The sequence below is a fragment of the Haliotis rubra genome, unplaced genomic scaffold (genome assembly GCF_003918875.1).
Source record: "Haliotis rubra isolate DU_JTF1 unplaced genomic scaffold, ASM391887v1 Scf117, whole genome shotgun sequence".
Lineage (NCBI taxonomy): Eukaryota > Metazoa > Mollusca > Gastropoda > Lepetellida > Haliotidae > Haliotis > Haliotis rubra.
In genome coordinates, this window is record NW_025765081.1 from 2,028,521 (window position 1) to 2,168,563 (window position 140,043).

The following is a 140,043-nucleotide window of genomic DNA, read 5'->3' on the forward strand; positions in this document are numbered from 1 at the left end:
TGATGTCTATGATGCAGGGGTGGTGGGGTAGCCTAGTGGTTAAAGCGTTCGCTTCTCACGCTGAAGGCCCGGGTTTGATTCCCCAAATGGGCACAATGTATGAAGCACATTTCTGGTGTCCCCCTGCTGTGATATTGCTCAAATATTGCTAAAAGTGGCGTAAAAGCCAACTCATTCACTCTATGATGCAACTTTGAATGTGGTATTGATACCATTACCAGTATATACTTGTTAAAAGTGCTGCTCAATTAAACCATGATGTGGATTGGACTTGTTTGTGTTAACATAGAACTTGGTATTTCCACTATCCAAAGTGATGCCATCATATTCACTGCCATTGTTTAAAAACATTTTGCAAAGTTAATCAATAGGAGCAAGGTCCTCTTTTTCTCTTCAATTAACATGATTAATTCACTCTTGTGTTAATTTAAGATTAAAACTAGATACAGGAATACATGAATGTCAAATGGCAGTAATTACATGTACTTCATATCCTACGTTGAAACAGCTAAGAAGAAATTCAAGACAACCCAAAGAAACTTTGAAAATAAACATATTTATTGGTCATAATCCATTACAAAGTTTCCAGTTTTTCATTTCAGGATTAACAATGTGACATCACATAAGTCCAGAAATGGGTATTAAACTCAACTCATACTGAAAGACATACGGGCTGTTGAGCTAAAATATACCCAGATTAACTTCCGTGCCCCCTAGTGTAAGTGAAATACGTCATTTGACACCCTGCAAGGTGCTCCACACATATCCCAGTAGACAACAAGACATGGCAAGTGCCACTTTAGAAAGTTAATTGACAAAAAATGCATTAATACAAATGAAACCCTGCGTAAAACCAATAAAAATAGATAACACTAAACTACTCATGTGAACTGACACTGCACTAAACAATGATAGAAGCAGATCAGTCACTGTTCACAAGTCTGTCCACATACTTATACAAAGTTCAAGCTGTGACTTCCAAATAAACAGTGGAACCTTGAAACCCTCTCTGAATATCAGAAGAAATTCTATAACCCTGATTCCTTAATGCGGACATTTGTTAGTTTGGCTCATTTCCTGAATTCTGTACAGTCCAGGCTAGCAAGGTTCAACTTTACTTCAGTCCACACAATAGACTTTTTCTCCTCCCTTGATTATTTATAAGTGTGGTTATCAAAATTCTATTCTACCATGTGAATATGTCTGATAAAAATGAAGAGAATGAAAAAGGTGAAACTAGTAACATCTATAACATATAGAAATATAACATATAAAAACATCCCATATAACAGTTGAATGTATTTGGAACTTTCTGAACATTCAGGAAATCTAAGGGCACAATGTGAAATGTTGTGATTCTATTGTCCTGACAACAGATAACAGCTGGTGAGAGTGACTTTCAGGAGAATTGTAGGTGAAAGATGCGTGGAGACACTGAAGATTTCATCTGCATTTCTCTAAGGGCATAGTTTTACTCACTGTAGCTCATATTTAGTCTCCACTTTAAAACGTCAACAAAGTTGCTAACAGCATTGCAATTCAAAAGTGTTTTCAGCATAAATACTGGTGCTGATGATTAAAAACTTATAAAAGACATAATTTGAACCACTTATGATGTCCTCGGAAGGAAAAACATATATAGCAAAGCACAGCTTCTTCACCTGTTAGCCATTCAAGAGGGAAGAAGTTTACAGAGCCAGTGTGAAGTTTTAGGAAATTCAAAAGTACGACCAATTCAAAATATTAAATTTAGCAATGTGAAATTCACATCAAATTACATGCATACCAAATACCAAATTTCATTTCAAATTGACACAGAAAGATTGACTAGTGGCAGCAAAATATGTCCATTTTTAGTACTGTCAAAGTATAAAGGTCAAAGTATAGAACATGTAAAACTAATGGGAACTTATATGTTCATCTGCACCATTAACTTGTAAAACATTTGGACAAAGATGGATGATTTGGAACAACTTATGTTCACATGGCCTTTCAAGACAGTTGTGCAAATAGAGGTATTTAAGATTTTGTTCAGGTCAATCAGGTCCACGTTAGTTTGAATAAGACAACTATGCTAAATGCCTGTTTTGACTTCAGGGCAATGTTGACCACACCTGGGTTGCCACGGTTGACTTCAGGGCAATGATGACCACACCTTCTGGGTTGCCACGGTTGACTTCAGGGCAATGATGACCACACCTTCTGGGTTGCCACGGTTGACTTCAGGGCAATGTTGATCCACAATACTAAGGTGTCATAGTCAATCAAACAAACGTCAGCTGTCATTACACATTATGAATACATAGTCATCTGTCTTCATGATCAACGAGGTCTTTAGTTGTTACAATATCAGCATGGTTGTTTGTCCAGAACCAAAACACATAATCTCTTCTATAAGCAAACTTTCAAATAAACACTGAAGTATGTACAGAGACCATTAGGGCATGTTTCTGAAAATATATACTGGGATGAGATATTGCATAGGCTGACATGGTTCAAGTTGATCCAGGATGATAGTGTATGAATGTAGCAATATGACTGAAGCTAGAATTATGTCCATGGACACAGTAATACATGTATATCCCAAAGTTTTGATGGAAGTGATACAGAGTACAAATCTTGGTTATTATACATTTCACAACATGACATCGTGGTGTCGGGGTGCACTATAGCAGCTGGGGTAGCATGTTACCATAGTGAACCACACCCCCAGCCTCCCTCCTCCACCACTGGAGCAACACTACAGGCCTCCACCTCAAGCAATTGTGGTCAAAATGAAGTAATTCAGAACTATAATCCATTAACCACTGTTGAATTGATGTCCAGCACGGTTTACTGGGAACATTCTTTTTTTAAAATAAAATTACCTATATGCTTGGTTCAAATTTTATATATCATTTTGATACAGGCCATGGTGTAGTGGTTGGCATCTAGAGAACTGTGTGAAGGTGACAAGAAGAAACTCAAGCAAAATTGGAAAAATGGATGGTGAGTCTGAAGAAACAGCTGTAGACAAAATGAGTTTAAAACAATATATCCCAGGTGGTCATTATATATGGTCTCCAGAGCTTGATCCTCGTCTACTGATAACTGATAGCAGTGATGCTGACAGTCAGCACCCTGTGTTAAGGTTCTAATCAACCACCAGCTGACCATTGTTGCAGATGAAGGACATCGGGAGGAGGCTACGCTGACAACTTCTGGCGCTTCGTGCTGGGGACTGCTGCGTCCCCCTTCTTCACTGTCCTGTCTTTAGATGGGTCCACAAAGTCTTTCCCTGATGTGTCGGTCAGGTTGACACAGTCTCGGATGGCGCTGTTGGGCACCTGGCAATACACAAGCACTTACAGCATTGTGCTCTCTCACCCTCAACATCAGTGCTTAACGTTGGAACAGAAAACAGTGCTCACCCCTGTCAAGTGTCAAATTAAAGGACTGAGTCAAAAGTTGGTACTTATCCAGATTGCTATTTGTCTCTCAACAAGGAAGTATCAAATTGATACACACCAATAGCTAGACACTATGTAATTTCCTTGTGTTGACAGCTTTCCTGTTTCATGACCTACAGTGACCTTAACATATTACATGGAGGTCAAGGCACACAATTTTTAAATGACCAAACATATTGAAGAACACAGTAATATTCAAACTATATCTGTGTTGCTTCACATCAAAGTCACAATATTTCCTGAATGAAACTATACACATGTCATGTTATAATTGGATTAATGACCTTCACTGACATCAAAGAAACTGTGACACATGACAGTTATGGATTTAGTCGCTTGGAATTCATCTGAACTGATTGCAAAAAACTTCAAGATTGCATGAATGAAATTTCATGACATTTGAGCAATGATTCATCATTTGAACTCATGGACCTTAAAGCCAGCACTAAGTGACCTTGACTTTCAAAAACCATCAATCACATGCAAGATCTTTTTCAGAAGAAGTCCTCCTTGGGGTACATATAAGCATTAAAATCTCCATTTTAAATCCTCGACAGTTGTAACTATATTTTTCAATAAAATATTTACAAAACAAAAACCTCGTTTTGTCTTGTGAGACCACCCATACAGGGCCCCACCGGACCCCCTACAGTCCAAGGAGGACTTTCTTCAAAGAATTCATAGCCTCTACAGGTTTGTATAAATATTACTGCTTGTAAACATAGGTAATGATACGAATGTCAACTCCTCGTACGTATCGACCTGTGAATACACTATAAACAAGAACTATTAAACAATGACATGATATGTCATGATTGAATGACCTTTAGATGTACCATGTCATGGCACTGTTACTGAGGTACTGAGCGTATTACTTGGTGTGATTGGAAAGTGCTCAGATTTCTCATAATGAATTTAATCTGAAATTACATGACATTTTAACAATGTTTCCTTACATGACTTTCAGTAACTTTTTACCTTACACAGAGGATGCGATCAAGACCCCGCTTTTGTGATCATGCATGATGATAAAGTTTTAACTTCAAACTTCAAAAGAATCAAGTTATTGTGTACACAAATGTTAGTGACCTGCGAGGTCATTAAATCACAAATTAGAGAAATATTCTGCAGGTGAACAAAGTCTCTAACACCTCTCATAAGAAAACCAATTATAGGTCACTGCTAAATCAAACTTATGAAAAGATTTGCTATAATATTCAATATACACAATTTCACTGACATGTGAGGTATACTGTTTGGGGCCTTCAGAGTTCCACAAATGTTTGACTTTCTCACCTTGACTAGTGGGGTGTACTGGGGGTGATGATGCTCATACACCGGGTTGTTGCTGGCACGGTTGTAGGCACACAGGAATGCCCAGCGGCGGTCGGGGCTGGTGTTGGGGCTGGAGGTGTGCAGCAGGTTAGAGTGAAAGAACAGGGCATCACCTGGGGAAACACGACATTCCAGGTCACACCAGCACTGTAGTACTGTTTACATAATTACACATACACCAGACACTGCCTCATCTAACTCTACACGTACACTTACTCCATCTACCGGCGTCTAATGCATAGCACGCACCCACGCACACCTAGCCCTACACTACTTCCATCTACCCAACACACAACCTCCATCTACCCAGACACTCCCCACCCTGAGATGTCCTCACCTGGCTTCATCTCCACATACAGTTGCTCCAGTTGACCTTGTAGCTCCTTGACCCGAGCAAGGTCAGCTCCAGTCTGGTCACCAACATACAGGTGCTCGATCCGACCACAGCGATGAGACCCCTCTAGAATCTGAGTTGAAACAGCAAGTATGATTTCTTTTCTTAAGTACATCTTATGACTTTTAAAATATCTTCTTAACTATATTTTGAGAAAATACAGCCATCAACTCTGGGCCTCAGCTGTATGTAAAATGTAGGTTGATAATAAAACTAGATGAGGCAACACAGGAGGAGATGTTGCAAAGGTTTACCATGCTTACACTGACTGACTGAGTTTGGTTTTACGCCGCTTTTAGCAATATTCCAGCAACATCACGGCTGGGGACACCAGATACCATGCTTACAACAGATGGTAGGACTGAGGGAGAGATAGTGCACCACCAGTTTATGTGAGCCATCCCTGCTTTTGGTGCAAAATCAACTAGGAAGAATTCTATACATTCTGGGCACTTAACAAAATACATTCAAGGCTGTGTCCAGGAAACCAAACACCAGACTTAAACCAACTTCAGATAATCCTTAAGACTACCACTTTCATTGTGTTCGTAAGCTCCTTTAGTTTGAACCGTAAAATTGGCAGCACAGCGGAACCTACGACTCCCAATGACATCACTCCTGTGGCTGTATATCCCAACTGTCTAGATCAATGCTCATGCTGTTGATCACTGCATTGTCTGGTCCAGGTCTGATTATTTACAGGCCACCGCCATATAGCTTGAATAATGCTGAGTGTGGAGTTAAACAACAGACCAAACCAAAACCCCCAAAATGAGAAACAACCTTGGAGTTGGAGACTTAATAAGCTTTATATGATAAAACTCTCTCCATATGTATAGCAGTACATGGATAGAGGGAACTGAAGGCGCTAAGGTCTTGAATATGTGTTATTCAATTCTATGAAAACAGTGTGCCAGTGGCATGCCCGACCTGGAGACAACCATTAGCCTTGGTACATGCATCAATGGAGATGAAGACGGTCAACATGTCAGGGAACAGACAGCCATTTTTGTACCAGTATCTGGAAGGACAGCATTAACACATCTTACAATGATCATGATGATATGTAACATGGATCTATGCCACAGTCCAATTACTCAGTTTCACACAAACAGCGTTAAAGAAAATATTTGTGTATTGACATGTTTAATTGAGCCACATCCGTCATCTGTACACCCAGTGATGTACTTTACATCATTAACATTATATTACTACTCCATGTAGACATAATGCAACACAAGATTTCCCTGACCGAATAACTGCTTGATCTTTCAGCCTTCCTACCAGACACGCTTACCCTTCAGCCTACGTACCAGACATGCTTACCCCTTCAGCCTTCCTACCAGACACGCTTACCCCTTCAGCCTTCCTACCAGACATGCTTACCCCTTCAGCCTTCCTACCAGACATGCTTACCCTTCAGCCTACATACCAGACATGCTTACCCCTTCAGCCTTCCTACCAGACAGCCTTACCCCTTCAGCCTTCCTACCAGACATGCTTACCCCTTCAGCCTTCCTACCAGACATGCTTACCCCTTCAGCCTACGTACCAGACATGCTTACCCCTTCAGCCTACCTGCCAAGACATGCTTTTCCCAACTGAGAACCTGCTTCATCCCTCAGACAGCCCTCACCCCATAGTCCTCACGCCACACATGCTTGCCCACTTCCATATATTCAGCCTTCGCCACCTACCCATAATCCTGATGCCACACGACAGCTTGCCCCTTCAGCCTTACCATTGCTTACCCCTTCAGCCCATCCTTTCCATGCCAAGACATATATTCAACTGAGAACCCACCTACCCAGAATCCTGATGCCACACACATGCTTGCCCACTTCATCATATATTCAGCTTCGGCCACCTACCCATAATCCTGATGCCACACGTGCTTGCCCACTTCATCATATATTCAGCTTCGGCCACCTACCCATAATCCTGATGCCACACGTGCTTGCCCCCAGTAAATGCTTCCTTCATCATCAGCTTGGTGTGGTAATGATACACCTCCCCTCCAAGCAACTGAAAAACAGACAATAATACTATCACAATTGGAGCCATGCTAATTTACAAAATGAATACTATTGATTCTGTGCAGTCGTGGTGATGTTCAGACCTCACAACAAACATGAACTGCTTGAAACTTTTGTTTTCTCATTGAAAACTGTCTTCAAAATGTCACACTGCTTGCATGAAATCTAGTGATTATCTCCAAGTGGATAGTACTTGTGAGACCACTGTGGAATCCTCAGTTCCCAGAACACCTCAAACAAATAACATCACTAATCTCTCTCCCACTGAAGCTGTTTAGCTGAACTCTTTACAGTCAGATACTACTTATCATTGATTAGAAAATATAAAAGTTGGAAGAATGATCTTTGATGATAAACTGAATCTCAACATGCCCAACCTCATGGTTTGACATCAAATATGTCAACACTCATTGGTCAAAGTTAGAACAAGCCTTGCAGTCAAGATGTTGACATCTTTGTCATGAAATTTCACTTGGGTGAGCTTCTCTGTCTTCCAACAGAACAACTCCATAAAAATTTGCAGTTAAGATTCCATGTCAAGCCTTGTGATAATGTCTCCTTCATCCCGTCACCATCTCATGCACTACCTTGGAATGTAAATAGAATAGATGGAAACAGTCAGCATTACAAAACTCCATCTACTGAAGCAGTTGGATTACTGTATATTCAGTGTATTTCATCTCCATTCTATACCTGTTAATACTCTGGTCCCATCTTTTACTAAAGCTTCTTTCAAGCACAAAACACTGCATGAAAGTGTTGACCTATCAATCTGCGTTAAGACTGAGAAAGGAACATTGGAGGATACTACATCACTTCTGAGACAAAGCTATGGTGTCATTTGGGCGTGATGACTCCATGGGATTTGTCAATGGAGATATAACACACTGGACAAATTCTAAAAGATGCAAGTCTGTGTTGTGGTGAGCACCTTCTCTGATGTTGTGACCACCTTCTCACAGCGCCCCACCATGCCCGTCACATCATCCCCGGGGTGGCTCCAGATGCACAGCTTGCTCTCACGATCCTCACCATCAGAAATCTGGAACACAACAGTTTCTCCATCACAGAATGTTTCTCCAATGTAGATCTCGTCAATATTTACTTTTATCACCAGCTAAAGAAATCTCATCACATTTTATTGCCTATAATTTTGCCATGACCTCTTACAAACTTTATCATGCTTGATAACACCACAAAAACATTAAAGGCAAACATTTAGACAATATTTTGGCCTATGTTATACATATTGGGGTATATGCAATAAAAGACTTATTATCCCTTACAACTTGCCTGAAATCGATAATTGAAACTTCGAGGTGTACAGCTTCCAAACAGAGAAATTTTGCCATATATTTGGAATGTTAACAATTTTTTCAAATATCGAAAACTGTCACACGCGGTGTTGTCGGTGTTTGGCGAACTGGTTTCAAGCACAAGCTGTGCATAGGATATTCATAAAGAACTCTCCAAGGGACCTAACTCTATGGGGTTAGCTTGAAATAATGTTCGTCCGGTAGAGGGTGCAAGAGTCAATCTAATGCAACGCTACGTTAATTCACTTGAAACGTTTTAATTTAATATTATAATCCAAATATATAATTTCTTTGGAATAACTTAAATGGTAGTTTCTGATGGCAGATAGTATAATTGAGAGAAATGCATCTTTTTTCCAGAAAAGTGTGGCGTGATATATAAACTGGAATTACATGCCATAACTGTCATTACAGACTCATGAGCAAGAATTATGTCGGCTAACTATACTGACAGAACCAAGTTACATGTATTTCATCTTCTAAATGCCTTCAAAAGACCCGGGCCCACTTGCACAAAGTGATCTTAGTGGTACAATGATCATAACTCCACACTAACATAGACTTACGATCGTAATGCTAAGATTGCTTTATGCAAGTGGGCTTCATAATGAGTTTGGTTGAGAAGTGCATCATCCCTTTCAACCACTGAATTAACTTGAGGTATGAAAGCATCTGAACCTATCTAATATAGGCAATCAACTCTGATCCTGAGGATGAGATCAGTTTAGAGAACAGTAACCATAGATACATGTATACAGAATTTCCATGAAAATAATATTAATGGCTGGCTTTCATTTGTAGCAGTCACAATATGACAATTCAAAGTCAGGGGTCAGCTGAACTCAACATAACCTGTAGTTCAGCCAAAAGACATCATAATTGACACCATCGCTTACCCCATATGCATGCTTCATGATAGCATCACTGCCTTCCAGGCACTCCTGGACCTTTTTCAACTCCACACTGTCTAGGAGGCCTCTGAATAACAATTTACCACGAAAATGTTGTCATAACCAATAAGCACAGAGATGCAATTAATGCTGATTAGAACATTAGTTAATGGCATCATTAAAACTGGTTGTGTGAGACATTCATAGATCATATTCAGCAATATGTTTGCAGCCATGTCTTTGTTAATCCTGCACAAAATCAATAATTTCACAACAATATAAACAGCCAAACTTAAAATGCTAGATTAGTAAGGCCAGACCAATTTTATTTCTTGTTTTATAGATTTCTTTCCTCAGAAAACCTAAAGGCAGGAGAGAAAAAAAATAATAATAAAAAAATCACTAATCAAAGTAAAAACCCACATGAGGTTTTCAAGTTCACACTCACTGAGGTGCTCTAACTTAGTCTAAGCACTGATTTCTAACACAAATATTGTTAGATACTTCAGTTTAAAGTCTCTGAGAACAGATAGCGGTGTTTTAGTGTCCAACAAACTGCCTTAGGTAGTTGAAGTGTTGCTCCTGTATATCTTAACATTAGGATTATATTTTTCGAGCGGGGAAAATTTATTGTTTTTCTTATTCTTGATAAAATACGACCAGCGGATCCGTAAAACAAGAAATAAAATGGATCTGGCCTAAATGCAGTTTAATACCATGTTAACAGATCCCTGTAATATAATGTGGCCAATTCCAACTAGTACAACCCAAACATAGTCTTTCAGGTTCTCCGCAGTGTTTCAAACAGATTATACTCTTTATCCTGGTTAACGAAGTTGGTCCTTGAAATTGGCCTCACAGGCAAAACTTCACAATATGAATTGATCTACTTGATTCAATACATGAAAACACTCCTAGCAACTTGTCATGACATCCACCAAGAGATTGCTCAGTGAAATGTTCTAGCATAACCGAGGCATGTCTGGTCAACTGTCGGATCTGAAGGAACTGTTCTCGATGAAGCAGTTCAAGTCTGACATACACTGTACCTGACAAGAATGTAGCCAGCTTCATTGAAGTCCGACAGCATCTGAGGGGTCACCTCAAGGTCACCACCTGTGTATGTGAATTCTGCAAGAAATCATACAGCATGTTTACTTGCATTGGCATATACATGGTAACTGAACATGTATCAGATAATTGGGAATTTGATCGCCAAATGGCAAAACTTAGATATTTCGGTTAGTATTAGGAGATAAACACATGACCCTCAGTATCAAATATACCCCTATATCATCCAGGAACAGCCATATCTGACCGGCTACTAGATCTAGGTCAAGGATTGATGACATACATCATGATGTGGATAACTGAAGGTGATAATCTCCATGATTTAAGATTGGATCAAAAACAAAACAATCCAGTTGAATATAACACAGAGGTTTCAAAAGAAATGTAATAAATTAGATGACACTGCATTACATGAAGGGCAAGGTTGTGGCCATTTCAGAGGTCTATAACCTTCCTCTCAGGAGCTTGTTGAGGTAGTCATTTTTCATATTTTTATTGCTGCTTTATGGCCAGACGTTGAACACATGTACATGTAAAAGGTGTTGATAGCTTAGTAAATCCTGTTAAAGATATTAACCTTACCATGAGGATAATGACTGTTTTCGTTTGTGAGTGAGTAAGTGTGTTTAGTTTTACACCGCTTTTATCTGTATTCCAGCAATATCAAGGCATGCAAGGGACATCAAAAATGGGTTTCACACACTGTGTACCCATGTGGGGAACTGAACCAAGGTCTTTGGCGTGACGAGCGAACGCTTTAACCACTAGGCTATCCCTGTGTACATTTGTGGGACATCTAGACATGGTCCAAATGAAGCATAAACAGAAAGGTTCACACTAATGCTGCTAGCGAGGTATTTAATGACTTTTGATAACATACCGAACGCACATTGTATTTTATAAGAAAAGCATAAACAGAAAGATTCGCACTAATGTTGCTAGCGAGGTATTTAATGACTTTTGATAACATACTGAATGCACATTGTATTTTATAAGAAAATGTGTGGTATTTCAGGATGTTCCCCAACTTGACACATTATTATATGTCCCTCCTCTTGAGACTCTCACCTTTTTGTGACCATTTCCTAAAATTTCATCTGACTGTGTTTCACACCCAGCAACAATACATTTTCAGTCCCTGAAATCTCTATGCTATAGCAGCTGCATAAAATGCTGGCACATACAGGGCTATATGGATTAATAAGCCCTGCAGTCAAGACATGACACTTCATCACAGCTCTGGGCTTGGGTGCTGTCACAGACACCATCACGGCGTGACATACCGAGACAGCGGTCGCGCTATAACCTGATAAATGCTCCGTGGCGAGTGGGCGCTGCAACCGGTAAACTGCGCTGCTGTCAGTTCTGCTTAGAGAGGACATCATTCAGTCATTTAGACTAACGCTTAGTCTCTGAATATATATAATTTTGATAGTAACAAACAAGCCCATTTAAACTGAAAAGGAACCCCAGGGAGACCAGAGATTCAGAACCTGAACCTGAGGAAATCTAGACTTGCTTTATTTATGGCTTGGCAGTAGGGAAAATAATGCGGTTCTGGGACTGTGAGACAGACTATCATCTCATTCATCACCGAAATAAAGCGAATCGTGCTAGCCATGCTAGTACCTGCATGAGTACTGCTAGCTGTGGCTGCAATTCATAGATTATCAGATCGACATACAACAAAAGAAAGTTTTCCGAAGCGAAGTGACAATCGTCTTGTTAGATTAAGCATCTTTAACTTGAAGCATTACCTCGTATTGGCATCGTCAATTTGCTTCTCAAAACAATAACAGCAACAAAAACCAACAATAATCAGCTACACCGTCTGCCCCAATGTTTGATCAGCTGTGTACCGGAAACAGGTCACCTTTCATTCGGAGAAGTATCGGCCGTTTCCGTAAGAACTCGGAAAACTGGTATTCGCTGACTGTTGCGCTGAGAAAGGCAGCCTGGTTCCCTGGGTATGCTGCGCTGGCTCTTCACTATGGCAAGCCGTTTTCACTTTATTAAGAAATTAAAGACACCTCAAATTGTTTTAAATACATCTTGAACGAAAATAGAGATATCTTGAACAGAATTGAAGATATCTCGAGTAGAGATAATTATAGATATCTCCAATAAAATCAGGGATAATCTACAGTAGGCCGTCTTCTATTCTCCCTGATAAACTTCATGATATCTTGAAATGAATTAAAGATTTCTTAAAAAGGGAACATGTATTGAGGAATTACTGATATCTTAATTGTTTTAAAGATATCTTGAATTGAATTGAAGATATGTTAGTACAAGACACTTGACGTGGATATGCAACTTCTTTATCATTTTATACGTCGTGTGTAAATAATAAAGAAGTTGCACATCCATATCAAGTGTCCTGTATTACCTTACCACCTTCTAAATGCCTATCAGACATCTGAAGATATCTTGAACTGAATTGGAGATATCTTGAAATGAAATAAAGATATCTTGAATAGAGATATTTAAAACTATTTCCAGATATTTTCAGATACTTCCGGCTACATATCCGTAAATAAATTTACTTGAATAGTTGCTCTTATTAAAGACTTCCGCTTATTTATAAATATCTTTAAATACTTCCGTCAGTGAAGTACGGTGGGTAATGTTTCTAATCATTGAGGGTGGTGCTGACGATTCTCAACAGATTCATGATCATATTCATTCCACAGAGTGATAACTCTTGTGAATGCCATAACATTTATATATGGCAGAGTGATAATTCCAGTGCATGTCATAACATGTATATATGGCAGAGTGATAACTCTTGTGAATGCCATAACATTTATATATGGCAGAGTGATAACTCTTGTGAATACTATAACTATACATGTATATATACTCATGCCAATAATGGTTGTCACCCCTTCAATTTTTTTAATTGGAGAGGGGGTGTGGGGTGAGGTATGTGTGTGGGGGGTGATGGTAGGGGGGGTGAGGGTGTGTGTGTGTGTGTGTGTGTGTGACAACCATTGTTGGCATGAGTATATGTGGCAAAGTGATAATTCAAGTGAAAGCCATAACATTTACATTTGGCAGATTGACAATTCTAGGGATTGCCATAACATTTACATATGGTAGAGTGATAATTCTAGTGAATGCTATAACTATATGTATGTGGCAGAGTGACCATTCTAGGTAATAAGTATCTCAGTAACTAACTAAGTAAATATGTAACCAAGTAACTAGAAAACAGTTCTAGTTCCAGTGCATGCCATAACATGTACATATGGCAGAGTGATAATTCTAGTGAATGCCGTAACATTTATATATGGCAGAGTGATAATTCTAGTGAATGCCATAACATTTATATCAGGCAGAGTGATAATTCTAGTGAATGCTATAACTATATGTATGTGGCAGAGTGACAATTCTAGGTAACAAGTATCTCAGTAACTAACTAAGTAAATATGTAAATAGGTAACTAAGCAACTTAAAAAGTAACTACGTAACTAAGCACCTAACTAATTCTAGTGAATGCTATAACTACATGTTCATGGCAGAGTGGTAGTTCTACTGTATGCCATAACATTTACATATTGCAGAATGATTATTCTAGTGAATGCTATAACTATATATATATATGTGTCAGAGTGATATTCTAATTAAAGACATAATATTTACATATGGCAGAGTGATAAGTCTAGTGAATGCTATAACTATATGTATATGACAGAGTGACAATTCTAGGTAATAAGTAACTAAGTAACTAAGTAAGAAACAACTACGTAACTAAGAACCTAACTAATTCTAGTGAATGCTATAACTACATATACATGACAGAGTGATAGTTCTAGTGCATGCCAAAACAGGTTCATATGGCAGAGTGATAACTCTAGTGAACGCCATAACATTTACATATGGCAGAGTGATAACTCTAGTGAACGCCATAACATTTACATATGACAGAGTGATAACTCTAGTGAACGCCATAACATTTACATATGGCAGAGTGATAACTCTAGTGAACGCCATAACATTTACATATGGCAGAGTGATAACTCTAGTGAACGCCATAACATTTACATATGGCAAAGTGATAATTCTAGTGAATGCTATAACTGTTATGCTACACTTAAATAACATGTAAGTCTATGATAATTATAGTATGACCAGAAATTATTGAGAATTTTAGGAATATGTTTAATTTGATTTCTAGTATAAACAACCTTGACCAGCTATCAAGTGCTTGGTTTCATTCAAGAGAGACAACTACGTTAACCCTTTTTCATTAGTTTGTGAAGAGTTATCCCCCTTTGTTTACTTGCTAGCAGACGACATATTCAGTGATCTTCAGTATGGAAGATTTAGAGAAGAGGAAGTTGTTTTTAGAGTATTATAACAAGGACATCAGATCAGCTAAAGTGGTTTCAAGTAGAACAGGCATCCCTTTTTCCACTGTTTATCGTGTTTTGAAAAGTATTGCAAATGGATATGGCACTGAGCACCAGGGAGGCGCTGGTAGGCCCAGAAAATTGACTGTCGGTGACAGGAGGCGGCTTGGTATTCTTGTTTCTAAAAACAAACGAAGGAGTTTAGAAAACTTAAGGCTGGATATGATTGATAGAGGAACTGTGGCTGTCTGCAAGGAGACAATTAGAACTGAGCTGCATGCAATGGGTTGGCAGAAAAGTCGAGGAATTCCATCACCGATCATCAAACCTGAACAAATGGAGCGAAGGTTGAACTGGTGAATTCAGCATAGAAATTTTAACTGGGACAATGTGATTTTCTCAGATGAAAGTTCTGTGTGGATGTTTCCTAATACAGTGAAATTCTGGACCAAACAAACTGAAAAACCTTTGTATCAGCGCCCAAACTACAGTCCGAAATTTAACGTGTGGGGTAGCATATCTGTGTTAGGGGCAACGCCCCACTGTGTATTTGAAGGGAATATGAACAGTGAGCGGTACACAGATATTCTCGAGGGACATTTACTTCCATCTGCTCACGTGTTCTATGAATTTTATTTTATTTTCCAGCAGGACAACGAGCCAAAACATTGTTCAAAGCATTCACAGGCCTGGCTTCGGACCCAAAATATGACATTATTAGATTGGCCAAGCTATAGCCCTGACCTAAATCCAATAGAAAATGTTTGGGGACTTATGAAGAAAAGTGTCAATAAGAAAAATCTGACAAATATTGTTGAAATGAAAGAAGAGATTGTCCGATATTGGCACAGCATGGACCACGACTTTCTAACTTCTTTGATCAGTGGTATGCTCCGCCGCATTGAAGCCTGCATTGCTTCCCATGGTGACTTGACAAAATACTAAAAAAAAAAAGTACTGTCGGAAATGCTAGAAAAATGCTTTTTAGCCTTAATATCTTTATAAAGGTGATAAATGTACTATGTTGTCAAAATATCAACTCGCCTATTGTCTACCTAATTTTTACTTCAATCGATTTAACATTCCCATGCATTTAAAGGGCAGTTTACAGGAGAGAATTTGGTACCAAAACAGCAACTTAAGATTTTTTCAAGAGTTCAACAACAGAAATCTGAAATAGTCTTTACATTTATGCTAATAATACAGGTGGTGTAAAAATATGAATTTACGTTCATCCTAAACAAATAAATGTTAAATGTTTGTGTTACTTTACTAAAGTATCGTTTTCTTTATTGAAGAAATATTAATATAAATGTTAAGACTTGATAAATAAGTTTCCCGTCATGCATGCACATCTTGATCACAGCGTCCACTATGGCCAACGATTTGCAGGCGATTGTTGCAAAGGTTTATAAGTTGTTTGTGCTTGAAAAAGACAGAGGTAAACCTTTCATTAGTTTAGAAAGGGTTTATTATAGAACTTGTAGAGCTGTTGGCATGTCTTACCAACAAGTTTACAATATTGTAAACAAATCAGACGAGACAGGGACCGTCTCAAATGCAAAACCGGGACGTAAAACCATCCTTGACAACTTTGACAAGAGAGTGCTTAGACGGGCGGTCTACAAACTTTATGAGAAGAAAAATATATATATTCTAAAGAAGCTACACCAGTGACTTCGTTAAATCTTTGGCCAATGTTCACAACTAGATTAAACTGACCGAATTACATCCATATTTTTTCAATGAAATATACTGTTGACATGCAAAACATTTATTAAAACGTTGCACATTTCTACAATCAGTCGATAAGATAACACAAGTGATAGGATTCTTTCCAATGTATAGTAATTCGTGTGTTTATTTCAAAACAAACACACATACACAAATGATCCCTTACATAACTGATACGTATACTATACGTACACATATTCAACATTTTGCAGAAAACATCTATTGAGATGACCCCTCGCCCCGAGCGTGTGCTCAGGTGTCAATTTCACCTGTCGATACCGTGCGTGCTGATGACGTAACACAGGCAGTTAATGTTTGTTTCAAATAACGTCCAACTACCCCTTATTTTTCTAAGTTTTTGGTATTTTCATCAGTAAAAAACACATTTTAGAGCATGTCTCAAAATTTATTCCCTCGGTCTGCATTAGGTAGATGTTTCTTGAAGTGATATTTGTTATTTAAGTAACTGTAATACCTCTGAATTTTAAATATAAGTCAAAAAGCATTTTTCTAGCATTTCCGACAGTACTTTTTTTTCTTTTTTTTTTAACTGTTCACCTGTCTTTGAATCTGGAGTGATGTTCTGCTAATATTCACATTTAATACGGGTAAGAGTTCCACCCGTACCCCCCGCTTGAAATGTATTCTATTTATTAGGATTATTTCGAGTGGTTAGGGTTATTGTTAGTTTTAGGTTTAGGTTTAGGGTTAGGTTTAGTTTTTTTATAAACAAACATAGGCCTATATTCTCAGGCATAGAATGTTTAAAAGAAAATACGGGGGTTACGGGCGGAAATCTTTCCATTCAATGAGCAAATAGACATACGTAGGTATCTACCTACCTCAAATCGTCATTAAAGTCCAATGGCTAAAAATATATCCTTCCTTCAGAAGTACAACACCGCATGTCAGTTTAAAATCTTCACATTGTAGTTTAGCCGTGGCCAGCTTGGCCTATCAGTGAAACAATAGAACTGACTGAGAGCTGAAGCAAGGAGTGTTGTAGGCAGTGTGACAATTAGTGGAGGTCAGACTGAGAGTTACAAGGCTTACTATGCAGAGCTATGGAATGAGACTAAAATATAGAATATAACATAACTATTCTATCATTCTACCAAATAAAACATACCTGCGGTTCTTACAGATGTTCTTATTAAATATAGTAAGTATTTAAGTGGAAATAGTGTCACCCACCTTACTACTCAATATGGACTTCATAAATTTTAATTAAAAAATAAGTACAGATACTGAGTCAAAATAAAAAACTTCACAATTCATATTTGTAAATAAAATTATGAATAGACAATAACAATAGACAGTTTTCGGGTATCATAATATTGATCCCAATGTATCGACTCAAGAAAAAAACTCACCACAGCACATTTAAGTTAATCCGAACATCGTGCACCCCACACTAGTGCTAAAACGTCTTTTTCATGTGCCACTGGTTGTGAAAAAACAATTTAAAGCACTGTTCAGAACAGACAATTCTTATGCCGCGCCTCTCAAATGTGCAGCGTGAACGTGCCGTTAGCATGCTGGAAGCGGGAACGTCATTAAGTGACGTTGCAAAGACAATGATGGGGTGCAGCCGTCCGACTGGTTGTCATTTACAGACTCGACTGCAACAAACTGGCACCAATGTTGATCGCCATATCTTGAAATCGTTTCCCGCCCTTTTGGGGCCGAAATAATTAGTTTGCCATTCTTTCCTTTTACTTGTATTGTAGATATCAATAACTGATATTTTCAAATTTATTAGTGATATCTTAAATTTGATTTTAGATATCAGTAATAGCAAGAATTGAAGATATCTATAATCGAAGTAAAGATATCCCTAACTGAATTGAAGATATCTGTAACACATTTGTGGATATGTATCAATTATTTCAAGATATCTAACATTGAATTCAAGATATCTTCAGTTAATTTCTAATACAATTATGCGCACTATGATCTTAATTGTTTACTGCAGAAAAATTCATGAACAGGTTGTTGGATATATTTCTAAGCATTCTTCATCGATACTGTACAGGTGTATTCGCTACGAGTTAACATAACCATTGTCACCTCCAGTGAAGGAAAATATTTTTTGAAGCAATGAATATACAATGCCATTTAGACAGTGGTCAAATCTAATACATGTTAGGGGATGGGGTGGGGGGTCACCCATCCATTTTGTTCTGGGGTGGGGATAAATTTAGTACACATGTACTGGTGGGGGCATTGATTTTGCACATGATATGCTTGGGAGGGAGGGGGGCTTACTTTGTACATACAAATTAGGAGGGTCATTCCCATTGTTCATGCTTCTCCATAAAAATCATCATCACCACTCATCATATGTAATTTTGAAACAGATCCATATACTCTCTTTCACAGGATGATCCAATAGCCACGAGGTGAGGGAATCAGTGTGCAGCACAACATGAACAAGTGTACGTGTTCAACACACAATCAGGGACTTTGCTTTGACTTTCAGAGAATTTCTCAACTTGACGACCTGGTCTGAAGTGTAATTTAAATGGCAACACGTATCAAACTGAATGTATAAATGTTTGCATTTGAATTTTGAAGATGAATAACATCCATCCTGATAATGTTCCCGTCCCCTTCTGTAGCTTCCACACCATGACTACAGGTCTTAAGAGTAATGGCAAGTACATCACCATGATCATCCTGTAAAAAACCCGAATAGATATGAATGTTATGTTGAAATGATTCATGACATTACCAAATTGATAAAAATAGTAAATATATTCTTCTTTATTATTATCCCATTCAGTTCGGACCTACATGTTTCAAATTTATCAGATCTATTTATGATATATTTTCATAATGTTAAATAATATAACCAGATTTCCGTGTAAATACATTCAAGTGGATAACATCAGAACCAATGTCCCCACCGCTAAACATCATTATTACGGATGAAAAGTACTTTTTTCCTCGTTAGCATACTGGGCATTCAGTTTACTTCCATCACACAACAATAGGAAATATGCGTCATCAAATTTGCCACATAAAGATGCTAACGATATTCAATAAATGTGGCCCTTCAGTTCCATGTACTGTGGGTAAGATTTCCTGTCAATAGCGAGTTGACACGAAATATTAACGTAGATATCGGTGTTGAAAAAGAAAACCATTGCCTGCACACACACGCACGCACGCAAGGACGTACACACACACGCACGCACACACACATCTTGTCACCAATAAGTTACTGCAGCTACTGATGTAAAGAATTGGGGGATATCTTACGTATATTCTGGGAATGCAATAAAGTGAGCTCCATCTGGCGAGACCTGGAAACTTGAATATCGCACAAAATGCAAAGTCCGGTAACAACATCCAAAGAAAATGTTCTTTTGGGCTATTTATCGAAAAATAAAAATCCTTTAAACCTTGTCATTATCCTGTCAAAACGATTCATTTTCAACTTTAGGAATAACAACTACCCACCAACATTCCAGTTCTTAGAGAAGGAGCTCACTGAATGTAACAAAGTATACCTCTGTCATGACTGAAAGTACTTCAATCAGGTTTGGTCAAACTGCCAGTCTCTATTCTCCTGAATATATTGTTATACAAAACCGTGTAAACGCTTAAGATCAATAAACAAATCATCACAAGACCAATACTCTGTTAGTGGAAGCGGACATAGTTAGTGGCATTAATGGAATGTTACCAGTTCAATGCACCACTCCAGTGTACAACGATCACGTCGAAATTGTTCAAAATTATATTTCTTGTATCACCTACCACCAATGCAGTTATCAACACTGAACTACGTACCACAGAGCTACTTTGTCAAACTGTACTTTCAATTTAAAAATTATGTATGCAAGAAAATAATCACACTCGTATGTCAGCATGTACTTGCCAAATCATCAGCTGATTGTTACAAGTATATGTAATGACCGAAATACTAGCACTTGTAAACACATATCGAATGTGTGTCATTGACATTTAGTGTCAATACGTCCCTAAACGTACAAAGATTATAGTCACGAGACGCCATGTTTACCCGTAACCTTCGTCATCGCTCGTGACCTATTCGTCTATTTCCGTCAAAACTGGTAAATGTCGGTTAATATGGAAGCAAATAACGACGAAAGAAGTCCATTGACACCAGAGAAGTATGGTGGCTGACAAGGGCCATCAATTTAGCCCCTTTTTATTTCGCTTTCTCGCTCTATCGCTTTCTACTCGACTTGGTATATCGCTTTATCGTTATATCACTTTATCGCCTTGTTATTTCGCTTTCTCGTTCAATCACTTTATCGCCTTATTTCGCTTTATCGTTATATCACTTTATCGCCTTGTTATTTCGCTTTATCGTTATATCATTTTATCGCCTTGGTATATCGCTTTATCGTTATATCACGTTATGGCCTTGGTATATCGCTTTATCGTTATATCGTCTCGTGCTCGCGTTATCGCGGCCGAATTTTAAGGCGAGAAAGCGATGGCCCTTATCAGCCACCATAGAGAAGACCATGAGTGCATGTCAGAACTATTAACGGTTCTCGTTAATTCAAATCTTAATACCTTTCATCAATTCTCATTGCAGGCTGACATCCTAGAAATTATGAAGATGTGGTATGTGGTGGCTCATATCACTACGTCGTGTCGTACTATCGCTCAGTCACCATGCCATATCCCTGGTGTTTTCAGGGCAATGACCCCAACCAGCCACCATAGGTACCGTTTTACCTCTCATAAGCGACCGGACGCTTACTTTTTCAACGGACTTCCAGACCCGGCGCTTATATGAGGGGCGCTCATTGGAAGAAATACGGTATGTACGGATCTGGCTTCATCAAATACATTCTCCTTTAGTGCATGTTACTCCAAGAAGAGGGAAGTAGTTTATTTGAAACTTTATTAGACAACTTAACAACTAGTTTTAACCTGTTCTTAAGTCCTATGTTACGTGAAACGTGAAGACAGATCTTGTGCAAAACATGTACAGTTCGATCAAAAGAAACACCACTGACAAACTGTCAACACAATCCCTTCAAGCTGTTGATCACTGGATTGTCTGGTCCAGACTCGATTATTTACAAACAGCCGCAATATAGCTGGAATATTGCGGAGTGCGGCGTAAAACTAAACTCACTCACTCACTATAAAGAACACATCAGATATACACTGTAGACCAACTGACAGGCCATATTTTCCTCGGAAGCGCACATAAAATGACAACATTGTCTGACGGTGGTACGCAACCTATAATAACAGCATTCGAGGTCGTCTGCTACCCCACATTTCGAATGTCTGAACCATGCCCAAACAGACGCATAATCCCTTCAACGTGACGCGGCTCAAGAACCTTCAATTCGTAATTCCTGTAAACTTAGGGGGCATGAAATCTACCATTTATTAGACAAACGACTAAATTTCCTTCCTTCGCGTGAGTGTAAAATTTTCTACCTCCAGTAGAAAACAGTTAAAAGTGAGTTCAATAAATTAAGGAACCCTGTCAAATGAATCGCTATGCTTCTTTAAAAATGCGAGGGCGGTGGTGTTGCCGAGTGGTTAAAGCGTTCGCTCGTCACGCCGAAGACCCGGGTTCGAAGCCCCACATGGCTACAATGTGTGAAGCCCATTTCTGGTGTCTCCCGCCGTGTTATTGCTGGAATATTGTTAAAAGCGGCTTAAAACTAAACTCATTCAATCATTAAACGATGTGGTTGGTGCCCGTAATGAGATTCGTGGATGTCGTGTCGTTTGACTCGCAGCTGTGTGGCGGTGGGTTGTATTGAATTATTAAAACATCTGAGACACGGACACATCGTGCACCTGTCACCAAGGGGCTGAATGAGTATGTACATTGTCGCTGTAATGAGATGATGCAGCCTTCACACATGTCACACGAATTTACATTATTGAACTTGGGCCGTGGACGCATTATTCCTCTATAAGTAACATGCTGAATATATCTAGATGTGAGTGAGTTTTTGATTGTGATATTTTTCATAAAACTTTAAACAGTATTCCTGCTATATCCCGGCGTGTCAGCGCAATGCGGGAGTCAAGTCCGAGATGATGCAAATCCCTAGACGGTTACCAGTTTGTAAAGAGCACGAGAACAGGAACCTAGGCACATTAAAACTGATTCGAACTCAAGACCGAAAGGATTCTGAGACGTCTCACGGGCGCTGGACGACAGGTCGACATTGTTTGTCCACTGACAGGCAAAAGAAAACCGTAGTTGTTGAAGTGGTCTAGGACGATCAGGAGAGCTGTTAGTCCGTCGGTATATTGCTGACAGCCTGTCACAGTGTTGCAGTCACTTGGAAACATCACGAGCTGCCGTTACTGTTTACACATACCTTCACCTAACACGTGCAGTCAAAGCAGCCAGTGTTCCTCAGTTGAGAGTGGAGCATTCACTATCAAAGAAACAGATACAGATTCACTCTGTCTTCTGATTTAGTCATGGAGAGGGATACATGACTGTTAAACCTGTAACACACGCTGAGAGGTCATGAGGGGGGATACATGACTGTTAAACCTGTAACACACGTGAAGAGGTCATGGAGTGAGATACATGACTGTTAAACATATAACACACATGGAGGGATCATGGAGTGTAATACATGACTGTTTAACATATAACACACGTGGAGAGGTCATGATGTGGGATACATGACTGTTAAACCTGTAACACTTGTGGTGAGGTCATGGAGTGTAATCCATGACTGTTAAACATATAACACACGTGGAGAGGTCATGGAGTGAGATACATGGCTGTTAAACCTGTAAAACACTTGGTTAGGTCATGGAGTGAGATACATGACTGTTAAATATATAACACACGTGGAGAGGTCATGGAGTGGGATACATGACTGTTAAATATATAACACACGTGGAGAGGTCATGGAGTGAGATACATGACTGTTAAACCTGTAACACACGTGGAGAGGTCATGGAGTGGGAGGCATGACTGTTCAACATATAACACACGTGGAGAGGTCATGGAGTGCGATACATAACTGTTAAACATATAACACACGTGGAGAGGTCATGGAGTGATATACATGACTGTTAAGTATATAACACACGTGGAGAGGTCATGGAGTGATATACATGACTGTTAAACATATAACACACGTGGAGAGGTCATGGAGTGAGATACATGGCTGTTAAACATAGAACAAACGTGGAGAGGTCATAGAGTGGGATACGTGGCTGTTCAACATGTAACACAAATGGAGAGGTCACGGAGAGAGATACAATGGCTGTTAAACCTGTAACATACGTGGTGAGGTCATGGAGTGGGATAGATGACTGTTAAACCTGTAACACACGTGGAGAGGTAATGGAGTGAGATACATGACTGTTAAGCATATAACACATGTGGAGAGGTCATGAAGTGGGATACATGACTGTTAAACATATAACACACGTGGAGAGGTCATGAGGTGGGATACATGACTTTTAAACCTGTAACACGTGGAGAGGTCACGGAGTGGGATACATGACTGTTAAACCTGTAACACACGTGGAGAGGTCATGGAGTGAGATACATGACTGTTAAACCTGTAACACACGCTGAGAAGTTATGGAGTGAGATACATGACTGTTAAACCTGTAACACACGTGGAGAGGTCATGGAGTGAGATACATGGCTGTTAAACATATAACAAACGTGGAGAGGTCATGAGGTGGGATACATGACTTTTAAACCTGTAACACGTGGAGAGGTCATGGAGTGGGATACATGACTGTTAAACCTGTAACACGCGTGGAGAGGTCATGGAGTGAGATACATGACTGTTAAACCTGTAACACACGCTGAGAAGTTATGGAGTGAGATACATGACTGTTAAACCTGTAACACACGTGGAGAGGTCATGGAGTGAGATACATGGCTGTTAAACATATAACAAACGTGGAGAGGTCATAGAGTGGGATACGTGGCTGTTCAACATGTAACACAACTGGAGAGGTCACGGAGTGAGATACATGACTATTAAACCTGTAACACGCGCTGAGAGGTCATGGAGTGAGATACATGACTGTTAAACCTGTAACACAAGTGCAGAGGTCATGGAGTGAGATACATGACAGTTAAACCTGTAACACACGCTGGGAGGTCATGGAGTGGGATACATGACTGTTAAACCTGTAACACACGCTGAGAGGTCATGGAGTGAGATACATGACTGTTAAACCTGTAACACACATGGTGAGGTCATGGAGTGGGATACATGACTGTTAAACCTGTAACACACTTGGAGAGGTCATGGAGTGAGATACATGACTGTTAAACCTGTAACACACGCTGAGAGGTCATGGAGTGAGATACATGACTGTTAAACTTGTAACACACGTGGAGAGGTCATGGAGTGAGATACATGACTGTGAAACCTGTAACACACGTCGTGAGGTCATGGAGTAGGATACATGACTGTTAAACCTGTAACACACTTGGAGAGGCCATGGAGTGAGATACATGACTATTAAACCTGTAACACACGCTGAGAGGTCATGGAGTGAGATACATGACTGTTAAATATATAACACACGTGGAGAGGTCATGGAGTGGGATACATGACTGTTAAACATATAACACACGTGGAGAGGTCATAGAGTGAGATACATGACTCTTAAACCTGTAAAACACTTGGTTAGGTCATGGAGAGAGATACATGACTGTTAAGTATATAACACACGCTGAGAGGTCATGGAGTGAGATACATGACTGTTAAACCTGTAACACACGTGGAGAGGTCATGGAGTGAGATACATGACTGTTAAACATATAACACACGTGGAGAGGTCATGGAGTGCGATACATGACTGTTAAAACTGTAACACACGTGGTGAGGCCATGGAGTGAGATACATGACTGTTAAACCTGTAACACACGTGGAGAGGTCATGGAGTGGGATACATGACTGTTAAACCTGTAACACACTTGGAGAGGTCATGGAGTGAGATACATGACTGTGAAACCTGTAACACACGTGGAGAGGTCATGGAGTGGGATACATGACTGTTAAACCTTTAACACACGTGGAGAGGTCATGGAGTGAGATACATGACTGTTAAACCTGTAACACACGCTGAGAGGTCATGGAGTGAGATACATGACTGTTAAACCTGTAACACACGTGGAGAGGTCATGGAGTGGAATACATGACTGTTAAACCTGTAACACACGCTGAGAGGTCATGGAGTGGGATACATGACTGTTAAACCTGTAACACACGCTGAGAGGTCATGGAGTGAGACACATGACTGTTTAACCTGTAACACACGTGGTGAGGTCATGGAGTGAGATACATGACTGTTAAACATATACCACACGTGGAGAGGTCATGGAGTGAGATACATGACTGTTCAACATGTAACACACGTGGAGAGGTCATGGAGTGAGATACATGACTATTAAACCTGTACCACACGTGGTGAGGTCATGGAGTGAGATACATGACTGTTAAACCTGTAACACACTTGGTTAGGTCATGGAGTGAGATACATGACTGTTAAACCTGTAACACACTTGGTTAGGTCATGGAGTGAGATACATGACTGTTAAACCTGTAACATACGTGGAGAGGTCATGGAGTGAGATACGTGGCTGTTAAACCTGTAACACACGTGGTGAGGTCATGGAGTATTATACATGACTGTCAAACACATAACACACGCCGAAAGGTCACGGAGTGAGATACATGACTGTTAAACCTGTAACACACATGACGAGGTCACGGATTGAGATACATGACTGTTAAACCTGTAACACACATGGCGAGGTAACGGAGTGAGATACATGACTGTTAAACATATAACACACGTGGAGAGGTCATAGAACGGGATACACGACTGTTAAACCTGTAACACACGTGGAGAGGTCATGGAGTGAGACACATGACTGTTAAACCTGTAACACACATGACGAGGTCACGGCGTGAGATAGATGACTGTTAAACCTGTAACACACGTGGAGAGGTCATAGATCGGGATACACGCCTGTTAAAACTGTAACACACTATTAGAGATCACTCACATACATGACTGTTAAATCTGTATATGTATATGTGTATCTGTGTTTATGATTTCCACATGTGTGATGCTGGTTTGGAATAAAAGTAATGTAAAGTAGGGAAAAAATAATAGGGGCAGTCTAAAGATACACAAGCCGATAAAGCGACCAAGAGTTTCATGCCTGTAGCTATGGACCGGATCTGTGGCGGATTGAGCAAAATGGCCTCAAGTACTTTTAATCTGCCTCAGACTTCCATGTTCCATTGCGTGTGTATCGTCGTATCCCGATATCAACGACGTGTTTGTCTGTTTCGATTTCTCATTGACTGCTGTTTACACATCGGCGTGATGTAACTGTGATTATACCGCTAATCAATGTTCCACGACAAATAGTTTAGCACTCGATACGGAGGGATCTAGAAATGGTGCTGTTCGATTCCATATAGTGTATCAATATTGTCCTTCTCTTGCGTCAGAACACGGTTAAGTTGGCATCAAGCCAGAGTGGTGGATTTCACCGATAGACTCTTCCCCGGGTTCTGACACTACTTAATGGCGGCATGGGAACATCATTTGGACCTTCATTGCAGACTCCGTGAAATGTAATCCATATACAAATATTTAGATAGGTCATGTAACACTATGGGAAGGACATTCGTACTAATGAATTCTATTTCACATGGAATGTGAAAACCCATGCAAGTCTTGAATATGTGGCAAGTCCAGATTACCACAGGTTTTGGGAGTCTCTGGGCGCCTTTTCATTATATCTTATGATTATAATTTAGGAACTGTTTTTTCTGTGAAATATGTTTATTTCAGACACTTGATCAACGGTTAGTTTAATGTTCAGGCAGCCCATGCATTAACGAACAGTTCATGCTTCTAACCAGAAATTCATGCTACTGAACCAACAGTTTATTCCTCTAACTACTGTTGCTACCCACCAACAGTTTATTTCTTAACCAACGGTTCATGCTGCTTACGATCAATTAATTATACACAGTTCAAGTTTTATGCCAACAGTTAATGATCCCCACTAACAGTTAATCACTTCACCAACATGCTACCCACCAACAGTTCCTGCTACCCCCAACAGTCCTGTTACCCCCAGCAGTTCCCACCAACTTCCCAACAACAGTTCATCTCTTCACCATTCATACTACCAACCAACAGTTCATGATCCCCACCAACAGTTCATCTCTTCACCAACATGCTACCCACCAACAGTTCAGTTCATCTCTTCACCAACAGTTCATGCTACCCACCAACAGTTTCATCTCTTCACCAACATGCTCACCAACACAAACATGCTGCCCAACAGTTCACACCCACCAACAGTTCATCTCTTCACCAACATGCTACCCACCAACAGTTACCCACCAACCTCTTCACCATGATCCCCAAACAGTTCATGATCCCCACCAACAGTTCATCTCTTCACCAACATGCTACCCACCAACAGTTCATCTCTTCACCAACATGCTACCCACCAACAGTTCCACCAACATCTCCTTCACCAACAGTACCCACCAACAGTTCATCTCTTCACCAACATGCTACCCACCAACAGTTCATCTCTTCACCAACATGCTACCCACCAACCAACTTCACCAACATGCTACCCACCAACAGTTCATCTCTTCTTCATCTCTTCACCACCAAGTTCATCTCTTCACCAACCCCACCAACAGTTCATCTCTTCACCAACATGCTACCCACCAACAGTTCATCTCTTCACCAACATGCTACCCACCAACAGTTCATCTCTTCACCAACATGCTACCCACCAACAGTTCATCTCTTCACCAACATGCTACCCAACAACAGTTCATCTCTTCACCAACATGCTACCCACCAACAGTTCATCTCTTCACCAACATGCTACCCAACAACAGTTCATCTTCTTCACCAACAGTTCATCAACATGCTTCACCACATGCTACCCACCAACAGTCTTCATCATACCCACCAACAGTTCATCTCTTCACCAACATGCTACCCAACAACAGTTCATCTCTTCACCAACATGCTACCCAACAACAGTTCATCTCTTCACCAACATGCTACCCACCAACAGTTCATCTCTTCACCAACATGCTACCCACCAACAGTTCATCTCTTCTCATGCTTCACCAACATGCTACCCACCAACAGTTCATCTCTTCACCAACATGATCCCCACCAACAGTTCATCGCTTCACCCAACATGCAGTTCATCTCTTCACCAACATGCTACCCACCAACAGTTCATCTCTTCACCAACACCAACAGTTCATCTCTTCACCAACATGCTACCCACCAACAGTTCATCTCTTCACCAACATGCTACCCACCAACAGTTCATCTCTTCACCAACATACCCACCAACAGTTCATCATCTCTTCACCAACATGCTACCCACCAACAGTTCATCTCTTCACCAACTTCTCCCACCAACAGTTCATCTCTTGCAACATGCTACCCACCAACAGTTCATCTCTTCACCAACATGCTACCCACCAACAGTTCATCTCCCCACCAACAGTGCTACCCACCAACATGCTGTTCACCAACATGCATCCCACCAACAGTTCATCTCTTCACCAACATGCTACCCACCAACAGTTCATCGCTTCACCAACATGCTACCCACCAACAGTTTATGCTCCCCACCAACAGTTCATCTCTTCACCAACATGCTACCCACCAACAGTTCATCTCTTCACCAACATGCTACCCAACAACAGTTCATCTCTTCACCAACATGCTACCCACCAACAGTTCATCGCTTCACCAACATGCTACCCACCAACAGTTCATCTCTTCACCAACATGCTACCCAACAACAGTTCATCTCTTCACCAACATGCTACCCAACAACAGTTGATGATCCCCACCAACAGTTCATCGCTTCACCAACATGCTACCCACCAACAGTTCATCTCTTCACCAACATGCTACCCATCAACAGTTCATCGCTTCACCAACATGCTACCCACCAACAGTTCATCTCTTCACCAACATGCTACCATCCAACAGTTCATCTCTTCTCCAACATGCTACCCCCCAACAGTTAATCTCTTCACCAACATGCTACACACCAACATTTACTGCTTCATGTCAACAGTTCATCTCTTCACCAACATGCTACCCACCAACAGTTACTGCTTCATGTCAACAGTTCATACTGCCTTACGTCCATGTCCCATAAAGACGCAGTGTTGGTTAGTAACTTGGTTGAATCAACATGCCACAGTTTCATTCTCTGAACGCTGTTGTCGTATACCAGTATATGTTCTTGCTGTGTGGATACATTAGAGTGAGTGAGTTTAGTTTTACGCCGCACTCAGCAATGTTCCAGCTATATGGCGGCGGTCTGTAAATAATTGAGTCTGGACCAGGCAATCTAGTGATCAACAGCATGAACATCAAACTACGCAATTGGGATACGATAACATGTGTCAACCAAGTCAGCGAGCCTGACCACCAGATCCCATCAATCGCCTTTTACAACAAGCATGGGTTACTGAAGATCAATTCTAACCCGGATCTTCACAGGTCAGATACATTATATGTTTGATTTGCAGTTCATTGTTCCAAAACGTATTTGGAACAATGGTAAAGTAATAGCTACAATGAAAACTGCAAGTATCGTGCAACACTGAGCAACAATTGACAAGTTTCAAGGTGACTTACATTATGCGTACGTTAACACGATGCAAACTGATGTGACTCAAAAAACCAACAACCGGCAGAGCGACCCGCGCGAGGTGATACCACAGACAAGCTGCTGAAAGCCATGTGACCCCCACACAGACAACACTGTACAATGGAGTAGGTGGGCCCTTTATCAGCAAACCAGCTTGTTCAAACTCGGATGTGAATATTTCAAACCAACGTTTTGTTTGATCATACCAGAGAGCTCGTGGACGGTGATATATTACTCATTAATGCATCCTTTTTTCAAACTCTTATTTTGTAAAGAGTGTGTTGTTGATTATGAGGTATGTAGTTTTACTTTAAAATACTGTCAAGACCAATTCAATCACAATTCATCCATAAAGTTTGTCCTTATCTAATTCAGTCACGTTTCAATGTGAAACGACTGTTACTGACCTCGTATACTCATCACATTATGGGTATTGACGTGTCACGTGAGGTATATTGGCCACATCTGTTACAGAAAAAAATGGCCTCTTGTCGTAACGTTTCACGGTATGCAGCTGCTTACTGTCATGAATCACAAGTTTGACAATGTAAAGGCTTCATAGACTATATATTGAATTTGTAACGAAATAATTACTCTTGACGAGGTCAGTTGGCGAAACATGGCCTTCAGACGCCTTCTGACTTGACCTTGGTTTCCTGCACTGGTACTGACCTCGTCAGAAGCTCGAATAATTGTTTGCATACTTGTAACATTTAGATATTTTCAGGATCATAATATAAATTATTAAACGACTTCAGCAAAATTTTTATGAGGAATAACTTATTCAACATATACTATTCCCCCAAAAAGAAACGCATAACCCAGAAATCTGATGCGAAAATGTTGTATTTTGTATGGGAGGAGGGATTTTACCCGGTACATGTCACTCCGCTAACCTCCTACTCCTGCAAGGTACACTATGTCGGGGGGCCGAGGAAGTTTGATGAAGTAAAACCATACAATGAATTGTGTCATATGTATCCTATGGAAAGCAGCTTTCTTACAAGCTTGAAACTACAGCTAAAAGAGCAGCTCTTGCCGACAGTGAGAAGTGATTCGAAAATATCAATCACGCTGAATTCGAGATGTTGGCTAGCAATGGCGATACCCACAAAATAACAAAGTCAAAAACTGTGTACACAATCAGGCGTAGATCAGACTTTGATCGTATATTAGGAGTGGGATGGGACTACAGGATACTTAATGAAGCCGGGGACAACGTGTTCATAAAGTCGCAAACCGTGCGGTTTTACAAGAAAACACCCAAACCCATGAAGGATAACATATTGTTTCCAGATCAAGTGGAACCAAATTTCATAACCAAACCACAAGTAATGGTTGCCGGGAACAAAGGCATGTTCCAGCATCTCCTGACTGATGATGTATTATAAACTAGAGACAGTACGGCAGTTCAGATTATACAACTGGTCCCTCGTGTTTTATTTTAAGATGCCATATATTGGTAGTTTTTGTTTGTGAAGTATTTGAGATACACGTCTGTTTTAAGCATGCGTTTCATGCTGTGTTCATATAGAGGGTGGAGCTTGGCTACTGTCTGGAGATAACATCATATGTTCTGTCTTGAAAAGGAGATTTTATTCATATATGACATACATTGGTAGTTTTAATTTGGAAAAGTGTTTCCTCCGTTTTCTGTGAAATGTTATTAATACTGTTTTCTCTTAGGATACAACTGTCAGAATGGTGGTTATATCTAAGTTAACTTTGTTTCAAATTCTTCTTCCAGAGAAAGTTTGGCCACAGTCTTTGACCTTAGATACTGTTAAAGAGTTCAAAATAGATCTTGAAGATAAGCTTGTTTAACCATCAGAGCTTCTGACAAAGATTTAAACAGTTTACGGAATGAATTGTTTAGATTAAGGAAAGCTGGACTTTCTGCCAGAGTAAAAGGTGGTTTACAGTTTCAGAGGTTTAATGAAACATTGTCCTCATCAAAGTATCTTGGTTTGTTATGATAGACAAACATCAGTCTTTACAGAGTGTTGAAAACCTGAAGTCTGTTATCGCGGACAAGGAAAATCAGTTAAAGACTGCTGAGGAAAACTTTGTTGATTATGTTAAGAAAAGGGACAAAGATGAATTGAAGTTTTAACGAAACATATTACCCTTCAAACATTATCGGAGAATCATTTCCTGAATGTGTTTATGATTGTCTGCATTAGAAACCGTTTTGCAAGATATTATGTAGCTAGCGGTAGTGAGTAAAAGTGCATTGGAAAGTTGTGAAAAAAGCTGGACAGGCCTAATTTCAAAGGCCTAATTACGTACAAAAAACACCAACAAAAAATGCGTAAGCAATATTCTAGTGTAGCAGATATATTAGCACTCATGTAATTGAATGTGATAGGTGATTGACAGAAGGATTGAGATCATTTTTTAGTTGTAGTCATGAATGTCGAGCAAATTTCAACAGGGGATATGTGACGTTCGTAAAATCAGGGGAGATAACTCTTTCACAAAGCCTTTATTTGGCCATATGACTCAGTATAAGCAGTGTAACGAATAATACTGAGCCTAAGTTTACTTAGACTGGACTATCGATAGCTTAGTAATTGACTTCCGTTGATAAATGTGCAGCGCAAAATACAGGGAGTTCATTTTGATTTAGGAGATAAACCTACTGTGTGGGAAAATCAGAGGTATATAACGAAATTATAATAGCTCTAAATTTCATTTAAAACCGAACGCGTAGCGTGAGGTTTTAAATGAACAATTTAGAGCTATTATAATTTCGTTATATACCTCTGATTTTCCAACACAGTAGGTTTATCTCCATTCTACCATGACAATTTTATGAACAATTTCAGGTGGAGCTCTTTCTTTGGTTACGAGTCAATACGTGAAGCGGCCTCGCATTCCAATCTCAAGTGGTATCGCCCGAAACGGGTGTTTGGTGGCAAACCGTCAATGACTAACAAACTCCAGATTCAGTAATAACAAATCACGTTTTGTTTTCAATGCATCAATCACCAATCATTAACTGATAAGTTGGAAAACATATATCAAATAAGTTTCAAAAGCTTGGTTCACATTTGAAAATTCCACCGTAGACCCTTTCCCCACCAGAATAGTGGCAGCAACCTCATGGCCTTGACCTTTCTCGAAGTCATTGTTTACATTTGGAAAGATGCGACAGGAGAGCCACTGACAGTTTGCGCAAAGGTTAACCTGATTGTATGACTGAGATAGTGTTTGATATCTAATTACTGGTACTGGTACAAAATTTAAGAGTAGGGGCGCTTTTGCTGTAACGAGAAGTCCGTGTTGTACCGAATTTAGATACTGTTGAATTTTGCGCCCTGTCAACTTGACGATTTCACGCACCTCTACGTCTGCGTGCGACAGCTGTGGTGACTCTAACACACTCATGTGTGTACTTTGTGCTCAAATTCGATTCTACGGATATTATTTTCTACATTTTGGAAAGTGTTTTGTGACCTAGTTGCTTCAAAGTGTAGTGAATTCAAATTGAATCGGATTGGCTGGCATGTTCGCGAGTCTGTTGACAAAGAGCCAGATTTGTGGTGATATTTCCGAAAGGATGGATCAGGACACGAGGGTGTACCTCTGGCATAAACACGGTAAGGTAATTAATTATACTTTAATAGACTACTTTAGATCAAGCAGTGTAATGGATAAGAGGGATCATGACTAAGCTAAATAACTTTTCAACGATATTATACATTTAGAAAAAAAAATATGTTGGGCTAAACAGAACGGTTTGCAGATTCTGTAGATCTAATTGTGTTTTACTACCGCTAAATTTGAAACAGTACAAATTTCAAAATATCATTTTGTTTGAATTGATAACCCAACTGTTTATTTATGTGGACGGAAGGCATTAGAATCTAAAATTTCTTCGGCGTTCGATGTTAATGCATCCTCCGTTACCGGATCAAGATCAGTGGCGATATCGTTGACGAAAGCTGATAATAAATTTAACACGGAAATTTTGTAGCAGTCTATTGCTGGATCTATTCTGACATAACATAGAATCAACGTAAACATATTTGTTTTGCTGAATTTTTATTCGGAAAGCAGACGATGTTTTGATCTTGTTCGACTGAATATTAGAGTTATCCGCCCCTGTTACCATGTATTTAAACAAACATGACGGCATGCAACTGGAGTTTGGAATTGTGAATAACAATAAGTTTATGTTTTAACTGTTTTCTTTATCTGGGTTTCAAGTTTCTTGTCAGTTATTAAAAGAGACTGAAACTACATCACCTTGTATTTATTTCATATAAACTATACATTCATTTGGGAAATGACTTCAAATGAGACAATTCAAGGAAAGAAAAAATACTGCTATAGTATTGCAGTAGTTGGTCTCAATAGTCTATCGCTATCGCAATAGTTGTTTCCCCCTCAATAATCACCCCTAGTAACTAGTCATGAGTCCCGTTCCACAAAGCGATATTAGCGGGTATCGAAGATCGTTTCGATCACCTTAGCGGTAAGATCGCATATTGAAACGGGACTCTGCAATTTTCCAGCTGTTAGACGACGGCATGTAAATCATCGAGTCTGGACTAGTCAATCCAGTGATTGATACGAGTATTAAACAATTGGGATACGATAACATGCATCACTCGAGTCAGCAAGCCTGACAACGCGATCCCGTTAGTCGACTCTTACGACAAACACGGGTTGCTGTACAGCTGAGCAGTTCTAACCCGGATCTTCACAGGTTCTATATGAACTAGGTTAACATAGTTAAATACCTCTACTGGGGCAATGCACACAAAAACTATAGAACCGTGCAGCTATTGATCTCACGATAGATTACTGTGGGAAAAATGTTTTATGACATATGATCTCTGTTAACCCGAGACACCAGCGCATAAAAATTCAAATACCCAGCTATATGTCGATGGGATAGTGATAATTACCTGTAATTGGCAAGACATGTATTTGATGAAGCGTGCAGCTGTGCCACCCACAGGTAAACATCCTGGTACATACAGGGATTATCCGGGTTCACATGTCACGGTAACAGTAACATTAACTGCATCGTTTCGAGAGAGTTCATCCTAAATCAGCTTGACGGTCACAAAACACTAAACACCGAAAATAGACATTCTCTGTTTTAGACATAAGTTTTAATCTCAATTCAATGTTGCTATTGTTGGATATTGCTGCACACGGGGCGACTGAATTTAGTCTGAGCGTTTCATGTACATGTATACACTTTTCAGACAGGGATGAACTTAAAACAACTTTGTTTTATATCTTCCTCCTCTGCGCCGTTTTTATGATTTTCCATGAAAACGCATGACTAAGACATTCTCTGCATAAAGCAAAGGAAAGGTGTCGTCAGAATTGCACATATTACACAAATACTAAGATATACATGTAGTTATAATCCCGCCACGGGGCCGGTATGTACCGCTGCACACGCCCCAGACCTGAATAAATAACAAGAGTGCCTTGTCAGTCATCATTTCAGCAACCTTTTGCAGCCAATCATTGACTTAAGATATGTGTGCTGAACCAGATGTGAAAGGATACACAATAATTGATACAGATTGAAGTATACAGAGCCGGGTGATTCATATATAAAATGCAAATGAAATATGAATGGATATTCCCATGTATATCCTGTATCGGACATACAATGCATAAACACATTAACCGAGCAGCATTCAGGAACAATTTAGACTATTAGTTGTGTCACGTGAGACACACTGATAAAGGTTAGATAAACAGGAGTGACATATTAACCTGTTCATTGTATTACAAAGAGAGTGAGTGAGTTGGCTTTTGCGCCGCTTTTAGAACGATTCCTGCAATATCACGGCGGGGGACACCAGAAATGGGCTTCACACATTGTCCCCCTGTGGAGAATGGAACCCAGGTCTTCGGCGTGACGAGCAAACGCTTTAACCACTGGGTTACACATCCCCACCCCCACCCCCACCCCCTATTACTAAGAGAATATCGAAAATAAATATAAAGGTATAGACAAGTGACAACATGGAATTGTAGGTATTGCCAAACGTTGTAACTGTAAAATACATTTAGGACTTATTGTAGTAAGAGATCTTACTCTCCCGATAATGTTTTCAATCCTACGAGTCAGGGTGCAGCCCTAAAGCCGGAGGATAGATAAACTGCAAATGTATAAAAGGAAGATCCCACATGGTGCTCTGGGATCATTTTTTCATTTAAAAAAATGGTGATGTTTTGAATAGAGTGTTGATTGGGACTTTAATATCATGGAAACAATAATTGTGTTGAACAGCATGCAGCACCAGTTGTGTACTTTCTTTTGTACATCAGTTGATCTACCTTCAGGCTAAGCTTCAGACTAGGGTTTAAGATATACGTTTAGCAGACTGTTTGTGATAATGTGTGATTGACTTTCGTCGGTATATAGCCGTCTAGTAGTTGATCGATCTTTCTGATTGTAATACATTGGCGTTAAAGTTGGTGTTGTGAACTTCGGTTTCTATTTCCTTTGGCAGAATTACATATTTGAAGTTTACCGTAGCAGTGAGGAGAGATGTATTTAGGAGTGTAGTTTGGTACGAAGAATAGCTTATCAGTTACTTAGATACTACGAGGAAGTGTACGTCTAACGTGTTATTTCATGACAGTGAGCGAGTTTAGCACTCAATAATATCCCAGCTACTTGGAGCCTTCCGTAACAGCAATGAGTATCGATCTACGCAAATTGGGATACGATGACATGTGCCAATCAAGACAGCGAGCCTGATCACCCGATCCCGTTAGTCGCCTCTTACGACAAGCATGGGTTACTGACAATCAGTTCTAACCCGGATCTTCACGGGTTGTTTCATAACAGCCATAAAAATCAGATAAAATTGTTGACGTCTTAATTCTGACCACAATAACAAGAAATCCTGACCTTGATCCGGCAATTCTTATCAGTTTGACCCTCCCATGTATGATACACTGGAACGTGGCCTGTCAGTTTGTATTGTTGCCTTACTTTGTATAATTACTGACTACACCCAGTCCTTTACCGATCACACGTGTCGATATAAAGTGTTTGTAAAATGATGCCCAATGTTCATATGTTAACAATATATAAATTTTGTACCGATATTTCCTTACACAAATGGGCATCACAAATGTTTTTATAACAAAATATGGAGACGTATTGAACTTGCAGGGTCAGTCACAGTAGGTGTAATATTAGTACAGTCAGCTAGGTTTAGAACTAACATGTTTAGGACGAACTTCTGATATAACGAACTGCTTGTCGGACAACAAGCTACGGTTATATCGAACTAATATCGGTTATCCCTTTGAGTTCGTTATGGCCGTAGTTTACTGTTACTGAAATCGGGTAGTCGTGATGATTAATGAGAATGGCCTCTTTACAATAATAAATGTCCTCCTCCAAACGCACTAGGTCGTACAAAAGGGTACAGAACACGATAAAGATAACGCTGACTCACCTGCAAACATCGGTGTGGTTTACCCTGGGATGTCAACATATAATCGTGGATGAATACAACATGTTTGGAGACTGGTCATGATCACAGCTGCCTTTAGTTTGGTTTCATTATGCATTTGCAATGAAACACATCTTCTACCAGTAGTTATTTCCCCAAAATATTCACGTGTGTTGATAACTGGTACGGTATGTCTTGATGTCGAAGCGAGAAATGAGAACTGTCTGAAATGTACGGACAATTACCACATCATGCTCTTATGTAAACCATATCGCCACAGCATTATACGGGTGGCCATAGGTACGTTATGCTTGTATTTGATTCTGATAGCAAAGAGTATGGTTTTACGCCGCTTTTAGCAATATTCCAGCAATATCACGGCGGGGGACACAAGAAATGGGCTTCACACATTGTGCCCATGTGGGGATTCGAACCCGGGTTTTCGGCGTGACGAGCGAACGCTTTAACCACCAGGCTACCCCACCGCCCCTGGTAGCAAAGAGCTCTAACGGAAAGTCTGAGGAGCGAGTAAGGTTCTGTGCCGCTTTTAGCAATATCACGACGGACACACCAGAAATGGACTTCACATATTGCCCTCAAGATGAGAATAGAACCCGGTGTGACTATGCTACCCCACCGCCTCAGGAGCATGGGGATGGTGGAGGTTTTTTCTTGTCGCTACTGGAAGATACAAGCAGGGGCCATGAAGACACCATGGACCAGTGTGCAGCCTCGGCTAGGCCATGATACAGTAGGGGTAGCTAAAGCATATAGGATAGGTTCAGCTGAAGGCCTGTTCCTAGGTGTTGGTACTAGATATCCAAAGAGTTATATAACAGATACCTCTAAGATAACTATATTTTTGTTTCTGTGCCACACTGAGCAATGTTCCAGCTATATGGCGAGTCGAGTCTGGACCAGACAATCCAGTGATGAACGCATCTATCTTCACAATTGAGATACGATGACATGTATGAACCAAGTCAGCGAGCCTGACCACCAGATCGCCTCTTACGACAAGCATGGGTTCCTGAAGACCGATTGTAACCCGGGTGTTCACGGGTAATGTCTTAACATTGTCCCAGGAAGGTGGCGTCGCCTATAATAGATGCATTTTATATATCACTGAAAAAAATCCCGGTTTCAGTACTAGATTTGCCGAATGTTGAATTGAAAAACTTGTTTGAACGTCAGGATGCCAAACGTGGGGAGTGAACACATATCTTTGGGGGCATCGTACGGCACCGTTACCATGCAGAATATGTTTGGTAGAATCATTCTTTGATGAACATGTTATCCAACAGGCAGTAGAATTACTGATTTATAAATATGAACTGAACGATATACATGTAGTGTTAAGTTGCGGGGGACCAGACAGTCCAGTGATCAACAGCATGGGCATCGATCTACGCAATTGGGATACGATATGACATGTGTCAACCAAGTCAGCGAGCCTGACCATCCGATCCCGTTAGTCGCCTCTTACTGATCATGAAGATCAATTCTAACCTGGATCTTCACGGGTAGGGACAACTCAACGCATCACATGTGTATTCAAACCGTGCCAATTCCACTTGTCAGAGGGATACACAAAGATCTAGACTACCAGTTGTCAGACTTCCATTTTGAGGACGTCGTAGCTGCTGAGCGGGTTAGACCGCTGGTTTGGGGTGCTGGCGATTATTCAAATGACTCTGAGAGTGTGGGTTCAAATCCCAGATGGGACCAAACCCCAAAATGTAATGGAATCTATACTTGACTGAAAGAAAAATCCCAAATATAAAATATGTGGCGTAGGGCATTTAAGCTAGTTCATTCTGAACCTATAGGGTATTGTTGGTTTGCTTTTGACTTGTGTTTGAAATACAGACAAGAACTAGACGCGAGTTAAAAAACAGTGAAGCTTACAATTAAACGAGGGTGAAATGCTTTACTGAAGGGATAAGTTCAAATGTGACCTACTTCTCAGTCTGCTTAATATGTAGAACACGTGGTAGTGACATTGTCTAGTTTAAATACAAACAAATAAACAGTTAATGATGTAAGTATTCACTTTCGGGCAGCTCTTGTTACCCATCTCATAGAGGTGAAATTAATGATAAAAATTACACTGCGGTGAAAGAAATGAAATTCCATCTCACACATACACTCGCACCTGGACGCTCCAACTCACTGTCAGCTCACAGTTTTGGCCACTAATTTACTTCGTCTTTTTTATTTTGCTGAACCAATGCGCAAAATTTGTCAACTTGAGCCTGTCCCACCCGTCTGGGGCCTCGCGGAAGTTTCGCCGACAGAAGCTGTTACCCCTACAAAGATTAATGCGAGAACGTCGGCTGTGGAGAAAAAACATCAATACAGACGAGTCCATTCCTGGAAGCGGTTGCCCTCTTCAATATAACCCGGTGGATACAGAGCGGCCGTCATTCCAGCTTCGAGTCTGCTCGATAAGAAGGTTGCGTCATACTCCAGGTATCAGCACGCGGCGCTTGTCCAGGTGAGTGAATGTATTAGATAGGTGTCATGTCCAAGTTAAGGTACCTACAGTCTATAGTGACAATGAAGAGCACAAAACAATGTATACATCTTAATTCATAGGTTCAGTTAACGGGCTCCTACTCAGTGGAGAGACAAGGGCAAGCTGTGGGTTCATCGTAGTACGCGCTGAACAATACATGCTTGACGAAGCCTTATCGGTGATGCAACGTACGCTATAAAAAATCTCCGTTCAGCTGTTTACGTTCTCATGGGCAGTAATTTATTAAGTGTGTACAATCAGTACTGTTTACATAACGGAGGAATTGTCAACATTTTGTCACAAGGTGAAATTGTTAGCTTTGCATCATAAATGTATATATTTAGAGAGACTTCACATTGTTGAAGTAACCAGACACTACTGTATGTTTTCTTCAAACCCTTTCTCTGTCAGTCCCACAACCATATTATATTCCTTTCTGCATTGCTAAAGCCCTAAATTAAGCAAGTCTAGATTTCCTCAGATAAGAATCTCCCATCTCACTTGAGGTGACTTCAGCTATTTTTTCAATTTAAAGGAATTATTTGTTTCTATCAAAATTATATATATTCAGATGCAAAGCATCCATCTACCACTTTATTTATATGCTAGGAATTTCAGGAAATATTGACGGACATGAATTGTTCTTCAATACACATAACTTTTTCACCTGGAAAATCACATTAATTCCTGTACAATTCCTGGAAATTCCATAATTGTAGTTCCTGAAATTCTTTATTTGCTACTGAATACTAAAGTACTGTCGGAAATGCTAGAAAAATGCTTTTTAGCCTTTATATCTTTAGAAAGGTGATAAATGTATTATGTTGTCAATATATCAACTCACCTATAGTCTACCTAATTTTTATTTCAATTGATTTAACATTCCCATGCATTTAAAGGGCAGTTTACAGGAGAGAATTCGGTACCAAAACAACAACTTAAGATTTTTTCAGAGTTCAACAACAGAAATCTGAAATAGTCTTTACATTTATGCTAATAATACAGGTGGCGTAAAAATATAAATTAACGTTTTTCTTAAACAAATAAATGTTGAATGTTTGTGTTACTTTACTTAATTATCGTTTCTTTATTGAAGAAATATTAATATAAATGTTAAGTCTTGATAAATATGTTTCCCGTCATGCATGCACATCTTGATCACAGCGTCCACTATGCCCAACTATTTGCAGGCGATTGTTGCAAAGGTTTATAAGTTGTTTGTGCTTGAAAAAGACAGAGGTAAACCTTTCATTAGTATAGAAATGGTTTAATACAGAACTTGTAGAGGTGTTGGTATGTCTTACCAAGTTTACAATATTGTAAACAAATCAGACGAGACAGGGACCGTCTCAAAAGCAAAACCGGGACGTAAAACCATCCTTGACAACTTTGACAAGGGAGTACTTAGACGGGTGGTCTACAAACTTTAGGAGAAGAAGAATATATATATTCTAAAGAAGCTACACCAGTGACTTCATTAAATCTTTGGCCAATGTTCACAGCTAGATTAAACTGACCAAATTGACATGCCAAACATTTATTAAAACGTTGCACATTTCTACAATCAATCGATAAGATAACACAAGTGATAGGATTCTTTCCAATTTACAGTAATTCGTATGTTTATTTCACAACAAACACACATACACAAATGATCCCTTCCATAACCAATACGTATACTATACGTACACATATTCAACATTTTGAAGAAAACATCTATTGAGATGACCCCTCGCCCGGGCGTGTGCTATCAATTTCACCTGTCGATACCGTGCATGCTGATGACGTAACACAGGCAGTTAATGTTTGTATCAAATAACATCTCACTACCCCTTTTTTTTCTAAGTTTTTGGTATTTTCATCAGTAAAAACACCATTTTAGGGCATGTCTCAAAATTTTTTCCCTCCGTCTACATTAGGTAGATGTTTCTTAAAGTGATATTTGTTATTTAAGTAACTGTAATACCTCTGAATTTTAAATATAAGTCAAAAAGCATTTTTCTAGCATTTCCGACAGTACTTTAGTGAATCTCACCTGTAAAATATATGTCATGCAAGATATGATAAGTGTTGGTCCACACCGGTGGTTACATTCATGTCTGATGTCAAGTCAGTGCAGACATTTGTAAAACAAATCTCCTTTCACTCGTTCACATTCTCAAGTACTGAAAGTTGTTAAGGAGGTGTTGTCTACTGGCTAGTGAACGTGTAAGGGGAAAGAGTTGTCTACAGCTCAGTGAATGTGTAAGGGGAAAGTGTTGTCTACAGCCTAGTGAATACATGCATACATAGTGATGTCAAAAGTTCAGAAACAGTTACTCACAAGCTTAGAGAAGTGTCCAATCAAGTAACTATTCACCATCACCAGGCGACCAGAATTCAAATTGCTGATCATGCAAGGTGATGTACCACCATAAACAAACCGACACAAATTGACCGATGCCAGTGGTGTGAAGAGTGTGGAACCTGGAGGAATCATTGATAGTCACTTGAAGGCTTTCTGGACAAACTTGGACATGTCTGAAGTGGCCTCGTGAGTGTCCTGGTGTGAACATCAATGAAAGCAAACATGAAAGACTTTGGGGTGGGTCAGAAGTGATATTGGGCGAGGTCACTATGACTGCCAGACAACTGTATATTGTCCATGGATGGGCCATTGGACTGTTCCACCAAACTGGTCCAAGCTTCAAGGTTAGAGGAGTGGACAAGTCTCCCTCAAGTTGTTACCAGAGGGAGATTGTTTTGGACCATGCTGCACCATATAAACAAATGACCAATTGAGAGAGCATGATCCATTTTTTAAAGAATTTGTGATTGTTTTTACTTGACTTATTATATTTGTTTGCAACTTTATCATGCTAACATATTCTGTTTGTTGTTTACACCAAGTCTTGACTTACTCTGCTAACGTCTTCTGTTTGTTGTTTACACCAAGTTTTGCCTTACTCTGCTAACATCTTCTGTTTGTTGTTTACACCGAGTCTTGACTTACTCTGCTTACTCTGCTAACATATTCTGTTTGTTGTTTACACCAAGTCTTGACTTACTCTGCTAACATCTTCTGTTTGTTGTTTACACCAAGTTTGCCTTACTCTGCTAACATATTCTGTTTGTTGTTTACCGAGTCTTGCTTACTCTGCTAACATATTCTGTTTGTTGTTTACACCAAGTCTTGCCTTACTCTGCTAACATATTCTGTTTGTTGTTTACACCAAGTCTTGCCTTACTCTGCTAACATATTCTGTTTGTTGTTTACACCAAGTCTTGCCTTACTCTGCTAACATATTCTGTTTGTTGTTTACACCAAGTCTTGCCTTACTCTGATAACGTGTTCTGTTTGTTGTTTACACCAAGTCTTGCCTTACTCTGATGTCTTCTGTTTGTTGTTTACACCAAGTCTTGCCTTTACTTCTGTTTGTTGTTTACACCAAGTCTTGCCTTACTCTGCTAACATATTCTGTTTGTTGTTTACACCAAGTCTTGCCTTACTCTGTATTTGTTTGTTGTTACTTAGTCTTGCCTTACTCTGCTAACATATTCTGTTTGTTGTTTACACCAAGTCTTGCCTTACTCTGCTAACATATTCTGTTTGTTGTTTACACCAAGTCTTGCCTTACTCTGTTTGCTAACGTGTTCTGTTTGTTGTTTACACCAAGTCTTGCCTTACTCCGCTAACATATTCTGTTTGTTGTTTACACCAAGTCTTGCCTTACTCTGCTAATGTGTTCTGTTTGTTGTTTACACCTAGTCTTGCCTTACTCTGCTAACATATTCTGTTTGTTGTTTACACCAAGTCTTGCCTTACTCTGCTAACATATTCTGTTTGTTGTTTACACCAAGTCTTGCCTTACTCTGCTAACATATTCTGTTTGTTGTTTACACCAAGTCTTGCCTTACTCTGCTAACGTGTTCTGTTTGTTGTTTACACCAAGTCTTGCCTTACTCTGCTAACGTGTTCTGTTTGTTGTTACACCTAGTCTTGCCTTACTCTGCTAACGTGTTCTGTTTGTTGTTACACCAAGTCTTGACTTACTCTGCTAACATATTCTGTTTGTTGTTTACACCAAGTCTTGCCTTACTCTGCTAACGTGTTCTGTTTGTTGTTACACCAAGTCTTGACTTACTCTGCTAACATATTCTGTTTGTTGTTTACACCTAGTCTTGCCTTACTCTGCTAACATCTTCTGTTTGTTGTTTACACCAAGTTTTGCCTTACTCTGCTAACATATTCTGTTTGTTGTTACACCTAGTCTTGACTTACTCTGCTAACGTGTTCTGTTTGTTGTTTACACCAAGTCTTGCCTTACTCTGCTAACATATTCTGTTTGTTGTTACACCTAGTCTTGACTTACTCTGCTAACGTGTTCTGTTTGTTGTTTACACCAAGTCTTGCCTTACTCTGCTAACGTCTTCTGTTTGTTGTTAACACCTAGTCTTGCCTTACTCTGCTAACGTGTTCTGTTTGTTGTTACACCTAGTCTTGCCTTACTCTGCTAACGTGTTCTGTTTGTTGTTTACACCAAGTCTTGCCTTACTCCGTTAACATATTCTCTTTGTTGTTTACATCTTTTCTTGCCTTTTTCTTATCTGACCAGAAACATATAGTAACATCACCCTGTTTGTATGTCTGCATGCATCAGTTCATTTTATTACCTCCTACCTTCTTTGGAGGGTATAATATGTATGTGAAATGCATCAACTCTCTCTGTGACTCAGTATGTATCATCAATTTCAAAGTGATTCATGAATTGGGGTGAAATAGTAAGCTCTTACCACGGTACGGTACGTATTGCGGTACAATGGCCGTTTCAGTACGGTATACGAGATATGATCATAATGCAGAAAATTGACAACAAGAGCGAAACTTTACATTGTGTAATAACACGGAAAAACATATATAGCCATAATTTTTGTTATTTGAATAAACAATACTGTCATTTTATGACTAGACAGAAATGATGGTACAAAAAACGAAAATACAAATTTTTTGATTGCATTACGGTATACCAAACCAAAGACAAGACACTGCAGTTCTACTAATATCTTGGTATATTGTTTCACCCCAAGTCATAAACACATGCTCTATCATTGTATCGTGTGGTGACAATCACTGGATTATCTGGTCCAGACTCGATTTGTTTACAAACAACATTGTACAGCCGTAATATTGCTGAAACAAATATAATACTGATGATATAGTCACAATTGTACAACTGACTGCCTTTTGTAGAGATTTCTTTTGGATGTGGAAAGGGTTTTGTTGCTACTATTTATGTAAAATAGACAGCATCCAAATAAATGTTGCACTAACTTGTAAAAATTCAAGAAAATTAAGAACTAAAATCCCCACAATTTTCTAATTCTGCAAGAATGAATACACATTTGTGACATTGTTGAAATATTTATGGTGTAAAACAGGTCAAATTGTTTTAAAGTTTTACCACTGAGCCTTATGCTTTCTGAGGAAAATAATTTTGTAAAATCAACAGTTTTGATCCTGAAAATTTGAAGAAAAAAGTATTCTGTCTTCATAAGGAGAGAATAAATTCATCCAAGTTTATTTTCTTGAGTCATACAAAAGTGAATTTAATGTTTTAAGAGGATTTTAAATGCATTCTAACAAACAGGATTTTCAGTTTGTGAAGTTTTATTGATCCAGTGGTTTCTAAGGAGCTGTTATTAAATGACATCATGTGATTGTGAAAAATTATCAGTAAGAGGAAAGGTCAAATCAAGGTGAAAATTCAAATTATTGCCTGACACAGACCCTCTGTTTTGAGCCTCACTACTTACTGCACTTAAAATAAGGCTGCATAAATGTAATTACAATTCGATCAATGGAATAATTGCGGTCACCCTCGCAAAGGATGGTTTCACATGATTTACTAAATATGGTTTACGGATTTCCATGTCATGATGCTGTCCCACAGGCTTCCATTTCTACTTAAATCTTCTACAATTTGATAAAAATATGTTACCGGTTTTGTTGTTAGTTGATCAGGAATCGGACATCTAGGCATGTCTCTTTTCCCGGACTCTGATCATTTAACATATTCATAATCCTGTTTTGAGAATTATTCTTGAAACTTTATAGGGATAAATTCAGAATTCATGAAAGTTCATGATAGTTCATGAAAAAAGTGACTTAAGACTGACTGACTGACTGAGTTTGGTTTTATGCTGCTTTTAGCAATATTCCAGTAATATCACAGCGGGGGACACCAGAAATGGGCTTCACTCATTGTACCCATGTGGGGATTCGAACCCGGGTCTTCGGCGTGACGAGACAACGCTTTAACCACTAGGACTTAAGAACTTTATATGCAGACCTTTATCTTGTAATAACGACAAGATGTGGCTGATGAGGAAGGCCTTAGCGTGGTATGTCTACCAGATGAAAGACTACACAACGCAGATGTGTGGATGACAATGAGCGCGGTGTGGATGGCACCGATTGGACTGGATATATAATTTTGCTATTTGCGGCCCTCCGCCTTGTAAAAGCAGACGGGCAAAGCATAAGCAAGTTTGTACTCACTCCCACGGAGACAGCAGATAGGAAAAGCAGGCTGGTAAGGCATTGCAAACTTTGTACTTCCTCCCGCGGAGACAGCAGGCAGGAAAAGCAGGCTGATAAGGCATTGCAAACTTTGTACTTCTTCCAGCGGAGACAGCAGGCAGGAAGGTTTGGGCTGCCACTAAAAGCAGAAGCCAAGTATCCCCTTTTTTAAGCTGATTTGGTGTTTAGTACCGTCGGCACCATGACCACCGCGCCTGTTTATTAAGAAAGAAGCAAAACAAAAAGGTTATGGTCCAGGTTATGCCTACTGTGAACTGTACAGTGAAGACTTAATATAAGTCATGCAGGTAACAACCTCAGCGCCCAGCACCCCCACCCCCACCCCCCGGATATTGTGCTGTAGAAGGGAAGGGTGGGTGGGAAATCATTTGAGATGAAGCAAAATGGTGAACCTGACAGGACAGCATGCAGAATAGAAAGAAAACAGACGTCACATATGACTGCCGATGTGACATCATTCCGGAAGTGACATAGCTGCTATTATGGAATGCTGAAATAATACATGCCATGTGCATTGCTAGACTGGATAGTTATCGTAAGCTAAGTGTATGAAGCTATGCGAAGGAATTGTAAATGCTGCCCATCACCAATTTAGCGGAATATGCCGCCTTATTTCCTGAAGGTTGAGACAGATGTTTAACGAAATACACGGCATACCATGTTAGCTGCAATGCCGCAACAAAGGTGATTAGAAATGACACAATTCGAATTGAAGTTAGACGTTGCATACCTGAGTGTATTTCACTCGCCAGAGGTGTTAGAACTGTGTGAATGCCTTGTAAAGGCTGCCTATAAACCCATTTAGCGAACTAATGCGAAATGTCATTAATGAACCTTTATGAATAAATCTGGATTAATGAATTTTCATCCTTATTCATAAACACAAGAAAATAATTGAAGATTTAGAAATATTTACTAAGTTCATGTTTACAAATTGCAAACTTTTGGTTTAGAAGTATTTTACCAGTACTCCTTTGATCAGTTTATCCTTTCCGATGTTAATGTCAGGAAGAGTGTATAGACTTAACAATTGCAAGCATCTCTTGTTCTATTTGAGTGACTACACAACACTGATCATGATTGTATATATTGTATATAATACATACTGCTTTTTTAATGAAGAAAGAAACTGCAGGAACAAGCCGCATTTTTATATAATCCATTTATGCATTATTTTAATGTAACGGCATTTGATGCATGAAGAATACCATAAGTATTGTCACTTGATTTATATATTAATGTGTTTTTTCACTTCACAGTCCTTCAACATCTAAAGGAGTGATCTATAAATCAGTATGACTTTTCTCAATTTGCAGCCTACTTGTACACAACATTGATATTAAACTCATTTGCTCACACTCACTTTGATTTTACCAGACAGCACCCGTGAAGGTCCGGGGTAGGAAAGGTCTTCAGCAACCCATGCTTGACGACCCGTGAAGATCCAGGGTGGATTGGTCTTCAGCAACCCATGCTTGCCACAAAAGGCGACTATACTTATCGTAAGAGGCGACTAACGGGATCGGGTGGTCAGGCTCGCTGACTTGGTTGACACATGTCATCGGTTCCCAATTGCGCAGATCGATGCTCATGCTGTTGATCACTGGATTGCCTGGTCCAGGCTCGATTATTTACAGACCGCTGCTATATAGCTGGAATATTGCTGAGTGTGGCGTAAAACTAAACTCACTCACTCACTCACTTTACCGGACAGCTTGGCAGTGACCATGGATTCTGAAGCAGTAAAAGATGTTCCTGATGTAATTTTTGACATAGATGTTAGACCCTCCGTATCAGTACAAGCCAATTTTATATCTTGTAAGAGAAACTTATAGAAAGTTGAAGAAAATGAATCAAGCGAAACGGAGGCACTTTCAACTTGTCTCTTACATGTCAGGGGGCGGTGGGGTATCCTAATGGTTAAAGCGTTGGCTCGTCACGCCGAAGACCCGGGTTCGAATCCCCACATGGGCACAATGTGTGAAGCCCATTTCTGGTGTCCCCCGCCGTGATGTTGCTGGAATATTGCTAAAAGCGGCGTAAAACCAAACTCAGTCTTACATGTCAGTGATGCAAACTGTTTTAAACCACAATGTAAACATGAATGTATCTAGCCCAAAAATGTCGTAACGGTACCTTCGTTACGTATTATGCATCTGAATTAAAAGTGGTTCATGATCATATGCTGATTGGATATGATCATCGCTTACATACATCACTTTTTTGCCACATGCTGAACGTGTATTCGTCTCGTGCAACTCGTGATGGCACTATATTTGTGATGTACTATAATCATCTCCAGTTCATCATATCCTTCTAATTAGATAAAGCTGTTATTGTTTATGCATCAAAATATACATCATTTTAGTACAGCTGTATCAAATGCCTTTATTTTCAGGTTTGTTTCCAACGAAGTTTGGTTCGTACTGGCATCGAGAATTTTTTTTAGAATAGAATAGAATAATACTTGAATGCCTTTTCAGGAATTTGTGTTACATCAGCAGAGCTACTGACACATCAGAGAGATACAAAACATATTTACATAAATTCATTGAGTTAGGTACCTTCACATTTGTATAAAAGAGATATGGTACTTGGAATAAAAAATTTACTCAAAATTAAACTACGTGGTCATAAAGTTACTTATTTCGGAGTTTTAAAAGTTTGTACTTTATATTTGTGTAATTAAACATAATGTAAACAATAAAAATAATTCCCCCGGCAATAATAACTGGAGCCGACCGAACAGCACAAACGACAGCCATCACAGCCGAGTCAGGAGAGGTGTGGGATGGGCGCTCTGCATTCGGATCCTATGAACGTATTGAGACATTTGGCTGAACTATTTCGTAATAATTCTGTTAAGTATTTCTGTTATGTTTTGAAAGATTGTTTATTTGTCGAATAGGTACTTTTTTAGGACGCATTTCACCCAGTCATTCATTGCAATGTTTTGTATTCTCCTGTAAGTACCCCCCTCCGTCTTGTCATTTCATTTATTGTAAGTTATTACAGGGCACACCCCATTTTGTATTTTCAACCAATGTTATTGTTTCCATTTTAAATAAATAGTTAGGAAATCAAAATATTAGTCAGTAGGGTAAATTAGACTCTCCAACACGGGTTAGCTCTCACCCTCAGCCAAGACTCAAGCAACCATAATAACTGCGTGAACAATATTAAGCTCAAATTAAGTTGGGCTGATATTGATCGCAGTATCATAACTATAATTTACATGTACCATACAAACAGATAGCTCACCAAACCAGCACTTTCAAGTGATTACTAAAAAGCTTTCACTGCCTGCATGCACCATCCACTTCGCTAGTTTGGTGCACTAGAGCATGGCGATATACGGAACAAACTCACAGTTCAACACAAAACAATTTAAAAACTCTCAAGTGATTGTAATATACACGTCACCATCCGTGCAGTTACCTGTCTGCTAATTTATTATGTGCGTTAGACCATAAATGTCTACTCACATGGTTGGCAACGTGTGCGGTAATGTACCAGATGACTCTTGCTCCACCTGTCAATATTACTGCATCCCGCTAACACTAAGTAATACTAATAGGCAAATTCCAGTTATCTTATACACAACCATATCAGGATGTAGAAACTACATTGTGCCCATACAGAAAAATCATATATAATTATTTCGCTTTGCCAATTTTACAAAATTGTAAATGTTTTGTAAATATAGACTTTTTTAAGTGAAAAATTATTAATTTATTTTTATGACTTTTTTATGAATAAATCTAGATTCAAGAACATTCATTGAAGAATCTTTCATGATTGTGAATATTTGTGAATAAATCTAGAGGTTTAGCACGCTAGTGTTCATAAAGGGAAAATTTATGATTGATTATGAATACATCAGAGGAACGTCAATCATGAACTTTTATTAGTCCTTATGAGAATCGTATAATAAACTGATTTCATGGTATTATAAAAATTCTGTATTGTTAAAATCAATTATTTTCCTATAATCTACAATGGTGCCTACCTTTCCCTGCTCACCATTCATGGTAAAGCTTCATGGATCTTCTCCTTGTGTCTTCTTATTTCCAGTGTTTGTGTGAGAACGTGTGGTTACTGACAATGTCTTGTGTGAAGGTGGAACTTGCATGTTTTGTTGTCTACTTCAGGGTATTCATAAGTTTTGAAAGTATTTTTAGATGGTGTAAACTGGGATACTGAATATGTGTTTAATACTGACTGGAGTGATCTTTCAAAGGATAATCATGAAATGCCACATTCTGGTGATATCGTGCTTGTCATGTGTGCCATAATTCCATTTACACTAGGGAGGAATGTTTAAAAAACATTCATGTCAGGTCAAGATTATTTATGAACAGCATGGTTCATGAAAGCATTCAGTTCATGAATCGTAAGTATTCATGTACTTGATAAGATAATGTTTTTCAAGCATACAAGTTCAAGAATATTCATTTTCCGGATTCTGGATTTTTCCCGATTCGTGAGCATTCAAAAAAAGCTCATGAAAGAGCTTCCCTTATAAAGTTCATGCACGTTTGATGAAGTTCAGAACAATTTCATGAATTATTCTGGATCATCTTGCTTGCCAATACTCCATGTTCACTCCTGTGTTTAGATGTCCCAGAAAACGTGTCCATTTTTAATGTGACTCATCCATACAAATCAGTTTTTAGTCCAATGACTTGAAGGCAGGGCATGTTACATGTAAGATTAATTATCTTCATATTTGATGCATGTTTATGTTTGGGTACGTTCCATGTAAAAATCTAAATCTGAACTCACTGATAATGATGCCCTTTTTAACAGACTGAGGGTTGATATTCCATAAAGTATTTTACAGACAAACGTTTAACTCGAACAAGTGCAATTGTCACAGTGAACTATACAATGTATTTTTGGATTGCCACTGACTTAACTGCCCTGTCCCGTCACAGGCCAACCACACAAACACATATGTCGCAGTAGTCGCGGTGTTGTACTCAGCAAGTGGTAAAAATACAACCCACTAAATCCTGCCACTGCCTACTCGTAAGGGTGTACGATAATTCCCCACTCAGACATTTCCCAACACAGACATTTCCCCAAACAGACATTTCCGCTCATAATTCCCAACCAGACAATTCCCCATCACCTGAGTGACAATTCCCCACACCTTAGTTTTTATGATTTGTGTTGTTGAGTTCTGGAGAAGTAGTTACAAGACAATTAACTGTTGTTTTTCTTATTACATTAAATTGAGGTGAGTTCTATTCTTAGCAATTATGTCTATGTTTGTTTAACTGAGATGAGAGGGATAATGTATCCTGTTAGGATGATGATGTTTGAATGTTTATTGAACAATTATAACGTACAAGTGAAGGGAAATAAGGACAGCTGAGAAATCTCAATAGCAAACCAAAACATGCTGGTGGTATATACCGGTATGTTAAAGTGTAAAATGTGACATTATAGATTTCAAGATGGAATTCATTAAGAACAGCTATGGCGGGTTGAACATTCGCCTTGGCTGAATGAAAGAATGTGCAAATGTAATCATTGTCACCTGTGTGTCGGATACTGTGCCTGTATTTATTAAAGAATGTGAAATATATAATAAAGTGTCTGATACTGACAATTAAACAATTACTGATTATTGGTAAGGAATGTGAAAGAATGAATAAATATATAAAGTCAATATCACTTTTGTTGTTATTTATACTTTTTCATTTGTTGGGAATTGTCTGTGTGGGGAATTGTCCTGTGGGGAATTGTCTGGTCCCTACTAGTCGACTGACAGTACCTTGTAAAGGATTTAATCAAATGTGGAATTTCTTGTACAAATGTTGGGGTCCTCAAGTAATTAATGGAGCTTTTTGCCATTTCATGTCTGAAACTAACATGAAACATTCCAATGTAATTAGAATAAACACACGTGTTTACAGTGCCATTATCATGATGAGTAACAATAGTTAGGATACTTTCCTGCACACCGGCTTGTGCACTATATTTAAAGACTTTTCAAAATATCCACATTTTCTGTCAATGCTTAATTATTCCTAGCCTATTATCCCCTGTAACACGTTTTGCGGGGGGTATTAAAATGCACTCCGTCCGTGCGTGTGCCTGTGCACATTTGTCTTTTCCGGAGCAGAACTTTTAAACCGTTCAATATTTCTTCACCAAACGTGGCGGTGAACTGGTGCCTTTTGGTAGTTTTGGATTTCTGATCATGATATATTTTGTGTTTCCATGGCAACAGAGGTGACTTTGAGTGAAATTGGAGCAGAACTTTAAAACCATTCAATATTTCTTCACCAAACTTGGCACATAGATAGGTCTGATGGTGTACTGGTGCCTTTTGGTAGTTTTGTATTTTTTAAGAAAATATTGTTTGTGTTTCCGTGGCAACAAGTTGACTTCGACTGAATTTGGTGGTTGTGCTCTTTTCCGGAGCAGAGCTTTAAAACTGATGACTATTTCTTCACCAGACTTTCCACATAGATAGTTGTGGTGGTGTACTGGTGCCTTTTGGTAGTTTTGGAATTCTGAATAAAATAATTTTGTGTGTTTCCATGGCAACACTTTTGGCTTTGACTAAAATTGGTGGTTGTGCTCTTTTCCAGAGCAGAGCTTTAAAACCGATCAATATTTCTTCACCAGACTTTCCACATAGATAGGTCTGGTGGTGAATTAGTGCCTTTTGGTAGATTTGGAATTCTGAATAAAATATTTTTTGTTTCCATGGCAACAAGTTTGGCTTCGATTGAATTTGGTGGTAGTGCTCCTTCCTGGAGCAGAACTTTAAGACGTTTCAATACTCTCCTTCCACTTTGCCACATACACACCAAAACATTTGACATAATCATAACTAGTAGACATATTCATAAGAGTATTTTGCCATTGTGGGGGATATTGATGACTTTGTCTTCTTGTATATATATTGATATGTATTTCTTTTAAAAATTAATTCAGCTGCATGGAACCTTTAAATAATAAATATTATTGTTTGGTTGGAGAAGGGCTTAAGATTTCAGGGAATTAATGGTGGCCTGCTAAAATGTTGATAGGAAAGATAAAAAATAAATGGCAAGTATGTTTTGTACTAGAGATATGGTGGCTGACTGCATGAGCTTCGATCGACACCATGGGGATTGAAGCCTCTCCAGCCGCACATGACGTGAGCATGTCGCCTCCTAATTGTGTTGACTTTTATGACCGACTGTATATATTGCTGAGGTCCTATTCTACCCAAGGAACCCCAAATCCAATAACATTGTGTCTCCTTAGAATGTAAATTTCAATGATGTCATAAGAGTGAGTTAAAGATGGCATGTTTAGAACAGTGGGAACTCCCAAGACAGTTGTAGGAAATTGGCATTAGACTCTTACAAGTTACTTCACTGATATCATTACGAGTATATTCTACTGCCAAATTGATTTCATACGAACCTGACCTACTCACCTCGTTTTTTTTAGGTCTTGGCAAACATTGACCCATTTTCATTCACACTGTCCATGTTTGAAGTTACCTCTGATTGTTTCGGATGCATATACCATGTACATATTTGGGATGTTTACATGAGTCACGTCCTGCTATAGTTTTAGCTGTAAATCTGAACTATAGTTTTAGCTGTAAATCTGGACTATAGTTTTAGCTGTAAATCTGGACTATAGTTTTAGCTGTAAATCTGGACTATAGTTTTAGCTGTAAATCTGGACTATAGTTTTAGCTGTAAATCTGGACTATAGTTTTAGCTGTAAATCTGGACTATAGTTTTAGCTGTAAATCTGGACTATAGTTTTAGCTGTAAATCTGTAAATCTGAACTATAGTTTTAGCTGTAAATCTGGACTATAGTTTTAGCTGTAAATCTGGACTATAGTTTTAGCTGTAAATCTGGACTATAGTTTTAGCTGTAAATCTGGACTATAGTTTTAGCTGTAAATCTGAACTATAGTTTTAGCTGTAAATCTGGACTATAGTTTTAGCTGTAAATCTGGACTGGTTCTATCATCGCTCTGGCAATTAACTGGACAAGATCAGTATAACTGTATGAATGAATTCATTTTCAAAATTTAAGGGGGCCACACTCTGGATAAAAATTAAACTTGCCCTGCAGTTTGTTGATGCAGAACCACTTTCCACAAGTAATGATAGTCATACTCAGGATGTTTTACATAGAATCCCTCACATTTGTAGGTAAGTGAGGTGAAATGGGGTTTAACGTCATACTTAGGAATATTTCGCTCATATGACGATGTTCATGTGTGTGTATGTGCGGCTGCTTGTACTAGCCCAGACTTAAGCTGGTTTTATAGTGCTAGCTCACTGAGACACCATGCCGCAGTGAAGCATGAATACCCCACTCAGACCCATTATACTGACTCCGAGCCAACCAGTCCTTGTACCCATTAATGCCGGCGCCGGGCAGGGACCAACAAGTACCATATTTTAACGTCTTTTGGTATGACATGGCCGGGGATCAAACCTGTGACCTTCCGCTATCCAGGCGGATGCTCTAACCACTACACCATGGAGGAGGTTCCTTCATATTTGTAACAAACTGCAGCAACAACATCTCAAGTGATATTGTCAGCCTAAACAGCTGATAGGTGATCCCTGCAGTTGACATGCCTTTTCAAGGTACACAAGCACTAAGAGTGAAGCTTTGTCATTGATTTCAGCCAATGTGTACACAGTCGCTGCATACAATGTCATAGACTTTCTTTCTGAATCATGTTGCAACCACATACCTGTCTTAGTGTTCCTGCCGTTCCTAAGCGTCGCCATGGTCGCTGAAGATGTGCTATATGCATGGCATTGCGTGTATCGGTAACTGGAGGAGCACGGCATACCACTGTATGAAATACCACTGAGCAGGGATCGCAAACTACTGCATCCTCGATAATCTCCAGGGTATATGTTCCGATAAATATATTATTGTGTTGCCAAGTTTAATCGGTTAGATAATTTAAAAAGCAAAGTGAGTTGTGATTGGTACGCTCAACTTCCCAGCGTAGACACCTGATTGGATAAAAAGCCAGCAAAGGGAGGTAATAAAATCTTCGGCTCAAGCCGTAGATGCATCCAGGGTATAGTGGAGATTAATCGGAACGTATACCCAGGAGATTGTCGAGGATGAAACTACTGGTAGTAATCATGTTTTTCAAAATCATGCATACCGTCACCATGCTTGAAAACTTTACACAAGAGAAAACAATGGATAAGTCGAATTGAAACAACTGATTCCTGTCATAAGAAAAGGTGAAACTATTTGTAAACTGTTTCCTGTTTATAACATGTCTATTACTTAATCCCTTGTGATGGAGCGATATCCTACAACAAGTTGTCCAAAATGTGAATCTTTTTCATTCAGGTTCATAATCATGAAAAAATGAATGTGATATATTGCAGTATGTATGACAATGTATGCTAAGATAATTATTGCTATAAATTACAAAACAGAATTCAGGCTGATATCCATCACAGTTGTTTCACTAACAAAAGTTGTGATGGCTTGTGATATGACAAGACATATTTGGGGCCGTTTGGTATATGTGTATTTATATGTTGGTTGGTTTGTTGTTTAACAATATAGAACAAACTTTATGGATAACAACTTTTTTTTTTTTTTTTCTTTTTTTTCATGCTTGACAACGGTACAAGAATCTGTATTGAAACGTCGCACTCACGAATAAAAAGAAGTTGTTATCCATAAAGTTTGTTCTATATTGTACTTCCCAACTTCTAAAATGCCACAAGAAGTTGTTGTTTAACATTGCACTCAGCAATATTATTCCAGCTATATGACGGTGGTCTGTAAATAGTCGAGTCTGTACCAGACAATACAGTGATAAAAAGCATGAGCATTGATCTACCCAACTGGGATGTGATGATATGGCAACCAAGTCAGCGGGCCTGACCACCCGATCCCGTTAGTCGCCTCTTTCGACAAGCATGGGTTACTGAAGATCAAATTCTAACCCTGGTCTATGAGTAGTGAGACACTTGATACAGACATTCCATGTTGTTGCATTATCATTCATTTTGACCTTGATTGACCTGTGTGATTTGACCATACGGGGCTGAATGTTCTGATTACCTGTTTTGTTCAAACTGTACAGTCTGTTTGGGTCAAAACGATACCAATGAATCCCAATCCAACTCCAAATCGGCTCATGAACAAACATTCATGTCAATGCAGAATGTAATGAAAACATCAGACCAACTCTGGAAAAAAAAGTTTCATTATGTTTGTCTCCAAAATAAGAAAGTTACTTAACAAACTATAATCATTTTGTTGTGATATGTCACCTCGGACATCAAGTTCATTATGTTCCAAGTTTATGATTTTTTTAAAGGTGAAAGTGAAAGGGGTCGCCCTGGATAAATTTGTTAAATGCACTGATGTGCAGTTGGGTTGTCTGAAAGACAATTGAAAACCTTATTGAGACAAAGTGTAACCGAGTCAAACACAACTGAGGGGGTTCTATCAAAATTTCCTATTTTGAAAGTTGACAACCTTGACTGTTTTCAGAAAGAGTTAGTAAGAAAGGCTATTAGAAGACTCTGTAGCCCCAAAAAATTCCTTTCCTTACACATTTTGCTCTTCCTGCAACAGTTTGCTGTTACTTCACATGGAAAATCAAACAAAATGATGAAAGTTTGTCAAATATTTTTTTTATTTTGGAGACAACGTGATGAAACTTTTTTTTCCAGAGTTGGTCTGATGTTTTTATTACATTCTGCATTGACATGAATGTTTGTTCATGAGCCGATTTGGAGTTAGATTGTGATTCATTGGTATCGTTTTGACCCAAACAGACTATAAAACTTGGTGTCTGAGTAGTTCAGAATATGTATTCTGCTTTTGGTGATGTTTTAGATTTTGACCTTTTGCAATTTCACCACACATATTAACTTCTTGTATCCATTATTCAATGATTTTGTTTCAAAATGTCATGACATTTGGTAAGTGTGCAGTTGGTAGTGAGGCTCTACATATTTCTACAGCTTTTTGCGATGTTTTTAAGTTTGACCGTTACTTGATCTTTGCAGTTCGACCATGTTCTAGAATTCTCAGGAAACATTTCCACACACATCTCAGACATCGCAGGAACAATGAACCTGTTTTTGTGCTTTCATTTTTATTTTGCATTGGTTATTGAAAACTGCTTGCAAATGTGTTTGATTCCAATCTGGAGATTGTCTAGACTGCCAACTATAGTTAAACTAGACAGTCTGGCTTTCTGGCTTCAGTTTATCTTGTCTGACCATGTGGCTGACTTCTCTCAATATGCATTATTCTCTGAAATTAAAGGAGCAGAACTTTGGCATGCATTTTTATTGTTATGATGTTACTGTTTGTTGAGTTGATTAAGTTCTAGTGTAAGGTTTTAATATTTATATTTGAGAATCATTGCTGGCAGCAACATATTCAGGGGCTATCTCTGTTTGTTCACTGCTGACTTGACGAATGGATGTGAGCTGTTACCATGCTGCTGTTTTTCAGTATATTTTGGTACAGAAAACCAAAAGTCATGCAAATCCCCCTTTAAAATTCTTCTCGTGTTTTATTGTAAAATATTGGAAAATTCATCATCTGTCACTTAGAAATGTTTCAGCTATATATCTCGCATGTACAAACAGTTGATTTCTTTTCAAACCATGAACTGTGAACTGGCATACACTATGACATTACTCATGAGTCGTTTATAGCAGAAAAATCAACATTTTATTTCTCTAAGTTACCGAAATGAAGTCTGCACTCAAATATTGGCATTTTGGCGAAATTGTAAAATCTTACTGCTGGTAAATTGCTGAATTCAACAAACATGCAAACAGGCAAAACTTTTTTATTTATCTTATTAGACAACTTGGACATTCTTTTTCCATTGTCTTGCTTCTTGCTTGTATTCCCCCCAACAAGAATTAGTGTCATTCAACAGGAAGATGAATCACTTTCTTATTCATCCAGCTACAGTAATGAGATGTTCTGTTTAAAATATTCCTGGCATTGTACATGCGTTTCCAAACTATAGTTGATGCATAAGCTAGTGATATGTTATTCTGTGAAGGTATATAATATACTCAGGTTGTACTTCTTTCATGAGAATTAAAAGTAGCTATTCACTGTCCCGTGGCAGGTAATACTTCTGTTGGGTCATGTGACGTATAGTCCTAGCTGATCATGATGAATCAGTAGCAGAGCATCAATTCTCATAAAATCCCATTTGAAAGTGTTTTATCACAACTTCTACACTGACTTATACATATAAACATATTTCAAAATAATGAAGAAATGTACACACACTTTCATCATGCTGCACTGGCTTGTGTTTTCCAAACTGAAAGTAAGGTGGTATATACAAATAGATTGTTTAGTCTAGAAATCGTAAGGGACTCTCTCTCTCTCTTTTGCATATACAAACACGTTCGTGTACACATGAAAATCAGGGATATACCTCGAGTCTTGTATTTGAGGGTAAACTTGGACTCATACTCTTAATTTTTAGGGGTCCTGGGCAAAAAAATTGGGGTCCCAGACACTTAAATATTTTTATTAATACTGTTATTGTATTGTGTATCATGATCATCACTTAAATTGTTACAGCTGCCATACAGCGGGAATGGTGCTGAATGCGGCATAAAACTAAACTCACTCACTAAATTGTTACAGCAATCATGATACCATAACTTAGCTAGTAACAAACTCAGTGACTTTTTCTGCGTCCCTGTGGACACGCTAATAATTTTCGTTGCGTCCATTGTCAATTTTTATGAGTATAGGACGCAGAAATCCGCATCCCTTGAATCCCTGAAAATGTTTACTTTGGTGAAGTTTACCTGTAGCAGTGTTCAGTTTTCAGGTGTACTATAAGTCAAGATGGCTGACAGCACAGTGAAGGCAAAGAAGAGAGTGGTGCTTGCATACAGTGGAGGTCTAGACACATCCTGCATCCTGTCCTGGCTGATAGACGAGGGATATGAGGTCATCGCATACTTGGTGAGTAACAGACCATCTGGCTGATAGACGAGGGATAGGAGGTGATCACATACTTGGTGAGTACAAGACCATCTGGCTGATAGATGAGGGATATGAGGTCATCGCATACTTGGTGAGTAACAGACCATTTGGCTGATAGACGAGGGATACGAGGTCATTGCATACTTGGTGAGTAACAGACCATCTGATGGATAGAGGAGGGCTATAAATTTATTGCATACTTGGTGAGTAACAGACCATCTGATGGATAGGGGAGGGCTATAAATTCAATGCATACCTGGTGAGTAACAGACCGTTGTCATAATTGTCAATGTTTCAACCACTCACCACACTGTTATCACAATTGTCAACTGATGATGTTTCATCCACTCACCACACTGTTATCACAATTGTCAACTGATGATGTTTCATCCACTCACCACACTGTTATCACAATTGTCAACTGATGATGTTTCATCCACTCACCACACTGTTATCACAATTGTCAACTGATGATGTTTCAACCACTCACCACACTGTTATCACAATTGTCAACTGATGATGTTACAACCACTCACCACACTGTTATCACAATTGTCAACTGATGATGTTACAACCACTCACCACACTGTTATCACAATTGTCAACTGATGATGTTACAACCACTCACCACACTGTTATCACAATTGTCAACTGATGATGTTACAACCACTCACCACACTGTTATCACAATTGTCAACTGATGATGTAACAACCACTCACCACACTGTTATCACAATTGTCAACTGATGATGTTACAACCACTCACCACACTGTTATCACAATTGTCAACTGATGATGTTACAACCACTCACCACACTGTTATCACAATTGTCAACTGATGATGTTACAACCACTCACCACACACAATTGTTAACACAATTGTCAATTGTCAACTGATGATGTTACATCCACTCACCACACTGTTATCATTGTCACTGATTGTGAACTGATGATGTTACATCCACTCACCACACTGTTATCACAATTGTCAACTGATGATGTTACATCCACTCACCACACTGTTATCACAATTGTCAACTGATGATGTTACATCCACTCACCACACTGTTATCACAATTGTCAACTGATGATGTTGTCACTGTTATCACTGATGATGTTTCATCTGATGATGTTTCAACCACTCACCACACTGTTATCACAATTGTACAACCACTCACCACACTGTTATCACAATTGTCAACTGATGATGTTACAACCACTATGTTTCAACCACTCACCACACTGTTATCACAATTGTCAACTGATGATGTTACAACCACTCACCACACTGTTATCACAATTGTCAACTGATGATGTTACAACCACTCACCACACTGTTATCACAATTGTCAACTGATGATGTTACAACCACTCACCACACTGTTATCACAATTGTCAACTGATGATGTTACAACCACTCACCACACTGTTATCACAATTGTCAACTGATGATGTTACAACCACTCACCACACTGTTATCACAATTGTCAACTGATAATGTTTCAACCACTCACCACACTGTTATCACAATTGTCAACTGATGATGTTACAACCACTCACCACACTGTTATCACAATTGTCAACTGATGATGTTTCAACCACTCACCACACTGTTATCACAATTGTCAACTGATGATGTTTCATCCACTCACCACACTGTTATCTCACCACACTGTTATCACAATTGTCAACTGATGATGTTACATCCACTCACCACACTGTTATCACCATTGTCAACTGATAATGTTTCAACTACTCACCACAGTATTACCACACATATTTACTCTTCATGTCTTCTGTCCACAGGCCAACATAGGCCAGGATGAGGACTTTGAAGCCGTGAAAGCTAAAGCTGTCAAGTTTGGAGCTTCAAAGGTAAACACCTTTTTTCAGAATTAGTCCACTCACTGACAACAGTCAACATTTAATGTATTTGACCATGCCTTCTGTGCAGAAGATCCTCTAGAAACTACTGAAAGTTTGTCCACTCAGGAAATAATCTAACCACAGGCATCTTGGGTCATGCCTTGTATAGGGTCATGCCTTGTATAGGGTCATGCCTTGTATAGGGTCATGGTCATGCCTTGTATAGGGTCATGCCTTGTATAGGGTCATGGTCATGCCTTGTATAGGGTCATGGTCATGCCTTGTATAGGGTCATGCCTTGTGTAGGGTCATGCCTTGTATAGGGTCATGCCTTGTCATGCCTTGTATAGGGTCATGCCTTGTCATGCCTTGTATAGGGTCATGCCTTGTTGTATGAGTGTCAGGGTCATGCCTTGTATAGGGTCATGCCTTGTATAGGGTCATGCCTTGTAGAGTGTATAGGGTCATGCCTTGTATAGGGTCATGCCTTGTGTAGGGTCATGCCTTGTATAGGGTCATGCCTTGTGTAGGGTCATGCCTTGTATAGGGTGATGCCTTGTATAGGGTCATGCCTTGTATAGGGTCATGCCTTGTAGAGTGCATAGGGTCATGCCTTGTATAGGGTCATGCCTTGTATAGGGTCATGCCTTGTATAGGGTCATGCCTTGTATAGGGTCATGCCTTGTATAGGGTCATGCCTTGTATAGGGTCATGCCTGTAGGGTCATGCCTTGTAGGGTCATGCCTTGTATAGGGTCATGCCTTGTATAGGGTCATGCCTTGTATAGGGTCATGCCTTGTAGAGTGTATAGGGTCATGCCTTGTATAGGGTCATGCCTTGTATAGGGTCATGCCTTGTGTAGGGTCATGCCTTGTATAGGGTCATGCCTTGTAGGGTCATGCCTTGTATAGGGTCATGCCTTGTATAGGGTCAGGGTCATGCCTTGTGTAGGGTCATGCCTTGTATAGGGTCATGCCTTGTGTAGGGTCATGCCTTGTATAGGGTCATGCCTTGTATAGGGTCATGCCTTGTATAGGGTCATGCCTTGTAGAGTGTATAGGGTCATGCCTTGTATAGGGTCATGCCTTGTATAGGGTCATGCATAGGGTCATGCCTTGTGTAGGGTCATCATGCCTTGTATAGGGTCCTTGTGTAGGGTCATGCCTTGTATAGGGTCATGCCTTGTATAGGGTCATGCCTTGTATAGGGTCATGCCTTGTATAGGGTCATGCCTTGTAGAGGGTCATGCCTGTAGGGTCATGCCTTGTATAGGGTCATGCCTTGTATAGGGTCATGCCTTGTATAGGGTCATGCCTTGTCATAGGTATAGGGTCATGCCTTGTATAGGGTCATGCCTTGTAGGGTCATGCCTTGTATAGGGTCATGCCTTGTGTAGGGTAGGGTCATGCCTTGTGTAGGGTCATGCCTTGTATAGGGTCATGCCTTGTATAGGGTCATGCCTTGTATAGGGTCATGCCTTGTATAGGGTCATGCCTTGTAGGTAGTGCATAGGGTCATGCCTTGTAGAGTGTATAGGGTCATGCCTTGTATAGGGTATAGGGTCATGCCTTGTGTAGGGTATAGGGTCATGCCTTGTATAGGGTATAGGGTCATGCCTTGTATAGGGTCATGCCTTGTAGAGGGTCATGCCTTGTAGAGGGTCATGCCTTGTAGGGTCATGCCCTTGTATAGGGTCATGCCTTGTATAGGGTCATGCCTTGTAGAGTGTATAGGGTCATGCCTTGTGTAGGGTCATGCCTTGTAGAGGGTCATGCCTTGTGTAGCCTTGGTAGGGTCATGCCTTGTGTAGGGTCATGCCTTGTGTAGGGTCATGCCTTGTATAGGGTCAGCCTTGTATAGGGTCATGCCTTGTATAGGGTCATGCCTGTGTGTAGGGTCATGCCTTGTATAGGGTCATCATGCCTTGTATAGGGTCATGCCTTGTATAGGGTCATGCCTTGTATAGGGTCATGCCTTGTGTAGGTGTATAGGGTCATGCCTTGTATAGGGTCATGCCTTGTATAGGGTCATGCCTTGTATAGGGTCATGCCTTGTGTAGGGTCATGCCTTGTGTAGGGTCATGCCTTGTATAGGGTCATGCCTTGTATAGGGTCATGCCTTGTATAGGGTCATGCCTTGTATAGGGTCATGCCTTGTGTAGGGTCATGCCTTGTATAGGGTCATGCCTTGTATAGGGTCATGGCTTGCCCTGTGTAGGGTCATGCCTTGTATAGGGTCATGCCTTGTGTAGGGTCATGCCTTGTATAGGGTCATGCCTTGTATAGGGTCATGCCTTGTGTAGGGTCATGCCTTGTATAGGGTCATGCCTTGTATAGGGTCATGCCTTGTATAGGGTCATGCCTTGTGTAGGGTCATGCCTTGTGTAGGGTCATGCCTTGTGTAGGGTCATGCCTTGTGTAGGGTCATCATACCCTTGTATAGGGTCATGCCTTGTGTAGGGTCATGCCTTGTATAGGGTCATGCCTTGTAGGGTAGGGTCATGCCTTGTATAGGGTCATGCCTTGTGTCAGTATAGGGTCATGCCTTGTATAGGGTCATGCCTTGTGTAGGGTCATGCCTTGTATAGGGTCATGCCTTGTATAGGGTCATGCCTTGTATAGGGTCATGCCTTGTAATGCCTTGTGTAGGGTCATGCCTTGTGTAGGGTCATGCCTTGTATAGGGTCATGCCTTGTATAGGGTCATGCCTTGTATAGGGTCATGCCTTGTATAGGGTCATGCCTTGTATAGGGTCATGCCTTGTATAGGGTCATGCCTTGTAGGGTCATGCCTTGTAGGGTCATGCCTTGTGTAGGGTCATGCCTTGTATAGGGTCATGCCTTGCCTAGTCATGCCATGCATAGGGTCCTTGTGTATAGGTCATGCCTTGTATAGGGTCATGCCTTGTGTAGGTCATGTCATGCCTTGTGTAGGGTCATGCCTTGTATAGGGTCATGCCTTGTATAGGGTCATGCCTTGTATTGTGTAGGGTCATGCCTTGTGTAGGGTCATGCCTTGTGTAGGGTCATGCCTTGTATAGGGTCATGCCTTGTATAGGGTCATGCCTTGTATAGGGTCATGCCTTGTAGAGTGTATAGGGTCATGCCTTGTAGAGTGTATATTGTATAGGTCATGCCTTGTATAGGGTCATGCCTTGTGTAGGGTCATGCCTTGTGTAGGGTGCCTGTGCCTTGTGTAGGGTCAGGGTCATGCCTGTGTAGGGTCATGCCTTGTGTAGGGTCATGCCTTGTATAGGGTCATGCCTTGTGTAGGGTCATGCCTTGTGTAGGGTCATGCCTTGTATAGGGTCATGCCATGTGTAGGGTCATGCCTTGTGTAGGGTCATGTCTTGTGTAGGGTCATGCCTTGTGTAGGGTCATGCCTTGTGTATGGTTTCAAGTATAACACCATGTACGGTTGATTGCTTGCGTGGTTCACTCTATTGGTGTGTTTCAAAGTTCTGGGCTTAAATTATGTAATAATGTATTGTGTACACCTATACTAATGCTAAGCACGATGCTCTTCTTGTCATACAAGTATTGGGTACACCTGTACTAATATAAAACACGATGATCTTCTTGTCATACAGGGCGGTGGGGTACTTTAGTGGTTAAAGCATTCGCTCGTCACGCTGAAGACCTGGGTTTGATTCCCCACAATTGGGTACAATGTGTGAAGCCTATTTTCAGGTGTGATATTGCTAGATTATTGCTAGATTATTGCTAGATTATTGCTAAAAGTGTTGTAAAACTTCATTCACTCACTCTTGTCATAGAAGTATTTGTACACTCGTGATGTTAAACATGATGATCTTTTTGTCATTGAAGTACTGGGTACTTCAGCAGGATTCCCGGTGAGGTCAGTCTGTAGCCATGCTTTGTATGTACACAGCGTCTCCGACACGACAGTTCACCTCCATGTCATAACTCTGCAGCTGCTCCTGATACACTGTTCGGAGTTGTCAGTACAGGGTCATGTTGTGAATTTCCTGGTAATCATTATGTGCACATTGCTTGAGACTTGTCCAGCAGTCATATAATCACTTACTGTCAAACGTAAATTCTTTCATGACAATAACATGGTCAAATCACATTACTTGGATTAATGAAATCAGTGTCTATTTGCATTAAGTGGATGCTGCTGTCAATTGGCTTGGCTTTATTATGTGAGTTTCATAGGAAGGAGGGTGTTTGTGTGGCCAGAAGGCCCAGCAAATCCCTCATCTCGCAGGGGATCAATACACAAGCTAATTTCATTTCATAGTGGGTGACTGTGACTGAAATAGACTTCCAGCCGTGTACAGCAGCTGATGTTGGTATTACTGGGGCAATTATTTGCCCGTGACATAGCACTGGCAGCCTTCATGTCTTGTGAATTTCTGTTCAAGGTGAAACTCAGGGCTCAGTCATAGAGTCCCTTACAATTATCTTTCATGCTAGTGAATATCTAGAAGGTTGTAAACATGTCAATAGTTGGTAATGAATTTTTAAGCGGGCTGTTGGGCATTGACATAAATATATGTTCATATAACAGTCCACTGATCAAGTGGCAGTTGATGGCTGAGCCGGATTTTGACACAGAATCTACTTCTCCAAGTCTGTCAGCTCATCAGAGAAGTCACATATTGACCGGGACACTCAAACAGGAGACAATAATAAAGAAAGTGTCTTCTGCTAGATAACTTGACATTCTCTTGATGTGTTATCACTGGATTCATTGTAGAAGACCCTGCTTTCTCTATATATACTTCACAGAGCTAACCATGCAACCTGGGTCGGGCAGAATAAAAATAGAAGCAAATAAGTGTAGCTGATGTTAATTAGCATGAACAAATTTAAGGGCATCAGTTTGATTTGAAAAAGAAATACATGTTTCTACTGTAACAGGACGTTGAATATTTTGACTGCATGATGTTTATGTATTTATTCCCGTAACAACTTCATGTGGCTTGTGAAAGGTTTGTGGCCAGTAGCTACAGGTGTTTGTATGATGTTTTATCTTTGTGTCATTTCTCAAAGTCATCCATGGTGTGGTGCTAGGCAAATAAGAATAAATTTTGAATTATTTGGTTTGATTCTCAAGCCTTTTTGGGTTTCAGCAGTTAAATCTTTGAGCATTAGCATCAGATAGCAGTGTCCCATTTATGTGTCGACCAGATACGTGTCTTCTATTAGATACATGAGCTAAGCTGTGTCCCATTTATGTGTCGACCAGATAGGTGTCTTCTATTAGATACATGAGCTAGCTGTGTCCCATTTATGTGTCGACCAGATACATCAGCTAGCAGTGTCCCATGTATGTGTTGACCAGATACATCAGCTAGCAGTGTCCCATTTATGTGTTGACCAGATACATCAGCTAGCAGTGTCCCATGTATGTGTCGACCAGATACATCAGCTAGCAGTGTCCCATTTATGTGTCGACCAGATAGGTGTCTTCTATTAGATACATGAGCTAGCTGTGTCCCATTTATGTGTTGACCAGATAGGTGTCTTCTATTAGATACATGAGCTAGCTGTGTCCCATTTATGTGTCGACCAGATACATCAACTAGCAGTGTCCCATGTATGTGTTGACCAGATACATCAGCTAGCAGTGTCCCATGTATGTGTCGACCAGATACATCAGCTAGCAGTGTCCCATGTATGTGTTGACCAGATACATCAGCTAGCAGTGTCCCATGTATGTGTTGACCAGATACATCAGCTTGCAGTGTCCCATTTATGTGTCGATTAGATACATCAGCTAGCAGTGTCCCATGTATGTGTTGACCAGATACATCAGCTAGCAGTGTCCCATTTAGCTAGCAGTGTCCCATGTATCGTTGACCAGATACATCAGATAGGTGTCTTCTATTAGATACATGAGCTAGCTGTGTCCCATTTATGTGTTGACCAGATAGGTGTCTTCTATTAGATACATGAGCTAGCTGTGTCCCATTTATGTGTCGACCAGATACATCAACTAGAAGTGTCCCATGTATGTGTTGACCAGATACATCAGCTAGCAGTGTCCCATGTATGTGTCGACCAGATACATCAGCTAGCAGTGTCCCATGTATGTGTTGACCAGATACATCAGCTAGCAGTGTCCCATTTATGTGTTGACCAGATACATCAGCTTGCAGTGTCCCATTTATGTGTCGATTAGATACATCAGCTAGCAGTGTCCCATGTATGTGTCGACCAGATAAATGAGATGCTTGATTGGCATTTTAGAAGATGCTATTTGATGAACATAGAGATTTTTTCTGGGTTACATCTTCTTTTCATTCTTGAGTACAACGTTTCAGGATTTGTTCTGGCCCCATCAGCAGGTAAAAAGAGTTACTGTTCAGTTTTCACCTGATGATAGGGCCAGAACAAGCCCTGAAACGTTGTACTCAAGAATGAAAAGAAGATGTTTCGACCAGATACATCATCTAGCTAACACCCCTAATGATGCCGAAAATTTGCTTACATCCCAGGAAAATACATGGCTCATAAATATATTTCATTATTTTCCCCACAAACACACTTGTTAATACATCATCAAAAACAGCATATCAATAAATTGGTACTGAATGACAAAATTCTGCCTTACCTGCAAATTTTGTTATTAGATCCACAGACTATAAGTCTCATGTTTCTGTGGCAGACTGCATAACTCACCGTTGATTTTCCACGATGATGATCAGATTACCGCTGTTGCCTTGAAATGGACCTTCGTTGCCAGAGAATGGATGCTTATATCAATTCATAAATGTCATGCTTTGACAAGTTTGTGTTTTCCAGACAACCTAGGTGTTTGTCATTTCATGAAATTGGTTTTACACAGGAGCTTATTTAGATTCTAAACATATACTGCAGCAAGTGATGTCCCATGTATGTAGAAAGCCAAGTGTCTTTTCTTCAAATTTTCAAGAGAAATAGCTACTTTAGCGAGGAGGAAAGTATGGCCACAGCTATGGGATCATGGGGAAAAGAAATGGTCACTGGCTGATGCAGCTGTTTTGTGTTTGTTGCTTTGTAAAGCAACTATCTAGAAGTTACGTTGAAACAATTAAAAGATCGTAGTTATGGAAATACATTTTGCATTCATTGTAATAATAAAACTTTGTAATAAGGGATCATTGTGTGTGTTGGGGTGTGTGATGATGTTTTTAAGGGGGGTTGCCTATTTTGTTCTGGGGAGGTAGGAGGTCATCAATTTTGTACATGAAATGCAGGGGGGTCACTTACTTCGTACATAAATTTTATGGGGTGGGGGGTGGGGTCATTCACATTGCTTCTCCATAAAAATCATCATCACCTCCCCCTGGCCATAAATCATGAATGGTCTCTAAAGCAGTTGTTCATCTATTTATATTGACATTCTTAAATACTGCTCTTCTTCTGAATACCTTTCAATGAACTTACAAAGGACCATACAAACTGATCCTACAAGCTGGGTTTGATCTTGTGAGAAAAGCCTCTCATATTCTACTCACAAAACTTGCAGGATGAACTTGTCAGTTCGCTCCAATGTTTTTTGGACCTGAGACTTTCATAAAACAGTATTGGAGTTGAGAATCTTCAGAGTAGGCACAGTATGTGAAATATGAATTAAATGAGTTCTCATTTTAATATTACAAGAAAACAGGTTGATACTCACCCCTTTAATCACACCTCTGGTCATCCACCACCGATGATTATTCAAGTCGAGTTTGTTTGTCCTAATTTTCAATAAACAACTGTTTAATTGACAGTATTTTAACTAAACCCACCATCACTAGACAATACAATAAACACAAACCATTTGTTTGTATGGAGTGGCCCCATATTAATTATTTTGCAGTAAACAATGTTTTGACATGGTGGGCATCAATCTACATCTGGCAGTATCTACAGAGAATGACCTCCGCTGTGTTTCACGTCACTGCAGAATGCAGCTTTACCCAATATGGTCAGAGCTCCAGATAAGATTTAGCTCATGTGGGTACTGTACCCACTGTATTTTTTGGAGTGGGTATTATGAATGTTGAGTGAGTATTTCATTTTCCGTTACCCACTGCTTTCAAATATGTGCGTATTTCAGTCATTTTACTCACCTAAGTATTCTGTCATTGAGTAAGTTTACTAAGCAGGTATGTTCTGCCTTATGTCATACCTAATCAAAACCAACTTAAATATAATGGAAATGATTTCATAAAAAATCCCTCATCCTATACTGACAGTACAACACTAGTCCTATACTAACAGTACAACTTGATAGCAATCCATGTCTTTTTCATTACGCAAGTGATTTTTATAAATATATTCTGTATGCATTTGTTTTAAACTCTTTGCGTATCTAACATTTTAAATGCGTAATTGGTACGCAACAATTATTTTTCAATGTGTAATTGGAAAGTTTCTATGCGTATTTTACCCGGATACACAGCTTATCTGGGCCTCTGATGGTTACATAGGCTGGGTGGTTCTAGCATTGTAAGAGTGAGAAATGACAGAAATGAGTATATTTAATCTGTTTTGTTTGTCTGTCAAATCCAATAGTTATCTGACTGACCTGGTTGTCTGCTGTTGCAGTAATCTTCATAAAGCCATTTGAAAATTTATGGCTAGAGGGTCACATGATGATTTTTAAGGGGGGTCACCCCTTTTGTTCTGGGGAGGTAGTTGGGTCATCAGTTTTGTACACATGTACTTAGGGTGGCATCAGCAAGTTTGTACATAAAAATATTTTAAAATTGTGCTTAAAAGAGAGGGGGGTGGGTGGTTAATGGATTTTGTACATGACATGCAGGGGGGTCACTTACTTTGTGCTTAAATTTAAGGGGGGTCGTTCACATACATGCTTCTCCATAAAAATCATCATCAACCCCAGTAGCCATAAATTATGAACGGTCCCTAAGAACAGAAATGTGACTGGACATTGGATTTAACAACTCATGTTTACACTGGGCTGCAGCCTGGTGATGAATGAACAAGACAAATAGGCTTAGACCAGCAGTGGTGGAAATTAGGCTTTGCTACTGGGAGTGGACACTCCAGCCTCGGGAACATGTGAAAGTATATCTATGAGGCTCTTCCTGAACAGTATTGATGGAGTAGTGAAGTTCTATTTCTGGTTCTGGAGTAAATTCAAATGAGAATGATTGGAAGGTTTTTACTAGTGTTCACCTTAATCTTATTGGCAATAACCCATCAGTAAAAGCCCGACCTACTGATGAGAAATGTTTATGGGCCCGGATGTACAACAGAGATGCTGGAAAAATTATGGTTGATGAGGAAGCATCCTTTGGTCAGGTATTTGTCCCACAGTTCCACTGTATGTGGCTTGAAGAAAGTCAGAACCAGATTTTACTAGACAATAAATTAGTATAGTCCGTTTGATTTCGTTTGAGACCAATGAATTGCTCACTACCACAAAATCTAATGAATGCAACAAAATCAAACTTTCCATAGTCACATGAAATCGACAGACCAACTCTGATTTGTCTCATAATGTGGGACACCTGAATAAAAAAGTTATTTAACAAACGATCATTATCTATTAGTCCCTTTTCGCTATGTCTTATGAGGGTGGACCACTTGCTGGTAGAACAGCCAGGTGCGTAAGTTGTACGTGTGAAATTGAAATTTCACTGCACATGCTTGTTGATTACCTGGCTGTTCTACCAGAAAGAAACCCCTCATAAGAAATGGCGAAAAGTGACAACAAAATAATGATTGTTTGTCCTAGGCCAAAGTTTCACCGTGAAAGGTTTGGCCAAGGGGAAAGTTTCGCCTGTTACACCTGATGTTCATGGGTCCCATGAAGAATAAACAATCATGTCATGGTAGAAAGACATTGTAAAATCCATTGTGTGGTAGTGCAGGGATGCGTTGTTGTGTTTGAGTGGAAATGTCCCTGATTTCGTGTTGTAATGGTAGCTGTCATTATCAACATATATTGCTATACTTTCAGATGATATGTCCTGATCTGCAAAAAGAGTTTGTTGAGGAGTTTATCTGGCCGGCTGTAAGAGCTAATGCTCTCTATGAGGACCGCTACCTCTTGGGTACTTCTTTAGCTCGGCCACTTATAGCCCGGTAAGTTAAACCACACACCAGCTGGTCTTTCTTCAGCTCGGCCACTTGTAGCCCGTAAGTTAAACCACACACCTGCTGGTCCTTCTTTAGCTCGGCCACTTATAGCCCTGATCAACCACACACCTGTTGGTCCTTTAGTTCAGCCACTTATAGCCCGGTAAGTTAAACCACACAGCTGCTGGTCCTTCTTCAGCTCGGCCACTTATAGCCCAGATCAACCACACACCTGTTGGTCCTTTAGTTCGGACACTTATAGCCCGGTAAGTTAAACTACACACCTGCTGGTCCTTCTTTAGTTCGGCCACTAAAAGCCTGGTAAGTTTAACCACACACCTGCTGATCCTTCTTTACTTCGGCCACTTATAGCTTGGTAAGTTACACCACACACCTGCTGGTCAGATAGCCAAGAGATTTTACACCCATCAGCTGGGTACTGTACATGTTGTACACTTGAATTAGCTTGTCACATAGTTGACATATATTTTTGTACACAGGAGTAATCTCTGTCATCATACTCTATGAGCTGTCTGCCACCCATGTATATCCTATCTCTCTATCACACACTGCAGTGCTATGGTGAAGATTGCCATAGAAGAGGGGGCCCAGTATGTAGCCCACGGAGCCACTGGTAAAGGAAATGACCAGATCAGATTTGAGCTGGGAGCCTATGCACTTCACCCAAGCATAGAGGTATGTTCCCCTGACATCTAATATGTATGTCTTCTGCAAGTCAAAGAATGAACAGTTTCATTCATGTTTTCTCACTCTAGAATATGTTAAATGCAGTAAGTTTATCTAATGTAGAGGATATTTTTCATTCTAATTTAATAAGAGTTTAGTTGCCACAACTGTCTCAAGACGATCTGAGGACGTTCCATTACAGGTCACATCAGAATGATCTCTGATTGCTCAAAGTGTTGCTAAAGAGGTCATGAAAGTGAGGTCTGAATGTGTTTTCTAATCATCCAACCACAAAAACTCGAGTTCTTTTGAACAAGTCAGTTACTGACCATAATGAGATGCACAGTTTAAAGGAGGCTATTTTTAAACTTATCTGTTCTGATGTCACCTGTAATGTCCTCGGAATGTTTTGTGTAGGAGAGATTGAATATTTAAATATAATGACTTTCTTGTTCTCAGGTGATATCGCCATGGCGACTGCCTGAGTTTTACAACAGGTTCACTGGAAGGACTGACCTGTTTGACTATGCGAAGGTAATTTTGCCGCTTGGACAGGGATCTCTCACAGACATCTATAAGCAGTTTGTCTTGATTGTTCAGAATTGAATCAACATTAATCCTGCTATTTCCCATGGTATGTTTGTGTCGCATGATAAATAGGGATTAGTTGCATTGACCTGTTGTCCTCTGGAAACCAATCCAAATTTACCACCATCCTGTTTGTGTATTTGTTTCAGCAAAAAGGCATCCCACTACCTGTGACCAAGAAGAGCCCCTGGAGTATGGATGCCAACATGATGCACATAAGGTGATGGCACCAGGGGTAGAACTGGGGACGTGGGTTGGGCTCTGGGTGCTTCAGTGTGCTTCAACTGAGGCCATAGAGTTGGGGTATAGATGCTGGGTGGGGTAAGGAAGGACGAAGATATATATGCTGGGTGGGGTAAGGAAGGATGGGGGTGTAGATGCTCTGTGGGGTAAGGAAGGACAGGGATATAGATGTTGGGTGGGGTAAGGAAGGATGGGGGGTATAGATGCTGGGTGGGGTAAGGAAGGATGGGGGTGTAGATGCTGGGTGGGGTAAGGAAGGACGGAGATGTAGATGCTGGGTGGGGTAAGGAAGGATGGGGGTGTAGATGCTAGGTGGGGTAAGGAAGGACGGGGATATAGATGCTGGTTTGGGTAAGGAAGGATGGGGATGTAGATGCTGGGTGGGGTAAGGAAGGACTGCAATATAGATGATTGGGTGGGGTAAGGTAAGGAAGGATGGGGATATAGATGCTGGGTGGGGTAAGGAAGGATGGGGGTGTAGATGAAGGATGGGGGTTAGATGCTAGGTGGGGTGGGAAGGAAGGAAGGATGCTGGGGTGGGTGAAGGAAGGATAGGGGGAAGGCTAGGTGGGGGATATAGAAGTTGGTGAGGAAGGGGATATAGATAAGGGTGGGGTAGGGAGGGCCGGGATATAGGGATATAGATGTTGGGTGGGGTGGGTGGGAAGGAAGGACAGGGATATAGATGATGGGGTATATAGATGCTGGGTGGGGTAAGGAAGGACAGGGATATAGATGCTGGGTGGGGTAAGGAAGGACAGGGATGTAGATGCTGGGTGGGGTAAGGAAGGACAGGGATGTAGATGCTGGGTGGGGTAAGGAAGGATGAAGTATAGATGCTGGGTGGGGTAAGGAAGGACATGGGGATGTAGATGCTGGGTGGGGTAAGGAAGGACAGGGATGTAGATGCTGGGTGGGGTAAGGAAAGGACAGGGATGTAGATGCTGGGTGGGGGTAAGGAAGGACAGGGATGTAGATGCTGGGTGGGGTAAGGAAGGACAGGGATGTAGATGCTGGGTGGGGTAAGGAAGGACAGGGATGTAGATGCTGGGTGGGGTAAGGAAGGACAGGGATGTAGATGCTGGGTGGGGTAAGGAAGGACAGGGATGTAGATGCTGGGTGGGGTAAGTGTATCCAATGACGTAAATATTAATCAGCATAAGTATATGCAAGGACATAGATACTTGTGGTTTAAGCATGTCCTAGGGCTGAATAAAGTATTATCATCATTGTCATTGTCATTGTCAGATAATGACTTACGTAAGTTTGTCCAAAGACGTAGATATTTATCAGTGTAAGTATGTCCATTGGACGTAGATACTGGGTGGCGTAAGTATGTCGAACGACGTAGATACTGGGTGGCGCAAGTATGTCCAGCGACGTAGAAACAGTGTTGTGTAAATATGTCCAACGATGTAGATCCTGGGAGAAGGGGAAGACAAGGAGATATCACTGGGTTTGGAACTCTGCTGAACACTGCTATGAGAGTGAGAGCACCTGCTGAATGTGTGTTCTTTGTTACAGCTACGAGTCGGGTGTCCTGGAGGATCCTAACCATCATGCACCTGACGATCTCTTCCAAATGTCGGTACTTCCTGAGAAAGCACCAGACAAGGCAGAACGTCTTGAAATCAACTTTAAAGCAGGTATGCATGATGTGCTGTGTAAAGATACTGGAGTATTTCCTATTATAATGTATTACTTTCATATATGTGGTCCACTGGATTATCGTTATGTGGAGAGTGTATGGACTGTTAGTTTTTTGTTGTCTGTGTAGTGTGTGGAAGTGTGGACGCTGGGGCGTCTGTACCGTGTTTACATAACAGTAGATGCTATAATGGTTCTATGCTAAACGTATTTGTCTGGTGTGCTGGTGAGAGTGAAGGTTCTATGCTAAACGTATTTGTCTGGTGTGCTGGTGAGAGTGAAGGTTCTATGCTAAATGTATTTGTCAGGTGTGCCAGTGAGAGTGAAGGTTCTATGCTAAACATATTTGTCAGGTGTGCCAGTGAGAGTGAAGGTTCTATGCTAAATATATTTGTCAGGTGTGCCAGTGAGAGTGAAGGTTCTATGCTAAACGTATTTGTCAGGTGTGCCAGTGAGTGAAGGTTCTATATGAAGCGTATTTTCTATGCTGCGTGCTAAATGTATTTGTCAGGTGTACCAGTGAGAGTGAAGGTTCTATGCTAAACGTATTTGTCAGGTGTGCCAGTGAGAGTGAAGGTTCTATGCTAAATGTATTTGTCAGGTGTGCCAGTGAGAGTGAAGGTTCTATGCTAAACTTATTTGTCAGGTGTGCCAGTGAGAGTGAAGGTTCTATGCTAAATGTATTTGTCAGGTGTGCCAGTGAGAGTGAAGGTTCTATGCTAAACGTATTTGTCAGGTGTGCCAGTGAGAGTGAAGGTTCTATGCTAAATATATTTGTCAGGTGTGCCAGTGAGAGTGAAGGTTCTATGCTAAACGTATTTGTCAGTGAGTGTGTATGCCAGTGAGAGAGTGAAGGTTCTATGCTAAATGTATTTGTCAGAGTGAAGGGTGTGCCAGTGAGAGTGAAGGTTCTATGCTAAACGTATTTGTCAGGTGTGCCAGTGAGAGTGAAGGTTCTATGCTAAATGATATTTGTCAGGTGTGCCAGTGAGAGTGAAGGTTCTATGCTAAACGTATTTGTCAGGTGTGCCAGTGAGAGTGAAGGTTCTATGCTAAACGTATTTGTCAGGTGTGCCAGTGAGAGTGAAGGTTCTATGCTAAACGTATTTGTCAGGTGTGCCAGTGAGAGTGAAGGTTCTATGCTAAATGTATTTGTCAGGTGTACCAGTGAGAGTGAAGGTTCTATGCTAAATGTATTTGTCAGGTGTGCCAGTGAGAGTGAAGGTTCTATGCTAAACGTATTTGTCAGGTGTGCCGGTGAGTGAAGGTTTATGCTAAATGTATTTGTCAGGTGTACCAGTGAGAGTGAAGGTTCTATGCTAAACGTATTTGTCAGGTGTGCCAGTGAGAGTGAAGGTTCTATGCTAAACGTATTTGTCAGGTGTGACAGTGAGAGTGAAGGTTCTATGCTAAATGTATTTGTCAGGTGTGCCGGTGTGAGTGAAGGTTCTATGCTGAGTGAGTGAAGGTTCTATGCTAAAGCGTATTTGTCAGGTGTGCCAGTGAGAGTGAAGGTTCTATGCTAAACGTATTTGTCAGGTGTGCCAGTGAGAGTGAAGGTTCTATGCTAAATGAATTTGTCAGGTGTACCAGTGAGAGTGAAGGTTCTATGCTAAACGTATTTGTCAGGTGTGCCAGTGAGAGTGAAGGTTCTATGCTAAGCGTATTTGAGGTGTGCCGGTGAGTGGTTCTATGCTAAAGCGTATTTGTCAGGTGTGCCAGTGAGAGTGAAGGTTCTATGCTAAATGTATTTGTCAGGTGTACCAGTGAGAGTGAAGGTTCTATGCTAAACGTATTTGTCAGGTGTGCCAGTGAGAGTGAAGGTTCTATGCTAAACGTATTTGTCAGGTGTGCCGTTGAGAGTGAAGGTTTATGCTAAATGTATTTGTCAGGTGTACCAGTGAGAGTGAAGGTTCTATGCTAAACGTATTTGTCAGGTGTGCCAGTGAGAGTGAAGGTTCTATGCTAAACGTATTTGTCAGGTGTGCCGGTGAGAGTGAAGGTTTATGCTAAATGTATTTGTCAGGTGTGCGGGTGAAGGTTCTATGCTAAATGTATTTGTCAGGAGTGCCAGTGAAGAAGGTTCTATGCTAAATGTATTTGTCAGGTGTGCCAGTGAGAGTGAAGGTTCTATGCTAAATGTATTTGTCAGGTGTGCCGTTGAGAGTGAAGGTTCTATGCTAAATGTATTTGTCAGGTGTGCCGGTGAGAGTGAAGGTTCTATGCTAAATGTATTTGTCAGGTGTGCCGGTGAGAGTGAAGAACTTGGAAGATGGGACAGAGAAGAACACACCCTTTGATCTCTTCATGTACCTCAACAAGCTCGGGTAGGTTCACTTAAACCTACGGGTCACCTCAAGTAGGTTCAGCTGTTTGATGGAATCACCTATGGTAGTTCACTTTGTTGATACAACCACCTTGGTAGGTACACTTTGTTGATACAACCACCTTGGTAGGTTCACTTTGTTGATACAACCACGTTGGTAGGTTCACTTTGTTGATACAACCACTTTGGTAGGTACACTTTGTTGATACAACCACTTTGGTAGGTACACTTTGTTGATACAACCACTTTGGTAGGTTCACTTTGTTGATACAACCACTTTGGTAGGTACACTTTGTTGATACAACCACTTTGGTAGGTACACTTTGTTGATACAACCACTTTGGTAGGTACACTTTGTTGATACAACCACTTTGGTAGGTACACTTTGTTGATACAAGGTTCACCACTTTGGTAGGTACACACTTTGTTGATACAACCACTTTGGTAGGTTCACTTTGTTGATACAACCACTTTGGTAGGTACACTTTGTTGATACAACCACTTTGGTAGGTACACTTTTTGTTGATGATACAACCACTTTGGTAGGTACACTTTGTTGATACAACCACTTTGGTAGGTTCACTTTGTTGATACAACCACTTTGGTAGGTACACTTTGTTGATACAACCACTTTGGTAGGTTCACTTTGTTGATACAACCACTTTGGTAGGTTCACTTTGTTGATACAACCACTTTGGTAGGTACACTTTGTTGATACAACCACTTTGGTAGGTTCACTTTGTTGATACAACCACTTTGGTAGGTTCACTCTGTTGATACAACCACTTTGGTAGGTTCACTCTGTTGATACAACCACTTTGGTAGGTACACTTTGTTGATGCGACTATCACCGATAGGTTCACTATGTTCATGGTGTCGTGCCGGGAAGGCTAAAATATATGTTAATGATGTCCCGGGAGAGCTAATTTTACAGGAGTATGGGAGTACCGCCCAGGCTAAAGATACCGCGAATAATTACCTGGAAGCATAATCCATGTTGGGAGTAGGGTAATTTTTCTTTTCAAAACATTGTTATAGTAGCGTGTACAGATTATTTTTTTAGTTATTTATCTTCAATGTATCCGGAGATAACCTTGGGATAATCTTTTTTCCAATGCATCGCTTGTTTAGAACTTTATTTAAGTGGCGTGAGAAGGTATATTTAATTAGAAGAGAACAAGAGCATCTATTTTCGTTGCATGAGAAGATGCCAAGGGCTTACATTTTAAACAAAACCGAGGAGGAGGTTTTGATCCAACCTATGAACTGACCGAAGATATACTTTAGATATAGTTTTAATATTTGGTATTTACTGTTGAAATCAACTGGGATATGACTGGCAGCCTATACCTTGCTTTGCACATGCAATGCATGTGCTCTACATGTGCTAACCGTATCCTGCATGTGTGCTGCTCGCACAACCTCTCTTGTGAGGAACACATTGTTCATACTGACAAGCAATCTCATTCTTCACAGCGATCATTCATAACCTAGTGGATAAAACCACCAAGCTAGTGAGCGAAGGGTTGCAGGTCCGAAACCAGATGTTGTAACAATATATTGGATGCTTTCAATAATGTGATGTTTTATGATCTTATTCAGTAATAGCAAGACAAAGTTTAATCAATCTTCAAAACAAGTAAAATAATTCAAAGTCAAGGGCTATTCCTCAGAAAATCCCTGGGATGGGGGCAATTCTGTAGAAAATCCCTGGGATGCGGGCAATTCTGTAGCAAATCCCTGAGATTTCTTGGACAATGCCCGCCTGTAGAGCTTTACTTGGTAAAAGGAGAACCTGGCGAGACAATAGAGTGACATCACTGGAGGTTTATAATGGAAGTGTACAGAGGTTGAGTGTTCTGCCCGTATCGTGACAAGTGGAGACAGGCTTCATACAGCGGAGCACACCCTCAATCATCCGGATCTGAACTCCCTATTCGAAGGGGATACTTTAAAGTTAATCCATCGCACCAAGACTGAGGTGACACCTATCTCACAGATCTACAACAACGAGATCCCAACCTGAGGAAGCAACACAATGTAGTCCCGACAGCCTACGTTGGGACACGTTTCCTCTTGTATTCTGCTTGCTGCCGAACTGGACGGAAGGAACGTACAGGAACATAGACTCCTAACTCTGAGCCCTGAAGGACGACTTTGTGAACAACATCATCCGGGACATCACCTATACAGACGACGTGTCCGAACTGCTCAAACTTTCCTAAACTCGAAGTACATTAACAGTATTCTGTTATTTAATGCTGAGTTAAAGAAAATGTACATGAAGAAATAGACCTGGAAATGTCTTAATACTTATTTATATTTATAAATGTGCCAATATTAAAGAGTGTTCATGTTAATCCTGCTTTCCTGGTAATTTGGATGAACCTCAGAGTATGGCGGGCTATGTTTATTCAGCCATAACATTGCATTGCAAGTACCGCTAAGGCTATGCTCATTCAACCGAGAAACGTCGCTAATTTAGCATGAACCATGTTGATACAACCACATTGTGACCCTGAGTGTTGAATGCTGCGTTATGTGTCCACGTACTGTTTGTTGCATGACATTAAAGGCAAGAAGTGAGATCTGCTTGAGAATGTTAATTTCATCAGGAAGTGAATGACCAATCTTTTGAAATTGTTTCATTGTGTAGATCTAGTTATTGACCTAAAATACATCGGGTTTCCCAAGTTAAGTTCTGTTATTTCCACAACCTTAGTTAAAACTGCTATCTTCAAAAAAGATTTCAGATTCAAAAAGCTTATCAAGATTTATTGCACATATCTTTGAATTACTTGGAAATACCGGTAGTTCATTTTACATGGAAAGTGCTATTGACAGATGTATTTTTGTATCCCCCGCCGCACGTTTAGCGCGAAGCGGGGGATCTACTATTAGGCTCCGTCTGTCCATCCGTCCGTCCGTACGGACGTAAGTACGAATTGGAATATCTAAAGAACCGCTGACTAGATTCTTTTCTTTTTTTGTACCTAGGTTCATCACAGTATAAGAAAGGTTTCAGTCAGGTTAGGTGACCTTGACCTTCATTTCAAGGTCACAAGGGGACTTTAACGTTTTACCCTTTTCAGCAAGATATCTCAAGAACCGTTCACTGGAATTTCTTCATATTCCACACCAAGCTTTATCTAGGGAAGGCACAGGGCCCAGTAGATTTTGGTGACCTTCACTCAATTGTCAAGGTCATGGCGACACTTTGAAGATTTCAGCATGTGAAGCTTCATGTTCAGCTTGTCAGCGAGATACCTCAAGGACTGTTCACTGGATTTTCTTCATTTTCAACACCAAGCTTTATCTAGGGAAGGCACAGGGCCCAGTCAATTTTGGTAACCTTCACATAATTTTCAAGGTCACGGCAATACTTTGAAGATTTCAGCATATTAAACTGCATGTTAAGATTGTGAGCAAGATATCTCAAACACGGTTCACTGTATTTTCTTCATAGACTTTCAAGACTTCCCTTGAATGTTTTTCAATAAGCAATTTCTTTATTACTATTTTTGCATATTTCATACTCCATGAAATTCATGTCAAGGTCAAAGTGAGTCTTGAAAATATTTGTGCGTTGAACAACTACAGAGCAAGATATCAAGAGAGGTTGACTGGTCATGTTTTTGTTGACACTTAACTTCATCTTAAACTACGACCTTCACTTTCATTACTTTTTAAGTTTGATTTGATAATTTGTGGCGGGGGGATTATGTCACCTTAGTGACAATGCTTGTTTTCTATGACATTGGCTATATACTTTTGAACAACGACCTTTGGTTTGATTTCTGTTCACATATGTGTGCAGAAAATATATTTCAAAGATACTTTTATCATTTTATAGCAGCTATGAATAGATACATGTGTTAACATTTTAATACCATGTAGATACCATATTTCGATGAATAGAGTGGTTTCCTTCTAAAATTCATTGTAACATTCAGGCAGATTCCTCACATACTGATTGTTCTTCAAGATTTATATAACATGCAGTCACATCAAATAGGTCATCTATTTCTGATTGTGCCATAAAACAACCTTCTCAAATGAACATTCAATTAGCTTTATCTGTCAATCCAGAAACCCCACAGATGAGCCCAACTCACACATCCCAGTCAGATGACAGTAAAGATGATGTTCCATTTGTCCCTGGACGTATGTTTGTGAATGTTGTCCTTCGTCAGCTACTTAAACTCAGTGTTACAACTGTAGTTACTGCTACTAAACTGCCAAAATAGCAGTCCTTTTGTTACTGTTACATGTAATTGACTGTGATTACATGAACGTTGTATTGATTTCTAATCATTTTGTCCCAGGATGTTTACCAGGCCAATTCTGCTATTGATTTGCGATCAACAAGCACCAGAACTCATGCCTAGATTGGTTATCGTGTGTTGATGTATGGCCTTATTGGTTATTGACAATTAGTGATGACAGGTGCTTACTGACGCCATCAATATACCAGGGTTGATTTACCAGGGTTGACATGCAGGAGTTACTTCATAGTGGCATTTTTTGCTGTGGACATTAATACTGTGGACAAGTCAGTAAAATATACAGGAGGCTGTGACCTTTGGAAAATAGTCTGCTTGGAAGCTAAGAATAGGACTTCTTTGAAACTGTGATAAAATGCCTCCAATTTATTTGGCAAAACTGTATCTATGATGAAAGGGATTTTAATGTCCTCTGGTCCAGTCTTTCTATGTAAAGTTAAATACATGTTTGAGTAAAGTTGTTCCCTGTGTAATTATGTTGTTCTTAATAAAAAATAATGTATGTCATACTTGTGATTGTATTTTTATTTCTAATTCTATATGGATGTTTTGTAAGGAATATTGATCTCAGTTGATCAATATACTTACAGAGATCAAACAAAAATGTCTTGAACTCATCCATCTGAATAATTAAAAAATGTGTGGAAAAACATGAAAATTTGGGAAAGAAAGAATATGTACTGAGATAATTTTATGAATTGTTCTGCGAAGGTTCATTATTTGGAATCAGTCATGACTGTCGTCAGTTTTTTGTAGACATTCATAATGACATTTTCCTTCTCACAGTGTCAACATAACCCTGCCTGCTAAAAACAATCAAAAGAAATTAATGAACCTTATTGACACGACCTGTGATCAATCAGATTATTGCTAGGGACACTTTGAAACCAATGCTTGATGTCAAAAATGATTAACTGTTTAAATGGTATTATTTGCCTGTAATACATCATATAGTTGTTGTTTAACTTATGCATGCCAAGGCATAATTCTGTGATGTAGTCCTAACAGCATTTACCTTTCCACATTTCATGATGTGGGTGTTAAGTCAAGCCATGAGTCTATTGCTACAAGGGTTAGTGAGGCATGTTTCACCAGATGAATTGAGACATGTAAGTTGGTGGGAAGTCAAGGCCATATGAAGTGCTAGAAGGGTTAGTGAGGCATGTAAGTTGGTGGGAAGTCAAGGCCATATGAAGTGCTAGAAGGGTTAGTGAGGCATGTAAGTTGGTGGGAAGTCAAGGCCATATGAAGTGCTAGAAGGGTTAGTGAGGCATGTAAGTTGGTGGGAAGTCAAGGCCATATGAAGTGCTAGAAGGGTTATTGAGACATGTAAGTTGGTGGGAAGTCAAGGCCATATGAAGTGCTAGAAGGGTTAGTGAGGCATGTAAGTTGGTGGGAAGTCAAGGCCATATGAAGTGCTAGAAGGGTTAGTGAGAGGCATGTAAGTTGGTGGGAAGTCAAGGCCATATGAAGTGCTAGAAGGGTTAGTGAGGCATGTAAGTTGGTGGGAAGTCAAGGCCATATGAAGTGCTAGAAGGGTTAGTGAGGCATGTAAGTTGGTGGGAAGTCAAGGCCATATGAAGTGCTAGAAGGGTTATTGAGACATGTAAGTTGGTGGGAAGTCAAGGCCATATGAAGTGCTAGAAGGGTTAGTGAGGCATGTAAGTTGGTGGGAAGTCAAGGCCATATGAAGTGCTAGAAGGGTTAGTGAGGCATGTAAGTTGGTGGGAAGTCAAGGCCATATGAAGTGCTAGAAGGGTTAGTGAGGCATGTAAGTTGGTGGGAAGTCAAGGCCATATGAAGTGCTAGAAGGGTTATTGAGACATGTAAGTTGGTGGGAAGTCAAGGCCATATGAAGTGCTAGAAGGGTTAATAGAGACATGTAAGTTGGTGGGAAGTCAAGGCCATATGAAGTGCTAGAAGGGTTAGTGAGGCATGTAAGTTGGTGGGAAGTCAAGGCCATATGAAGTGCTAGAAGGGTTATTGAGACATGTAAGTTGGTGGGAAGTCAAGGCCATATGAAGTGCTAGAAGGGTTAGTGAGAGGCCATGTAAGTTGGTGGGAAGTCAAGGCCATATGAAGTGCTAGAAGGGTTAGTGAGGCATGTAAGTTGGTGGGAAGTCAAGGCCATATGAAGTGCTAGAAGGGTTAGTGAGACATGTAAGTTGGTGGGAAGTCAAGGCCATATGAAGTGCTAGAAGGGTTATTGAGGCATGTAAGTTGGTGGGAAGTCAAGGCCATATGAAGTGCTAGAAGGGTTAATAGAGACATGTAAGTTGGTGGGAAGTCAAGGCCATATGAAGTGCTAGAAGGGTTATTGAGACATGTAAGTTGGTGGGAAGTCAAGGCCATATGAAGTGCTAGAAGGGTTATTGAGACATGTAAGTTGGTGGGAAGTCAAGGCCATATGAAGTGCTAGAAGGGTTAGTGAGACATGTAAGTTGGTGGGAAGTCAAGGCCATATGAAGTGCTAGAAGGGTTAGTGAGACATGTAAGTTGGTTGTGGGAAGTCAAGGCCATATGAAGTGCTAGAAGGGTTATTGAGACATGTAAGTTGGTGGGAAGATGAAGCTAGAAGGGTTATTGAGACATGTAAGTTGGTGGGAAGAATGCTAGAAGGGTTATTGAGACATGTAAGTTGGTGGGAAGTCAAGGCCATATGAAGTGCTAGAAGGGTTATTGAGGCATGTAAGTTGGTGGGAAGTCAAGGCCATATGAAGTGCTAGAAGGGTTATGGGAAGTGAGACATGTAAGTTGGTGGGAAGTCAAGGCCATATGAAGTGCTAGAAGGGTTTGAGACATGTAAGTTGGTGGGAGAGTCAAGGCCATATGAAGTGCTAGAAGGGTGAGACATGGTTGGTGGGAAGTCTAGGCCATATGAAGTGCTAGAAGGGTTAGTGAGGCATGTAAGTTGGTGGGAAGTCAAGGCCACATGAAGTGCTAGAAGGGTTATTGAGGCATGTAAGTTGGTGGGAAGTCAAGGCCATATGAAGTGCTAGAAGGGTTATTGAGACATGTAAGTTGGTGGGAAGTCAAGGCCATATGAAGTGCTAGAAGGGTTACTGAGGCATGCAGTCACTATTTAAGTGTAAAATTTCTTACTAGGTGTAAGGCAAGATGTGAGTGTCGTGCTACCTGGGTTATTCTTATCAGTCCATTCATGGTATTGCACCTGTGTATCTTCAAGAACTCCTCACTACTTACATGCCAACAAGAACTCTGCGTTCATCCTCGTCTAGTCTGCTCTGTGTACCAAGTGGAACCTCAACTCATTTGCATACATTAGTCTTACCAGAACATGGCATCGGTCGAACGGAATTCCCTCCCTGATGAACTTAAGCTGTCTCCAATGCTTGAAAACTTTAAGCGTCACCTCAAAACCTTTCTCTACAAAAAGTTCTACATTAATGGACTTCAATAATGGATTATAGAATGTTAGTGTAATGAGCATACCTGGTGTGGAGTTTGGTGCTATATAAATGGACATATTATATTATTTTGTTATTATTAATGAGGCATATAGTTAGGTGAGGGAAATTGTGATATCAAATATAAAACCTGGTGAAGTGTACATAAAATATTGCCAAACTGAGCCAAATTTTCTTAAACTGAGCTGAAATATTGAAGTGTCATAAAATCAACAAACATTGTGTTACAGATTTACATGGATTGTGGAAATTAATGCAATACATTTGTACTCCATTTCAATACAGGAATCATATGGATATCAATACTTACTGCAATGTTTGATGACTGTTAGCGCTGCAGCGTAAGGGCCCAAGCCACATCATTATTGACAACATCTGCAACTACTTCAAAATGGATTGGATTTCCCCGTTGAATGTGGCACCTATTATATGGTATTATTTTAGTACGTCTGACCTCATCACATGTTCTTATTCTCCTCTTCAGGGGCAAACATGGTATTGGCCAGGTTGACCTGGTGGAAAACAGATTCATTGGCATGAAATCAAGAGGTGAGTTTACTGGTACATGGTTTGGCATGAAGTCACCAGGTGTGTGTAGTAATACAGGAGTAGGCATGAAGTCACCAGGTGTGTATAGTAATAGAGGAGTAGGCATGAAGTCACCAGGTGTGTGTAGTAATACAGGAGTAGGCATGAAGTCACCAGGTGTGTGTAGTAATACAGGAGTAGGCATGAAGTCACCTGGTGTGTGTAGTAATAGAGGAGTAGGCATGAAATCACCAGGTGTGTGTAGTAATACAGGAGTAGGCATGAAGTCACCAGGTGACTTTAGTAACCCAGGGCTAGGCATGAAGTAAACTGGGGTGTGTAGTGCCTCAGGGTGGAAGTCACAATGCAAGATGTGCTGAAGAAGTAGGCACATTGCCAAATATTACTGAAATGAAATATAATGAAATAAAAGCAGAGCCCATTTGTAATCGACTGACATCCTCTGTGTATGTTTGTGGTGTGACAAGAGTGTGTTGTGTGCAGGTATCTACGAGACACCAGGGGGCACCATCCTGTTGGCAGCTCACATGGACATTGAGGTCTTCACTATGGACCGAGTAAGTAACATTGTCAACTCTCAAGTCTTTTCTTCTTGTATTGTCAGAACCTGCATGTAAGCATGTGACCCTAGGTGCACAGCAGACACCTTGGATATTTAACATGAGAACTGAACTTCTGCTAATGTGTCTATGTAACCTGTGAAGATCCGGGTTAGATTGATCTTCAGTAACCCATGCTTGTCGTAAGAGACGACTAACAGGATCAGGTGGTCACAAACGCTGACTTGGTTGACACATGTCATTGTATCCTAATTGCGTAGATCGATACTCATGCTGTTGAACTCTGGATTGTCTGGTCCAGACTCCATTATTTACAGACTGCAGCCATATGGCTGGAATATTGCTGAGTGCAGCATAAAACTAAATTCACTCACTCACTATATTTATGGTTGCATATGATGCTGCAGCTACTTGTGTCTGGGGATGTATACTTACCATGACCTCATGGCTTCTACACTGTGTTCTGTTTGCAGGAGGTACGAAAGCTGAAGCGGGATTTGGATATCAAGTTTTCAGAGCAGGTCTATCGAGGTACGGAGTAGACCTGACATGACAGGAAGACCTGACATGACGTGTAGACCCGAAATGACGTGTAGACCTGACATGACGTGTAGACCTGTAAACCTGACGTGACATGTAGACCTGACGTGACGTGTTGACGCGACGACATGTAGACATGACATGACGTCGACGTGACATGACGTATAGACCTTACATGACATGTAGACCTGAAATGACATGTAGATCCGATATGACATGTAAACCCGACATGACATGTAGACCTGACGTGACATGTATACCTGACATGACATGTATACCAAGTGACTTGTAAACCTGAAATGACATGTACACCTTACATGACATGTAGACCTTACATGACATGTAGATCCGACATGACATGTAGACCCGACATGACATGTAGACCCGACATGACATGTAGACCTGACGTGACTTGTAGACCTGAAATGACATGTAGACCTGACATGACATGTATACCTGACATGACATGTATACTGACATGACCTGCAATCCTGACATGACTTGTAGACCCGACATGACTTGTAGACCCGACATGACATGTAGACCTGACATGACATGTAGACTCGACATGACATCAAAACAAATCAGAAGTCAAACTGAGCTTTTAGAATGCCATTATTCATGCACATTGATCTGCAATATATTTTGTGAAATTGAGAACACGAAGCATGAATGCTGACTTTTGATTGAAAATATGACAGATTTGATGGTTCAGATTTCAACTTTGATTTCAAGAGTTTACATATTCAGATACTAACCACATATCAACACTTATTCGCTGCTTGCATTTTGGCATATAGACCACGAAAATTTATTAATTTGGCACTAAAACAAAGTCTGTAATTCCAGTTTGAGTATGCAGGATGTGACAAAGATTTGTGTTTGTGTTCCTGAAGGCTTCTGGTTCAGTCCTGAATGTGAGTTCACCCGCTTCTGTATCGCCAAGAGTCAGGAGCATGTTGATGGAGCAGTCACTCTAAAGTTGTACAAGGGGGGCGTATACATCCTGGGCCGAACTTCCCCACTCTCACTTTACAATGCGGAACTGGTCAGGTATATTTCACCATTTGTTCTCATATAAAACTTGTATGTCAGCTGATGTGTAGACATTGATGCTGCCATGTCACTGTGGAGAATAATATGAAGATAAACTTCTAATGTCAACCTGAGAAAGTTTTTTCAAAACACAATGTGCCATTGTGTGGACAGGTGATATAAACATGGTGACAATATTATGCACACATGGCCTTAACTTTACATTCTAAAACTGGATTACGTGTTCCTTGCAAATAGCTTGCACTATAATGAAAATAAATATACCTGTTTATATATAACTGTATATAACTGTAGAAATATACATTGTGTGTTTTTAAGTGATGGCCTTGACGTTTGAATCAGTAGGCTTCTGCCATCATATATATATACAGTGAAGCCCCGTTAGTCCGGACTCCGATAATCCGGATGTCTCGCCTCCCGGTCGATTTCAGCTTGTTACCAATCTATGCCTATATAATTTGCCTCGATAATCCGGAAATTCGGTTTCCGGAACCGGACGGTAAGTAGCTGTCACCAATCAGTAAAATAAACAGTAAATTGCTTCACAGTCCGGACGCTGTAAGTCGTGTTCACGAACCGTAACAACACCTCCCGGCGATACTTACGTAATTAACTGGCCAACTGGGTTGTTGTTTTAATTAGACATAAAAAGCTCCCGACTGAAGATACTGTACATTTATGCGTGGATGACAAGTTAGCTGTTTTCTGATTGGTTAATGTACTTTGACAGACAGATCTGGTCACGTGGACTAAAAGTGATTTTGCTTTTACTACGACAATGCTGCAAGTCACAAGTGTCCTTCGCTAACTTTGCTAAATGTGACCAAATACCACGCCTCATATTCAACCGATGGATGCAGGAATAATTCGGACATTCAAGGCATACTACAATAGATCGCTTGTTAGACATTACCTCACCTGTGCTGAGGAAGGACGTGATCAGACACGTCGGATCAACATGCGGATGTCACTTGGTAAAATTATTGATGTGATGAATTAGGCTTTACATTAAATGCTTATTTGTTTTATCCAGATTCGTGTCGTTTTTGTAATTCTTAGGGAAGCAACTTGGGTCTTGATTCAGTAGTCCGGACTATTCGCAATCCGGACGAATTTACTGAGAAACGCAACCGTCCGGATTAACGAGGCTTCACTGTATGTGAATGTAATGAAGCCATCTTATTGCCTTTTTTCCAGCATGAACGTCCAGGGGGATTACGAGCCAACAGATGCAGGGGGCTTCATTAAGATCAATGCTCTCCGGTACGTACACACACAGGCACACACAACATATTCAAGCACACCCTGGTACATACATGTTGTTCTGTTTGTTGACTCCCTTGTACAAGTTCATGTCACAAAGTTGTGTGTTGCCCACCCCATCCCCATCCCCACCCCCCACTCACAGGCTAAAGTCCATGTCATGGTCTGTATGTTGTCCCCCACTCACATGCTAAAGTCCATGTCATTGTCTGTATGTTGTCCCCCACTCACAGGCTAAAGTGCATATCATGGTCTGTATGTTGTCCCCCACTCACAGGCTAAAGTCCATGTCATTGTCTGTATGTTGTCCCCCACTCACAGGCTAAAGTGCATATCATGGTCTGTATGTTGTCCCCCACTCACAGGCTAAAGTCCATGTCATGGTCCGTATGTTGTCCTCCACTCACAGGCTAAAGTTCATGTCATGGTCCGTATGTTGTTCCCCACTCACAGGCTAAAGTCCATGTCATGGTCTGTATGTTGTCCTCCAATCACAGGCTAAAGTCCATGTCATGGTCTGTATGTTGTCCTCCAATCACAGGCTGAAGTGCATGTCATTGTCCGTATGTTGTCCTCCAATCACAGGATAAAGTGCATGTCATTGTCCGTATGTTGTCCCCCACTCACAGGCTAAAGTCCATGTCATTGTCTGTATGTTGTCCCCCACTCACAGGATAAAGTCCATGTCATTGTCCGTATGTTGTCCCCAACTCACAGGCTAAAGTCCATGTCATGGTCTGTATGTTGTCCTCCAATCACAGGCTGAAGTGCATGTCACATGTTGCAATCACAGGATAAAGTGCATGTCATTGTCTGTATGTTGTCCCCCACTCACAGGCTGAAGTGCATGTCATGGTCCGTATGTTGTCCCCCACTCACAGGATAAAGTGCATGTCATTGTCTGTATGTTGTCCTCCAATCACAGGCTGAAGTGCATGTCATTGTCCGTATGTTGTCCTCCAATCACAGGATAAAGTGCATGTCATTGTCCGTATGTTGTCCTCCAATCACAGGATAAAGTGCATGTCATGGTCTGTATGTTGTCCCCCACTCACAGGCTGAAGTGCATGTCATTGTCCGTATGTTGTCCCCCACTCACAGGCTAAAGTCCATGTCATGGTCTGTATGTTGTCCCCCACTCACAGGCTAAAGTCCATGTCATTGTCTGTATGTTGTCCCCCACTCACAGGCTAAAGTCCATGTCATTGTCTGTATGTTGTCCCCCACTCACAGGCTAAAGTCCATGTCATGTCATGTTCACGCACATCTCCATGGTTGCAGGTTACAGGAGTATTGCCGTCTCAGACAGAAGGTGACGGATCAGAAGTAGACAAGAATACGTCCTCGGTCTGCTGAGTTTGTGTTAGTGTAGCTGCTTGGAACATAGCCTTTATTAAGTGACACGTGTTGCCGACCAACAGAAGTCTACACACTGTCCATGATGAAGACACTTGGTCCAATGTAATGGTGATGAGAACTTTTTTTAACTTGAACTTAACATTGTTAGAACCCAGATGAAAACTGAGAATGCTCATGTCGGTTACCATTCCACTGGAAGTGAAATGTTCAGGTTTGGCACGGAACCATGTCATCTGTATTGTACTAGGGACCAGGTTGACTACCTGTGAGCAATGTCGACTGTGTGGCCTGGGTGGGTTGTGGGTCCTCACTGCCCTGGTATCAACTCAAACTCTTGGTTTAATTACTTTTTTGGAATAGGAATAGGAATATATATTTTCAAGTGCTTTTTAACAACCCATTTCATAGAAGTTATTATTTTTATATTGCATGATTGATGACTGGCTATTATTATTGTTGTTATTGTATGGTTATGGTGTTAGAGTCGGATCATGTACTCAAGGATCATCATTCATAATTTCGTCAAAATAGCTTTGCCGGAAATCATGCATCTGCAAAGTTCATGTGAAGAAACACTTCAGCTCCAACACTTAATGTGTTAATGCTGTTGATGATCAAAACACATATTTTTATGACAATCAATGGATTTTGTTTCCTAACATCACCAATATTCGGTGTTATATTTTGTTCCAATAAACAGATATGAAACTCTACCATTGTGTTTTGGCTTGTATGTTATTGACAATGTTGCCTCCCATGTGTCCGAGATACAGAATTCGAAAGATGAAACAACCAACACACCCAGTATGATGCTTCTGGAGAGTGAGTGAATTTATTTTTACGCCATTCTTAGCAATGTTCCAGCAATATCATGGTTAGGGACACCAGAAATGGGTTCACACATTGTGCCATGTGGGGAATAGAAACCAGGTGTTCGGCATGATAAGCGAATGCTTTAACCTCTAGGCTACCCCACCTCCCCCTCTGGAGAGAGTCCGCATCCGTTGTGTAGTAGTTAGAGCGTCCGCCCGGAGAGCGGAAGGTCGCGGGTTGGATCCCCGACCGTGTCATACCAAAAGGCGTTAAAATATGGTACTTGTTGGTTCCTGCCTGGCGCTCGGCATTAATGGGTACAACAAGGACTGGTCGGCTTGGAGTCAGTATAATGTGTCTGAATGGGGTATTCATGCTTCACTGCGTCATGGTATCTCAGTGGGCTAGCACTATAAAACCAGCTTCAGTCTGGGCTAGTACAAGCAGCCGAACCTACACATACACATGCACGTGGTCATATGAGCGAAATATTCTCCAGCGCGACGTTAAACCCAATTTCACCTCACCTCACCTCTGGAGAGAGTGTTTAGTAATATATCTGTACTGAATGTTCACTCCTTAATAATGTCTGTAAACATCTAGAGACACCTAAGTCATACATCAGGATCCTCTTTGTTGACTTTTCATCTGCGTTCAACACCATCCAGCCACATGTCATGATACAGAAACTGTTAGGTAGGCGTTAACGTTTAGGCATTAGGGCGTTAACTCATACCTCATCAAGTGGATCGAAAACTTTCTTGTGGACAGACAGCAGTACGTGAAAGTTAACGGGGCTGTATCGAGTAAACGGACCACCAACACTGGTGCACCACAAGGCTGTGTAATATCTCCTGTTCTTTTCACCCTCTACACTAATGATTGTGCAAGCTCAAATTCAACCTGTTCAACTGTAAAGTTCGCAGATGATGCAGCAACTGTCGGCAAACTGAACGACACTGATTCTGAAGAACTGTATAAAGAGGACATTAACCATTTCACGACTTTGTGTGCAGAAAACCACTTACTCTTAAATGTCACAAAAACAAAGGAACTGATAATTGACTTTCGGAGTAAGCCCACAGAAATGCTTCCAGTGATAATCAACGGTGAATGTGTTGAGACAGTGTCGAGTATAAGTATCTGGGAACCTTCATTGACTCTAAGCTGGACTGGAACTCTAACACTGAAGCCCTATACAAAAAGTGTCAACAACGTCTTGATCTCATGCGTAAACAGAGATCTGTGATGTCATCTTTTTATGCAGCATTTATTCAGAGTGTTTTAACATTTTTCCTTCCATTGTTGGTACGGGTCTCTCTCAGTTCAAATAGACAAAATTGTTACCACTGCAAGTAAAATCGCTGGAGTCAGATTTGAATGTTTCTCATCAATATATGAGCGGCAAATCGTGAATCAAGTTGTCAAAATTATATCTGACAGTACTCACTACTTAAATTCGGAATACAACCTCCTCCCTTCAGGCCGCCGCTACAAAGTTCCAATTGTGAAAACTAAGAGAGCCCGTACATCCTTTATTCCAAGTACCATATCTCTCTTCAACAAATGTGAAGATACCTAAATCAATGAATTTATGTAAATATGTTTTGTATCTCTCTGATGTGTCAGTAGCTCTGCTGATGTAACACAAATTCCTGAAAAGGCATTAAATTATTATTCTATTCTTCTATACTATTTCTGTCTTGTTCACAGAATAAAATGAACATTGACAAAGGAACAAGTAGTCAAAGATGTCTTGAACTAAACCTTTGCTTACGTTTTTTATCAATTGCTTGATTTTAAAATTGTGTTTATGTTTCATTACATATTTTTGTCCAAATCGATAGTTTTTTGTTGCTCACTATTTAAGAAGTGCCCTGTAACACTGGGGCGTGTCTGGCTTTGAAACAGCATTTAGAAAGACATATAGGTAAATAGACCCCACCCTATTACTCTATGAAAGGACCTTTTATACAGTAATAGGGTAGTGTCTATATACCTATATGTCTTTCTAATGCTGTTTCTAAGCGAGACACGCCACTATGTCAAAGCTCACAATGAACAAAGTAATTGGCAGACAGCTTCAAAACAGTGCCGGTTAAGAGAATTATGAAATGACTTTCCTCATTTAATCTTGAAAATACTTCAGTTCAAGACATTCATGATGGAGGTTAACATGCCACAGTCCGTCCATCAAGGGAATGCGTGAGTGAGTGAGATTAGTTTTAAGCGGCACTATGCAATATTCCAGCTATATGGCGGCGGTCTGTAAGTAATCGAGTCTGGACCAGACAATCCAGTGATCAACAACATGAACATCGATTTACGCAATTGCGATACGATGACGGGTGTGAAGCAATTCAGCAAGCCTGACCACCCGATCCGGTTAGTCCCCTCTTACCACAAGCGGGGCGGTGGGGTAGCCTAGTGGTTAAAGCGTTCGCCCTTCATGCTGCAGACCCGGTTCGAGTCCCCACATGGGTACTATATGTGAAGCCCATTTCTGGTATCCCCCGCCGTGATATACTGGAATATTGCTAAAAGCTGCGTAAAATAAACTCACTCACTCACTCTTACGACAAGCATGAGTTATTGAAGATCAATTCTAACCCGGATCTTCACGGGTATCAAAGGTATGCACACGTCCCTTGTTGAAAAGTAAAAAGTACTCACGGAAATAGAATAACATGCTTTTTTGGCGTTTATATCTTAGTTTTGAACACAACTAAAGTTTGTTAAATATTCTATGACTATCCTTTTTCCAGTTTTTGTTTTTAACACTTTTTGTAAAATCATCCGGAATAGATGAGTTTACAGGAGAGCAAATCGTGTCATTTTTACCCCTTGAAATTTCATCAAAGTCAAAATGTATGTTTCTGATGCAAACTATAGTATGCAAATGAGATGTACTCTCCATAGGTTCGCATACATAATATATTTTATGAAAAACGTCATATACCCTTCATCCTTTATCCTAATTGATATACAACATAATAGATTTAGTGTTTTTCTCATAACACTTTTCATGCCTGTGCTCTTGTTGAAAGTTTACTACTTTTACGAGCTAAGTCATAGCTTTGATTGTCAATTGCACAATCGGTATGACAACGCACGTGCAACTGCATCTTCCCGTCTAAACAGTGCTGCAGGTAGTTGTTGCCACCCATTGTTGATTGTGACGTAAGTTATGACATGTTTCTAAATTTGTTGATAATTTGCAATTTTTTGTTATTTTTACCTGTAAAATGGTATTTTGGATGATGGATTAGACGCCCGAGTTAAAAGGTCTATTTGGGAAAACATGGTTATTTTGATATTTGTTAAAACTACCTATTTAAAGAAGTAATAAACAAATAAACGCCAAAAACCATTTTATTTTTATTTCCGTGAGTACTATAGTGAATGAATGCCCGGACCGAGGGATCATATTGCCATGGATGTCGCACACATATGAAGACTCATTAATTCACACGTGAGAAACGTATCTTTACAAGAGATGATGATGATGATGATGATGATGATGACAATGATGGTGATATGACACAAATATTATAACCTCCGCCTATGTCGTGATCTAGCTTATACCACATGTGGAACAACTCGAATGATAAAATATAAAAAGAACATGAGACCCAGATGTGTAAGTAAGTAACTTGTTTTACTTAACTATAAGGTGCTCAATGATACTTAGAAACAGTTATTCAACGATTATTTCATGCAACATTGACTTCGACACGCATGCAGCACGTGCAAAAGCTGACAACTATACAGCAGAAATGTACATGGCAGACGACATTTGGGGACAGGAAACAATGGTTGATGTTGATAGACAGACATATTCGTATGATTTGTAAGTTAAGGTAAGTTGTGTTGCTATTGTAGCGTCTGAATTTCGAATCACACGCGACACACTGCGGGCGCCCAAAAAGGGCGCCCAATGCGACATAGCTGTTCACATTGTAGCGACGCTCCTGTTCGTCGGATCGTGTCCATGTTGTTATGACTGATCTGTGTAAGGAAGTTGGTCACATTTTACATAACCACTTTTGATGTTTACCTCATCACACGTATATTGGCAGCATGTTGAGCTGAAACAAGTTATTTGATGAGTTTCGTTCATTTAAATGACATGACTGTCAATTTGATGCGCGGCTTTTTCCACGCAATAACCGCCTTGAGATTTCATATCAAAGTGATCAGTGCTGGTTGCAGCAACGACGTGTTAACGAAACTAGCTGCTTCAAAGAGGTACGCCATATGTTAGATATGACCAGACTCAGGTAACTGTGCTATCTTATATTATTACACATAATCTGGCAAAAGTGACCTACACCGCACTGCGAAAAATAGACACAAAATTTGCAATGTACGTCATTGTACCTTAACTGTGTCCTGTCTGTGTGGACTGCGCCTCTCCGCCTCAACTTCACCATTGGTTTGCAAATTATTATAGTACACATTATCTACATTACATCTAAATGTACATTCTTGTATACTTCACGCTCTGTCTACATACATATCATACATTGCTGAACATATTCTTATACGGTTAGGGACGGTGGGGTAGCCTAGTGGTTAAAACCTTCGCTCGTCACGCTGAAGACCCGGGTTCGATTCCCCTTATGGGTACAATGTGTGAAGCCCATTTCTGGTGTCCCTCGCTGCGATATTGCTGGAATATTGCTGCACACGCACACTCGCGTATCCTTTCTGCCACTGGAATCGAAAATGTATTAAGAGATTTCTATCCTTAAGGCGTACGGGCCAATGGCCACCGTAAGAATTTGATTGTAAAGAATCAGAAGCAAATAAAAGTATCTGAAGTCAAAGTGTCTGAAGCCATCATACAATCCTCAGAAGCAGCAACAGTAAAGGGGTCTATTCCAATACGCCGTATCATAATAAAACAAAGACGTTGTCATCCATATAATATCATGCCCCGACAGTTATTTACCAACTAAAATATGGTGATTGCAATCTCCAGCATCAACCTGTGCAACTGAGATACGATGACACAACCTCTATCCTTTCTGTTTTACGGTTTCTGGTGGTGGTGACTGTATATTATTATGGGTGATGAAACATATTTTGCAAATATAATGTACAGTTTTAGATAGTGATGAGTGTACTTGGTGTAAATAGTTTTAGCTTGGGGTTAGGGGCCTTCGCTTGAGCGAGAAATTGTTATGTATTTTTTTATAGTGGTACAGCTTGGGGTTGATGAATTCAGCTTTCGTCAGTTAATTGCATGTGGCCAGCCAGCATATAGGGAGAAGCTAGGTGATTCTGATCTAGCTGGGATGTTTCTTGAGGACGGGAATTTTGCCAGTTGTGGTTGTACCCATGATGTGAATCTTCATCTGTGAATTCACAAACTTGCACCCACGTCGGGACTGTGTCAAATATGGAAACTAGGAAATCATGGTGTACAGTTTTGGAAGGATTTACAAATGTGGAAAATGAAGAGGGAATTGTCTTAGATATATTATGGGCAAATTAGATTAGAATGCAGTGATTTAAATGCCCATAAAGTAAGTAGATTTATATCCAATAACCCACCATGTACTTGTTGTGCTGCCTTTGAGGACACCCTTCACTATCTTTTTATATGTCCCAACTATGATGCTATAACGATTAATTTCATTTTAAACATGGATATAACGTGGATAAATGACGCTCTGTATGGTAACCAAGAATTAACTATATAGATCTATAAATCATGATATTATCAAATCAGTCCATAACTTTATTACACTTCAAGAAGATTTAATCAATCGTAAGTTTTCATCTGGCCCTTTGCAGAACTAACAGTATTTTTGCTGTATGGATGTCTATATTCATGTATATTGTATGCTTAATGTTATTTATGATATGCTGTGCTTTTGTAATAATGTTTGAAATGAAAGTCGCATGGATGCTATCGTGTATCTATGATAGTATACCATTAGTGGTATATCACAATCTGCTGCTCTTATAGTATCTCCCATTAGTGATGTGCCACAACTGTGATCTGCTGCTGTTATAGTATCTCCCATTAGTAATGTGTCACAACTGTGATCTACTGCTGTTTTAGAATCTTCCATTAGTGATGTGTCACTACTGTGATCTGCTGCTGTTATAGTATCTCCCATTAGTGATGTGTCACAACTGTGATCTGCTGCTCTTATAGTATCTCCCATTAGTCATGTGCCACAACTGTGATCTGCTGCTGTTATAGTATCTCCCATTAGTGATGTGTCACAGCTGTGATCTGCTGCTGTTATAGTATCTCCCATTAGTCATGTGTCACAACTGTGACTGCTGTGATCCTGCCACAACTGTGCTGCTGTTTATAGTATCTCCCATTAGTGATGTGTCACAACTGTGATCTGCTGCTGTTATAGTATCTCCCATTGGTGATGTGCCACAACTGTGATCTGCTGCTGTTATAGTATCTCCCATTAGTGATGTGCCACAACTGTGATCTGCTGCTGTTATAGTATCTCCAATTGGTGATGTGTCACAGCTGTGATCTGCTGCTGTTATAGTATCTCCCATTAGTGATGTGCCACAACTGTGATCTGCTGCTGTTATAGTATCTCCCATTGGTGATGTGCCACAACTGTGATCTGCTGCTGTTATAGTATCTCCCATTAGTGATGTGCCACAACTGTGATCTGCTGCTGTTATAGTATCTCCCATTAGTGATGTGTCACAGCTGTGATCTGCTGTTGTTATAGTATCTCCCATTAGTGATGTGTCACAACTGTGATCTCCTACTCTTATAGTATCTCCCATTAGTGATGTGTCACAGCTGTGATGTCCTACTGTTATAGTATCTCCCATTAGTGATGTGTCACAACTGTGATCTACTACTCTTATAGTATCTCCCATTAGTGATGTGTCACAGCTGTGATGTCCTGCTGTTATAGTATCTCCCATTAGTGATGTGTCACAACTGTGATCTACTACTCTTATAGTATCTCCCATTAGTGATGTGTCACAGCTGTGATGTCCTACTGTTATAGTATCTCCCATTAGTGATGTGTCACAACTGTGATCTACTGCTGTTTATAGTATCTCCCATTAGTGATGTGTCACAACTGTGATCTGCTGCTGTTATAGTATCTCCCATTAGTGATGTGTCAAGCTGTGATCTGCTACTGTTATAGTATCTCCCATTAGTGATGTGTCACAGCTGTGATCTGCTGCTGTTATAGTATCTCCCATTAGTGATGTGTCACAACTGTGATCTACTACTGTTATAGTATCTCCCATTAGTGATGTGTCACAACTGTGATCTGCTACTGTTATAGTATCTCCCATTAGTGATGTGTCACAACTGTGATCTGCTACTGTTATAGTATCTCCCATTAGTGATGTGTCACAACTGTGATCTACTGCTGTTATAGTATCTCCCATTAGTGATGTGTCACAACTGTGATCTGCTACTGTTATAGTATCTCCCATTAGTGATGTGTCACAACTGTGATCTACTACTGTTATAGTATCTCCCATTAGTGATATGTCACAACTGTGATCTGCTACTGTTATAGTATCTCCCATTAGTGATGTGTCACAACTGTGATCTGCTGCTGTTATAGTATCTCCCATTAGTGATGTGTCACAACTGTGATCTGCTGCTGTTATAGTATCTCCCATTAGTGATGTGTCACAACTGTGATCTGCTGCTGTTATAGTATCTCCCATTAGTGATGTGTCACAACTGTGATCTGCTACTGTTATAGTATCTCCCATTAGTGATGTGTCACAACTGTGATCTGCTGCTGTTATAGTATCTCCCATTAGTGATGTGTCACAACTGTGATCTGCTACTGTTATAGTATCTCCCATTAGTGATGTGTCACAACTGTGATCTGCTACTGTTATAGTATCTCCCATTAGTGATGTGTCACAACTGTGATCTGCTACTGTTATAGTATCTCCCATTAGTGATGTGTCACAACTGTGATCTGCTGCTGTTATAGTATCTCCCATTAGTGATGTGTCACAACTGTGATCTGCTGCTGTTATAGTATCTCCCATTAGTGATGTGTCACAACTGTGATCTGCTGCTGTTATAGTATCTCCCATTAGTGATGTGTCACAACTGTGATCTGCTACTGTTATAGTATCTCCCATTAGTGATGTGTCACAACTGTGATCTGCTGCTGTTATAGTATCTCCCATTAGTGATGTGTCACAACTGTGATCTGCTGCTGTTATAGTATCTCCCATTAGTGATGTGTCACAACTGTGATCTGCTGCTGTTATAGTATCTCCCATTAGTGATGTGTCACAACTGTGATCTCCTACTGTTATAGTATCTCCCATTAGTGATGTGTCACAACTGTGATCTACTACTCTTATAGTATCTCCCATTAGTGATGTGTCACAGCTGTGATCTGCTGCTGTTATAGTATCTCCCATTAGTGATGTGTCACAACTGTGATCTGCTGCTGTTATAGTATCTCCCATTAGTGATGTGTCACAGCTGTGATCTGCTGCTGTTATAGTATCTCCCATTAGTGATGTGTCACAACTGTGATCTGCTACTCTTTATAGTATCTCCCATTAGTGATGTGTCACAGCTGTGATCTGCTACTGTTATAGTATCTCCCATTAGTGATGTGTCACAACTGTGATCTGCTGCTGTTATAGTATCTCCCATTAGTGATGTGTCACAACTGTGATCTGCTGCTGTTATAGTATCTCCCATTAGTGATGTGTCACAGCTGTGATCTGCTGCTGTTATAGTATCTCCCATTAGTGATGTGTCACAGCTGTGATCTGCTGCTGTTATAGTATCTCCCATTAGTGATGTGCCACAACTGTGATCTGCTACTGTTATAGTATCTCCCATTAGTGATGTGTCACAACTGTGATCTGCTACTGTTATAGTATCTCCCATTAGTGATGTGTCACAACTGTGATCTGCTACTGTTATAGTATCTCCCATTAGTGATGTGTCACAACTGTGATCTGCTACTGTTATAGTATCTCCCATTAGTGATGTGTCACAACTGTGATCTGCTACTGTTATAGTATCTCCCATTAGTGATGTGTCACAACTGTGATCTGCTACTGTTATAGTATCTCCCATTAGTGATGTGTCACAACTGTGATCTGCTGCTGTTATAGTATCTCCCATTAGTGATGTGTCACAACTGTGATCTGCTGCTGTTATAGTATCTCCCATTAGTGATGTGTCACAACTGTGATCTGCTGCTGTTATAGTATCTCCCATTAGTGATGTGTCACAACTGTGATCTGCTGCTGTTATAGTATCTCCCATTAGTGATGTGTCACAACTGTGATCTGCTGCTGTTATAGTATCTCCCATTAGTGATGTGTCACAACTGTGATCTGCTGCTGTTATAGTATCTCCCATTAGTGATGTGTCAGAACTGTGATCTGCTACTGTTATAGTATCTCCCATTAGTGATGTGTCACAGCTGTGATCTGTGACTGTTATAGTATCTCCCATTAGTGATGTGTCACAACTGTGATCTGCTACTGTTATAGTATCTCCCATTAGTGAATATGTCACAACTGTGATCTGCTGCTGTTATAGTATCTCCCATTAGTGATGTGTCACAACTGTGATCTGCTGCTGTTATAGTATCTCCCATTAGTGATGTGTCACAACTGTGATCTGCTGCTGTTATAGTATCTCCCATTAGTGATGTGTCACAACTGTGATCTGCTGCTGTTATAGTATCTCCCATTAGTGATGTGTCACAGCTGTGATCTGCTGCTGTTATAGTATCTCCCATTAGTGATGTGTCACAACTGTGATCTGCTGCTGTTATAGTATCTCCCATTGGTGATGTGCCACAACTGTGATCTGCTGCTGTTATAGTATCTCCCATTAGTGATGTGTCACAACTGTGATCTGCTGCTGTTATAGTATCTCCCATTAGTGATGTGTCACAGCTGTGATCTGCTGCTGTTATAGTATCTCCCATTAGTGATGTGCCACAACTGTGATCTGCTGCTGTTATAGTATCTCCCATTAGTGATGTGTCACACAACTGTGATCTGCTGCTGTTATAGTATCTCCCATTAGTGATGTGTCACAACTGTGATCTGCTGCTGTTATAGTATCTCCCATTAGTGATGTGTCACAGCTGTGATCTGCTGCTGTTATAGTATCTCCCATTAGTGATGTGTCACAACTGTGATCTGCTACTCTTATAGTATCTCCCATTAGTGATGTGTCACAGCTGTGATCTGCTACTGTTATAGTATCTCCCATTAGTGATGTGTCACAACTGTGATCTACTACTCTTATAGTATCTCCCATTAGTGATGTGTCACAGCTGTGATGTCCTGCTGTTATAGTATCTCCCATTAGTGATGTGTCACAACTGTGATCTACTACTCTTATAGTATCTCCCATTAGTGATGTGTCACAGCTGTGATGTCCTACTGTTATAGTATCTCCCATTAGTGATGTGTCACAACTGTGATCTACTACTCTTATAGTATCTCCCATTAGTGATGTGTCACAGCTGTGATGTCCTGCTGTTATAGTATCTCCCATTAGTGATGTGTCACAACTGTGATCTACTACTCTTATAGTATCTCCCATTAGTGATGTGTCACAGCTGTGATGTCCTACTGTTATAGTATCTCCCATTAGTGATGTGCCACAACTGTGATCTGCTGCTGTTATAGCATCTCCCATTGGTGATGTGCCACAACTGTGATCTGCTGCTGTTAAAGTATCTCCCATTAAGAATATGTCAAAGCTGTGATCTGCTGCTGTTATAGTATCTCCCATTAGTGATGTGTCACAGTTGTGATCTGCTGCTCTTATAGTATCTCCCATTAGTGATGTGCCACAACTGTGATCTACTACTTTTATAGTATCTCCCATTAGTCATGTGTCACGACTGTGATCTGCTACTGTTACAGTATCTCCTATTAGTGATGTGTCACAACTGTGATCTGCTACTGTTATAGTATCTCCCATTAGTCATGTGCCACAACTGTGATCTCCTACTTTTATAGTATCTCCCATTAGTCATTTGTCACAACTGTGATCTGCTACTGTTATAGTATCTCCCATTAGTCATGTGTCACAACTGTGATTTGCTACTGTTATAGCATCTCCTATTAGGAATATGTCACAACTGTGATCTGCTACTGTTATAGTATTTCACATTAGTGATGTGTCACAACTGTGATCTGCTGCCGTAATAGTATCTCCCATTAGTGATGTGTCAGAACTGTAATCTGCTGCTGTTATAGTATCTCCCATTAGTGATGTGTCACAACTGTGATCTGCTGCTGTTATAGTATCTCCCATTAGTGATGTGTCAGAACTGTGATCTGCTGCTGTTATAGTATCTCCCATTAGTGATGTGTCAGAACTGTGATCTGCTACTGTTATAGTATCTCCCATTAGGAATATCTCACAACTGTGATCTGCTGCCGTAATAGTATCTCCCATTAGTGATGTGTCAGAACTGTGATCTCCTACTCTTATAGTATCTCCCATTAGTGATGTGTCACAGCTGTGATGTCCTACTGTTATAGTATCTCCCATTAGTGATGTGTCAGAACTGTGATCTACTACTCTTATAGTATCTCCCATTAGTGATGTGTCACAGCTGTGATGTCCTGCTGTTATAGTATCTCCCATTAGTGATGTGTCACAACTGTGATCTACTACTGTTATAGTATCTCCCATTAGTGATGTGTCACAACTGTGATGTACTGCTGTTATAGTATCTCCCATTAGTGATGTGTCACAACTGTGATCTACTACTCTTATAGTATCTCCCATTAGTGATGTGTCACAGCTGTGATGTCCTACTGTTAAAGTATCTCCCATTAGTGATGTGCCACAACTGTGATCTGCTGCTGTTATAGTATCTCCCATTGGTGATGTGCCACAACTGTGATCTGCTGCTGTTATAGTATCTCCCATTAAGAATATGTCAAAGCTGTGATCTGCTGCTGTTATAGTATCTCCCATTAGTGATGTGTCACAGCTGTGATCTGCTGCTCTTATAGTATCTCCCATTAGTGATGTCCCACAACTGTGATCCACTACTTTTATAGTATCTCCCATTAGTGATGTGTCACAACTGTGATCTGCTACTGTTACAGTATCTCCCATTAGTGATGTGTCACAACTGTGATGTCCTACTGTTATAGTATCTCCCATTAGTGATGTGCCACAACTGTGATCTCCTACTGTTATAGTATCTCCCATTAGTGATGTGCCACAACTGTGATCTCCTACTGTTATAGTATCTCCCATTAGTCATTTGTCACAACTGTGATCTGCTACTGTTATAGTATCTCCCATTAGTCATGTGTCACAACTGTGATTTGCTACTGTTATAGCATCTCCTATTAGGAATATGTCACAACTGTGATCTGCTACTGTTATAGTATTTCACATTAGTGATGTGTCACAACTGTGATCTGCTGCCGTAATAGTATCTCCCATTAGTGATGTGTCAGAACTGTAATCTGCTGCTGTTATAGTATCTCCCATTAGTGATGTGTCACAACTGTGATCTGCTGCCGTAATAGTATCTCCCATTAGTGATGTGTCAGAACTGTGATCTGCTGCTGTTATAGTATCTCCCATTAGTGATGTGTCAGAACTGTGATCTGCTCCTGTTATAGTATCTCCCATTAGTGATGTGTTACAGTTGTGATCTGCGACTGTTATAGTATCTCCCATTAGTGATGTGTCAGAACTGTGATCTGATACTGTTATAGTATCTCCCATTACGAATATCTCACAACTGTGATCTGCTGCCGTAATAGTATCTCCCATTAGTGATGTGTCAGAACTCTGATCTGCTACTGTTATAGTATCTCCCATTAGGAATATCTCACAACTGTGATCTGCTGCTGTTATAGTATCTCCCAGTAGTGATGTGTCACAACTGTGATCTGCTACTGTTATAGTATCTCCCATTAGGAATACGGACAACTGTGATGTGCTACAGTTATAGTATCTCCCATTAGGAATATCTCACAACTGTGATCTGCGGCTGTTATAGTATCTCCCATTAGGAATATCTCACATCTGTGATCTGCTGCTGTTATAGTATCTCCCATTAGGAATATGTCACAGCTGTCAATTGCTGCTGTTATAGTATCTCACATTAGTGTTGTGCCACAGCTGTCATTTGATGCTGTTATAGTATGTCCCATTAGGAATATGTCACAGCTGTGATCTACTACTCTTATAGTATCTCCCATTAGTGATGTGTCAGAACTCTAATCTTCTGCTGTTATAGTATCTTCCATTAGTGATGTGTCACAGTTGTGATCTGCGGCTGTTATAGTTTCTCCCATTAAGAATATGTCACAGCAATGATCTGCTGCCGTAATAGTATCTCCCATTAGTGATGTGTCAGAACTGTGATCTTCTGCTGTTATAGTATCTCCCATTAGTGATGTGTCAGAACTGTGATCTGCTACTGTTATAGTATCTCCTATTAGTGATGAGTCACAGTTGTGATCTTCGGCTGTTATAGTGTCTCCCATTAGTGATGTGTCATAACTGTGATCTCCTACTCTTATAGTATCTGCCATTAGTGATTTGTCACAACTGTGATCTCCTACTCTGATAGTATCTCCCATTAGTGATGTGTAACAACTGTGATCTACTACTCTTATAGTATCTCCCATTAGTGATGTGTCACAGTTGTGATAAACTACACTTATAGTATCTCCCATTAGTGATGTGTCACAACTGTGATCTACTACTGTTATAGTATCTCCCATTAGTGATGTGCCACAACTATGATCTGCTGCTGTTATAGTATCTCCCATTGGTGATGTGCCACAACTGTGATCTGCTGCTGTTATAGTATCTCCCATTAAGAATATGTCACAGCTGTGATCTGCTGCTGTTGTAGTATCTCCCATTAGTGATGTGTCACAACTGTGATCTACTACTCTTATAGTATCTCCCATTAGTGATGTGTCACAACTGTGATCTACTACTCTTATAGTATCTCCCATTAGTGATGTGTCACAGTTGTGATCTACTACAGTTATAGTATCTCCCATTAGTGATGTGTCACAACTGTGATCTACTACTGTTATAGTATCTCCCATTAGTGATGTGCCACAACTGTGATCTGCTGCTGTTATAGTATCTCCCATTGGTGATGTGCAACAACTGTGATCTGCTGCTGTTATAGTATCTCCCATTAAGAATATGTCACAGCTGTGATCTGCTGCTGTTATAGTATCTCCCATTAGTGATGTGCAACAACTGTGATCTACTACTTTTATAGTATCTCCCATTATTCATGTGTCACAACTATGGTCTGCTACTGTTATAGTATCTCTCATTAGTGATGTGTCACAACTGTGATCTACTGCTGTTTTACAATCTTCCATTAGTGATGTGTCACTACTGTGATCTGCTGCTGTTATAGTATCTCCCATTAGTGATGTGCCACAACTGTGATCTGCTACTGTTATAGTATCTCCCATTAGTGATGTGTCACAGCTGTGATCTGCTGTTGTTATAGTATCTCCAATTAGTCATTTGTCACAACTGTGATCTGCTGCTGTTATAGTATCTCCCATTAGTGATGTGTCACAACTGTGATCTGCTGCTGTTATAGTATCTCCCATTAGTGATGTGTCACAACTGTGATCTGCTGCTGTTATAGTATCTCCCATTAGTGATGTGTCACAACTGTGATCTGCTGCCGTAATAGTATCTCCCATTAGTGATGTGTCAGAACTGTGATCTGCTGCTGTTATAGTATCTCCCATTAGTGATGTGTCACAGCTGTGATCTGCTGCTGTTATAGTATCTCCCATTAGTGATGTGTCAGAACTGTGATCTAGTGCTGTTACAGCTGTGCTGCTATAGTATCTCCCATTGGTGATGTGTCACAACTGTGATCTGCTGCTGTTATAGTATCTCCCATTAAGAATATGTCACAGCTGTGATCTGCGGCTGTTATAGTATCTCCCATTAGTGATGTGTCACAACTGTGATCTCCTACTCTTATAGTATCTCCCATTAGTGATGTGTCACAGCTGTGATGTCCTACTGTTATAGTATCTCCCATTGGTGATGTGCCACAACTGTGATCTACTGCGGTTATAGTATCTCCCAATACGAATATGTCAAAGCTGTGATCTGCTACTGTTATAGTATCTCCCATTAGTGATGTGTCACAGCTGTGATCTGCTGCTCTTATAGTATCTCCCATTAGTGATGTACCACAACTGTCATCTACTACTTTTATAGTATCTCCCATTAGTGATGTGCCACAACTGTCATCTACTACTTTTATAGTATCTCCCATTAGTCATGTGTCACAACTGTGATCTGCTACTGTTATAGTATCTCCCATTAGTGATGTGTCACAACTGTGATCTGCTACTGTTATAGTATCTCCCATTAGTCATGTGCCACAACTGTGATCTCCTACTCTTATAGTATCTCCCATTAGTCATTTGTCACAACTGTGATCTGCTACTGTTATAGTATCTCCCATTAGTCATGTGTCACAACTGTGATTTGCTACTGTTATAGCATCTCCTATTAGGAATATGTCACAACTGTGATCTGCTACTGTTATAGTATTTCACATAAGTGATGTGTCACAACTGTGATCTGCTGCCGTAATAGTATCTCCCATTAGTGATGTGTCAGAACTGTAATCTGCTGCTGTTATAGTATCTCCCATTAGTGATGTGTCACAACTGTGATCTGCTGCTGTTATAGTATCTCCCATTAGTGATGTGTCAGAACTGTGATCTGCTACTGTTATAGTATCTCCCATTAGTGATGTGTCACAACTGTGATCTGCTGCTGTTATAGTATCTCCCATTAGTGATGTGTCACAACTGTGATCTGCTACTGTTATAGTATCTCCCATTATGAATATCTCACAGCTGTGATCTGCTACTCTTATAGTATCTCCCATTAGGAATATGTCACAGCTGTCAATCTGCTGCTGTTATAGTATCTCACATTAGTGTTGTGCCACAGCTGTGATTTGATGCTGTTATAATATGTCCCATTAGGAATATGTCACAGCTGTGATCTACTACTCTTATAGTATCTCCCATTAGTGATGTGTCAGAACTCTAATCTTCTGCTGTTATAGTATCTCCCATTAGTGATGTGTCACAGTTGTGATCTGCGGCTGTTATAGTATCTCCCATTAAGAATATGTCACAGCAATGATCTGCTGCCGTAATAGTATCTCCCATTAGTGATGTGTCAGAACTATGATCTTCTGCTGTTATAGTATCTCCCATTAGTGATGTGTCAGAACTATGATCTGCTACTGTTATAGAATCTCCCATTAGTGATGTGGCAGAACTGTGATCTCCTACTGTTATAGTATCCCCCATTAGTGATGTGTCACAACTGTGATCTGCTGTTGTTATAGTATCCCCCATTAGTCATGTGTCACAACTGTGATCTGCTACTGTTATAGTATCTCCCATTAGTCATGTGTCACAACTGTGATCTGCTACTGTTATAGCATCTCCATTAGGAATATGTCAGAACTGTGATCTGCTGCTGTTATAGTATTTCCCATTAGGGATGTGTCACAACTGTGATCTGCTACTGTTATAGTATCTCCCATTAGTGATGTGTCACAACTGTGATCTACTACTCTTATAGTATCTCCCATTAGTGATGTGTCACAACTGTGATCTGCTGCCGTTATAGTATCTCCCATTAGTGATGTGTCAGAACTGTGATCTGCTGCTGTTATGGTATCTCCCATTAGTGATGTGTCACAACTGTGATCTGCTACTGTTATAGCATCTCCTATTAGGAATATGTCGCAACTGTGATCTGCTACTGTTATAGTATTTCGCATTAGTCATGTGTCACAACTGTGATCTGCTACTGTTATAGTATCTCCCATTAGTCATGTGTCACAACTGTGATCTGCTACTGTTATAGTATCTCCCATTAGTCATGTGTCACAACTGTGATCTGCTACTGTTATAGCATCTCCTATTAGGAATATGTCAGAACTGTGATCTGCTGCTGTTATAGTATTTCCCATTAGGGATGTGTCACAACTGTGATCTGCTACTGTTATAGTATCTCCCATTAGTGATGTGTCACAACTGTGATTTGCTGCCGTGATAGTATCTCCCATTAGTGATGTGTCACAACTGTGATCTGCTGCCGTAATAGTATCTCCCATTAGTGATGTGTCACAACTGTGATCTGCTGCTGTTATAGTATCTCCCATTATGAATATGTCACAGTTGTAATCTGCGGCTGTTATAGTATCTCCCATTAGTGATGTGCCACAACTGTGATCTGCTGTTGTTATAGTATCTGCAATTAATGATGTGCCACAACTGTGATCTACTTCTGTTTTTGAATCTCCAATTAGGAATATGTCACAGCTGTGATCTTCTGCTGTTTTAGTATCTCCCATTAGTGATGTGCCTCAATTCTGATCTGCTGCCGTTATAGTATCTCACATTAGGAATGTCTCACAGCTAGGGGTAGGTATTGCAGAGAATTTTCATATTGCGATATATTGCGATGCGAAAGCTTATATTGCGATATGTATTGCAATGTATTGCAAGAAGGTTTTTTTAACAATAAACTACTAATGATCAAGTTAACACTTTATTTATAAAGCAAAAACACAACAAAATCACTATACTTCTTTAAGCTTTAATAAAAACTTTTAATCATGACAAAATAAGAATATAGATAATATTTAAATGTAATTTTCACAAAGATCATTCCCACCACCTTTGCCACAATTGCCACAATCATCAAGGTTTCCGAGTGTTACGAAGTTTTCCGAATACAAGTCAAAATACCGGTTTTCTATCAGCGTATCGCAATACGTATCGTTTTCATGTCTGAACCGGTTAATACCGGTAAACAGGTTATATTGCGCAGCCCTACTCACAGCTGTGATCTGCTGCTGTTATGGTATCTCCCATTAGTGATGTGCCACAACTGTGATCTGCTGTTTTTATAGTATCTCCCATCAGTTATGTGCCACAATTGTGATTTACTACTGTTATAGAATCTCCCATTAGTGATGTGTCACAGCTGTGTTCTTCTGCTGTTATAGTATCTCCCATTATGAACATGTCACAGCTGTGATCTTCTGCTGTTATAGTATCTCCCATTAGTGATGTGTCACAGCTGTGATCTTCTGCTGTTATAGTATCTCCCATTAGTGATGTGTGACAACTGTGATTTACTACTGTTATAGTATCTCTAATTAGGAATATGTCACAGCTGTGATCTTTTGCTGTTATAGTATCTCCCATTAGTGATGTGTGACAACTGTGATCTGCTACTGTTATAATTCATTACCTATGTGGTCAACGTATGGGTAGTTGCATACTTATCTCGTACGTCACACGAGTGTTGTAACGACTTGACCTGAGATTCTAACGATTTGATTGGATAACCGATGACCTCTCAGTTAGGGCACGTTGTGACGGAACTACTTGTTCATTCATAACAAAAACGTGAATTCATTCAGTCTACAACTTATGTGTATTGTGGGATACTCTCCTACCCAGAGTTCCATGCGGCCAGCCAGCATAGTACGTAGCTAAGTCATCACTGCCGGAGTGTGCATTGTTGGAATGTAAACATTGCGAACGTTGTCGTATCGCTGTTAAATTGTGGGTCGAACTTAGATATTATATCCGTCTAAACACATAAACGCAAAGTTTCCACCAGTGATGTTAGCCGAGGGAAGCAATTGCAAACCAAGAAAAGGGGGTGCTACGGAGTAGTATATTGTAGGAGGTTGTACGAGGCGATGACAACTGACATGTATCGAGACGTCGGTTACCAAGGGGACAGACGATAATGGCGTAGTGACGTCATGCAAAAAATTCTTCCGCAACCTCTTTACGAAACCGGTTTCGGTTTGAAACCATAACAACAACAAAAATACACTATTTTGTCAATTTAATGCATGTAAGACGTGGGTAATAAATAAAATATCACACTCGGTCTCATTGCATACGAATTATACGAAACACGTGACCTTCCTATGGTTTCTGACCTCGGTTTCGCTGGGTCAGATACCATAGCAAGGACACGAGTTTCGTATAATTCGTATGTAATGAGACCGAGTGTAGTATTCTCTATATATCCCATTAGGAATATGTCACAACTGTGATCTGCTACTTATTAGTGATATGTGACAACTGTGATCTGCTACTTATTAGTGATATGTGACAACTGTGATCTGCTACTTATTAGTGATATGTGACAACTGTGATCTGCTACTTATTAGTGATATGTGACAACTGTGATCTGATACTTATTAGTGATATGTGAAAACAGTGATCTGATACTTATTAGTGATATGTGACAACTGTGATCTGCTACTTATTAGTGATATGTGACAACTGTGATCTGCTACTTATTAGTGATATGTGACAACTGTGATCTGCTACTTATTAGTGATAACTGTGAGCTACAACTGTGTGATCTGCTACTTATTAGTGATATGTGAAAACAGTGATCTGCTACTTATTAGTGATATGTGACAACTGTGATCTGCTACTTATTAGTGATATGTGACAACTGTGATCTGCTACTTATTAGTGATATGTGACAACTGTGATCTGCTACTTATTAGTGATATGTGACAACTGTGATCTGCTACTTATTAGTGATATGTGACAACTGTGATCTGCTACTTATTAGTGATATGTGACAACTGTGATCTGCTGCTTTTATGATATCTTCCATTAGTCATAGATAAACCACTGTGATATGATCATGGTGTTATGATATTCCTGTGCTATGGCGGTGTCTCCTGTGTGGAATCTAGTTTATTGACCTGTCCTGTCGGTGATATAGTACCTTTGCTTGTTATTTTACACAGAAGTCATCAATATCCCCGTGATATCAAGGAGACCAGTAATCTCCACGAGGTTACCTTGGATACGAGTTAAGTTAGTGTCTCCTATCAGTAATGTGGTTTAGTGTGATGTTTCCCATCTGCGATAGAGTCAAGGAAGGCGATATACACAATCAAGGTGTTGGCAAGTCCAGTCCGGCGTACAGTCAGTCTGGCGATATAGTGCATACCTTTCTGGTGGCTTTCTAGTTTTACTTATCTTCGTGTCCAAAATATGAGCATATTTAAAACCTGTTTAGTAACTCAAGAGAATAATACTTACTGTACTGATTAACATGTGGAACAACCTACTTGACGAAGCAACGTATGGTCATTCAGTAAAAGAATTTGAATCTTTAATTAATGTTTCCGATATGATTATCACTAACCTGGACATATGTTTGAATTCTTCCAACTTGTCCATTGCCGTTTCAGGCTCAGCTGCAGCGACTTAAACGCTGACAAGTTTAGTCGCCATATATCAGACATTCCAGACTGCAAATGCCTGTATCATTCTGATGATGCAAGTCATTTTGCCTTTACCTGTCAAGATACAATAATATCGGAAAGACCATGCACTTTTTCATATACGTATTTCATGGCAACAAAACAATATTTCATGGCAATAGTTCAGCCAGGAGTTTTACAAACATTGACCATCCTTGAATCAGTTCACAATATATTTTTCATTTGTTCACATTGAACGTTATGGTCAATCACTATCCTGTATACAAACAAGCCGTTGTCAGCTGATTACCTGGAGAGGTATTTACATAAGCAAGCTTTGCTTGTTTACCGATCCGAAATTCTTCAGAAATAAAAATATGTTTAAACCATATACTTGAAATAACCTTGTTTCTCGTTATCTGATACCTTGTACCTTGGTACCTAAACACTTGTCGAACACCCCGATATCGTCGCTGGAGTATGTGTGGTCGCATCGCGAACGTGAATGTTGGTTTATATAACATCGCTTCTAACATATAAATCCGCCAAACTGTTTAAATATATGCTTAAGAGTGTGAAACAAAATATTCATAAAGAGCGACAAAAATGCGTCCACTGAAGCATAGGTGGGACAAACTATCGCCGGCTATCTCTGTCATCACAAACCCGCAACACGAGTAGGGCCAACTGTTTTATACTCAGACACCACAACAACATGTTATTTATTGAGTTTACATGCAGCACACATAAGGAGATTTGCACCCCTTCAAGGGTAATGATTTCGTTTATTAAGTATCTGACGAATATAAAACAATATCCGAACCTGTCGGGAGCTGATCGCTGACTGTCACAAGAGGTTGTTCTCTCGTATAGCACCGGCCACCCATCAGCGAGGAAGTCGTCGTGTCAATAGACCTAAATAGGGAAGGCAATGTACATGGACACGTGCCATTGATCCTGTGTCACCAAATACTTCAGGGTGTTGTTGACATATTTGCTGTACAATGGCTGAACATCTCAAATGAGTTATCCACTGACCTTACCGAGGTAAAACCCTTTGATCGCCATGCCTTCCAGCTAGATTTGTGCCCCTATCACCACGTGCTGGGGGGTCGCCTGGTTTATCGTTTACCCATGCTGGCGATGTATAATAGGACATGTGATCAGTGGTAATATATTGTGTGTTGTGTCAAACCACAGCTTCCTGTGCTACAGATTCACCTATTTCAACAATAAACGTGTGATTCAATGAAGCAGTGCCCCATACTACATGCACTGTCTGAATAACAGTTCAGTCCAATTATGATAATCACGCTTTCATTTATGATCCAGAAGGAAACACATATTCTTTACCTAAATATGCTTGTGTCAGACAGTGAATGATAGCATGGGCAGTAATACACGCGGGCAACTACGACATTTCCAATTCATTCGAAATCTATCGAAGGGGCCGTTTACATGAACTAATCGGAAATATCAATTAACACTGACAGATTAATAGACAACAAGAAACAACCACACTGCTGGAAAAGATAATGATGTTCAATAGAAGGATGTTGTCGCACACCATTGTTTCTACTCTATGAGCGCATTCTTGCCGCCCAACCACACCTACTCTGTTTCATCTCAAATCCCGTACTTGCCGCTCTCCCTTACATTGCAAGACAACCAAAGCCAACTTTGCGTATCAGCCGCCTATCTTCAATTCCTTTTATGAGGTCATCAAACAAATCCCTGTCACCACCCCTTCCTCGTACATTTGCTTACCACAGAAACCCCCTCTCGTACCAGAGGGTATCAGGTACCCGTATCGGGTACCCCAACTACTCGTCCACCACCTTGTACGGCTGACCTCTAGCACACCATTCCCATCTCCATCTCACCAACTCCCGCCTGTCTTTCCTCCTTTCTTCTTATCTCCAGATCCGTATAGCCCCCCGCCCCCGTCTGTCTTCTCCTTCTCTCTTCAGCTCACTCTACCTCCCTTCTGTCCTCTCTCTCTTCTTTAGTCTTCACCTGTCTTCCTCCCATCTGTCTTCCTCTGTCTTCTACTGCTCACCCACCTACCTCCCCATCTGTCTTCCCCGTCTTCTACAGCTCACCTAACCTCCCTTCTGTCTTCCCCTGTCTTCTACTGCTCACCTTAAGCTCCCTTCCTTCCTTCCTTCTGTCTTCCTCTTCAGCCTCACCTTCCTTCTGTCTTTCCCATCGTCTTCTTCAGCTCACCTACCCTTTCCTTCTCCTTTCCTGTCTTCCCCTTCAGCTCACCTTACCTACCTTTCTTTCCATCTTCCCCATCTCTTTGCTCACTCACCTCCTGTCTCTACCTTCCCCTGTCTTCTTCAGCTCACCTTAACCTCCTGTCTCTTCCATCCTTCCTCCTGTAAGCAGCTCACCTACCCTCCTGTCTGTCTTTCTGCAGCCACCTTCCTTCTGTCTTGCTCTTCTTCACCTACCTTCCTTCTTCGTCTCTCACCTTCGTCTTCTGTCTTTCTCCTCTCTTCAGCTTCACCTACCATCCCTTCTGTCTCTCCCCTGTCTCTCTCTGCTCAGCTCATTTACCTCCATTCTGTCTCAACCTGTCTTCTACTGCTCACCTACCTCCCGTCTGTCTTCCCCTTCTTCTTAAGTTCACCGACCTCCTTCTGTCTTCCGTCTTCTTCAGTTCATTCCTACCTCCCATCTGTCTCCTGTCTTCCTTCTGCTCACCTAACCTCCCTTCTGTCTTCCTTCCATCTTCTTAAGTTCACCTACATCCCCCTTCTGTCTGCTCCTCCCCGTCTTCTTCTTCCACCTTCCTTCATTTCCTTCTTCCTCTTCCTTCTCCCTGCTCCTCCTGTTCACCTGGCTCCTATCCCGTCCCTGTCTGTCTTCTCCGTCTTCTTCAGTTCATTTACCTCCTGTCTGTCTTTCACCCCTTCTTCCTGCCCACCTACCTCCCTGTCTGTCTTCCCCCTCTTCTTCTCTGTCTTCTTCACATCCTTCCGTCCCATCTTGTCTTCCCCGTCTCTTCTGCAGCTCAACTACCTCCCGTCTGTCTCTTCTTCAGCCTGTCTTCCTTAAGTTCACCTACCTCCCATCTGTCTTCCCCGTCTTCTACTGCTCACCTACCTCCCTTCTGTCTTCCCCGTCTTCTACTGCTCACCTACCTCCCATCTGTCTTCCCCGTCTTCTACTGCTCACCTACCTCCCATCTGTCTTCCCCGTCTTCTACTGCTCACCTACCTCCCGTCTGTCGTCCCACTCTTCTTTAGCTCACCCACCCATGTTCTATCTTCTCCGTCTTTTTCATCATACCTACCACCAGTCTGTCTTCCTCGTCTTCTTCAGAATACCTACCTCCCAGCTATCTTCCCTCTCTTTTTAAAATTATGAGGATTCGCAATCTTAATTTCACTTTATTCGATTTACATTTTTTGCTTAAAGTGAAATTTATCGGTACGTTTTCACTGCAAACAGACTATAGCTCTTGTCTATCTTTCCCCTCTTCTACAGCTCACCTCGTGGGATCGGATGGACAGACTCGCTGACATGTCATGGGATCCCAACTGTGTAAGTCGATGCTCATGATGTTGTTCACTGAATTGTCTGGTCCAGACTCGATTATTTACAAACCGACGTCATATAGCTGGAATATTACTGAGTGCGGCGTTAAACAATAAACAGAGCACAAACAATTCTTATAGAATTACTGGCGGTGGAATAGCCTAGTGCTCAAAGCGTTTGCTCTTCACACCGAAGACCCGGTTCGATTGCCTGTATGGGAACAATGTATGTAGCCCCTTTCTGTGGTTCCTTGTCATGGTGTCGCTGGAATATTGCTAAATGCGGCGTAAAACTCACTCTTATAGTATTAGATTACATGTACGAGGTCCGGGTTTGTGTGTACCCGATACCATTTATCTGTGTTCATACCGTCAGTCACCAGGGTACTCAGTCGCTCCAGACTCGAGTGTTTCACAGGCAGCCGTGATATAGCTGACAGTGGCTTTCAACATCACTTATCCCAGCTCTGATTGATCTGTTGCTTATAACTTGCTATACGAAGTGTTAATTGTCTGATTAACCCTTTAAATATCTATGATGACTCCTGGAAAACTGTCTTGTGAAATTTTGGCTCGCCTCCCAAGTGTATTCTGTACCTGCATTTACGTGCTGCCCTGCTGCACCTGCTACCTCCTTGCAGCCAGACAGACGCCCCCCACCCCACCCTCCCTCCTCCACTCCCCCTCCGTTCCTCCCCTCACTGCGATCCATCTTTAGGCATTATCTGTTGATTTGGTAATTCAGTCGTGCCTCATTACCTTCCTGTCCCCCACCTTGCCCCTCCTCCCTCACTGTCTTTGATATCCGACACACGTAGCGTAAGACAGACACAAGACGCCCTGTCAATCCGGGAAAAATTGTAGGGTTTACACCTTTCACACAGCTACACTTTGATGTCATGCCACCATCTAGCGTACATTATTCTCACACTGAGACTTGCACCCTCTCATTGCGGGAATCTCACACACAGGATCAGTGGGCCTCAGCTATATTTGTTCCTCTTGAGATATATATGATGCATTTTCCTTGTAGAAAACCTGGTTTCTTTCAAAGATGGTGTATTTTGTACGTTAGAGATTAAACATGAATAAATTACTGTGTAGGTAAAAGAAGTATTCCTCAACATACGTGTGGTTGTAACACATGTTATATTTGGGATTACCCGAGATTATTGGTCAGTTATGAATTACCGTAATACATAAGTAGTATACCCACAGGGGATTCTTTCTGATACTCCTTGTATTATTCAAACTAATAGACAACTCCGCAGTATTATTTGCTCCCCTCTCGGTGACAGCTACATCAGGAAAATAATTTTTTATAAAAGTTTCTTTTAAATGTCCTTAACTTTATATTTTTTGTTGTCAGAGACGGTATACTGTAGTCTGTTGCCATTTTATAATTGTGCTGAATTACTGTCCGTTTACGATTGTGCTTGTCGCTTTGTTAGTCCTTGTAATTATTTTGCGCTTACGCAAAATTGTCGATAACTCTTTCATGCGAACTGAATTTAGCTTCCAGTGTGTAACAGGTAGCTGAAGACTTGTGAATGACTCGAAAGTGACAGCGCCCGTTCCAAACGTTAGATAGTAGCGAGCACGTGTCTTATAGTAGCATCCCTACACGAAACTAAACAGCCACCGCGAAGAATAATGTCTCGCGCTATCTCCAAATAAGTTTTGTAGTTTTCTGTCAAGTACTTAAGCGAAGAAGTCGCATACTCCGCGTGTAGAAATTTGTCTGTCGTTGTGTTTGTAGTCGTGTGTAAAGCCTGACACCCCTGTTCTACTGACGGCCACACACGCGCTCCCTGAAAAGCTAAGAGCCTTGCTATACAAACAGGGCAGGGTGGTAGGTGTATGTAAACTGCCCCGGGCTCGGTGCTGCGGGCTCTCTGTGTCCACCACAATAGCAACGTTAGTATCAGGCTGTTTATAACAGTTGGTAGAAGGTGACGTGGTGTCAGACAGTCCTCTGAAGGGTCATTGAGACTGGGACAGAGGGCACCCTGCAGTTGCACACAGAATAGGTTTAGCACGGGTAGTTAGGGAGGGATTTCGATCGTCGACATCAAAGCGAGCTGAAGATTAGATGCTTGTGCTTGACAACCCGTCTCTAGAATTCAATGTTTGACCATGAGAGCATGAAGTGCACGGAACGTAATCTATGAATCCCGATGTACCACAGATGCCAGCACACACACCAGTAGTAGTTAGTAGTTGGTTGTATGCATCTCTCGGAACAGAATGTACACGGTTGATCAGGTACAACTATAGGTAATAAAGCAGTCTGTGTGTTTTCTTGTGTGTGTGTGTGTGTGCGCGTGTGTGTGTGCTAATCAGTGTATACTTGAATATATAATGTGTATATACAGAGCTGATTATATTGGTGTAGTTATGAACCCTTTGACCTTTCGTCCTGTTACCATTGTATGTTTCATTATGACATTAACGCGAATTGATGTAAAAAATCTAAATAAAGCTTATCTGAAGAAAGCCATTTATCTCAGTCGAGATGAAATGAATAACCGACCCAGAACGAGGACATTTGATGTGTGGAAGCTTAACCGTCCACATTTGACTTGGACAGCAAGTAAGGAAACTATTATTCTAAACTGATCAATAAGGTTATTGCGCACTTGGGAGACATGACAACCTTGCTCTCAGACCTTTCCAGGTGTTTTCCTGATTGGTAGTGGACTGTTGCACAGACCGGCGTAAAACATACTCTCACTACATCCGGAGGGAAACCCATGCTGGTTGTGTGAGGCTGATGTGGCTGGTAGTGATATGAATCATGATCACTTGTTTAATTGTCTGGCCCAGATTCCATTATTTACAGGCCTGTGTGATAGAGCTGCAATATTGCCTCGTGCGACTGGCGTTTTACAATATACATAATGTCCGAAAGACAACGAAAGTGTTTGACTCATCTAAGTTGTTCCCCCCTCACATATGTTCTCATTTGTTCCATCAAACATTTTGTGAGGTTTCCATGTAAAGCTAGTTTGGGCCATTTTGGATGTTATTAAGTCATTTGATTTCATTAGGCGTGTAATCAGTGTCCCCTTGTGTCAGCTATATAACTGTGTTTCTTTGTACAGTGTTTATTAACATATATCGAGGGTTATAGCTGAAGCCACAGTGTCGTAAACGGACACAAATGTCGTCTATAAAAGATATGAGGTGACGTTTAGGCGGTACAATCAAGTTTTAAGTGCCTTTTAGGGCTTGTCAGCACAAGCACATAAATAGTCATAAAGAATTCCGATAAATCTCACGGAAACAAAAGTCTACGATAATTAGCTACCATGCTTCGTTCGTGTGGTTTGTAAATATATACTTTTATGACTCTAACATCGAGCAAGACACCTCAGTTTCAAGTCGCTGTGAAGCCGACTTTGATTTAATACGTGGATCAGTGAACAGAGGCTTTCCTTGCACCCGGGGACCATTACGTGGAGAATACAACATTTACTGACGGAGTATGACGCACACGTCAAGTGTGATAAAATATGTTTATAATGACTATAAAAAGATGATAAAATGTCATTAATCTAATTTGCAACATTGGATTTACCAAGGTGTTTGCGATAGTGTGAAGCCGTCACGAGTTCACTAGACCCCGAAAATACGTTTGAAGCTGTAGATGAAAGGAGCGAGGGTGCTGTCTCACAATACAACCGATGAGGAGATGTTTTCTATGTCACGGCACATGCTCCATGTGTCACGTTTTGTCTCCCATCATTAAAGACTGAAAACAGCCTGATACAAGTTCACCACTGTAACATCCTCCTCAAAGATATCTTTTACCTAATCTCTGCTTTATAAGTATAGGAATTTGATTTATGAGCGCATTACCAGCTGGGGATATCGGCACCCTTACCCTTATAACCCTCCCCAGGCTGTGGTCGGTCTATTACCGGGAGGGAATATCAACACACACACACACACACACACACATGCTTGTAACCCCTCGACAGACTGTGGTCGGTCTATTACCGGGAGGGAATACACACACACACACACATGCTTGTAACCCCTCGACAGACTGTGGTCGGTCTATTACCGGGGGGGAATATCAACACACACACCCATGCTTGTAACCGCTCGACAGACTGTGGTCGGTCTATTACCGGGGGGAATATCAACACACACACCCATGCTTGTAACCCCTCGACAGACTGTGGTCGGTCTATTACCGGGAGGGAATTTCAACACACACACCCATGCTTGTAACCCCTCGACAGACTGTGGTCGGCTTATTATTGGGTGGGCATATCGGCACCTCCCATGCTTGTAACCTCCCATGCTTGTAACCATTCGACAGATTGGTCAGCTTATTATTGGGAGGGCATATCGGCACCTCCCATGCTTGTAACCTCCCATGCTTGTAACCATTCGACAGATTGGTCAGCTTATTATTGGGAGGGAATATCGGCATCTCCAATGCTTCTAAATCCTCGCCAGACTGTGGTCGGCGTGATTGGGTGGAATATCAGTCTTGTAAACCCTCAACAGACTGTGGTCGGGGTGGGAATATCAGCACCTCCCATGCTTGTAACCCCTCGACAGACTGTGGTCGGTTTTATTATTGGGTGGGTGGGAATCCCATTCGGCAAACCTCCCATGTCGGCACCTCCCATGCTTGCAAACCCTCGACAGACTGTGGTCGGCTTATTATTGGGAGGGAATATCGGCACCTCCCATTCTTGTAAACCCTCAACAGACTGTGGTCGGCTTATTACTTAGTGGGAATATCGGCACCCCTCCATTCTTGTAAACCCTCAACAGACTGTGGTCGGCTCATTATTTAGTGGGAATATCGGCATCTCCCATGCTTGCGAACCCTCAACAGACTGTGGTCGGCTTATTATTTAGTGGGAATATCGGCACCTCCCATTCTTGTAAACCCTCAACAGAAATGTGGTCGGCTTATTATTGGGTGGGAATATCGGCACCTCCCATTCTTGTGCCCCCTCAACAGACTGTGTTCGGCTTATTATTTAGTGGGAATATCGGCACCTCCCATTCTTGTAAACCCTCAACAGACTGTGGTCAGCTATTTATTTAGTGGGAATATCGGCACCTCCCATTCTTGTAAACCCTCAACAGACTGTGGTCGGCTTATTATTGGGTGGGAATATCGGCACCTCCCATTCTTGTGCCCCCTCAACAGACTGTGGTCCGCTTTTTATTTAGTGGGAATATCGGCACCTCCCATTCTTGTAAACCCTCGACAGACTGTGGTCGGCTTATTATTGGGAGGGAATATCGGCACCTCCCATTCTTGTAAACCCTCAACAGACTGTGGTCGGCTTATTACTTAGTGGGAATATCGGCACCCCTCCATTCTTGTAAACCCTCAACAGACTGTGGTCGGCTCATTATTTAGTGGGAATATCGGCACCTCCCATGCTTGTAAACCCTCAACAGACTGTGGTCGGCTCATTATTTAGTGGGAATATCGGCACCTCCCATGCTTGCGAACCCTCAACAGACTGTGGTCGGCTTATTATTTAGTGGGAATATCGGCACCTCACATTCTTGTAAACCCTCAACAGAAATGTGGTCGGCTTATTATTGGGTGGGAATATCGGCACCTCCCATTCTTGTGCCCCCTCAACAGACTGTGTTCGGCTTATTATTTAGTGGGAATATCGGCACCTCCCATTCTTGTAAACCCTCAACAGACTGTGGTCAGCTATTTATTTAGTGGGAATATCGGCACCTCCCATTCTTGTAAACCCTCAACAGACTGTGGTCGGCTTATTATTGGGTGGGAATATCGGCACCTCCCATTCTTGTGCCCCCTCAACAGACTGTGGTCCGCTTTTTATTTAGTGGGAATATCGGCACCTCCCATTCTTGTAAACCCTCGACAGACTGTGGTCGGCTTATTATTGGGAGGGAATATCGGCACCTCCCATTCTAGTGCCCCCTCGCCAGACTGTGGTCGGCTTATTATTGGGTGGGAATATCGGCACCTCCCATTCTTGTAAACCCTCAACAGACTGTGGTCGGCCTATTATTTAGTGGGAACATCGGCACCTCCCATGCTTGTAAACACTCAACAGACTGTGGTCGGCTTATTATTGGGTGGGAATATCGGCACCTCCCATTCTTGTGCCCCCTCAACAGACTGTGGTCCGCTTTTTATTTAGTGGGAATATCGGCACCTCCCATTCTTGTAAACCCTCGACAGACTGTGGTCGGCTTATTATTGGGAGGGAATATCGGCACCTCCCATTCTTGTAAACCCTCAACAGACTGTGGTCGGCTTATTATTGGGTGGGAATATCGGCACCTCCCATTCTTGTAAACCCTCAACAGACTGTGGTCGGCTTATTATTTAGTGGGAATATCGGCACCTCCCATGCTTGTAAACCCTCAACAGACTGTGGTCGGCTTATTATTGGGTGGGAATATCGGCACCTCCCATGCTTGCAAACCCTCGACAGACTGTGGTCGGCTTATTATTTAGTGGGAATATCGGCACCTCCCATTCTTGTAAACCCTCAACAGACTGTGGTCGGCTTATTATTGGGTGGGAATATCGGCACCTCCCATTCTTGTGCCCCCTCAACAGACTGTGGTCGGCTTATTATTTAGTGGGAATATCGGCACCTCCCATTCTTGTAAACCCTCAACAGACTGTGGTCGGCTATTTATTTAGTGGGAATATCGGCACCTCCCATTCTTGTAAACCCTCAACAGACTGTGGTCGGCTTATTATTGGGTGGGAATATCGGCACCTCCCATTCTTGTAAACCCTCGCCAGACTGTGGTCGGCTTATTATTGGGTGGGAATATCGGCACCTCCCATTCTTGTAAACCCTCAACAGACTGTGGTCGGCCTTATTATTTAGTGGGAATGTCGGCACCTCCCATTCTTGCAAACCCTCGACAGACTGTGGTCGGCTTATTATTGGGTGGGAATATCGGCACCTCCCATTCTTGTGCCCCCTCGACAGACTGTGGTCGGCTTATTATTGGGTGGGAATATCACCTCCCATTCTTGTAAACCCTCGACTGTGGTCGGCATTCTTGTGCCCCTCGACCTCCCCATTGTGTAAACCCTCGACAGACTGTGGTCGGCTTATTATTTAGTGGGAATGTCAGCATCTCCCATTCTTGTAAACCCTCGCCAGACTGTGGTCGGCTTTTTATCTAGTGGGAATATCGGCACCTCCCATTCTTGTAACCCCTCGCCAGACTGTGGTCGGCTTATTATCGGGTGGGAATATCGGCACCTCCCATTCTTGTGCCCCATCGCCAGACTGTGGTCCGCTTATTATTGGGTGGGAATGTCAGCACCTCCCATTCCTGTGCCCCATCGCCAGACTGTGGTCGGCTTATTATTGGGTGGGAAGATCGGCACCTCCCATTCTTGTGCCCCCTTGTCTGACTGTTTTTTTTCGATAAAGGGAACAGCAACAGACGACATTATTGCCAACACAAGCAGACATGAATCGTTATTGTTGCGTGCAGGCTTTAAACACTACCTGCGATTTAATGCTCGCTGCCTTGGTTGGATTGTTAGCGAGTGATCAATCCGCGGACGATGAACACATATACATGACGGGCGCGTCATTGTTGGTGGCGCGAAAAAACGACAGTTCAGATGTTCCGCCTGGGCGACCAAAGGAAAGCTTCACATTCTGAAAACTGACATCAAGACCAACCGCAAACTGCATCTGCACGCGTCATCATTAGGGTGAGAGAAGAAACGTTTAGGGAGATATTCAGTCACTGAGGCTTAGACTTCCATTGCTCATGGTCGGTCGTGCATGGCGCTATGCGACGACCTGCAGTGTGAACAAGTCTCAGTTAAGAAGCCAAGTGTTCATTTCTGACACCACTAGGTACGGAATTGTTACGATGAGCTTTTAACTTTTAACAAACGAGATAATGAGATATAAGGCAAGCTCATTATTCAGAATTCTTCCGGCCACCATAGTGGCCCCAACTTCAGGAGGCAAAGCTTGCAAACGCGCGTACTGTAACAAACGTCACCATATTTTGTGTTCTACGCAGCTGGTCGGAACATGTATTGTGGAGGTGATAGGTGGTTGGTATTTGGTACCAAATAGTGGTTTAGCGGACAAAACATTACGACCAAAGCGTTGCCAGTCGGAGACAGTTCGAGATAAAGAACAATGTTGAAGGTTTCAGTCAAACACATATATACGTCCATGTGTTAGCGCCCACTTAACAATGCACACATTCGCAACCCCAGTTTTCAGCGTGACAAGCCAAAGTTAGATCACTTTGTAGTCAGTCAGCAGGCAGTTTAGTCATCATACTTTGTAGGCAGTCAGCAGACATTCTAGTCAGTCCTCAGGCAGTGTAGTCATCATACTTTGTAGTTAGTCAGCAGACAGTGTAGTTATCATACTTTCTAGTGAGTCAGCAGGCAGTGTAGTCAGCATACTTTGTAGGCAGTCAGCAGGTAGTGTAGTCATCATACTTTGTAGTCAGTCATCAGGCAGTGTAGTTATCATACTTTGTAGTCAGTCAGCAGGCAGTGTAGTCATCATACTTTGTAGTCAGTCCTCAGGCAGTGTAGTCATCATACTTTGTAGGCAGTCAGCAGACATTGTAGTCATCATACTTTGTAGTCAGTCCTCAGGCAGTGTAGTCATCATACTTTGTAGGGAGTCAGCAGACATTGTAGTCAGTCCTCAGGCAGTGTAGTCATCATACTTTGTAGGCAGTCAGCAGACATTGTAGTCAGTCCTCAGGCAGTGTAGTCATCATACTTTGTAGTTAGTCAGCAGACAGTGTAGTTATCAAACTGTGGAATCTGTCAGAAGATAGTGTAGTCATCCTACTGTGGAGTCAGTCAGCAGGCAGTGTAGTTAGCATACTTTGTAGTCAGTCAGCAGGTAGTGTAGTCATCATACTTTGTAGTCAGTCATCAGGCAGTGTAGTTATCATACTTTGTAGTCAGTCAGCAGGCAGTGTAGTTATCATACTTTCTAGTGAGTCAGCAGGCAGTGTAGTCAGCATACTTTGTAGGCAGTCAGCAGGCAGTGTAGTCATCATACTTTGTAGTCAGTCATCAGGCAGTGTAGTCATCATACTTTGTAGTCAGTCAGCAGGCAGTGTAGTCATCATACTTTGTAGTCAGTCATCAGGCAGTGTAGTTATCATACTTTCTAGTGAGTCAGCAGGCAGTGTAGTCAGGATACTTTGTAGTCAGTCAGCAGGCAGTGTAGTCATCATACTTTGTAGTCAGTCGGCAGGCAGTGTAGTCATCATACTTTGTAGTCAGTCAGCAGGCAGTGTAGTCATCATACTTTGTAGTCAGTCAGCAGGCAGTGTAGTCATCATACTTTGTAGTCAGTCCTCAGGCAGTGTAGTCATCATACTTTGTAGGGAGTCAGCAGACATTGTAGTCAGTCCTCAGGCAGTGTAGTCATCACACTTTGTAGGCAGTCAGCAGACATTGTAGTCAGTCCTCAGGCAGTGTAGTCATCATACTTTGTAGTTAGTCAGCAGACAGTGTAGTTATCAAACTGTGGAATCTGTCAGAAGATAGTGTAGTCATCCTACTGTGGAGTCAGTAAACAGAGAGTATATTCAGTCAGAAGGCAGTGCAGTCATCATACTGTGTAGTCAGTCAGCAGGCAGTGTAGTCATCATACTGTGTAGTCAGTCAGCAGGCAGTGTGTAGTCAGTCAGCAGGCAGTCACATACTTTGTAGTCAGTCAGCAGGCAGTGTAGTCATCATACTTTGTAGTCAGTCAGCAGAGCAGTGTAGTCATCATACTTTGTAGTCAGTCAGCAGGCAGTGTAGTCATCATACTTTGTAGGTAGTCAGCAGACAGTGTAGTCATCATACTGTGTAGTCAGTCAGCAGGCAGTGTAGTCATCATACTGTGGAGTCAGTCAGCAGGCAGTGTAGTCATCATACTTTGTAGTCAGTCAGCAGGCAGTGTAGTCATCATGCTGACATTGTAGTCAGGCAGGCAGTGTAGTCATCATACTTTGTAGTCAGTCAGCAGGCAGTGTAGTCATCATAATTTGTAGTCAGTCAGCAGGCAGTGTAGTCATCATACTTTGTAGTCAGTCAGTCAGCAGGCAGTGTAGTCATCATACTTTGTAGTCAGTCAGCAGGCAGTGTAGTCATCATACTTTGTAGTCAGTCAGCAGGCAGTGTAGTCATCATACTTTGTAGTCAGTCAGCAGGCAGTGTAGTCATCATACTTTGTAGTCAGTCAGCAGGCAGTGTAGTCATCATAATTTCTAGTCAGTCATCAGGCAGTGTAGTCAGCATACTTTGTAGGCAGTCTGCAGGCAGTGTAGTCATCATAATTTGTAGTCAGTCAGCAGACAGTGTAGTCATCATAATTTCTAGTCAGTCATCAGGCAGTGTAGTCAGCATACTTTGTAGGCAGTCAGCAGCAGCAGTGTAGTCATCATACTTTGTACTTTGTAGTCAGTCAGCAGGCAGTGTAGTCATCATACTCAGTTTGTAGTCAGTCAGCAGGCAGTGTAGTCATCATACTTTGTAGTCAGTCAGCAGGCAGTGTAGTCATCATCATAGGCAGTGTAGTCAGTCAGTCAGCAGGCAGTGTAGTCATCATACTTTGTAGTCAGTCAGCAGGCAGTGTAGTCATCATACTGTGTAGTCAGTCAGCAGGCAGTGTAGTCATCATACTTTGTAGTCAGTCAGCAGGCAGTGTAGTCATCATACTTTGTAGTCAGTCACAGGCAGTGTAGTCATCATACTTTGTAGTCAGTCAGCAGGCAGTGTAGTCATCATACTTTGTCAGTCAGTCAGCAGGCAGTGTAGTCATCATACTTTGTAGTCAGTCAGGAGACTGTGTAGTCAGTCAGCAGGCAGTGTAGTCATCATACTGTTTATTCAGTCAGCAGGCAGTGTAGTCATTATACTTTGTAGTCAGTCAGCAGGCAGTCAGCAGTCAGTCATCATACTTTGTAGTCAGTCAGCAGGCAGTGTAGTCATCAGCAGACACTTGTAGTCAGTCAGCAGACAGTGTAGTCAGTTGTAGTCAGTCAGCAGGCAGTGTAGTCATCATACTTTGTAGTCAGTCAGCAGGCAGTGTAGTCATCATACTTTGTAGTCAGTCAGCAGGCAGTGTAGTCATCATACTTTCTAGTCAGTCATCAGGCAGTGTAGTCAGCATACTTTGTAGGCAGTCTGCAGGCAGTGTAGTCATCATAATTTGTAGTCAGTCAGCAGGCAGTGTAGTCATCATACTTTCTAGTCAGTCATCAGGCAGTGTAGTCAGCATACTTTGTAGGCAGTCTGCAGGCAGTGTAGTCATCATAATTTCTAGTCAGTCATCAGGCAGTGTAGTCAGCATACTTTGTAGGCAGTCTGCAGGCAGTGTAGTCATCATAATTTGTAGTCAGTCAGCAGACAGTGTAGTCATCATAATTTCTAGTCAGTCATCAGGCAGTGTAGTCAGCATACTTTGTAGGCAGTCTGCAGGCAGTGTAGTCATCATAATTTGTAGTCAGTCAGCAGGCAGTGTAGTCATCATACTTTCTAGTCTGTGAGCAGGCAGTGTAGTCACCATACTTTGTCGTCAGTCAGCAGGCAGTGTAGTCATCATACTTTGTAGTCATTCAGCAGGACAGTGTAGTCATCATACTTTTTACTCAGTCAGCAGGCAGTGTAGTCATCATACTTTGTAGTCAGTCAGCAGGCAGTGTAGTCATCATACTTTGTAGTCAGTCAGGAGACTGTGTAGTCAGTCAGCAGGCAGTGTAGTCATCATACTGTTTATTCAGTCAGCAGGCAGTGTAGTCATTATACTTTGTAGTCAGTCAGCAGGCAGTGTAGTCATCATACTGCGTAGTCAGTCAGCACGGAGTGCAGTCATCATACTTTGTAGTCAGTCAGCAGACAGTGTAGTTACCATTCTGTGAAGGCAGTCGGGAGGCTGTGCAGTCATCATACTGTGTAGTCAGTCAGCAGACAGTGTAGTCAGCCAGCAGGTAGTGTAGTCATCATACTTTGTACTCAGTCAGCAGGCAGTGTAGTCATTATACTTTGTACTCAGTCAGCAGGCTGTGTAGTCATCATACTTTGTAGTCGGTCATCAGGCAGTGTTTTCAACATACTTTGTAGGCAGTCAGCAGACAGTGTAGTCTTCATAATTTGTAGTCAGTCAGCAGGCAGTGTAGTCATCATAATTTCTAGTCAGTCATCAGGCAGAGTAGTCAGCATTCTTTGTAGGCAGTCTGCAGGCAGTGTAGTCATCATAATTTGTAGTCAGTCCTCAGGCAGTGTAGTCATCATACTTTCTAGTCAGTGAGCAGGCAGTGTAGTCACCATACTTTGTCGTCAGTCAGCAGGCAGTGTAGTCATCATACTTTGTAGTCAGTCAGCAGACAGTGTAGTCATCATACTGTTTATTCAGTCAGCAGGCAGTGTAGTCATCATACTTTGTAGTCAGTCAGCAGGCAGTGTAGTCATCATACTGTTTATTCAGTCAGCAGGCAGTGTAGTCATCATACTTTGTAGTCAGTCAGCATACAGTGTAGTCAGTCAGCAGGCAGTGTAGTCATCATACTGTTTATTCAGTCAGCAGACAGTGTGTTGTAGTCAGTCAGCGCGGAGTGCAGTCATCATACTGTGTAATCAGTCAGCAGACAGTGTAGTCCTCATACTTTGTACTCAGTCAGCAGGCAGTGTAGTCATCATACTTTGTAGGCAGTCAGCAGGCTGTGTAGTCATCATACTTTGTACTCAGTCAGCAGGCAGTGTTTTCATCAAACTTTGTAGACAGTCAGCAGACAGTGTAGTCATCATAATTTGTAGTCAGTCAGCAGGCAGTGTAGTCATCATAATGTCTAGTCAGTCATCAGGCAGTGTAGTCAGCAAATTTTGTAGGCAGTCTGCAGGCAGTGTAGTCATCATAATTTGTAGTCAGTCCTCAGGCAGTGTAGTCATCATACTTTCTAGTCAGTGAGCAGGCAGTGTAGTCAGCATACTTTGTAGTCAGTCATCAGACAGTGTAGTCATCATGCTTTGTAGTCAGTCAGCAGACAGTGTAGTGAACATACTGTGGAGTCTGTCAGCAGAGAGTATATTCAGTCAGAAGGCAGTGCAGTCATCATACTGTGTAGGCAGTCCTCAGGCAGTATAGTCATCATACTGTGTAGTCAGTGAACAGACAGTGTAGTCATCATACTGTATATTCAGTCAGCAGGCAGTGTAGTCACCATACCGTGGAGGCAGTCGGGAGGCAGTGTAGTCGTCATACTGTGGATTCAGTCAGAAGACATTGTAGTCATCATACTTTTCTAATCAGTCAGCAGGCAGTGTAGTCATCATACTTTGTAGTCAGTCCTCAGGCAGTGTAGTCATCATACTTTGTAGGCAGTCAGCAGACATTGTAGTCAGTCCTCAGGCAGTGTAGTCATCATACTTTGTAGTTAGTCAGCAGACAGTGTAGTTATCAAACTGTGGAATCTGTCAGAAGATAGTGTAGTCATCCTACTGTGGAGTCAGTAAACAGAGAGTATATTCAGTCAGAAGGCAGTGCAGTCATTATACTGTGTAGTCAGTCAGCAGGCAGTGTAGTTATCATACTTTCTAGTGAGTCAGCAGGCAGTGTAGTTAGCATACTTTGTAGTCAGTCAGCAGGCAGTGTAGTCATCATACTTTGTAGTCAGTCAGCAGGCAGTGTAGTCATCATACTTTGTAGTTAGTCCTCAGGCAGTGTAGTCATCATACTTTGTAGTTAGTCAGCAGACAGTGTAGTGATCATACTGTGGAATCTGTCAGCAGGTAGTGTAGTCATCCTACTGTGGAGTCAGGAAGCAGAGAGTATATTCAGTCAGAAGGCAGTGCAGTCATCATACTGTGTAGTCAGTCAGCAGGCAGTGTAGTCATCATACTTTCTAGTGAGTCAGCAGGCAGTGTAGTCAGCATACTTTGTAGTCAGTCAGCAGGCAGTGTAGTCATCATACTTTGTAGTCAGTCAGCAGACAGTGTAGTCATCATACTTTGTAGTCAGTCAGCAGGCAGTGTAGTCATCATACTTTGTAGTCAGTCAGCAGGCAGTGTAGTCATCATACTTTGTACTCAGTCAGCAGGCAGTGTAGTCATCGTACTTTGCAGGCAGTAAGCAGGCTGTGTAGCCATCATACTTTGTAGTCAGTCATCAGGCAGTGTTTTCAACAAACTTTGCTGGCAGTCAGCAGACAGTGTAGTCATCATAATTTGTAGTCAGTCAGCAGACAGTGTAGTCATCATAATTTCTAGTCAGTTATGAGGCAGTGTAGTCAGCATACTTTGTAGGCAGTCTGCAGGCTGTGTAGTCATCATAATTTGTAGTCATTCAGCAGGCAGTGTAGTCATCATACTTTCTAGTCAGTGAGCAGGCAGTGTAGTCACCATACTTTGTCGTCAGTCAGCAGGCAGTGTAGTCATCATACTTTGTAGTCAGTCAGCAGACAGTGTAGCCATCATACTGTTTATTCAGTCAGCAGGCAGTGTAGTCATCATACTTTCTAGTCATTCTGCAGGCAGGGTAGTCATCATACTTTATACCCAGTCAGCAGGCAGTGTAGTCATCATACTTTGTAGTCAGTCAGCAGGCAGTGTAGTCATCATACTGTTTATTCAGTCAGCAGACAGTGTAGTCATCATACTGCGTAGTTAGTCAGCACGGAGTGCAGTCATCATACTGTGTAATCAGTCAGCAGACAGTGTAGTCCTCATACTTTGTACTCAGTCAGCAGGCAGTGTAGTCACCATACTTTGTAGTCAGTCAGCAGGCTGTGTAGTCATCATACTTTGTACTCAGTCAGCAGGCAGTGTTTTCATCAAACTTTGTAGACAGTCAGCAGACAGTGTAGTCATCATAATTTGTAGTCAGTCAGCAGGCAGTGTAGTCATCATAATGTCTAGTCAGTCATCAGGCAGTGGAGTCAGCAAATTTTGTAGGCAGTCTGCAGGCAGTGTAGTCATCATACTTTGTAGTTAGTCCTCAGGCAGTGTAGTCATCATACTTTGTAGTTAGTCAGCAGACAGTGTAGTGATCATACTGTGGAATCTGTCAGCAGGTAGTGTAGTCATCCTACTGTGGAGTCAGGAAGCAGAGAGTATATTCAGTCAGCAGACAGTGTAGTCATCATACTGTGTAGTCAGTCAGCAGGCAGTGTAGTCATCATACTTTGTAGTCAGTCAGCAGGCAGTGTAGTCATCATACTTTGTAGGCAGTCAGCAGACATTGTAGTCAGTCGTCAGGCAGTGTAGTCATCATACTTTGTAGTCAGTCAGCAGACAGTGTAGTCATCATACTTTGTGGAATCAGTCAGCAGGCAGTGTAGTCATCATACTGTGGAGTCAGTCAGCAGAGAGTATATTCAGTCAGAAGGCAGTGCAGTCATCATACTGTGTAGTCAGTCAGCAGGCAGTGTAGTCATCATACTTTCTAGTCAGTCAGCAGGCAGTGTAGTCATCATACTTTGTAGTCAGTCAGCAGGCAGTGTAGTCATCATACTTTGTAGTCAGTCAGCAGGCAGTGTAGTCATCATACTTTGTAGTCAGTCATCAGACAGTGTAGTCATCATACTTTGTAGTTAGTCATCAGACAGTGTAGTGAACATACTGTGGAGTCGGTCAGCAGAGGGTATATTCAGTCAGAAGGCAGTGCAGTCATCATACTTTGTAGTCAGTCCTCAGGCAGTATAGTCATCATACTCTGTAGTCAGTCAACAGGCAGTGTAGTCATCATACTGTATATTCAGTCAGCAGGCAGTGTAGTCACCATACCGTGGAGGCAGTCGGGAGGCAGTGTAGTCGTCATACTGTGGATTCAGTCAGAAGACATTGTAGTCATCATACTTTTTAATCAGTCAGCAGGCAGTGTAGTCATCATACTTTTTATTCAGTCAGTCATACTTTGTAGGGAGTCAGCAGACAGTGTAGTCATCATACTTTGTAGGCAGTCAGCATCATTGTAGTCTGTCCCTCAGGTAGTGTAGTCATCATACTTTGTAGTTAGTCCTCAGACAGTGTAGTGATCCTACTGTGGAATCTGTCAGCAGGTAGTGTAGTCATCCTTCTGTGGAGTCAGTAAGCAGAGAGTATATTCAGTCAGAAGGCAGTGCAGTCATCATACTGTGTAGTTAGTCAGCAGGCAGTGTAGTCACCATACTTTGAAGGCAGTCGGGAGGCAGTGCAGTCATCATACTGTGTAGTCAGTCAGCAGACAGTGTAGTCAGTCAGCAGACAGTGTAGTCATCATACTTTGTAGTCAGTCAGCAGACAGTGTAGAGATCATACTGTGTAGTCAGTCAACAGGCATTGTAGTCATCATACTTTGTAGTCAGTCAGCAGACAGTGTAGTCAGTGAGCAGACAGTAGTCAGTCAGGAGGCAGTGTAGTCATCATACTGTGGAGGCAGTCGGGTGGCAGTGTAGTCGTCATACTGTGGATTCAGTCAGAAGACATTGTAGTCATCATACTTTCTAATCAGTCAGCAGGCAGTGTAGTCATCATACTTTGTAGTCAGTCCTCAGGCAGTGTAGTCATCATACTTTGTAGGGAGTCAGCAGACATTGTAGTCAGTCCTCAGGCAGTGTAGTCATCACACTTTGTAGGCAGTCAGCAGACATTGTAGTCAGTCCTCAGGCAGTGTAGTCATCATACTTTGTAGTTAGTCAGCAGACAGTGTAGTTATCAAACTGTGGAATCTGTCAGAAGATAGTGTAGTGATCCTACTGTGGAGTCAGTAAACAGAGAGTATATTCAGTCAGAAGGCAGTGCAGTCATCATACTGTGTAGTCAGTCAGCAGGCAGTGTAGTTATCATACTTTCTAGTGAGTCAGCAGGCAGTGTAGTTAGCATACTTTGTAGTCAGTCAGCAGGCAGTGTAGTCATCATACTTTGTAGTCAGTCAGCAGGCAGTGTAGTCATCATACTTTGTAGTTAGTCCTCAGGCAGTGTAGTCATCATACTTTGTAGTTAGTCAGCAGACAGTGTAGTGATCATACTGTGGAATCTGTCAGCAGGTAGTGTAGTCATCCTACTGTGGAGTCAGGAAGCAGAGAGTATATTCAGTCAGAAGGCAGTGCAGTCATCATACTGTGTAGTCAGTCAGAAGGCAGTGTAGTCATCATACTTTCTAGTGAGTCAGCAGGCAGTGTAGTCAGCATACTTTGTAGGCAGTCAGCAAGCAGTGTAGTCATCATACTTTGTAGTCAGTCAGCAGACAGTGTAGTCATCATACTTTGTAATCAGTCAGCAGGCAGTGTAGTCATCATACTTTGTGCTCAGTCAGCAGGCAGTGTAGTCATCGTACTTTGTAGGCAGTAAGCAGGCTGTGTAGTCATCATACTTTGTAGTCAGTCATCAGGCAGTGTTTTCAACAAACTTTGCAGGCAGTCAGCAGACAGTGTAGTCATCATAATTTGTAGTCAGTCAGCAGACAGTGTAGTCATCATAATTTCTAGTCAGTCATCAGGCAGTGTAGTCAGCATACTTTGTAGGCAGTCTGCAGGCAGTGTAGTCATCATTATTTCTAGTCATTCAGCAGGCAGTGTAGTCATCATACTTTCTAGTCAGTGAGCAGGAAGTGTAGTCATAATACTTTGTCGTCAGTCAGCAGGCAGTGTAGTCATCATACTTTGTAGTCAGTCAGCAGACAGTGTAGTCATCATACTGTTTATTCAGTCAGCAGGCAGTGTAGTCATCATACTTTGTAGTCAGTCAGCAGGCAGTGTAGTCATCATACTTTGTAGTCAGTCAGCAGGCAGTGTAGTCATCATACTTTGTAGTCAGTCAGCAGGCAGTGTAGTCATCATACTTTGTAGTCAGTCAGCAGGCAGTGTAGTCTTTGTAGTCAGTCAGCAGGCAGTGTAGTCATCATACTTTTGTAGTCAGTCAGCAGGCAGTGTAGTCATCATACTTTGTAGTCAGTCAGCAGGCAGTGTAGTCATCATACTGTGTAGTCAGTCAGCAGGCAGTGTAGTCATCATACTTTGTACTCAGTCAGCAGGCAGTGTAGTCATCATACTTTGTAGTCAGTCAGCAGGCAGTGTAGTCATCATACTTTGTAGTCAGTCAGCAGGCAGTGTAGTCATCATACTTTGTAGTCAGTCAGCAGGCAGTGTAGTCATCATACTTTGTAGTCAGTCAGCAGGCAGTGTAGTCATCATACTTTGTAGTCAGTCAGCAGGCAGTGTAGTCATCATACTTTGTAGTCAGTCCTCAGGCAGTGTAGTCATCATACTTTGTAGTTAGTCAGCAGACAGTGTAGTCATCATACTGTGGAATCTGTCAGCAGGTAGTGTAGTCATCCTACTGTGGAGTCAGGAAGCAGAGAGTATATTCAGTCAGAAGGCAGTGCAGTCATCATACTGTGTAGTCAGTCAGCAGGCAGTGTAGTCATCATACTTTCTAGTCAGTCAGCAGGCAGTGTAGTCATCATACTTTGTAGTCAGTCAGCAGGCAGTGTAGTCATCATACTTTGTAGTCAGTCAGCAGGCAGTGTAGTCATTATACTTTGTAGTCAGTCAGCAGGCAGTGTAGTCATCATACTTTGTAGTCAGTCAGCAGGCAGTGTAGTCATCATACTTTGTAGTCAGTCAGCAGCAGTGCAGTGTAGTCAGTCAGGAAGACAGTGTAGTCAGTCAGAAGGCAGTGTAGTCATCATACTTTGTAGTCAGTCAGCAGGCAGTGTAGTCATCATACTGTGTAGTCAGTCAGCAGGCAGTGTAGTCATCATACTGTGTATTCAGTCAGCAGGCAGTGTAGTCATCATACTTTGTAGTCAGTCAGCAGGCAGTGTAGTCATCATACTTTGTAGTCAGTCATCAGAGCAGTGTAGTCATCATACTTTTGTAGTCAGTCAGCAGGCAGTGTAGTCATCATACTTTGTAGTCAGTCAGCAGGCAGTGTAGTCATCATACTTTGTAGTCAGTCAGCAGGCAGTGTCAGCAGACTTTGTAGTCAGTCCTCAGGCAGTGTAGTCATCATAATTTGTAGTCAGTCAGCAGGCAGTGTAGTCATCATAATTTCTAGTCAGTCATCAGGCAGTGTAGTCAGCATACTTTGTAGTCAGTCTGCAGGCAGTGTAGTCATCATATATTTGTAGTCAGTCAGCAGGCAGTGTAGTCATCATACTTTGTAGTCAGTCAGCAGGCAGTGTAGTCATCATACTTTGTAGTCAGTCAGCAGGCAGTGTAGTCATCATACTTTGTAGTCAGTCAGCAGGCAGTGTAGTCATCATACTTTTTAGTCAGTCAGCAGGCAGTGTAGTCATCATACTTTGTAGTCAGTCAGCAGGCAGTGTAGTCATCATACTGTGTAGTCAGTCAGCAGGCAGTGTAGTCATCATACTGTGTAGTCAGTCAGCAGGCAGTGTAGTCATCATACTTTGTAGTCAGTCAGCAGGCAGTGTAGTCATCATACTTTGTAGTCAGTCAGCAGGCAGTGCAGTCAGTCAGTCAGTCAGGAGATACTCTCAGTCATTCAGCAGGCAGTGTAGTCATCATACTTTATACCCAGTCAGCAGGCAGTGTAGTCATCATACTTTGTAGTCAGTCAGCAGGCAGTGTAGTCATCATACTTTGTAGTCAGTCAGCAGACAGTGTAGTCATCATACTGTGTAGTTAGTCAGCACGGAGTGCAGTCATCATACTGTGTAATCAGTCAGCAGGCAGTGTAGTCATCATACTTTGTAGTCAGTCAGCAGGCAGTGTAGTCATCATACTTTGTAGTCAGTCAGCAGGCAGTGTAGTCATCATACTTTGTAGTCAGTCAGCAGGCAGTGTAGTCATCAAACTTTGTAGACAGTCAGCAGACAGTGTAGTCATCATAATCAGTCAGCTAGTCAGTCATCAGGCAGTGTAGTCAGTCAAATTTTGTAGCAGTCTGCAGGCAGTGTAGTAGTCATCAGGCAGTGTAGTCAGTCATACTTTGTAAGTAGCAGTCCTCAGGCAGTGTAGTCATCATACTTTGTAGTTAGTCAGCAGACAGTGTAGTCATCATACTGTGGAATCTGTCAGCAGGCAGTGTAGTCATCCCACTGTGGAGTCAGGAAGCAGAGAGTCATCATATTCAGTCAGAAGGCAGTGCAGTCATCATACTGTGTAGTCAGTCAGCAGGCAGTGTAGTCATCATACTTTCTAGTCAGTCAGCAGGCAGTGTAGTCATCATACTTTGTAGTCAGTCAGCAGGCAGTGTAGTCATCATACTTTGTAGTCAGTCAGCAGGCAGTGTAGTCATCATACTTTGTAGTCAGTCCCTCAGGCAGTGTAGTCATCATACTTTTGTAGTTAGTCAGCAGACAGTGTAGTCATCATACTGTGGAATCTGTCAGCAGGCAGTGTAGTCATCATACTGTGGAGTCAGTAGGCAGAGAGTATATTCAGTCAGAAGGCAGTGCAGTCATCATACTGTGTAGTCAGTCAGCAGGCAGTGTAGTCATCATACTTTGTAGTCAGTCAGCAGGCAGTGTAGTCATCATACTTTGTAGGCAGTCAGCAGGCAGTGTAGTCATCATACTTTGTAGTCAGTCAGCAGGCAGTGTAGTCAGCATACTTTGTAGTCAGTCAGCAGGCAGTGTAGTCATCATACTTTGTAGTCAGTCATCAGGCAGTGTAGTCATCATACTTTGTAGGCAGTCAGCAGGCAGTGTAGTCAGGTTAAAATAATTGTTCAGTCATCATACTTTCTAGGCAGTGTAGTCATCATACTTTGTAGTCAGTCAGCAGGCAGTGTAGTCATCATACTGTGTAGTCAGTCATCAGGCAGTGTAGTCATCATACTGTGTATTCAGTCAGCAGGCAGTGTAGTCATCAGTCGTGGAGGCAGTCAGGCAGTGTAGTCATCATACTGTGTAGTCAGTCAGCAGGCAGTAGTCATCATACTTTTAAGTCAGTCAGCAGGCAGTGTAGTCATCATACTTTGTAGTCAGTCAGCAGGCAGTGTAGTCATCATACTTTGTAGTCAGTCAGCAGACATTGTAGTCTGTCATACTTTGTCAGGTAGTGTAGTCATCATCACTTTGTAGTTAGTCCTCAGACAGTGTAGTGATCCTACTGTGGAATCTGTCAGCAGGTAGTGTAGTCATCCTTCTGTGGAGTCAGTAAGCAGAGAGTATATTCAGTCAGAAGGCAGTGCAGTCATCATACTGTGTAGTCAGTCAGCAGGCAGTGTAGTCACCATACTTTGTAGGCAGTCGGGAGGCAGTGTAGCAGTCATCATAGTCTGTGTAGTCAGTCAGCAGACAGTGTAGTCAGTCAGCAGACAGTGTAGTCATCATACTTTGTAGTCAGTCAGCAGGCAGTGTAGTCATCATACTTTGTAGTCAGTCAGCAGGCAGTGTAGTCATCATACTTTGTAGTCAGTCAGCAGACAGTGTAGTCAGTGAGCAGACAGTAGTCAGTCAGAGGCAGTGTAGTCATCATACTGTGGAGGCAGTCGGGTGGCAGTGTAGTCGTCATACTGTGGATTCAGTCAGAAGACATTGTAGTCATCATACTTTCTAATCAGTCAGCAGGCAGTGTAGTCATCATACTTTGTAGTCAGTCCTCAGGCAGTGTAGTCATCATACTTTGTAGGGAGTCAGCAGACATTGTAGTCAGTCCTCAGGCAGTGTAGTCATCACACTTTGTAGGCAGTCAGCAGACATTGTAGTCAGTCCTCAGGCAGTGTAGTCATCATACTTTGTAGTTAGTCAGCAGACAGTGTAGTTATCAAACTGTGGAATCTGTCAGAAGATAGTGTAGTCATCCTACTGTGGAGTCAGTAAACAGAGAGTATATTCAGTCAGAAGGCAGTGCAGTCATCATACTGTGTAGTCAGTCAGCAGGCAGTGTAGTCATCATACTTTGTAGTGAGTCAGCAGGCAGTGTAGTCATCATACTTTGTAGTCAGTCAGCAGGCAGTGTAGTCATCATACTTTGTAGTCAGTCATCAGGCAGTGTAGTCATCATACTTTGTAGGCAGTCAGCAGACAGTGTAGTCATCATAATTTGTAGTCAGTCAGCAGACAGTGTAGTCATCATAATTTCTAGTCAGTCATCAGGCAGTGTAGTCAGCATACTTTGTAGGCAGTCTGCAGTAGTCAGCAGTGTAGTCATCATCATACTCTGTAGTCAGTCAGCAGGCAGTGTAGTCATCATACTTTCTAGTCAGTCAGCAGGCAGTGTAGTCATCATACTTTGTCGTCAGTCAGCAGGCAGTGTAGTCATCATACTTTGTAGTCAGTCAGCAGACAGTGTAGTCATCATACTGTTTATTCAGTCAGCAGGCAGTGTAGTCATCATACTTTGTAGTCAGTCAGCAGGCAGTGTAGTCATCATACTGTTTATTCAGTCAGCAGGCAGTGTAGTCATCATACTTTGTAGTCAGTCAGCAGGCAGTGTAGTCATCATACTTTATAGTCAGTCAGCAGGCAGTGTAGTCATCATACTTTGTAGTCAGTCAGCAGGCAGTGTAGTCATCATACTTTCTAGTCAGTCAGCAGGCAGTGTAGTCATCATACTTTGTAGTCAGTCAGCAGGCAGTGTAGTCATCATACTTTGTAGTCAGTCAGCAGGCAGTGTAGTCATCATACTGTTTAGTCAGTCAGCAGGCAGTGTAGTCATTCATACTGTGTGTAGTCAGTCAGCAGGCAGTCAGTAGTCATCATACTGTGTAATCAGTCAGCAGGCAGTGTAGTCATCATACTTTGTGTACTCAGTCAGCAGGCAGTGTAGTCATCATACTTTGTAGTCAGTCAGCAGGCAGTGTAGTCATCATACTTTTGTACTCAGTCAGCAGGCAGTGTTTTCATCATACTTTGTAGTCACAGTCATGTAGTCATCATACTTTGTAGTCAGTCAGCAGGCAGTGTAGTCATCATAATGTCTAGTCAGTCATCAGGCAGTGGAGTCAGCATACTTTTGTAGGCAGTCTGCAGGCAGTGTAGTCATCATACTTTGTAGTTAGTCCTCAGGCAGTGTAGTCATCATACTTTGTAGTTAGTCAGCAGACAGTGTAGTCATCATACTGTGGAATCTGTCAGCAGGTAGTGTAGTCATCCTACTGTGGAGTCAGGAAGCAGAGAGTATATTCAGTCAGAAGGCAGTGCAGTCATCATACTGTGTAGTCAGTCAGCAGGCAGTGTAGTCATCATACTTTCTAGTGAGTCAGCAGGCAGTGTAGTTAGCATACTTTGTAGTCAGTCAGCAGGCAGTGTAGTCATCATACTTTGTAGTCAGTCAGCAGGCAGTGTAGTCATCATACTTTGTAGTTAGTCCTCAGGCAGTGTAGTCATCATACTTTGTAGTTAGTCAGCAGACAGTGTAGTGATCATACTGTGGAATCTGTCAGCAGGGAGTGAAGTCATCCTACTGTGGAGTCAGGAAGGAGAGAGTATATTCAGTCAGAAGGCAGTGCAGTCATCATACTGTGTAGTCAGTCAGCAGGCAGTGTAGTCATCATACTTTCTAGTGAGTCAGCAGGCAGTGTAGTCAGCATACTTTGTAGGCAGTCAGCAGGCAGTGTAGTCATCATACTTTGTAGTCAGTCAGCAGGCAGTGTAGTCAGCATACTTTGTAGTCAGTCCTCAGACAGTGTAGTCATCATACTTTGTAGTTAGTCATCAGACAGTGTAGTGAACATACTGTGGAGTCGGTCAGCAGAGGGTATATTCAGTCAGAAGGCAGTGCAGTCATCATACTTTGTAGTCAGTCCTCAGGCAGTATAGTCATCATACTCTGTAGTCAGTCAACAGGCAGTGTAGTCATCATACTGTATATTCAGTCAGCAGGCAGTGTAGTCACCATACCGTGGAGGCAGTCGGGAGGCAGTGTAGTCGTCATACTGTGGATTCAGTCAGAAGACATTGTAGTCATCATACTTTTTAATCAGTCAGCAGGCAGTGTAGTCATCATACTGTTTATTCAGTCAGCAGGCAGTGTAGTCATCATACTTTGTAGGGAGTCAGCAGACAGTGTAGTCATCATACTTTGTAGGCAGTCAGCAGACATTGTAGTCTGTCCTCAGGTAGTGTAGTCATCATACTTTGTAGTTAGTCCTCAGACAGTGTAGTGATCCTACTGTGGAATCTGTCAGCAGGTAGTGTAGTCATCCTTCTGTGGAGTCAGTAAGCAGAGAGTATATTCAGTCAGAAGGCAGTGCAGTCATCATACTGTGTAGTTAGTCAGCAGGCAGTGTAGTCACCATACTTTGAAGGCAGTCGGGAGGCAGTGCAGTCATCATACTGTGTAGTCAGTCAGCAGACAGTGTAGTCAGTCAGCAGACAGTGTAGTCATCATACTTTGTAGTCAGTCAGCAGACAGTGTAGAGATCATACTGTGTAGTCAGTCAACAGGCATTGTAGTCATCATACTTTGTAGTCAGTCAGCAGACAGTGTAGTCAGTGAGCAGACAGTAGTCAGTCAGGAGGCAGTGTAGTCATCATACTGTGGAGGCAGTCGGGTGGCAGTGTAGTCGTCATACTGTGGATTCAGTCAGAAGACATTGTAGTCATCATACTTTCTAATCAGTCAGCAGGCAGTGTAGTCATCATACTTTGTAGTCAGTCCTCAGGCAGTGTAGTCATCATACTTTGTAGGGAGTCAGCAGACATTGTAGTCAGTCCTCAGGCAGTGTAGTCATCACACTTTGTAGGCAGTCAGCAGACATTGTAGTCAGTCCTCAGGCAGTGTAGTCATCATACTTTGTAGTTAGTCAGCAGACAGTGTAGTTATCAAACTGTGGAATCTGTCAGAAGATAGTGTAGTGATCCTACTGTGGAGTCAGTAAACAGAGAGTATATTCAGTCAGAAGGCAGTGCAGTCATCATACTGTGTAGTCAGTCAGCAGGCAGTGTAGTTATCATACTTTGTAGTCAGTCAGCAGGCAGTGTAGTCATCATACTTTGTAGGCAGTCAGCAGACATTGTAGTCTGTCCTCAGGTAGTGTAGTCATCATACTTTGTAGTTAGTCAGCAGACAGTGTAGTGATCATACTGTGGAATCTGTCAGCAGGTAGTGTAGTCATCCTTCTGTGGAGTCAGTAAGCAGAGAGTATATTCAGTCAGAAGGCAGTGCAGTCATCATACTGTGTAGTCAGTCAGCAGGCAGTGTAGTCATCATACTGTGGATTCAGTCAGCAGGCAGT

General features: G+C 41.1%; 3 protein-coding genes and 1 long non-coding RNA gene across 10 annotated transcripts; 2 read left to right on the plus strand and 2 right to left on the minus strand.

Moving 5' to 3' along the window:
• Nucleotides 1–537: 537 nt before the first annotated feature.
• On the minus strand, nt 538–12,382 carry LOC124257819 (L-proline trans-4-hydroxylase-like). Of its 3 annotated transcripts, none has more exons than XR_006893380.1 (10): nt 12,249–12,371; nt 10,470–10,551; nt 9,427–9,508; nt 8,146–8,256; nt 7,112–7,203; nt 6,109–6,199; nt 5,122–5,251; nt 4,746–4,897; nt 2,200–3,326; nt 538–2,114 (listed from the first exon to the last, which is right to left on the minus strand). XR_006893380.1 is itself a non-coding variant. In XM_046691962.1 (9 exons), the coding sequence occupies exons 1-9, from the start codon at nt 12,259–12,261 to the stop codon at nt 3,186–3,188; spliced, it is 894 nt and encodes a 297-aa protein (XP_046547918.1). In that variant the 5' UTR covers nt 12,262–12,382; the 3' UTR covers nt 538–3,185. The 3 variants fall into 3 exon arrangements, 1 of the variants encoding a protein (XP_046547918.1); XR_006893375.1 differs by having other exon boundaries at nt 2,156–3,326; XM_046691962.1 differs by having other exon boundaries at nt 538–3,326; nt 12,249–12,382.
• A 15,416-nt stretch (nt 12,383–27,798) lies between these two features.
• LOC124258057 (mucin-3A-like) lies at nt 27,799–29,454 on the plus strand. The gene has a single exon (XM_046692136.1). It carries the CDS (start codon nt 27,799–27,801, stop codon nt 29,452–29,454), a length of 1,656 nt encoding a protein of 551 aa, XP_046548092.1.
• A 10,594-nt stretch (nt 29,455–40,048) lies between these two features.
• LOC124257835 (argininosuccinate synthase-like) lies at nt 40,049–90,984 on the plus strand. 5 transcript variants are annotated; one of them, XM_046691977.1, is made up of 15 exons: nt 40,075–40,221; nt 59,667–59,810; nt 61,638–61,706; nt 71,624–71,748; nt 72,318–72,438; nt 72,889–72,963; nt 73,167–73,237; nt 74,785–74,906; nt 77,150–77,234; nt 85,429–85,493; nt 85,977–86,050; nt 86,527–86,584; nt 87,490–87,646; nt 88,847–88,912; nt 90,194–90,984. In XM_046691977.1, exons 2-15 carry the CDS (start codon nt 59,691–59,693, stop codon nt 90,240–90,242), a joined length of 1,257 nt encoding a protein of 418 aa, XP_046547933.1. In that variant the 5' UTR covers nt 40,075–40,221; nt 59,667–59,690; the 3' UTR covers nt 90,243–90,984. The 5 variants fall into 5 exon arrangements, with proteins under 5 accessions (XP_046547948.1, XP_046547933.1, XP_046547943.1 ...); XM_046691987.1 differs by having other exon boundaries at nt 40,081–40,221; nt 59,674–59,810; XM_046691996.1 differs by lacking the exons at nt 40,075–40,221; nt 59,667–59,810 and adding an exon at nt 59,888–59,922.
• Nucleotides 81,675–96,209, minus strand: LOC124257862. Its single transcript, XR_006893397.1, has 3 exons — nt 96,143–96,209; nt 95,557–95,558; nt 81,675–81,686 (listed from the first exon to the last, which is right to left on the minus strand). It is a non-coding gene; the product is annotated as an uncharacterized LOC124257862 (long non-coding RNA).
• Between the last annotated feature and the right edge of the window lie 43,834 nt (nt 96,210–140,043).

Excerpts from the sequence above, each read along its gene's own strand:
- LOC124257819 (XM_046691962.1), bottom strand. Across the intron at positions 7,204-8,145 it reads TGGTCACAACATCAGAGAAG|TTGCTTGGAGGGGAGGTGTA; the intron begins GTGCTCACCACA and ends TCTGTTTTTCAG. Across the intron at positions 5,252-6,108 it reads AGGCTAATGGTTGTCTCCAG|ATTCTAGAGGGGTCTCATCG; the intron begins GTCGGGCATGCC and ends GTTTCAACTCAG.
- LOC124258057 (XM_046692136.1), top strand. The coding sequence starts at position 27,799 with ATGCTACCCACCAACAGTTCAGTTCATCTCTTCACCAACAGTTCATGC.
- LOC124257835 (XM_046691977.1), top strand. The coding sequence starts at position 59,691 with ATGGCTGACAGCACAGTGAAGGCAAAGAAGAGAGTGGTGCTTGCATAC. Across the intron at positions 86,051-86,526 it reads AGGTCTTCACTATGGACCGA|GAGGTACGAAAGCTGAAGCG; the intron begins GTAAGTAACATT and ends TTCTGTTTGCAG. Across the intron at positions 87,647-88,846 it reads TACAATGCGGAACTGGTCAG|CATGAACGTCCAGGGGGATT; the intron begins GTATATTTCACC and ends CCTTTTTTCCAG.